The sequence below is a fragment of the Podarcis gaigeae genome (genome assembly GCF_964106915.1).
Source record: "Podarcis gaigeae genome assembly, chromosome: 9".
NCBI lineage: Eukaryota > Metazoa > Chordata > Lepidosauria > Squamata > Lacertidae > Podarcis > Podarcis gaigeae.
Window position 1 is genome coordinate 36,413,292 of NC_139685.1, and position 130,616 is coordinate 36,543,907.

The following is a 130,616-nucleotide window of genomic DNA, read 5'->3' on the forward strand; positions in this document are numbered from 1 at the left end:
GGACAATGACTCACAGTGGCCCTCCAGGTTCACAGGAAGAGGTCACCTTGCTAGGTGATATACTATAACAGGAGGCGACAGGGAATGAAATTGGAACCCACTCCATGGAAAGAAAGTTGTTTAGCATTGAGTTATTGCCTCTTTGTCTCCATGGATTCTCATAGCAAAGACGTCTGCCATTTAAAAATCTTTTGGTGCAGTTAGTACCAAAGGAAAACCAAAGAGACAATTTATAAGACATTTATGTTTCATTACTTCAACATGAAAAGAATATATTATATACACATGTTATAAGTTAGACTAGAAACCCATTTTGAGGTTCAGCAGGATGTAACATCTGCACTAGCATTAGACACAGAGTCTACTATACAGCTGCATGACAGGAGTATGGCTGCATTTTCTGGCTTTGCTTCAAAATGGGGAAATTAGTAGAGTTAAGTACAATGACTAACGAGCTTCAAATTCATAGCGTCTTCATTACCACTCACCAGGTGTCAGGATCTTTTGCAATAAATGTCAGAATAATTTCTCCAGCTGTGTTTGAGCACAATATGCTTATCTTCATGATTAAAATGTATTTGCATTTATTGTTTCTCATATTTGGGTTGTTTTATAGTGAGTTATATACAAACTAGTGGGATATGTTGATAGAGTTCTAGAGGCACATTGTTAGGGAAACAAAATGATTGCTTGATCCCACACAGCATGTTTCTTTGTTGTAGTATAGTTCTTAAATATTAATTGAAGTTCTGCAAGTTCATTGTTGTCTCTTCAGCCAGATAGAGGTTTTCAAGGATTTGAAGTATGGTCCAATGTATAGCCCAATGTTCCTCATTAACAATGCCATTTGTTTCACTAAGAGCACTTCAGATGTCACTGATGACCAGCAACAGGAGTGATATACTGGGAAGTGCAGCACAGAAACCATCATGGCTGCTTTGCTTGCTGTTGCAGATACTGACCTACCAGTCTGTTATGGCAAGTTGTTGGTTTTGTGTTATATCTCGATCTGGCTTCTTTTGTGAACCAGCACTGATCAAAACAGGGATTGCTCCCCTGAACTGCAAGCGTTGACCTGCAAAATACTGATCATCTGCAAACTCATTTGAGTAGACACATGCTTATGAGAAGCATGTCCCACTAAACTTGGTGCTTTTGAGTAAATTTGTTTGGGGTTGGGCTTTTAGGAGCACATGCCACGCACTGAATTTCCAGTCCAGTGGGTCAGGCAGCTTTTGGGTTAATATTTTGCTCTTTTTGCAAATTATACAGACATCATTTCATGCAACTCATGTCTACTTAATACACAAACAACTGCTGGCAAATGGGATAGCAGAATACACTGCAAGCAGAGAAAACAACATGCAGTCACTATAGGGTTATTCTTTATCCATCCAGAAATTTTAATCTGATTACCAAGTTACTTGGGAACATTATTGGACAGAGTAAGGGAAAAAGTTGTACTATTCCTCTTCGCTTTTAAATAAGAATGATGCAAGTTATTTCCATGTGAGTAGATGAAACCCAAGTCATTATACTTATTTTACATGGCTCTTCCACAGAGACATAAACAAACTTTAATTGTAGTAAAGCATTACTTACAACACCAAGTTTTTACTGCATACATTTGCAGTGCCATTATTTCATGAGACATTAGAAAACATCATCTGCTCACCTGCACTGCCACATATCAGCAGCAGAAGTTGCAAGTGACTGCTAATTACTATAGTGTGTTTAGTATTATTATCATCATTGTGCTTGCCCTACACATTCAGGATTTGTATTCAAGTTAGGCAGATGAGACATTCATTCAGATATTCTTTCCCTATGTTGAATATGTAGGATTGCAAACAATGGCATGAAAGTATCTAGCAATTTGTTTTTATGTAGAGCAGATTACTGATTTTTTTAAAAAAAATACTCAAAAAAACTCAAGTTAAATATTGTGAGCTACACAAAATCTAAAATATAGGGACTTTCCACAGTACAGTATACTAAGTCAACACGTAATAGATTAAAAGCTGTAAATTCAGAGCTTCCGCTTAAAAATTTAAAGTTTCTGACATCATCTTCCACCATTCCATTAACTCTTCCTTTTCTTCTTCTTTTCTTTCAGACAGAGATTCCAGGTCAAAATCAACCTAGGCATGAGAAAAATAATAAAATAAAAAACAAGATTTTTTTTATGCACATTGGACTTTTTAATTGAAGTAACATCCTGAAATTTAGGACCTCAGAAACCTCAGAAATGGCTTTCATGGTAGGGGCTGCAGTCTTATGCCTGTTAACTTGAAAGCAAACTTCCCTGAACACAGGGGATCTTACTTCTGAAGAAACATAAAGATGCTTTCTCCGATTTAAGAGGAATGGCGGGGTATAAATTGAATAAATAATAACACATCAAATGTTCACCTTCTATGCTCCCACACCAGGAATGTTAAAAGGCCCTGAATATTACACAGAGAGCCTATGAGGTTACCTTGTGGGCATCATATTATTGCACAATATACATCTAACCAATATGAAGTCACTGGCATGCAATACAAGGCTACACCAACCAGGCAGTACTTACCCTTATGGCAGGACTGAAGGGAACAGCCACTTTTTTAGTTATTGCTAGATAACCTGGTGCAGAGCCAGTCACTTTATAGTTTCCAGGTACGAGCAATCTCCAGTAATCACCATCCTTAGCTGTGGAAAAAGCAGAAATATTCTAAAACCAGCAGGGGCAACCTTTAGATATGCAGGGTCTACTTTGGTTTCTTTACTGCTTGTCAGGGACAGGGCTTCCCAGAGCAACAATGAGAGGAACAGAGAGTCAGTGGAGGAAGAAGTAGTTTTGCTTCCTTCTCAGCAGTTTGAAACTAGTCACCAGCAACCACCTTCCTCCTCAGCAGGAGAAGAAGAGATAAATTCTCATGAAAGCGAAAGGAGGCTGGAGAGAGGCCAAGTCACTGATAAGCAGTCTCTGACAATATCACAGGGTGGGGGTGGGGAATGATTCGTCAGAGGAAGAGGTAGGACGACAGCCAGAACCTCTCCATGCTCATAGGTTAACGAGGGTCAGGGAAAGGCGTCAATCAAGGAAGCAAAAGGTGGGGTTCTGGCGAACATCCTGTTGGCGCCAAAATTGGAGCTCAGATGCCTCAACATCTTGAAAGAGGCAGGAGCCGTGGGAGCTGTTCTGAGTTTGACTAATAGTATATGTGGAATTGGGAGTGGTGGAGAGAGAGAATGTGATTCTATTCTTGACATGCACCCATTATATAAGACCCTGCCATCACCTGTTTAAAAGTTTCCATGGTGTCAAGCAAGGCTGTGTTCTTGCCCCTATTCTATTTAATTTCTACATAAACTCCTTAGTCAGAAAGATGGAGGATGCAAGTACTCATCCCCCAAACCTAAATAATATACCAATCCCAGTCCTTTTGTACGCAGATGATGCGGCACTTATTTCCTTCTCTTGTGTGGGTCTAAGAAAACTTTTACGAGCTCTTACAGAGTATTGCGAAGCTGAACACCTAATAATAAATTACACTAAATCAAAAATTATGGTGTTCTCCAAGAGAAAACTCCGACATAAATGGAAAATTAATAACCAACCTATTGAGCAAGTAACATCCTTTAGATATCTTGGAATAATCTTTGATGAGAAGGGATCCTGGTGCCATCAGATTAAGAATTCCATTGCAAATGCGCAAAGATCCTCCAGAGCTATCATAAGATTCTTCTATAGAAAAGGAGGTCAATATGTTCCTGCTGCCTCCCAGGTCTTTGTCGCAAAAATACTTCCACAACTGATGTATGGCACCCAGATATTTAATTGTCAAAAACTCAAGTCCCTGGAATCTGTACAAACTAAATTTTACCGCTCCCTACTAGGGTTACCTACCTGTGTTTCCAACACAGCCATTAGGCTGGAGGTAGGTCAACTCCCTATCAATGCCAGGATATGGATCTTGAAGATTCACTTCTGGCTAAAACTCATATTTTTCCCAGTGGGAGTGGCTCCATTGACTCTATTAGACCCGTTCCAGTCTAAATGGAGATTGTTGCTCTATGAAAAATTGAAGGGCCTGGGGCTTTCCCCACAAGAACTTATAGCCTCAGGTTTTGAAAAGGCTAAAAGGATGGTGAGCCAGCGAATAGGAGATGTAGAGCTCCAGGACCATATGAGCAAGATAGATAAATATCCAGCCATCCAAGATTATGGAAAAGGGTTCAATCTAACACCATATTTGCTGGATTTACAAATCGCAAAATACAGGCGGGCGTTTACCCTTACCAGATTTGATGTACTGCCATCTGCCTTACTAAAGGGCAGATACGTGGGCAAACCCTATGCTGAACGAGTCTGCCCATGTGGTCTGAAAGAGGTGGAAACGGTTTCACATGTGTTGCTACACTGCGACCTCTATGGGGATATCAGGTCACTGTTTATTTCCCCTATCGTTCAGAAATTTCCAGGTCGATCTGAATCTCAGCGGCTGAAAATCCTACTAGGAGATAAAAACCCAGAAGTAACACTGAAAGTGGCCAAATTTTCTGCGGCTGCAATCAAGCGGAGGGCATTAGCTGTAAAAAAGTAAAAGACTTGACCCCTGGACAAGCCCCCTCATTTTTTAAGTTTATACATACATTGTAGTGCGTGTGTGTGTGTGTGTGTGTGTGTGTGTGCATATGTGTATTGCTTTTATGTATAATTTTACAATTTTTAATTGACACCATTACTCCCCTTGTAAATTATCGTTGTTGTTTTTTCTGGTCTATGACCGTAATAAATTAATTCATTCATTCATTCATATGACATAACTTACCTGAAGTAATATCATGGTTTAGTCCCTCTACAGAAATGGTGGCATTAGCAATGGGATTGCCCTGAAGATCTCTAACAAATCCTTTCACCCCACGATGGATCTGAAAAAAATATTTCTTTGTTATCAGTAGTCTGTATTTTCTTATGTGCTCTCTGTTAAATAATCTTTTGAGCCCTGTGAGGTAGGCCAATATTGCCCTCATGTTAAATATGGTGCATTCAGTCAGAGACACCCCTTCAAAACTGCAGGTTGATACTCCGGCTTGTTCCAAAGTGGTTAATCCTTGTTTTATGGTTTGGACAAATCAGGAAACTATGGTTAAATAGAGACGTCTGAGTGAAGTGGCTGTATGTGCGAGCAAAAGGGTCATTCATAGTTTGGCTTACTCAATTAAGCTGAGATATGGTTATCTGAATGCAGCCAGTGGCTTGACTAAGCCCATTTGGTGCATTAATGGCTGGGCTTTTAACCAGGGGCTTCCAAGCAAAAGAGTGCAGAACTTTGAGTCCAGGCATGACATGTCTTATGTTGGGACACCTTCTCCACTAGCTGGAAGTTCATAAACTCCAGAAACACAGAAGGTAACATTGCAGCAGCAAAACAAAATAAAAACATATTCTCTACATAAGGCTGTTCTAGTTTGCAGAATCTTTGCAGATGATTCTATGTGAAACAGTAAGTGCCTAACAGTTAACAAAGTTATCTTGTAGTAAAGGGCGAAAGCCTGCAATGCCCTCTGTATACATTTTACAAAGAATTAAATAGGCATGACTGAATGAGTCAGTCCCTGGGAATATTTTATTTGGCAAACTGGGCATTTCCTCCCTAGAAAAACTAGTTTTAAATGTGTTTTTATTCGTCTCTAGTTTTATTAGTAAACTACACTGAGTGCATCATAGTACCAGTTACAGAATTTCCTCTAGCTTGGGATTAAAGGACAAAGCGTAACAAACCAATAATTCTTGTATATGGGTTTTTTTTTCCTTGGAGAAACTATTTACGAAACAGAAGGTTTCTGGGTGCTGATTACAGTGCTGTGATTGATCTCTAATCAAATCCTGTAATATGTGATTATGATGCCAATACCAGGAAGTGTTCACCCTTGCAGTTTTACAATCTATTACTTCTCATAGTTACAGCGAGTAAGCATATCCTGTTGCAAGAACAATATGAAATTTAAATTGCAATTCTTATGCAGATACTCTTGGTGAGTAAGCCTCACAGGGCAACAAGATTTGTTTCTGAGTGCACCTGCCTGGCACTGTGTTGGGGGTGCAGCTGTAGTCTAAGCCACTGATCCTCTTGGGCTTGCCGATAAGAAGGTCAGCAGTTCGAATCCCCCTGACCAGGTGAGCACCCATTGCTCTGTCCCAGCTTCTGCCAACCTGGCAGTTCAAAAGCACACCAGTGCAAGTAGATAAATAGGTACCACTGTGGCAGAAAAGTAAACGGTGTTTCCATGCACTCTGGCTTCCGTCATAGTGTTCCATGGTGCCAGAAGCAGTTAAGTCATGCTGGCCACATGACCTGGAAAGCTATCTATGGACAAACACTGGCTCCCTTGGCCTGAAGCGAGATGAGCACTGCAACCCCATAGTCGCCTTTGACTGGACTTAACCATCCAGGGGTCCTCTACCTTTTTACCTTACTGTGTTGTTAGTCTGTATAGACCGCATCTAAGTAGTATGCAGAGTAGACCCTAAGGCAATTAATTTAAATGAGACTACTCTGACTTGGTCAGATGCCACCCTGTATACTTTTCCCACCACAGTGAGATGACCATACTTGGGAAGAGTACAAGTAACAACCATTAGGCACTTTTTAGAAATAATAGCAGATATTCTGAGGGATCTGATGCATTAGACCTGGTCAGGCATTCAGATTCCTCATGCAACAAGGCCAAAGCTCTAGCTTCACCCCACTTCCCTCCACAAAGCAGAGGAAAAGCTACTGAAGTAGGTAAACTTTTGAACTCGTGTAAGCTCCCATACAATTTGGAGTCCAGATCTCCCAAGGACTCTCACTGCCTGGGGGAGGATACATGAGTTTAGCAGACTCCCCAATTCAGATACCTGTCTCTAACTTATGGAAGAGCATGTACACTCATTCCCTCTCTTGCTATTGCAGTTGTGTGATGGATTAGAATGCCTGAATGGGCTTTTTGTGTGACCTGTAATACAGTGCTGGTGATTCAGAAAACTAGTGCTCTCAGCTAAAAGTTACCAACTTTTAATAAATCTTTTGTAAACAGGACTGACATTTCAGTGCAAGAACACATTCTATTCTCAAATCCCCAAGCAGGGGCAGAATTTATGCAATTGTTTCTGAGAGAAAACCATTATCACATGGTAATCTTTCCTCGCCATTCTACTGTGGTTAAGCTTTCATGTAAAAAGGTAGCCTCGTGTGGTTAGGTTCATAATCATGTTCTGAAGTGGTTTGAACATAGATCAACATGTGATTAAATCCCCAGTCTGAGCATATGGAGTGCAACTAAGCAGAAGACTGTTTAACTATTGATGAACAACTGGACATAACTAATCTGGGGTTGGTTCCTGCCCCACTCATGCCACGACTTGTCCTTCCTACTTCTCTTTTACCTGCTCAATATAATTGATAAGTGAATTCTTGTTGTCCTCCCAGTAACTCTTCAGTGTTTCCTCTGGAGGGAATTTTTCACAGCTAAGCTCCACAGTGATTTCAAAACAATTGCTGCTGAGGTAGTTGAAGTCCTGCATGCCTGCATTATAAGCATACAGACAGGTTGACATTTGGACAAGCATTGAGTTCTATGCAATGAAAACAGGACGTTAAAGATGTCTCTGTGTAATCTCGAAAGCAAGTCTCCAGCCCTGTGTTTTTAAAAGTCTCACACATATATTTCAGAGTTGTTTGTGGTTTTGTTCAATTTTAAGAATGGTTTTCTCCATGGCATCAAAATTTTCAGAAATATTGTCCTCTCAAATTAATGTAAATTAGCCAAAGGCCACCCAGAGATAAGCAGATGTATAATGTAGGAGAATCAGAGCTAATGTTTATTTCTTATTTGCTTGAAGTATTCACGCTGCCCTTCAGTATATAAAACTCCCTGGGCAGCTAACAATTCACTCAATATGTGATTCTTGAACTCAAGTCAGATACATAATGTGCCGAAATGGCTAACTTCGTGCAATGAATATCTTGGCAGTCACAGCTCTGTGTAATGATTGTATGAAGCCTAATATTGCATCTGGTGTGTATATTCCACTGAGATACATTTGGCTCGAAAAGTTCTATTTTCGGAAGCCAAAAAAACAGTTTCCAGGTATAGTTCAATTAATTCCAGATGAACAAGGAAACATATTATTATGTGTACAATAAAACATGCAAATGACAGATAGTGGCACAGCCAATGAAGCTTCAAGAAATAATTTGAAACAGGGGTTTCTTCCTAATCCTGAAATTCACCAAAAAGAAAAACCAAAGGCAATGTACCAGTGCTAATGATGTGGAGGAGACTTTAAAATGTTGGAGCCAATGTTAAAATGTGTGTCGACAGTACACATTACCAGCTGCACATGTTTAAGACATTATGAACCAATCAAAGACATATGCTCACCAATAAAAAAGGAAGGAAGAAGTGGGGTGATGAATGAATGAGTGAGTGAGTGAGTGAGTGAGTGAGTGAATGAATAGGAGCAGGATTCTGTATATGCATCTCCTTCTGGATCAAGAACTAAATATACAGAATGTTCTAATGCCAACATAGTTGGAATGCCCTACATAGAGCTCACCATAATCAGCAGTGATCACCTGAATGGTGAGGTGCAGACCTGAATGTAGGTTCTCTCTCTCATCAGGGTTGAGAACAGGAGACAAACGAAAGTAAGCCTGAGTTTAGGGGACGGGGCTTCCTTGAAAAGATTGTCAGTAATGTCCAACTTGACAACCGTGCATTCAAGTCTCCAGATTTTGGCTACATTTTGTTTTTCATATATACCAAATATTTTAAATGTGGCAACTAAATACTCTGTGACACTAGAAGATTGATATCTCCAGCAAACTCTAGGCAGTGTACCAGAAGGTTATTTTCACAATAAAGACTGTTAAACACTGTTATTGGGTTGTTGTTTTTATTTTGATTATATATATTGTGGTTTTTATGTTGATCTTATCTGTGAACCGCCCTGAAACCTCCGGGAAAATAAAATAAAATAAAATAATAAATCAACAGTGCTCCATTTAAAAAACAAATAAAGCTTAAGAAAAATGTGATATTGATGCAATTCACTGTAAATACATTTTGCATAAATGTTAAGATGAATGTGCAATGCAAATGACAGTGAAATCCTAACCATGCCTACTCAGAATTAAGGCTTATTGTATTCAGTGGGACTTACTCTCAGGTAAGTAGGGTTAGGATTACAGCCTTAGACCTTGAGGGTGGTATTCTAGACTAGTCCTACTTAGAGTAGACCCACTGATGGACATGACCAACTTAGCGTCATTGCTTTTACTGAGTCTACTCTGAGTGGGACTTAGTTGACTACAACTCCACATTTTTAAGTCGGCCCTACATTACAAAAGTCTGCTAATTTCATAATGTGTCACAGCATTGCATGCAGGACATGTAATGCAGGACTATACAAAGCCTCCATTTGCTATAGTAAAACCTATGCCACGAATGTTTGTTGTGTGCCCAACAATAATAATTTAATTAAAATGAGTAACAGCTGCAAGAGTTGCAGACTAGGCTAACAGCTTAAAAGCAAAGGCCACAGTCCCGCAGCCTGTAAAGTTGCTTTGCTCCTATTGACTTCAATAGGACTTAAGCAGCTAATGTACAGGAATATATCCATCAGCATTGAAAATGCAGTCTGGCTGCAGGAAAAGGTAATCTTCTTGCTGGTGCTATTTCTGTGCAGGAGAATCAGATTAGAGTCCCTTAATCCTGCACTTTGGGAGCCCTTTTAGGAATACAGAATAGCAATGCTCATGGGTGCTTAAAAGCAGAGGAAAACCCTCCAATGTCTGGCTATTATGTGTCTTGGGGAAAATTGACTGTTTCACTCATATTCATCTATACATGCAAGGTGACCAGGTACTTCTATGTCTTCAATAGTTTATTCAACAGGTGCAAGCAGTGCTGAGAAAAGTTGCTCTTCTTGAAATTTGTCATTCTGCTTAACTATTTTCAAGGCACAGGAAGGCCTGTCCTTCTTTGTACCTTGTTATCCTGTACAACTGAACAAAGAAGCTTTCGAGTTTTATGGTATATATGCATAGCTGTTTCCCCCCTCTCCTCTGCCTCTTACATCCTCTCTCTGGTCACATATTAAGCTTTTTGTGTGGCAGGGTTTATCCCTCCAAATTACTTGGTGGTTAGCCTCTACCATATCGGGATACTTTTGTAGTAGATACAAGAAATAGCAAGGTAGGCAACAGTCAGTATGACTGTCACTGATTGTTGTGAGTACAAATCATTTATTCCCAGAGGGCCACTTCTCTCATCACATTTGAGAGATGAGCTTTCAGAAGACACATTTATCTCTATAGAGATGTGCAAAGGTGTTGACGGAACAGTAATACATTTTGCCAAGTTAGACTTACATAAGTGAAGGCAATTTTTTTTAAAGTTGCAAGTTTTAGCTACAGTGAAGGGAACCAGCAGTTGATTTGCTGCTGAGACCCACTGTCCATTCACGTGTGTTGGTGTATGTGTATACACTATAATTGTTATTCTCTACAATAAACGAATCTCTGAAGTATCGTAACGCATTGACACAAACCTCCTGGGACACTGTACCAAGCCCCACCATTGGTTGTTCCATCTATGAAACTGCTGTCGTCATCATTCTTGCGACACGGTGGCCTATTTGGATCAGACATGGCGGGATTAAAGGATGAATAGCTTCGAGCTAAGCTTTGGAAAATAGCATCATCTGGGCAGGAGCTGTATTCATGTGCACTGCCTGAGGAAAGAAAACCAAAAACATGTAGAGGAACAGATAGACTTGGTTTTTTTCTATGTTGTTCTGTGTCTGTTGCTTCTGCCCAAAGTATTTACTATTGGGGGTGGGGGAAGTCTCATAGTAAAAAGGCTGGGTGCACTTAATTTATTTATTTAAAATCATTTTTAGACTACTTTCCATTTTTAAACAATTATCAGAGCCATTTAAAACAATAAATCTAAGTTCAATAAAAGAGCTCAGAACAATAAAACAATCATGAATACAAAAACAAAGGTAGCTAAAACTGTCCTTATTTGTATTGATTTAAATCTAGACACATTACACCTAAAAATCAGGCAGCCACGTTGCAGTTAAAATTATCGGAGCAACCGACCATAATGCTTTGAAAGTGGAATTGAGACTTAATACAACCGGTTCCTTTAGATGGAAAATGAATGACACTTTATTAAGAGATCAGGAGATTGTGAAAAAGGCCCAAAAAACTTTAAAGGACTATTTTGAGATAAATTTGAATACCACCGTGGAAAAAAGAACAATCTGGGACGCAAGTAAGGCAGTTATGAGAGGGTTTCTAATACAACAAAACACGATTAAGAAAAGGCTCTGGAATGAAAAGAAGGAGAAGATATTGGAGAAAATAAGAGAAGGAGCGAAAAAATTAAGATCTAGGCCTAAGTCGAAGGATGTGTTAAGAGAAGTGAAATTTTTCCAGGCGCAATATTCAAAATTGATAAATCAGGAGGTGGAATGGAAAATTAAACAAATGAAACAAAGATCCTTTGAATCGGCGAATAAGTGTGGGAAACTGCTAGCCTGGCAGTTGAAAAAGAGACAAAAGCTTAATACAGTTACAAATCTAGAGATTGAAGGGAGAATGGTTCAGAAACCCGAGGAAATTAGAAAGTGCTTCCAGAGGTACTTCAAAGAACTCTATTCACAAGGGCCGCAAAAAGCTTCAGAGGTGGATCAATTTCTTAAAACTAATGGATTACAAAAAATACCCCTGGAAATGAGAACAAACCTGAACTGTAACATTACACAGCAAGAAATTGAAAGTGCCATCCAAAATCTTCAACTTGGCAAGTCCCCAGGCCCTGACGGCTTAACCTCCAAATATTATAAAGTTTTAAAGGACTATTTGATACAACCTTTGATGGAGGTTTGTAACCAGATAATGGAGGGAAGGAAGGCACCGGAAACGTGGAAAGAAGCTTTCATCACATTGATACCTAAATTAGAAACTGAAAAGACTCAACTTAAGAATTACCGCCCCATTTCACTCCTAAATGTGGATTATAAAATTTTTGCCGATATTTTGGCAAGTAGACTTAAAAAAGTACTAAATGAAGTGATTCATAAGGACCAGGCTGGCTTTCTCCCTGGTAGGCATTTGTTTGATAACACAAGAAACATTATTGACATTTTGGAACTTCTACAAACAAATCTTAATACCAGAGCGGTTTTAATTTTTATTGATGCAGAGAAGGCCTTTGATAATATTTCTTGGATGTTTATGAAGAAAAATTTGGAAGGGATGGGAGTGGGGCGGGGGTTCGAAAATGGTATAGAAGCAATCTACACAGAACAAAAAGCTAAATTGATAGTAAACAATGTGGTGACAGAGGAGTTCAAAATTGAAAAAGGGACACGTCAGGGGTGCCCCCTATCCCCCCTATTGTTCATTTCAGTTCTGGAGGTGTTGCTAAACATGATTAGAAAGGACCGGTTGGTTCAGGGAATTGAGGTCGGAGTGAAACAATATAAATTGAAAGCATTTGCAGATGACTTGGTATTAACATTACAGGAACCAGTCTCCAGTACTAAAAGAGTGTTAGAATTAATTTCTGATTTTGGTCGGGTGGCGGGGTTTAAGTTAAATAAGCAAAAAACCAAGGTTTTAGCAAAAAAATTGACAGTTACAGAAACAGATGAGTTCTCTAAAGAAACGGAGTTGAATGTGGTTAAAAAAGTAAAATACCTAGGGGTGTACCTGACCTCCAAAAATTTGAATTTGTTTAAAGATAACTATGAGAAATGTTGGTCAGAAATCAAAAGAGATTTGGAAACATGGTCAAGATTGAAACTTTTTTTGTTAGGCCGAATAGCTGCTGTAAAGATGAATGTATTGCCGAAAATGTTATTTTTGTTTCAGGCCCTACAGATCGTGGACAAGGTGGAATGTTTTGGAAAGTGGCAGAAGGATATTTCTAAGTTTGTTTGGCAGGGCAAAAAGCCCCGAATAAAGTTTAAAATATTAACTGATGCGAAAGAAAGAGGGGGATTTGCCCTGCCAGACTTGAGGTTATATTATGAATCTGCAGCCTTCTGCTGGTTGAAAGATTGGATTTTATTGGAGAACACTGACGTCCTAGATCTGGAAGGGTTTGACAATGCGTTTGGGTGGCATGCATATTTGTGGTATGACAAGGTTAAAGTGCACAAATTGTTTAAAAACCATATTGTCAGAAGAGCAATTTGGAGGGTCTGGATAAAATATAAAGACTTATTGGAGAGTAAAACTCCGAGGTGGCTCTCACCGGTGGAGGCCAAGGCACGTAAGAGACTTAACATGGAGGCCCATTGGCCTAAATATTGGGAAATAATTGAAAAAATTCGAGACAATTGGAGGTTGCTAAGCTTGGAGAAATTGAAAACTAAGGTACGAGACTGGCTGCACTATGCGCAAATTCAAGAGGTATTTAAAATAGATAAAAAAGTTGGATTCCAGGTGGAAAAATCGAAACTAGAGACTGAATTGTTAGAGCCAAAAAGTAAGCTACTTTCGAGAATGTATAACTTGCTGCTTAAGTGGAATACACAGGATGAGACAGTCAAATCCGCTATGATAAAATGGGCTCAGGATGTGGGGCATAACATTATGTTTGTAGACTGGGAAAGGTTATGGAACACCGGTTTGAAATTTACGGCATGCACTGCCTTGAAGGAAAATATTATGAAAATGGTATACCGGTGGTACATGACCCCAGTCAAGCTAGCTAAGATATACCATCTGTCTGACAACAAATGTTGGAAATGTGGAGAGGCGGAAGGGACATTCTTTCATCTCTGGTGGACCTGCCCGAAAGTGAAGGCCTTCTGGGAAATGATCCATAATGAACTAAAAAAGGTACTGAGATTTACCTTACCTAAGAAACCAGAGGCCTTCCTTCTGGGCATGGTGGACCAGAGAGTGCTTAAAAAGGACAGAACCTTTTTTATGTATGCTACCACAGCAGCAAGGATTCTGATCGCAAAATATTGGAAGACACAAGATTTACCCACGCTGGAGGAATGGCAATCGCAGTTGATGGACTATATGGAATTGGCTGAAATGACTGGCAGAATTCGAGACGTGGGGGAAGAAACAATTGAGGAGGACTGGGAAAAGTTTAAGGACTATTTGAAAAAACACTATAAGCTGTATGAATGTTAAAAAATGCACCTTTCAGGAAACTCTAGCTTCAGCAAATGTAAGTTAATGAAATGAAAATTAAGACACAAGAATTTAGAGGTAAAATAATGAAACAACTTTATTGTGTTTAATACAAAGCATATAAGAATTGGGTTACAGTAAAATTGAAATTAGGGAACATGATAAAATGGAAGTTACAATAAGTTTTGAAATAAGTTAACAAATTGCTGATGCTTTATAAGACAGGGAATGCAGGGTTCGGAGGATGTGGGGAAGTCCTATAGATTGGATGGAAAAAGAATATGGAAATTTGTTATTCTTCTACTCTATTTTCTTATAACCACTCTTTATTCTTTTTTCTGTATTTCTGTATTTCTAAAAAGCAATAAAAAATATTTAAAAAAAAAAATTATCTGAGCAAGAATAATGCATTTTAATCTGCAAATATTTCTTAAGAAAAATAAAATACGGTGAGATCAACTACCCGATGCTCACCAAAGAGAAATAAGTTAGTTGTCATTTCCACAACTTTTATTTTAATTTTAGGATTTGTAATTGATGCACAATGGCATGGATCAGTTGGTCACAATGTAGTCTTCATACTGTGGATGTCGTTTCAAGTTACAGGGCAAAAGCAGAGTGCATTCGTCTCACATATGTCATTTAGCCACCAACATTTAGGGACACATTTACACATTTACATTTTATAAAGATTACATATGAGATATTTTAAAGTATACTTAAGATGTAGGGTGTGAATGTGATATATCTGTAGATATATGCACCAGAGAACAAGCATTGGCTGAGGCTCCCTATTAATTATAGATCTAGAAACAAAGCAAGATTTTCTGAAACAATGCCTGTGGTAACAGAAAGTTTAAAGGGTGACTATTAAAAGACCTGATTTGGCCATAATGATAAACTATGATTTTTTTTGCATGAGCCTCTCGCTTGTGCACTCCTCCCCTCTTTCCCCCAGCGTGGCCAAGATAAGAATTAACCATAGTTTAGCATTATGTCTAAACTCTCACCTGTGGTTAATGTTGAAACAAGCCAGTTTTATAAACCATAGTTTGAAACTGGCTCATTTTAGTAAGCGACCATGCCCTTGCAGGGTGCTGAATGAGGCCACCTTTCCTCCACTGCTGACTTCTGGTGTCTACAGTAATTCTAAACCAGGGGTCAACAAACTTTTTCAGCAGGGGGCTGACCTGGTGGAGGGGCTGGACCATATTTTGGAGGCAGGAAATAAATGAATTCCTATGCCCCACAAATAACCCAGAGATGCATATTAAATAAAAGCACACATTCTACTCATGTAAAAACATGCTGATTCCCGGACCGTTCATGGGCCAGATTTAGAAGGTGATTGGGCTGGATTCGGCCCCTGGGCCTTAGGTTGCCTACCCCTGTTCTATACCTTACTCTCTTACACTGTAGCAGTGGTCAGTAATTCTATCAGCTGCCAGTGGCATGCAGAAATACTGTAACTTTCTGAAGACATTACATACTGCCACAGAATTATGGAAACTGAACTTTCTACAGCTCCAAAATGAAGGCACATTTCACACACCTTTGAAATGAACAGATTACACATTCAGGCATATTGTACATACCAGTTCGAGTCTCATCATAAGGGTAGTTTGCTACAAGGTCCCCACCATGGAGGTTGGCAGACAGCACAAAGGGGATATCCATAATCCAGTGAATCACACTTTTTGTTTCAGGCGCAAGCTATTGAAGAAGAAACATGTATTATTCACCAGCACTTCAAAGCCAGTAAATAGGTTAATACTGTATAAGAAGCGCTATCACATAAGCTTTATTTAGAGTCCTGTGAAATTCCATGACTTCTGAAAATTGAATTAGAATTACATTATATCTTCAGGATGTACCAATAAAAGGTCTGATGTATGATTACAACACACAAGTTTACTAATAGGTGCATTACACAAGTTGAGTGTAGTAAAAGGTAAAGGTAAAGGGACCCCTGACCATTAGGTCCAGTCGTGACCGACTCGGGTTGCTGTGCTCATATCGCTTTATTGGCTGAGGGAGCTGGCGTACAGCTTCTGGGTCATGTGGCCAACATGACTAAGCCGCTTCTGGTGAACCAAAGCAGCGCACGGAAATGCCGTTTACCTTCCCACCGGAGTGGTACCTATTTATCTACTTGCACTTTGACGTGTTTTCAAACTGCTAGGTTGGCAGCAGCAGGGACTGAGCAATGGGAGCTCACCCTGTCGCGGGGATTCGAACCGTAGACCTTGCGATCGGCAAGCCCTAGGCTCTGTGGTTTAACCCACAGCGCCACCCACGTCCCAGCTGAATGTAGACTTAGGCCTAAACGCAACACATTAATGGGCTTCAGCCATCTTAACTCTCTGTTGGATTTAGGCCTCAGAGTCACACAATATGTGTATGTGAAGAAGCCCACAGAGGTCCCCTGCTGCCTTCACCCATTTCTGGCCTTGGGTCCAACTGAATATTCAGTAGAGATCTGGATCTCCAGGGAATGTCTAAGCAGCAGCAGGTTGAATTTGTAGGGGAGAAAATATGCCACTCTAGAAGCATGTCATTAGGTGGCTAGACTTTTATTCTGTCAGACCTTTAGCCTTAAGGAATTTTATGCTTGGTTATGGCCTCTTTGATATTCTTTGTTGCCTAACTTTACTGTTCTTTGTATTCTCTGTTTTTAATGTTTTATTATTGCAATCATTTTGCTGTATTTGTTTGTACCATAAGCCACTTTGAGGTCTCCCAATGGGAAAATGGCCCGTAAATACTAAAACAAATGAACAAAGAAGTGTTGAGAATACATTTGAGAGTTCTATGTGCCCTTCTGCTCTACTCTAGCAAGAAAAAAGGATGCTCTTTAAAAAGATATTCTAGCATCATGCTCTTAAAAACACTAACATGTCTTTTCCTGAAGCCCTCATCCATCCTATCTTGAATTCCTAGTTCTGATCCTGTCTGCTTGAATTTTCAGCATCCCTGGTGCAGAGAAGACCTAAAGTTGCAACCTTAAAAAATACTCCTCTGGATTTTGCACAACCTTTGGTTTTCACCTTGTTCTTGACCATATTATACATAGGTTCTGGCCATTTGTCTATATCCATCTGCAACCACATAGACAAAATGAGAGGAGTACCAAAAGGGGGGGAAAGGTCTTTGCTCTGTAGAGTAAAACTAGTCATCTGAAAGAAACATGCTATGGAAATCTAGAAAGGTTTGTCATGTGCTGAAATATTTGAATCAATACAACTTTCTGTCCTAATTCTGCTTTATTTATTAAATTTTCAAACACCCGTGGATTGATTCTTTTTTTAATGCCTGGGTGGATCTACACACAGGAAAGAAACCGCTATAAATAAGTCAGAAATTAAATCACTATAGAAAGGTTTTTGTTCTATCTGGCTCCATCTGGTGTTGCATGTTTATAACGCATTCAAATCACTGTATTTTGATTAATGTAGCTGAGTCCCCTGACTGGAAGGGCACACAGAACTCTCTGAACAGATGACAGTCTATAACGCTGATGGTAAACTACAATTATTTACCTTTGGGTTCTGATCCACAGCTTTCTTCAGGCTTTTCAGTAAGTGATTATTTGGACCTCCTTCTTTCTCATGGACATAAACTATTCTATCCAGGTCAGGGAAATTTCGGTTTAGGTCTATTCCCTGGGCATTACTTCGGCCAACAAACCAGTCTTTCAGTTCACCAGGCTAAAAAGAAGAAGTAATCAAGAGGGATTATTAGAAAATAGCACCGATGCTATCATTTAATAGTATAACATAGTTTCCATGAGAAATGGCCCATTTAGCTCATCACTGTGTTGTCTGGTGGTGACTTGAAAGATTCTCAGAAAAATTCAAAAGCATGGCATTCTGGAAACATTTGCCAGTATCTGCATCTAGTCCTCAGAAGCATACCGATTCTCATGGCTGATTTAACATATGTATATTCTTCACTTGATGACTGACACTCACTGTCTCCATTGACAGAATTGTGTTTGAGTTGATACGCAAGTTCTGTGGTGCTTAGCCACAGTGAATTAACCGAAACTAAACAAAAAATATAGCTAACTAGCAGCCTCATACCTGACACTGCTTAGGAATTATATATATATATATATATATATATATATATTTGCTTTCGTAGATTTTCATATATATTTTCATATATATAAATCACTGCAGTTTTGAAAAGAGTGATTAAAATCAGTGCAGTTTTGAAATGTTCCACCAGTCATCACCAGTCAAAAGGGTGTCTAACGGTATCCAGAGAGAAAGAGAAACTGCTACTTAATCTCAGGAACCATCATACAAAATTTGGTTATGATATCTTAAGGTGTCCAAACGTACAGTGACACATTTCCAAAATACATAGTAGATATTGAAAATTACATGGCTTAAAAAAATGAGTAGACATTCTAATATCCACTTCCTCACAGCTGTATAAAATTAGGAGTCCTTGAAATTTAGAAATAATAGTTCAATGTGAGATAAATGCACACATCTACTATGTATTGATCAAAGTATTAGTAGCAATGTTGGTTCTTGGAATAAGACATGCAGGACAAATATGATAAAGAAAAGCTTTCCTTTGGGCCAATTTGTGTTTAAATGCAAGGTGTTCATGAGAAAATGTAACATGGAGCCACCAGAGGGTGCTCCCACACTGAACATCCCTAATCTATAATTTATTGGTGTTTTAAGGCAACCATTACTCACTTATCAGCAAGTAACTTTGGAATAGCTCTAACTGCATGTACAATGTATCTGAAATTGAAAGAAGCTAGGTGAAATCTGCAAAATGCTCCATGTAGGATGCCAGTGAGAGGAAGTGAGATAGCACCAGGCATGGATGACAACGATGAATGCCTATTTACAAACATTATGTAAGCTAAGCCACTTAGAGATTTTATTAAACACTGGCCTGCGAGCGCTCCAATTGGAGAACAGCCTATACCAAAGGTATCATGGACTTTGAAGACGCTCAAACTCAGAACAAAAGGGAGAAATGTACTAAGAGGAAGGCACGTTTGGCAAACACTCACCGTAATCAACTCCCGCCCGGAAACCTATATCCCCACTGTGAAAGGACATGTGGATCCAGAATTGGCCTCCACAGTCACTTACAGCCTCACTGTTAAAACCGTGTTTATGGAAGACTATCTTACTCAGCTACAAGTAATTGCCAAAATAGAAGAAAATGTAACCCACTTAGAGATTGGTATGTTTTTTAATAAACAAATGTTTGTGGCATTGTAGCCACTAAGGAACAGTGTCATGTAAGTGGCCTTTCACCCATGACACACACAGAATAATCCAAGTGTATATGTTATGGTTACACTGCTAAAGCTAGAAGGCCATTGGGGTGGTCACTGTCAAGGTGGGAAACAAGCCTTCTTCTTACATCCCAATCTACACATTCAATAAATGTGTGGATTAGATCAGGAGACAATCCACTGGCCCTGGCCCCAATTTCTGCAGGCTGGGAGGAATGTACAAAAATGACTTTGCATATGTACAACTGCACATGCTGTTCTGGGTCTGTACTCATGATCGGGAACCTTAACCACACCATATTGCCTCAGGCAGTGAAGCTAGAACATAGCCTATGTGGCTAGTAGCAATGGACAACCTCACCCTACATGAATTTGTCTAATCAATAATAATAATAATAATGATAATAATTTTATTTATGCCCTGCCAATCTGGCTGGGCAGCTTCCAACAAAATATTAAAAACTTCCTTAAACAGGGCTGCCTTAGAAGATGTCTTCTAAAAGTCATATAGTTGTTTATTCCTTGACATCTGATGGGAGGGCATTCCACAGGGCAGGCGTCACTATCAAGAAAGCTGCCTAGTTCCCTGTAACTTGGCTTCTTGCAGTGAGGGAACCGCCAGAAGGCCCTTAGAGCTGGACCTCAGTGTCTGGGCTGAACAATGGGGGTGGAGACGCTCCTTCAGGCATACTGGGCCAAAGCCATGTTGGTGGCCATCACTCCATCCTGTATCTCATCCACAAGGACATAATATAAATGATGATTTTAGCCACCACTGTAAGGTCCTCATTTCAAATCTGCTTCACTGAGCAACAATACCACTGGTAATGCATTTGACAAATTCTATTAATGCAAATATTTGCTTATGTGGCTACTGTTTGCATATACCTGTGACGCTGCCTTCTCAAAGCCATCTGGATTCAGCGACGGCATGATGTGGATACGTGTGCTGTGAATCAAGTTGATGATAGTCTCATTGCCCTTCTGATATTCATTGCAGAGGTACTGAGCTAAGAAGATGAGGAGCTCCCTTCCCACGGCTTCGTTTCCATGCATGTTGCCAACGTATTTGAATTCTGGCTCCCCTAAAACACAAAGAAAAATGTGGTGTTGGGCATATACACATAACAATAATCAAAATGAATAATGTACGCATCAGATCACACGCGGAGAGCGATCATACAATCATATAAATAAAATCACCCAGATCCTAGTTTGCTTCTCAATTCAGGGGGTGATTTCTATCACCTCCCCCCTACATCTAAGGCTCCCCTTCTTGTATTCATATAAGGAAAGTCAGGACTCAAGTTAATGTGCACCAGATCATGACAACCTAGGATCCAAGCCAACATGTATCAGATCACACTAATGGGCTAAAGTCCTGTACAGTGTAACAAGGAGTGGTGTCCAACTGAAATAATAATGCAAGCATGTGTAATTGCATTCTGCATTATTGTTGTTGTCATATTTTATTTTCTAAGATTCCAATTCAGACTTTTTATTTTTAAAAATGCAGTTATTTGGGAAAGTGCTTGCCTTTGTCTAGAGTAACAGAATTTCCAGTGAATTCTGCAAAACTGGCATGTATGCTATACACTCGTAACTTGGAAGTTGAACAGAATCCGTTCTGGAAGTCCATTCGACTTCCAAAACATTCAGAAACCAAACTGCAGCTTCTGATTGGCTGCAGGAAGCTCCTGCAGCCAATCAGAAGCTGCAGAAGCCCTGTCAGACGTTTGGGTTCCAAAGAACATTCACAAACTGGAACACTCACTTCCGGGTTTGCGGCGTTCAGGAGTCAAAACGTTTGAGTACCAAGGCGTTCAGGATCCAAGGTATGACTGTACTTCAAAATGACTCACCTGGTGGGGTGGGATATGCAATGCTAGCTTCCCAGAGACATATCTGGCATTTACTGGGAGGGAGAAGGGTGAGGTGGCACCAGGGTTGGGGCTCTGTGCCACCACTCCAGCGGAACCAATCCAGAGTCTTTGAATATATGAGAGTACAATAATTTATATACACTATACATATACATAAACAAATTGCCAATATTAACAATATTATTACATTACTTTGCTGGAGCAGCAAGCAGAGCTATTAAAACCCTATAATAGGGTCTCTTCAACATCTACAGCTGCTGCAATGCTAGTGCTGAGAAATACAATCTGAGCATCTGGTAATGCGACTTTTCTTTTAATGTCTGGCAACAAAATCATAATACAGTCTCTGATTCATATAAGCTGTTTTGTCTAATGGGCAAAAGAGTTGGATAATAACCATTTTCAATATTAAAATACGCTTCAAGATTGCACCAGAAAGTATCTTTCTAAATGTTAATTCAGACCAAGAGTCAAAATACATTAGGCATATGAGAAAAACGTAATATGAGTTACCAGTATATTTAAACAAACATGGTATGACCAGGCACTTATTGTTAAAACCTAAGTGGGGGAGCAAGATGGGCTGAGCATAACACAGCTCTGCCTGCCGGGGTATTTGGTAAGGTACCAAGCCAAGCTGGAGGGACAAGGTGAGGGGACTGTGGTAGGCCAATGAAGTTCCCTCTCCTCCTTGGAATAGAACTTGGGGGGTTGCATCTGGTGCTGGGACAAAGAGGCAGACTAGGGATGCTGTTGGTGTACCATCCACCCTGCTGCCCGACAGCCTCTCTGGATGGCTTCAACATCCATTCTGAGGATGCCTTGGGACCAGCTTGGGATTTCATAGTCTCCATTGGTGACCATTGGGACTGTCTCAGATGGTCACTCACCCGACACACAGAGCAGGACATACCCTTGATTTGATCTTTGCTCCTTGTGAGGAGGAGAGTGGTCTGGAAGTAGACAGGGTAGATATTATCCCATTGTTATGGTCCACTTTCTGGTGAAGTTTAATCTAGCATCAACTACTCCTGTCTGCAGGATTGGGGGACCAAGCTGGATGGTCTGCCATCAGAAGCTGATGGATTCTGAGGTATTTCTGATGGCTCTGGGGGGTTTTCCATTGGATAGAGCAAGTGTTCCTGCTGAAGCTCTTGCTTCACTGTGGAAATGTGAGGTGAGTTGGGCCTTCCCTGGCACCATAGAGATTGTATTGCTTCCTGGTGACAATCAAACATGCATTACATAGATGGTGTAGCTCTTAGTGAGCTGATTAATTAGCTCTTAGTGAAATGATTAATCAGAAAGTCTTCACTGGATGCATCTTAATATTTATCTCAACAATATATATACTGCTTAACACCAAGGTTTCTAAGGGCTGGTACCTGAGTATAGCCTCCCATTTTAAAATAGCTAAATAATTAACTAATAAAGATAGCTAAATATATGAAAAATATTTGTGCTGCTTTTATGTGGTCACAGTTTTAGTAAACAAGGCTTCACTTTTTTCCAAAAAAGGAGCTTTATGTTGAGATGATCAGTGTGTATTACAAAAATAATAATAATAATAATAATAATAATAATAATGCTTTTCAGTCTGTCTCTAATCCCCCCAAACCACAATAGCATGTAATGCTTTGTTTTGCCCATTTCAAATGCCTTTCCCCTTCATTCATTCATTCTATTAAGAAATGCAGTTTTCTGTGCACCAGAATAATAAATAGTAAGTTAGTTTACATTTGGAACAAGGGAAGAAAAGAATAATAGAATCATGGAAGGAACCCAAGTCCAACCTCCTTCAATGAAGAAATCTCATCTGACAAGTGCCTTAAAATATAATTTTGGTGATACAAGATCATAATCTCCATAAATTAATGTAGGAAAGTGCTATTAATCTGTCAGCTATATGTGTCTGTAATAATAGCAAGCACTTCATATCTGAAGTGTCCTGGAGTGGACCTAGTGCTATCTCATAGCCATGGGAATTGACCTCACCTCACCTTAGAAGCAACAGAAGGCTGGTAGCAACATACCTCTGATGTGTGGGTTCCCCATAACACTAGCAACCTCATAGCAGAGAAGAGCAGCCTTCCCCAACCTGGTGCCCTCCAGATGTTTTGGTCCACAATTCCCATCTTCCCTGATCATTGGGCCATGCTGTTTGGGTCTGACTGGAATTGGGAGTCCAACATCATCTGGTTGGAGAAGGCTAGAGTAGAGTAACAAATTACTTGTTTTTGATACACCCATAGGTTAGAATCTGCTTTTGAAAGCTTGGGCCTTATATTATAGAAAGCATGTTTGTGAAGGAAGAAGCATGAGAACCTTCTATAAGATTTGCCAGATTCCTGGATCTTTTAATTGTTGAAAATTATAAATGGACTCATAGAAAGTCCAAAAAATACTGGGCATGGGGGAAGATACAAGGTTACTTGTTGTCTGAATATCAGAAACAAATCCTGAACAGTTTTTCTAACAATTTTATGTAAATGGAACCTCACAGACTACAGATTAAAATTTAAGGCTTAGACTTCTTTGTGAGCAGCATTTTGTCCGAAATGTAGAATAAAATTGTACTTTCTAATGTTGTTTCTATTCTCTACTAAACATTAGGGAAAATCCAGTGTGACTTGTATGTTACTAAGCTTGGTGTTTCTGATTCTATCTATTTGCCTATCAGCTTTAAATATTAAAATATGTACACAATTTTTGCAGCCATACATTTTTTTCAAATATAACCACCATAAGAAACAGGAAATTAATTAATCTATATGTATTTGAAGTCAGAATTCTGTCATGTTTTTGCCTTCAGTTACAGTGAAATTACCCAGAAATCACTTTAAAAGACAATTTTGCAAGAAAGAAATTGAACATTCTGCTCACAGGAAAATGACAATTATGGGGAAAGTAAAGCTCTGTCTGTTTTCAAGGCATCTGGGAAACAGGTTTTTAAAGTACTATCTGCCATACAGGAAATCTGTGATTTGTGCAGTTTTAATACTGAATGTGTAGGAAGAGAAGTCATGCAGCTTGTACACAGCTTAGTTCACAGTCAAGTGAGACAGAACAGCTTCTCTTTAAGCCTAATGTAGTCTCAGCAACGTCTGCTGGGTTAAATTAGGTTTAATCAACTACGTACCTGGTTATATATTAGCATTCCATGCAACAATTTCCAGAAGCATTCAGGACAATCCCAGAGCTATTTCCACTAATATTAACTGGAGCATTACATCAGTATTTACTTTAATGGCAGCAGAAGGTGGGTTTGAGAACTGTTTTGAATTCATTCCTCAAAACCTTTGTACTATCCTGGAAGGAAATGTTCCAAGGATAAAAACACCAGGAACAAAAGAATGAAGGTGGGCTGCAAGAATCTACACAGCAAAAAAGTCACAGTCCTAGACCTCTGCCATTTGAGACAATAGACCATAGACCTTGCTTCCCTAATACTTAAGCACCTTGTTCATGTCCTTTGTCAGATAAGTGCTACAAAGTGTTGAGTTCTTCATCTGGGAACCAACACCTAAGCCATATAAGATATATTTATTTGACCTAAAAGCTGTCTAATTCACACTATTGTCTGATACATAAGTTACTGCCACCATGGAGCAGTCTTGAATTCAAATAGAGTCGTTTTCTCTACTCTTCTACCAAGGTAAAAGGTAAAGGTACCCCTGCCCGTACGGGCCAGTCTTGACAGACTCTGGGGTTGTGTGCCCATCTCACTCAAGAGGCCAGGGGCCAGCGCTGTCCGGAGACACTTCCGGGTCACGTGGCCAGCATGACAAAGCTGCATCTGGCGAGCCAGAGCCGCACACGGAAACGCCGTTTACCTTCCCGCTGGTAAGCGGTCCCTATTTATCTACTTGCACCCGGAGGTGCTTTCGAACTGCTAGGTTGGCAGGCGCTGGGACCGAGCAGCGGGAGCGCACCCCGCCGCAGGGATTCGAACCGCCGACCTTTCGATCAGCAAGTCCTAGGCGCTGAGGCTTTAACCCACAGCGCTACCTGCGTCCCTACTCTTCTACCAAACTGCTCCTTAAAAGATTTGAACTTTCCATTGGGGTTGGGGAAAAGGAGAAAACCATCTGATGAACATGATGAGCTTGAAGGCTTCCAGACCTGATACCAACAAATTTAATGGCCAAACTAGGAAGACAGAAAGTGTTAGGCTTCAGTGTCAAGGTCACTGAGGTTATAGTCTGAATGTCGCTATTGCACTTTTTTGGAACACGGTGAGTTTTCACATTGGTCTTCCCTGCCCCATTAGATCTTCCTCGACCTAAGAATTCTTTGGCTCTTTTGTTCACTTTCCTTTACTTGCTGGCTGTTACTGGAGCAGTCTTGTTAACGATGCTGCAGGGGCTCTGAAGGATTTAAGTGTTTCTGTGGAAAGCTACTCATGCCAGAACTCACTCAGTCTGTTGGAGCGGCGATCAAAGCGAGTGTTAATGCTTTCTCCCAAATAATGGGCCATAAACAGTTATCGTTTTCCCTCTTGCAATTTCTTGGCCAGTAAGTGGGGCAAATTTCATACCATATGGCTTAGCCCAAGCTTCAGAGGATTTTGAACACAGTGCACATATCTTTCCTTCCATTTTGAGGATATTGCATTTCCCATGCATTTAAAGCACATAATTTCATACTTTCCCCAGATACAGAAAGCATACTAACAGTGAACACACAGCATGGATTGGATTCACACCATTGTCACATATACTGACTGGGTCTCTTACGCAATTCAGTGACATAACCCCTCCGCCCCAATATGGTTGAGTTACTTTTGGAACTTTCCTTTGAGGACCATCTAATTCTTTGAAACTATGCATTTCACTTCTCTGACTTAGGCATTGGTTTATTTCTTTTTTTAAGGGGGTGTAAAGAATGGCATAACTCCTCTGCAACAAGCCTAGCCTCCTTATCCATTATCACATGGTATAGGGAGAGGCCATATATTCACTGCTCTTCTCTAGCTCTTCTCCTTTTGTATCACAAGACTTGGCTCAATGAGAGCTCAAGATGGAACTTCTTATCTCCAAAGATGCAGCAAACAAACCAATTTGAAAGTAGAAGTGCTCTTCCAGGAGAGAAAGGAGTATCTTTGTTCCTGCCCCTGTCATCCTAGAGAAGTGACTTTCATCGTTGTTCAAGGTGGCCTCCTATGCCTGACTTAGATATTTCAGCCTCCCCAATCTAGTGCCCTTTTGATGTTGCTGGACTACAAGTTTCATCAGCACTGACCATTGCCTATGCTAACTGGGCTGATGGGAGTTGTATTTCAAAACGTCAGGAGGATACCAGGTTGGTTATGGTTGCGTTATTCATATACAACAATAGGCTGAATAGATTTCTCTGTTTATTGTGTGCATTATGAGCAAATATATTTCTCTGACCAGGTAGCATATCATATATGTATGCTTTGATAATAATTATAAACTATTTGTAATCTCTCACTGGAAGGACAGATCGTGAAGCTGAGGCTCCAATACTTTGGCCACCTCATGAGAAGAGAAGACTCCCTGGGAAAGTCCCTGGGAAAAGATGGAGGGCACAAGGAGAAGGGGACGACAGAGGACGAGATGGTTGGATAGTGTTCTTGAAGCTACCAGCACGAGTTTGACCAAACTGCAGAAGGCAGTGGAAGACAGAAGTGCCTGGCGTGCTCTGGTCCATGGGGTCATGAAGAGTCGGACACGACTAAACTAAACAACAACATTTGTGATCTGTGTAAGATACTTCATTGCGAGGTATAATTGACATTTTTTAAAATATCTTTTGCAGACTGCAGAAGATGTGTCATTTCATTTCTGCCAACTGTCCATCAAGTCAATAGGATTCAGTTTGACAGTTCCATTTCATTCTTTGTTTACTATATGAATAAATGGGAAATTGGAAATCCAGCCGCACATAGATGACAGTGCAGCTGCTCCCCATAAGAAATGCATTCAGCACTTTATAGTGTTGCTCAGCTGAGTTGATGGAAGTTTGTTACTATACAAAATCCTCCTTATTAAGTATATAGAAGAATACAGGGCCTGTCCAGATTTGGGTCTGTTTCGTCGTTTGTTGCAGATATATTCTGCAACATGTTATTGACACAAAAATAGCGTATTAGTGGTGGATTTATAATGGAACATCCACACATCATTCTACTGTTAGCACCTTATTTCCACCTGGAGGGGCATCCTTGTGTCTTAGTGCAACAAAAGCAGGTCCAAAAAAGTTAGAAAATCTGAGAAAGTTACAGGAAAGACACTTACTGGAAATGTCTGCCTCAAAACATTTGCAGGTGCAAAGCATTGAAAGCAGGATTGCATATAACCACCCCAATACCACCATGAGCACAAATCATCATGAATAAACAATAAAAGGATGTCTGGGGAAGCCCACAGTGAAAATGTCACTTTGGCACTAGTAAGACTGCAGGTGCCCAGAAACAATCAGGAACTAGGTGAACAAACATAAGCTCAATGTAGGGGGAAAATATGATAGCGGCTTTACTTTCATAACTTGGTTTCATTTCTCCTTTCTCTATCCAAATATTTCCCTTAAAATGGTTCAGGTTTGCCATACTTGGAAATGCATATAACTGGGTGAATTGCTGAAGTTTGTCTGCTTTAAAGTACAGACAATAGAAGCTGCATTCTCCAAACACACACCATGTATGCACGCATGCATACTTACACAAAAACACACAGGACATTTAAAACTATATTGAATGAATACTGTAGTGCCTGTAGTGCCAACAGCAATGAACACCACCAGAAGCATATGATTGGTATCAGAACTATAGTCAGAAGACAACTTTGTATAAGCAGGCTAAATATGAGCTGCCCTCCCTTGTTCAATTGGGTGTGATGTTTTCTTTTAATAACATTATATGCCCATTATCAGAGGTAAAAATGACTAATACCTAATGCTCATTAGCTTTAGCCATTGCCCTTTATGGATAAACACGGTGCTTACAGAAAGCTTCCATAACGTAAAATGTGACTTTTTGTTTGATTGATTCAAGGAAAAACAAACACAGGAAGAACACAGCAGATTAACTCTGTCGCATCACTTTATCCCCTTATGCAGTCTTGCCAAAATAAACAGGTGAAGATAAATATGTTAGGGGGATGAAATGCAGTTAGGTGATTACAGTGACAAAGAGAGAGAAGATTAAAAGGTGCATTATTTAACACTGCCTGCAAGAAAGTTGAGGAAATCTCTTAGGAGAGTAGTTTAGCTAGATTTAAAAACAAAACAAAAAAGCAGGCAGCACAGCAGTGACCCCAAAGTAGCATGCCATTGCTGGTATTACCTGGGATAGTAAAATGTTGTAAATTACAATTTCCATCACCCCTGACCATTGGATGTGGCAGCTGGGACATGAGAGGAGTTGTAGTCTCTCTCTGGAACATCCTGTTCTTAGAGCTGCTATGTATTATGCTCTTTTGCATATTTTATTCTGCATGCTAAATACAAAGATTCAAAATACATGTTTGAGCACACCACATTTGTATCTGATTCTGGCATGTGCTAATGTGTCCGCCAGTACCTCCTATGATGCCCACATAAGGCCTGAGAAAAAATCCCCTCAAAAATCCACATGAGGCTGTTTGCTCTTCCTGTTCAATTTCTCTCTGCACTGGTTTGGTCTCTCCTGTACTGGACACATACTTATGCTGACCTGTCCCTGGATGCCAGAAGTGGACACCCTCCCCTCCTTCTGTTCTGAACAGAGGTATGAAGAGTCAGTGCATTAGTGGCTGATGTAGGCATCTTTTTCCTGCTGATGGGGATGTAAATACCTGCACAATTCTGTGGTCCTGTCTCTTCTTCTGCTCTTTTAGATGAGGCAGCCATTTTGTGTTATGCCACATCCCTTGGCAGCCATTTTGTTATTGGCACCCATAACCCTTTCTCAATATTCTAAATGTTCCCACTGGTCCCCAAAAGTTGGGTGTCTCTGTTCTACAGGGGACTTCTGATTAGCTATACCTCAATGTGGCATGTGCAAGTCCGGAACAGGAAACATGTATTGTGGAGGAAGGAACCCTTGCTCTTAAGCAAGTTTCTAGCTTTTGAACATTTTAGTGAATTTTCAGCTTTGTCATCTTTCCCCTCACAACAAACCCACTGCCACTCCCCCTGCTTCTCTTTTAAAATGCTAAAGGACATTTGCAACTGGTAATTTAGCCTTCCATATGTAGATGGAATCAAACCATCTGCAGGAGAACACAGTAAAAAGTTAAGCCAACACCCAAAAAGCCAATCCCTCCCTCTTCTAAACATCAGGCTGTTGTCACGTTCTTGCCATTTTCTCTTCACTTCAGTTGCGGCTGCATCATGATGGTTTCAGTTAACATTCACAGCCTTTATGTAGGCTGCTATGATGCTTGAAAGATGGGTGCTAGAAAGCCTCAGGAAATGTGAAACACTGGCTTCCAATGAACAGCTCCCAAAATAGCAGCTGTTAAGAATGGATAGCTAGGAAGTGGATAGAACATGGGAAGCCAACATGAAGACCAGAAGCAAAACACTGCAAAAATCTTTCTGCTGAGGAGGCTTCGTGTCCAGACCCAAAACCCTTTTAGCATGCTGATGCTAGGACTCAGGATGGAAACATCTACTGAAGAAAAGCGGAAAAGTGCAACTCAGTGTATTTCCTCACCCATTGCTAAGTAACTTTAACCCATGTCAGAGAAAGCAAGTTTAAGATAATGAGAAGTCCTGGACCTCCTGCCTTTAAAAAGAAGGAGGAAATGCCAGGAATGTACATGTCAGCTAGCATGACACCTTTCTTACAATTAGTAATTCCTAACTAACAAGAGGAAAAATGAAATGCCATTCCCCACCCAGTATGCAGAGTTGCTAAGTGTGCAAAAAAAAAAAAAGTAGTCAGAGCAAAAGCAAACATCATCATGGCTGGAGCATAATAGTGAAGGATGTGTTGACTTAAGAACTAGACTTAAAGTTGTACTATGAAGCCGCAACTTTTTGCTGGCTAAAAGACTGGCTACTTCTCGAAGACACTGATGTACTGGATCTGGAAGGTTTTAACAATGCTTTTGGTTGGCATGCATACTTATGGTATGACAAGGTTAAGATCAATAAGGCCTTTAAGAACCATATTGTCAGGAAAGCAGTATTTAATGTCTGGACAAAATACAAAGACTTATTGGAAAATAAGACTCCGAGGTGGCTTTCGCCTCTGGAAGCTAAGGCCCGAAAAAGACCCAATATGGAGGCCAAATGGCCAAAATATTGGGAAATATTAGAAAAAGATGGAGACAATTGGAAATTGCAGAGTTTGGAGAAAATGAAGGATAAAGTGCGAGACTGGTTACATTACGCTCAGATTAAAGAAGTTTTTAAAAATGACAGAAAGTTAGGGTTCCAGGTGGAGAAATCGAAGTTGGAAACAGAATTGTTAGAACCAAAGACTAAGGTACTATCTAGAATGTATAACTTGCTGTTAAAATGGAATACACAAGACGAAATGGTTAAATCGGCTATGATAAAGTTGGCACAGGACATTGGGCATAACATTATGTTTGAGGACTGGGAAAGGTTGTGGACCACTGGGCTGAACTTCACCGCATGTAATGCTCTGAAGGAAAATGTAATGAAAATGATATATAGGTGGTACATGACCCCAGTTAAACTTGCCAAAATATACCATTCGTCTGATAATAAATGTTGGAAATGTAAGGAAAATGAAGGAACATTCTTTCATCTCTGGTGGACTTGCCCTAAAGTGAAGGCCTTCTGGGAAATGATATATAATGAGTTGAAAAAGGTATTTAAGTATACCTTCACTAAGAAACCAGAGGCCTTCCTTCTGGGTATTGTCGGCCAGAAGGTGTTAAAGAAGGACCGAACATTTTTTCTGTATGCAACAACGGCAGCAAGGATACTCATCGCTAAGAACTGGAAAACGCAAGATCTACCCACACTGGAAGAGTGGCAGATGCAGCTGATGGACTATATGCAACTGGCCGAGATGACTGGCAGAATCCGAGACCTGGGAGAAGAGAGGATCGAGGAAGACTGGAAGAAATTTAAGACGTATTTACAAAAACATTGTAATTTGGTTGAATGTTAAGAAGGATGCTAGATTATAAATAACCGGCCACCACTAAATTAGATTTGAATTTGATGATAAGTGAGATTAAAGAAAACACAAACCTTTTGGAGAATTGCTAGATTGTATTTAAATGAGTGGATATAAGATTGTAAACAAGTTGATAATTTGCTTGGAAAAACTTTTTAACGATGTAAGTGGGAGCGGGAGACGTGAGGGCGTCCAAAGAAGTGATGAAATCACGTTTTGATATAAGTAATGTTGTTTATTATTTGTGCATTTGTATCAAAAAAATTTAATAAATATTTATTTTTTTTAAAAAAGAACTAGTGGCCTGTAGCCAAAGATTTGGCTGATAAAGCTCCAATTGCTATGTGAAATTGATCTTGCTTGAGTACCTCTCAGCTTTCCCAGCTTCTTGGGGCCAAGACCTTCAAAATGCCACTTCTGTGTTTGCACCACTGGCACTAACACAAAGCTCCCCCCTTTCCCTTCACCCCGTCTTTCTTGACTTACTGCTTATGCCATTCTTTGCTGGAAGCCATACCCCAACCCCCAGGAAAGAGATTCTGTTGTCCTTACACCACAGGGAAATTCTGGATTGAGGGGGGGACGGGACTGGCATGGGTAGGAATTGGCAAAACTGCTTTCTCTGGGTGGAGAAGCACAGCAGAGCAAGGAGAAGGGAAGGTGGAAGCTGCTGCACTCGGTGCACATTCAATGTGAACTCTCATCTCATCTTCTTCATCTCCTTCTTCGGCTACAAAAACTCTCCTGCCCTCACCTGAAAGAGGGACATCAGCAAAGGCAGCTGTATGTGCAAGTGCTAAGAAGGCCCTCCAGTCAAAGGTTCCCTACCCCGCCTGATTTTAAAGAGACATTTAGAAGATATAACAAGATCAATAAGATGCATTATATAGCTAGAGAAGAAAAATCCATCCAATTTCAGCCACTTCTGAACAGAATTTTGTCGATTACACTTTAGCACAGAACAAAAGCAGAGAGCTAATCTGTGTGACTCATCTCCGGAGACTGTGTGGGTGGAAAACAGGACCAGAAGGCAAAGACCACAGAAGTGTAAACTTCTGTGTATGCCATGACCAGATAATGTACAGGAGCAGAACAGTGTATGTTGAACTTCTTTGTAAGTAACATGGTTGCTGCCCAAAAAAGATTCCGGAGGAAACAGTTTGAAGCGTTGGAAGATTATATATGTGAATATCTGATCGGTATTATACATTTTTTCACTAGTAACATTTGTTTCCATACACTTTATTACCGTTTTCTCAAGCAATACAGAAGACATAACCAGCAGAAGACAAATTATAAGATTAGAAGGTTGTCCAACACAACCACCCACAACCAAATAATAATTATTAATAATAATAATCGCAACCTCGTCATTATTTACCAAACAGATGAATTCAGTAACAAACTAACAAAGTTCATGTCAAAGGTAATTGAAAGAGATAGAACCAACTTAGAAACATAAAAGGCCACAAATGACATTTCTCTATGACTAAGTGAAATATTAAAGTGGCACCCCTCCTCTCCCCAGCCTTCTGATCCCAAAGGCTTTTTGGTCTTACAGCTGTGCCTCATCAATCCCATAGACTCAAGAACTTGGGTCTCAACCAGACCCCTTCCTTACCCCTGCATCTCCATCCCCACAGTCAGGAAACCGCATTGCACAGGAATTCCTAGTTTACCTTCTCCCATACTTGTTGCTCAGGGAACCTGGAGCCTAAAAGTCAGCTGCTGTTTATGCATTCGCATGTCATGTCACATCCATCTTCAGGTTTACTGAACTTCTCACCTGCCTCTTCTTACTCCCTCTGAAATCCCCCCTGCTTTTTTAATTGCCTGCTTCCTGCATTAAACACTTTCTCTCTCTTCCATCACATCTGTTCATCATTATCAGAAATGTACAGAAGCATTTTGGCATCATATAAAACCACCCAAACACTGAGTTCTGGTCTGTGTTCCCTTCACTATCTAAGAGTGGGCCTTTTCTGTCATGGTACCAAGGCTTTCAAACTCTGAGATCTACCTGCCCTATTTCTACTCACCTTGTGAGCTTTTGCCTCTAACAATTAACTGCCATTCATTTGTTTTATTTACTTATAAAGTGGAACTAGTCTTGTTATAAAAATTTCCCATGGGGGGGTTGAATAGTATAGTCCCTAAGGCTCAGTTCCCTTTTGTTCATTCTGGGGCCTATCCCTTTCTCTTCCACACTTTGGAGGGAAATTTCCTTGGGCTTATACAGTGTCATGATATCTGTGCTCTTGTCATATTTAATATATTTTACAACTATCCCATCGTCTCACTAAGCCCCTTCATATCACCTTTCTTATCAAGCCATATTTACATAACTAAAAATCCTATGTTGCACAGAAATACATGAAATGAATACCCCCCCCCCCGATAGTTCAGTTGGTCACGCCCTGTGAACACTACAAATTACAGTTGTAATATGCCCTGGCAACAAATGCTCAAATAATTAAATGGATTCACTGAATTCTGATGGGGATTCGAAAATTCTAAAGGAAAACTAGTTCAGAGGAGAGAGGGTATTGAAGCAACAGAAATCAGCTTTGCCAAGGCTCAAAGGCCTTCTGATGCAGGAACATTTTTACTAAACACGCAGTCAACTCCCTCCCAAACACACACATCTCAAAATCATGATATGTGCATATGTGGACTACTTTACAGAGGGCAGCCCTCTACTTGTCTGGTCCAAGTCCAGTTTAAAGAACCACAAAGGGGGAGAGCAAGAGAGACCCTGAATTTGTCAGTCAAAAGCCAGCACCTGGACAGCAACCTGAGCAAGTTACAAGAAGAAGAAGAGTTTGGATTTGATATCCCGCTTTACCACTACTCTAAGTAGTCTCAAAGTGGCTAACATTCTCCTTTCCCTTCCTTCCCCACAACAAACACTCTGTGAGGTGAGTGGGGCTGAGAGACTTCAAAGAAGTGTGACTAGCCCAAGGTCACCCAGCAGCTGCATGTGGAGGAGCGGAGACGCGAACCCAGTTCACCAGATTACGAGTCTACCACTCTTAACCACTACATCACACTGGCTCTCACAGGTCACAGTGTTCCCCATTTTGGTAAGCTGTTTTATATTTCTGTTGAAATTAGAGTCATTACTTCTCAATTTACATCTGCACATCTGCATCAGCATATGCAAGTCCTCATCCGTTCTCTTTTCGGTGATGCATTTTTGTAAGCGATGACTATAGAGGCCACACTAAAATCAAGCTACAGTTTTAATGAGTGACACATTTTTAGTTTTCAAACAAAAACGGAATGTTATTCTTCATGTGGCCTTACACCTTTCCCATTTCAGGCATACAGGCTAAATGAATGACAATTCAAGATTATATTTTATGGTCTGTTCTATAACAGCTGCCAAAAATAATGTTTAAAAGGGTATGCTTTCTTTCTCACTGACTGTCAGATTATATGGGGTGGGGGAGTTTGTTTCACAGAAAGTACATATTCAATTAAAGAATAAGGAGGAGAGGTTTCCAAAAATGCCTCTTTTAGGGATTAATGTCCCATATCTAAGGAAATATGTTATCTGCAGAAGTTTGGTTCAAATCCTAGGTTGGCTTCAAAGGCAGAAATCATAAATTTAACATTTCTTTTTTCTTATTAACTTAAAAGGAGTGTATATTGCTGCTCCTTGGTTTGTGACTAAGTAAAAGAAAGAGATTACTGGGAGCACGGTATGAATATGAGAGGTTTGCAAGGCTTGTGTAAATTGAGATTTTCATTTTTGTATATAGTCTGTGTCCTACATAGGCAGTACAAAGCTGGCACACTACACCTGCCTTTCCCCTGCAAAGCTCTTTATTCAGATATTGGAACAACTGGCACATGCAGGTACATTACCACATGGGAGCAGCACGTGAATGAGCAGGGAGGAAATAACTGATGGGCTGGAAGAGAAACAGAATTGTGCCTCTGAATTACACCTATAAACTGGCCTAGCTTCTCTTTTTTTCCATAGTGGCTCATATTGGGTGGGGCAGCACTTCATTTTTCTGATGTGAGCCTTAGGGAGGGTGCAGACAATAGATGGAGGATAAATTTGATCCAGTACACATTTAAAGCTGAATCTGTTTAATTTGCACTTGCCAAAACAATATATGAGTATGGAGAAATGTGAAAAATGGGCAATTTATTTTACTACCCTTTACAGATCAAAAGCAACTTTGTTACTTTAGAAACATAAAGTGGATTTAGTATAACTTGGTTTGTAATTGTAATGATCTAATACTGTACATAGTCTAACATAAAGGTTTTAGAAATTATCTTGGTGAAGTAAATATATGAACACCTTGTCTTAAACCTTTCACTCATCATTCTCCCCCCCCCCCAAAAAAAATCATAATCCAAAATTTTCAGGGGGGAAACACATTTTCCCCAGGTTTCCTCCTGCCCCCGGGCCTTCACATATCTAGTTGGCAAATACACAAGTTCCTCAGAACAGTTTTGGCAAAAGATATTTCTACCTCACTCCCATTTTCCTCTGCAAGGTAGAAGTCATCACCAAAAACCTAAAGCACCCCAGGGAGATATTTAGTCATGCTCACAGAAAGTACAAGACCTACTAACCCCTCAGGCCACATTGTAATTGACAAAAGGTTCATTACATATTTGCAAAAATCAATAGCAATATATTTTTCAGTGAATAACAGACATAGGTCCAATACGGTGGGCGAGGGAGAAAATATCGTAAGATGATTCAGTTGCTGCTTCTTTGGGGCAAAGAGAGTGTGCAGGTGCTCACATAGATTTATAGAATGGAAAGGGACCCTGAGGATCATGAAGTCCAACCCCCTGCAATGTAGGAATATGCAGCTGTCCCTATTGGGGGTCGAACCCACAACCTTGGCATTATCAGCACCACGCTCTAACCAATTGAGCTATCCAGCTGGGGTGGTGAGTGAGATATATATAAAGCATGTACGTCTTTGTTACTTGCAATTACAGTTCCAAACTGAAATAGCAATGCTCTGTAAGGAAAACAGCAAAAGGTGTTATCCCAAGTGAGGTTATTTTAGGATTGCCACACAACTGTACCCCCAGTGCACCGGAGAGGAAATGTGAGAAATAAAGTCTTTCAATCAAAAGTAACAGAATGAGGACCACAATTGTGGTATTTATAATTTATACCATAAGCCTATATGCTAAACATTAAGTATGTTGAATTTGTGGGTTTAAACATGTTTTTGATACTAATTTGACACTGGCACCTGCTACAGCAAACTTCCAGTTGGCTGAGGCTCCGTGCAATGGGCACCCATTAATTGAAAATATTGCAGTATAATTTGCATTCAAGCTAAACTAGGAAACATGATTGCTTTGTTTTATTGGGATCTCGGCTGCACACAATACACAGTACCTTTCATGGTACCTATGTTCATAATGCAAAGTCAAACCATGTTCTTATGTGTTTAGTTTATATATATATGCCACCTTTCTACAGGGAACTGTGTCCAAAATGGCTCACATTCAACAAGACAATAAACAATTTTAATCAACATAGAATGAATTCAATATTCCGATATGTCTTTGTCACAATCAGCACGGTTTCTGTTCTGCTGCAGTTTGGTTTCCCCCAAGTACCACATTATACGTTTCCTGTCCACTACTTAGCATTATTTATGCAAGTTATGAATTTAGTGTGATGAATGACATAATTACCTCCACACCATTCATTTCAGTGCAAATGTGTAAAGTGCAAAGCAGAACAATGTAAAAAAAGAAGAAGCCAACAAAAATGGCAATTTCCAATTCTTCGGCATTGGTAGCAAAAAATGTATGGGCTATATTCATTCTAGAAATTTCACCCTACCTTCTATTATACCACAAGAGCAATGTGAAGTAATAGCCCAAGGGAAAACCGATGCTAATTCAGGCTGGTTTGCTAATGTACTAAAATTAACACAACGTAGATGCTGTTTTCTACATGAATAATTTATTGAAAAACTAAGCTCCCCATCTCTAGTTACATTAATATTTCAAAATGATAATGAACAGGACAAGTTACCCTTGAAACGTATTTTACATTTACACATTGAAATTAGTGGGCCTTATTACAGTACAAGGGTGAACATTCTCTCATTTCCTCTATTAGTAAACTAGATTTGTGCATGTAGACATTCCAGGTGGGGATATGTGTTAGAGGACACATGGCACTTTATAGCACCAAGAGGCTCTCAAAAGAATCCTCAGCTTATTCCTATCATTTGCATCTCCTTGCTGCACATTCATATAGGTTAAGATTCCACACATTTGTTCATGGGGCCAAGTAACGTAACTTTCAAAATGTATAAACTTGGTTTATATTAATACATTTCTCAGATTTGCTCCCCCCCCCCAAAAAAAAGAAGAAGCTGGTTTCCTTCTAGCCTAAGAGGTACATTTACAGGACATTCCGATGTATTAGGCATAGTGAAGAATGGCTAACAATAAGCCACAAACTCAGTAATGCACCATATAAAACCAGCTTGTCAGGCAAGTGTTATTCCCTGGAGCATCAAGTACAAATGCAGCTTCTAAATTCTAGCTCCTTGGGGGGAATGAAGGTGATGTGAACTTTTAGCTGCCACTGTGTTCTCTCTTTTAGCAATTTTCCTCTATAATGAAATAAAAGTATTAATTTTAAAGGCTGACAACACTCCAGTCGTTGTGGGTAAACATCATCACCTTCAGCTAAGTCTCCCATGTGCACAACACATTTTTTGTATATTGTTTGGCTATGCCTTCTAGAAGACAGCAAGTTGTATGGTGTAGTGGTTAGACATGGATACAGAAGCCCAGCTCCATTTGGCCATAAGCCTCCCCAGGCATCAGGATGTTTTTCTTATCATTGTTACTGCACAGATATTGGTCATTGTTTTGATGCGTTTTGTTGCCTAATACATGTTGTAAATCTCTTTGGGATTTCTTTCATACAAAGTGATATACAAGTTTAATAAATCAATTCAAATTTAGAACCACAGAATCATGGGTTGGAAGGGACCCTGGATGTCATTTAGTCAAACGCCCTGCTCACTGCACCATCAGTACCTGCCACATGGCTAGGAGAACAAATAAATGTCACCTGGTAGCAGCCGATGGGATGCAGGGAAACTCAGTCATCATAACTGAGAGGCCAGCAACATTTATCTCCTCCTCTCATTGAAATTTTCCTCCACAGCTGGTCATTAGAAGAATTTGCAACTAAGAACTGGTGCCCAAGATTGCTTATTTCCTCCTCAGTCTCAATCCATTCTCCTTTTGTGTCATGTCTTTTTACATAGTGAGCCCTAAGCTGTGAGGGAGCCCTTTTGGGGGTCATGTATGGCATCAAAATTAATTAAATAAATATAAAATAATAAATAAATTTCCCAACCAAGTGATCAGGAGTCCTTGTCAGGGATAAAGGTGGGATACTGAATGAATGAAGGTGTATTTCCTACAAAATCAGCACTGCACTAAGGAAGAGAATGCCAACACTGGTGAAGCCCTACAAACTCCTGGGGAGGGGGTTCATTTTAAAGTTCTCCCAGCAGCTCAGGAGCTGTTCATGGACAAATGGCACCCACACAGCTGAAAGACTGTTTAAAGGGCATCCACACATTCTTTTTTCCTTTGAAGGAAACGCTAGACAACATATTCTTCAGAAGGCAGCTCTTTTCCCCAGACAGAAAACATTTGGAGTCCCCTGATCCTCCTTTCAGAAAACACCTATTATGATAGAAAGTACTTCGTAAACACTTCCAATCACTTAAATTACAATTGTACTCATAGCAACACATTAACACTCCTTTCAGAATCCCTCCTCTCTTTTTACTTTTTAATCCAAGAGATTTTCACAGAGCTAAAGTTTGTGGCCATTCATTTTGCAGTAAGACGTATTTAAAATTCACAGCAAGCCTTTAAGATTTCCACACTTTGTGTCTCAGTATACAAGAAAGCTTTAGAAACAGATCTGGTATTCTGTTTCTCAAGAGAGGTGACTATTTTGTTATTTTCCAGCAATTAGTCACAGTTCTCCTTTGAAAATCAACTAAGTGCGTATCCTCCTGCTGAAGTATTCAATTTATTATTTCTTTTTGTTTGTTTGTTTGTTTGTTTGTTTGTTGCTTGTTTGTTTTACTGTGGAAATATTTGGATCATTTTTGTTCTTCTTTCCACTAATCCTAACAAAGATCAGACACAAAAGCTGTGTGTAGGATAGAATTCATTTTGCATATGAGCCTTACAAAACCTTTAGTTAATACCTGTTTCATATGCAACAGTTCATTCTCTTTTTTTAGGTGTAATTAAATTGATGCATCACTTCAGTTTTATTGATTTCTCTAGATTCCCAGCCTCTGTGATCTGCCTGGCCCCAATATCTCCCAGTTCCTAAATTTACAGCTCTAGTCTTCTTCAAACCATAGTAACATTTTCCTGCTTCACAAGAAATGTGTCTTCATTCATAAGTAAGACCACTAATGGCAGTGAAGCTTCTTTTTCTGCAATGTACACTGCACGATCTCACTCTCCATACACAGTGGCCCAGCAGATCCCATATTGTTGAATTGTTTAATTTGTTCTGGGATCTCATGGAGAAGGGACGGGAATAAATCTAATGAAATAATAAAAAATATCAACTGAGAATGCCTCCTAGACTATTCTCCATAATATTCTGCAACACAAAGGGGGTTCACAGTAGGCATTTTATTTTTATCTATTTATTTAGGGTTGCCCTATGCCATCTTTTTTTCCAGGACACACCCTCTTTTTTGAATAAAAATGTCCAGGCCTATTTTTAAAATTTGGCAAAATGTCTGGGATTTTTTTTTGTTTTTGTTTACAGTAACCAAAGAAATTTTTTCTAGTATGTTATACTCAGATCTGGGACGCGGGTGGTGCTGTGGGTTAAACCACAGACCCTAGGGCTTGCCAATCAGAAGGTTGGCAGTTCGAATCCCCGCGACGGGGTGAGCTCCTGTTGCTTGGTCCCTGCTCCTGCCAACCTAGCAATTCGAAAGCACATCAAAGTGCAAGTAGATAAATAGGTACCGCTCTGGCAGGAAGGTAAACGGAAGCTGTACACCAGCTCGCTCGGCCAGTAAAGCGAGATGAGCGCCCCATAGCGATCCATAGTTAAAAGTAGAAGTCAGCAAATGCATTCTCTTTTTTGCTCTTCAAAATAGGGTAACCCTAATTTATTACATTTATATCCTACCTTTCTCCCAAGAAACACACACACACACACATTTTATTTTCACAACAACCCTGTGAAGTTGGTTAGGCTGATAATAGGGCCCAAGTTCACCCAGTGAGCTTAATGGGTAAGCAGGGATTTGAGCCATAGTTTTTCCAATCCTGGGATGCGGGTGGCGCTGTGGGTAAAACCTCAGCGCCTAGGACTTGCCGATCGCATGGTCGGCGGTTCAAATCCCCGCGGTGGGGTGCGCTCCCGTTGTTCGGTCCCAGCACCTGCCAACCTAGCAGTTCAAAAGCACCCTCGGATGCAAGTAGATAAATAGGGACCGCTTACCAGCGGGAAGGTAAACGGCGTTCCGTGTGCTGCGCTGGCTCGCCAGATGCAGCTTGTCACGCTGGCCACGTGACCCAGAAGTATCTGCGGACAGCGCTGGCTCCCAGCCTATAGAGTGAGATGAGTGCACAACCCTAGAGTCTGGCAAGACTGGCCCGTACGGGCAGAGGTACCTTTACCTTTACCTTTTTCCAATCCTAGTCCAGAACATTCATCATTAAACCATACTGGATCCTGTGAACTCTTGCATGCACTCTACTATTCCCCAGAATCTTCCTCAAATATAAAAAGATGGATAACAAGATAACAATGCTATTATTAATTTGTATTATCCTATTAGTATTATTGGCAGAAGCAGCTTTCCTACCACTCAGTGCCCTAAAATCCAAAAATACAAATCAATCGATAAAAAGGTTCATTCAAAGAAAAACTTGAAACTCTCTGGATAAGAGCAGCTAATGAGCTGCAAGTTATATAGTGCCTGGAGAATTGTACCTGTGAGTTCATGCCTACTATTGTCATGGAGAGAAGGCAGAGCCTCAGGAAGTCAAGGCATAAGGGATGGAAAAATCCTAAAACAAAAGTCCTAGAACTCAAAATTTAAAATTAAAATTAAAGGCAAGCACAAGTTAAAGTTAACATGAATTTTCACATCTGCTATTACTGTCTTCAGCATTTGGCACCTCTAGTTTTATTTGGAATTATACATTATATGTTTTTCCTGTGCAGTTTGCTCTCATGCAGTTTAACAGCTAATGGTTTTCACAGCGTCTGTTCCATTGAACTCTATAAAGACTGCATGGAGTACAAAAGTTGTTGCAAATCAGCATTTTCGATATCACACTTATGATGTTACAAGCATCCATGTAATATGATCACAAATGGCCAGGTTCAGGGCGGTTTGTAGAGAGGAATGACAAAGAAGAAGAAAATATGGCAGATAACAACAGAACAAGCCTAACCATGTCTTCTCAGAAGTAAGTCATATTTAATTTGCTAGGGCTTACTCCCAGGTTAAAAGCAAAATAGGCTAACACCAAGGAAGGGAGACTGGTATGGTAAATACCAGACTTCACATGGTTTGCTCACCCAAGGTAGCGTGGAAAACCAGAGTTACAGACTACACAATAATATGTGTGAGCAGAACATTAATTAATGCTGTAAACTAAGGTTGTTTCAAGATACAACATAAATCATTAAAAAGAAATGGGTTGGAACCAGACTGTTACATGGACTTAGGTCCCATGGAAATTAAAGTGGAAAAATCAGTCACGACTAAATGAAGTCCCACTGATTTCAATAGGACCACAGCAAAAATAACTCACACAGGATTCAACCCTCTCTTTTTAAAAATAAAGCAGGTTTTTAATAGCTGGGGCTTGATTAATAAGATAAACAAAGGAAGAAGAAAACATGATTTGAAAACTAAGCACAGTGGTTAAACATATGGGTAGGTATTTTTGTAAATCTCAATTGCTACTGCTTTAAATGAATGTCGCTTCAACATTCTGTATCACTGATACTTAACCCCTTCACATTTAAGCAAAATGGGTAAGACAATGACAGATAATTGTTGGAGATGAGCTTTACTCAGAGCAGGTGACTTTCATAAGCTGGGGGGCATAAGGTGTACAAATTTGAGCATAATGTAAAGTAATTATTATTAGACAAATTACTACAGATCTGTCATCATTAAGATTTCTTTTAGGATACATCAAGGATGTAATGGCATGTGAAAAGCCAGGATTGGCCAATTACTTAACTGCTTCATATTGAACAGAGATGGCAAATAAATGGGAAGGTGCCTTATATGACCTACCTTACATTCTAAGCTCTGCTTGAAGAAAGGGTTACTAGTACAATGAGATTTAAAAAAATATAAATAATAATAATTTATTTTTAGAAAAATTGCTTTCAAAAGAATACTGCTATAGGCAATTTAAAATTCTGAGGCTAAAATCAGTTAAATCAGCATAATGAAATGGATGCATTATTATTATTTTATTGCTATTGTATTACAGATATTGCCATTTGTGCCTACTCATTGTGATTTGAGAACTTTATATCGTAGATTACATAGAGAAATGAAGGGCGTGAGGGAGAAATGTTGCGTCTGTCTTTTTTTTTTTGTCCTTATTCGAAATGAACTGCTGAGAAGTGCAGACCCAGAATAATAGCGCTTCTGAAGGTTATCATGATTCACAGTGGCATTTTGATTAGCAGCGTAGTCTAAAGAATCAATCTTGAATCAAAAACTCACTCTAGAAACCTTAAACTTTACTAAGCCTTTAATGCATGTTGCCTTTCAGCAAGATAAAAAAGAAGCCTTCTCACATTTAAACCACTCTGTCAGTTTTTTAAAAAACCGCTTTAAAGTTGTAGAAAACATGCTGATTTTTATTTATATAGCCGCTTTCAAGGTCTCTGAATCAGAAGCTCTTCATGTTTTATCCAGCCAATCTGCTGAACATATTTTTGCATGAGCTCATTTGCCAAGGCATGGTACAGTAAATGTCGTCCTTCTATTGTCACTCAGGTAAGCACCTCATTTCACTACTTTGAAGTGCTTCTTAGAATTCCACCAAATATCGCTATCTTCCCCATTGTGTTGAGCACACCCACAGTATGAACATACAAAGCTACCTTATACATTGATCTATCATTGTCTACTCTGACTGGCAGAGTCTCAGATATGCCCTCTCCTTATCAGGTTTTGATGTATCTCAAGGTCGGCAAGCCATTTACCATATTTTTCGCTCTATAAGACACACCCAACCATAAGATGCACCTAGTTTTTAGAGGAGGAAAACAAGAAAAGCCAGCAAGAGCCGCAGACTCTCTCACTCGGTGCGGCTCTTTAAAGATAGAGCAGCTCTTGCTGACTTTTCCGGGAGGTGGGAGAAGGGACTGATGGGCTGCCCTCCGTCCCTTTTCCCACCTCCCTGAAAAGCCAAAGCAAGCTGCGCAGCTATCGCTGAAGCCAGAAGAGCAATAGTGAAAGCTGTGCAGCCCGTAAGGGCTCCCTTCCGTTCCTCCTCCTGCTTCGCTGGGAAGCCAGCAGAACAAGAGGCGCTGCGCAGTTCTCACTCTTGTTCTGCTGGGTTCAGTGATAGCTGCGTTGCCTGCATTCACTCCATAAGACGCACACACATTTCCCCTTACTTTTTAGGAGGAAAAAAGTGTGTCTTATGGAGCAAAAAATACGGTATTTGGCAAACTTCAGTTTGGTTAGGCACAAAACATTCCATTTTCTTCTCTAATTAAAAACCACCCATCTGCTCAGAAAGTCCTCTTCATGTGAGAAGAGAGTCTTACATTACTTTGAATAAAGACTTCCATAATGTTTCTAGTAAGTACCACTCTATGTCAATCCAATTCACACACACCTACAATCAATAATTTTAATCATTCCAGGACAGCCCTCTGCCCTCATCTAAATGATCGTTTAGTTTTCCTTCCAATCTTGAGCAAAATTCTTATTTTAGTCCATTTGGAAGTTCATTAGCAAATTTAGCAGGTTAAAGATTATTTGGAAATTAAGCATTTCATCATGAGAAAGTTAAAAATATGGCTCAGACCTCATGGGACTGTGCTACCTTAGAATGCAGGTGAGAGGATCATGGGACTGCATCCAGTCTAAACTTTTTGCCTGTGGAAAGCTAACAATTCAGGAAGAGGAGTTCTACCCAAGCCTTCTGCCCATGGACGTAGTCAAGGGGTGCAGGGAGGGACAGCATCCCTCCCAAATCAACAAAAATCAATAAAATACACAGATAACAGAGTTTCTGCCCCCTCCTAACAAAAGGCTTGCCCCCCTAACAAAAATCCAGGCTACACCGATACTTCTACCTAATGCATTAGCTTTCCATATGCAGGGAGTTTTGCAGTGGAGAAGAAATGAAATGTGATCATTCACATGCATTTTGGGGTGGAGCAGTCCCAGGAGAGTTGTTAGATTTCCTTCTTCACTTCCTTTCTCTCCCTCCTCCCCTGCCAATTTTGCTTTAGCCCCTAAATCCTGGTTCTGAACTGAGAGGCAGGGCTGAGGGGAAGAATCTCAGGATTCTGTGACTGTCTAACTTTATATCTGATGGAGAAATTCCCTATTGAAAGTTGAGGAAGGATGAAAAGGGACTAGGATCACTGTATACAACATCACACAGCTCCTCATTTACAAAAGATCAAAGTGATTTTGTTCCCTCTCATTTCACATTCCCTCTGAGAATCACAAACACACACACACAAATCAGTGTCATTTTACTGACATTTAAAAATGCTAAATCAATAGTAACTAGGTTGTCTCTTCTTCCACAATTTGCACCTTAGAGTATGTGAATTTTATCTTGCACATTATGAATGCCTCGTATTCAGGTCAAGGGAAGATGCAGGTATTTTTTGCTTTTTGCTTCTTTTCTTGCAGTTCCTACAAAACGAAACAAACTGCTTGAAATTTCCGTATCCACTCTGTCATGCTCCTTTCCCAATGAAAAGTGTAATCCAACCTCCTACCTGCAGGCCAAATTAGGCCCAAAAGAGTCCTAATTTGGCCCACCCATGAAGAAGTTTTCCCTGAACAATGCTCTCCTGCCCCACACCTGCTGTTGTATGTGGCATCAGGTATAGAGCAGGTGAATAGAATTGCTCCAAAGGAACAATGGTGAGACTTAAACTCCTGGTGGTTGTTCAGCAAGAGAAGGTTGCTGGTGTGGTATGCACTCAGTAAAGGGCATCACTCACTGCCCCGGCTGTGGGATTCTGCACCAGCTACAGCCTCCAGACCATCCATAAAGGAAGCCTCACATCAAGCACATTGCAGTAGTCTAAATGTCAGGTTACCAGTGCATGAGTCATAGTGGCTAACTATCCCTGACGAGGATCTTTCTGACATAATGAACAGAATGGGTTACTGTGGTCCTGCCTCTCACTCAGGAGTGAGTGACCCATTCTCTGCAACATGTCAAAGGATGGCACCCACACCCTTATTGTTCCCTAAACGAGTTTCACTCCTTTGGGTTCACCCTGCTACTGGTATTTTACCACACTACAGCAGTGCTGCTGATTTAGTAGTTCTAGCAGGATGTCCCAAGACAAATCAGTGAACTTGGAACTGAGACTCGGCTAGTTTAACTGCAATGAGCCCAGACATCTCTGCCTCCTTTCTTGGGGCGTTGCCACAGGAAAGATGACATGTTAATTGCTTGGGTGCACAGGGAAACAGTTTGTGCAGTCGCTGTGTTCCTTGATCAGATCCCTTGTTTTATTAAATGCTGGCAGGTATTTCTACACAAAGATGTTGTGCTGTGGCACATTAAAAATGCTCGACAGCACTGAAAATCAAGACTTAGGAAGCCATCAAAAGAAATGATAAGCCTTTGATAATATTTCATGGAGTTTTATGACAAAAAACCTTCTGGGGATGGGGGTAGGCCAAGAGTTTGAAAATGGTATAAGTGCGATATACTCTGAACAAAAAGCAAAACTAATTGTGAATAATGTGGTTACAGAAGAAATTCCTATTGAAAAAGGGACACGTCAGGGATGCCCAATCTCTCCATTACTTTTTATATCGGTCCTGGAGGTCCTGTTGAACATGATCAGAAAGGACCAGCTGGTTAAAGGAATACAGGTCGGAGTTAAACAATATAAACTGAGAGCCTTCGCAGATGATTTAGTACTTACATTGCAAGAGCCGGAATCTAGTACCAAAAGAGTATTAGAACTAATTCAAGAGTTTGGTCAAGTAGCAGGATTTAAATTAAATAAGTTGAAAACGAAGGTTTTGGAGAAAAATTTAACAACATTGGAGAAAGTAAAGTTTCAGAGTGAGACAGGGTTAACGGTGGTTAAGAAAGTGAAATATTTGGGGATAAATATGTCATCTAAAAATCTGAATTTATTTAAAGATAATTATGAGAAAACCTGGGCGGAAGTAAAAAAAAGACTTAGAAATTTGGTCAAATATGAAGCTTTCCTTGTTGGGTCGAATTTCAGTTATAAAAATGAATGTATTGCCTAGAATGTTGTTTTTGTTCCAAACATTGCAAATAGTGGATAAGATGGATTGTTTTAAGAAATGGCAGAAAGATATTTCTAAGTTTGTCTGGCAGGGCAAGAAGCCTAGAATAAAATTTAAGATATTAACTGATTCGAAAGAAAGGGGCGGATTTGCCCTGCCAGACCTTAAATTGTATTATGAATCAGCAGCTTTTTGCTGGTTGAAAGAATGGCTACTTCTAGAAAATTCTGATGTTTTGGATTTAGAAGGTTATGACAATCTTTTTGGATGGCATGCATACCTGTGGTACGACAAGGCAAAAGTTCATAAAGGTTTTAAAAATCATATTGTCAGAAAAGCACTATATAATGTCTGGATTAGATATAAAGATTTGTTGGAAAGTAAAACTCCAAGGTGGTTGTCGCCAATGGAGGCAAAAGCTATTAAAAAACTAAACATGGAGGTTAACTGGCCGAGATATTGGGAAATTTTGGAACAAGAAGGAGACAGACTGAAATTGCAAAGTTTTGAGAAGTTAAAAGGGAAAGTGAGAGATTGGCTGCATTATTATCAGATAATGGAAGTTTTTAAACTAGACAGGAAAGTTGGCTTCCAGGTGGAAAAATCAAAACTAGAAACTGAATTGCTAGAACCTAGTACTAAGAACTTGTCAAAAATGTATAACTTGTTGTTGAAATGGAATACACAAGATGAAATGGTTAAATCTGCAATGATTAAATGGGCGCAGGATATTGGTCATGACATAATGTTTGCTGACTGGGAAAAGTTATGGACCACCGGGATGAAATTTACGGCATGTAGTGCCTTGAGAGAAAATATTATGAAAATGATTTATAGGTGGTACATAACCCCAGTCAAGCTTGCAAAAATTTATCATTCGCCCGAGAACAAATGTTGGAAGTGTAAAGAAAGGGAGGGAACATTCTTCCACCTTTGGTGGACGTGCCCAAGGATTAAGGCTTTCTGGGAACTGATCTATAATGAACTGAAAAAAGTACTTAGGTACACTTTCCCTAAGAAACCAGAGGCCTTTCTCCTGGGCATAGTCGGCCAATTGGTTGTAAAGAAGGATAGAACCTTTTTTATGTATGCCACAACAGCAGCAAGAATTCTTATAGCAAAGTACTGGAAGACACCAGATTTACCCACCGTGGAAGAGTGGCAGATGAAAGTGATGGACTACATGGGCTTGGCAGAGATGACGAGCAGAATTCGAGACCAGGGAAGAGCAACGGCGGAAGAAGATTGGAAAAAATTTAAAGACTATTTAAAGAAATATTCTAAAATCAGTGAATGCTAGATTGATGTTGAATGAGAAAAATAGGGGTTAATAGCGATAATGGTTAAGTGGAAGAATCTGAACAATTTGTATAATCAATTTGAAAAAAAGGGAGGGATTTGCTAATTAACTATCTCGACATGAGAATGCAGAAAGGGGAGGTACGAGGAAGTCGGGAGAGTAAGGACCATGAAATTAAGAGCCTGAAACTATACGTGTTGTATGTTTTCTTTATTGTCTTGTCTCTTTTGTTATGGATGGAAAACTAAATAAAAATCATTTTGAAAAAAAAAAGATAATTTGCTTTGCTATGCAAATACTTCGCTACACACTAATGGGATTTAAGTGGCCTGCATAAAAGACTGCAGCCCAAGACTACCCTTAGGATTTGTCCAGACTGGCAGGAATCCAGGAAAGAGAGACAGCTCCTAAACAAACTTTCTTCAAGAAGGGGAAATTGGCAAAGTAGTAGGAAAGTCATGTGTTTATTATCATTCAATACTAACAGTTAAAAGTGATGTGACCAATTGATTTTGAAAATGCAGCATGCTGCCTTTCTGCTATAAATGGCATTCGAGGCAGCTTAACAATCAGTCATAATAAAAATCCAAAGCAGCAGATAAAAGTATTGGGACAGAAGATTAAATAATCACAACAGCCAAGAACTCAAAACACAAGAATCAGAGAACAGACTTCACTCAGCATCTATACACAGTAGAAAAAGTGGGTTTCTGTCAGTAGACAGTTCTGTAGTCTGACCACACACATAGAAAAGTCATTCTCCTTACTTCTGCAGGGCAGAGAAGGGCTAATGCTATAGAAAGAGAGAGCACATCTTGCCCTTGAGCTCTCTAAACAAATTGCTTAGTTCTTTGGATCTTGGCACCAAGGACACAGCTATAGATAAAAGTTGCAACAGTTAACTGACTAGTTGGTTACATTAAACGAGGTGTGGGGCCTCCAGAGGTTGTTGAACTACAGCTCCCATCAGCTGTAGCAAGCCGGGTGAATAGCCAGGGATTATAGGAACTGTATTTCAGCAACATCTTGGGAGGGGTTAAAGGTTCTCCACACCTGTATGAAATTATTTTGTAAAAAAAAACCTCTTTGGGCAGAGCAATCCTAAAGCTGACCAAAGGGCAGCTGAGAGGCTGTTGGTGCATAAGAACCAGGAGGATGCCAGTGATCCATCTGGTCCAGCATCCGTTCTCACAGTGGCCAACCAGATGCCTTGAGAAAGCATATAAGGAGAATCTGAGCAAAACAGCCACTGTCTCTCTTGTGGTTTCCAGAACTGATATGCTTCCTCTGACTGCAGCATAAATGCCACTCTGCTGGAGAGAGAAGCCTATCAGCGGGAAGCACTCATGATGCCAGAACATGCACCGCTGAATACCCACAGAAAGCTGTGTTGGCTTACATGTTGCACCAAACATTGGTGGGAGGAGTGGTATGTCAGGGGAGGGCATGGATATATAGGATCCTAAGGAGCTTCATTGCCTGGACATGATCCCAAAAGGACACAGAACAATGTCAGCCCTGAAGCTGGTGAATAATTTCCTTCCTGTTGGAATCAAAACTCTCCATCACCACCAAACCTTCTGCCAGCTGGCAAGGCTTCTGCTATGGCTATTGCTCCACTACAGAATCTCTTGGCCTTTGGAATCCTCTTCAAATCAATGATAGAGATGTCCTTGATTTTAGTTTTCAAATAGTATTTTTTAATACAAGGACTTGTAAAAGCTGCAGATGGGCAAGCATCATCTTGAAAGATATCTTTGTTCTTCTGCTGCACACAGGAATATTGTCTCTGCTAAGATGACGCCTCTTATAGACATATTTGTGCATCATTTAAAAACAAAGACAATACTTCCTTTCTTCAGTTGTATTGATTTTACCTGTACAGAAAATTATGCAAATTGAAATCAATATTTGACTCAAAGTTATTTGTTGGAACATTTATTTGAACATATGAAATTGGATCTTTGGTTCCCATAGCTCTGTATTGTTTATGCTGAAATGCTGAAGATATGTTGCAAGTCACACTGGAGTCTTCCACAACTCTACTTGGAGATGCTAGAAATTTACAGTACATCCCTATGTATGTTTACTTGAGATTGATGGGACATATTCCTATGTGTGTGTAGGACTGCAGGCTGAATCTACATGAAAGCAATGGGCTCTAGCACTGAGCCATGGCTTCATCCCCCAGTGGGGCCTTCATTAATAAATAGAGTCTATTTATCTATGTCTGTATATATCTATGTCTATAAATAAGGACATGACATGAGTAGTGCCGCTAGATTTACTGAGCCTGCTCAAGTACGCAGTGTGCTGCTTAATCATTCAATCAATCAAGCCTGGCTTCCAATCCTACTTACAGTACAAGCCCACACTGTCTGCTCAGCAGTAAATCCCACTGAGCTCCATGGGACTTACTCACAGGCAGTGGATATAGGACTGAAGTCTTAGTCTTATCTAGGAGGTTATTTTAAGGGCTTAAGGACCATCTATATGTGGTTGATGGACCATGTCCCAGCATGCTGCTTGAAAGCATCAGGAAGGCAAGTCTCATCAAGACTAAGAGCCCTTGAGCAATACAGACAGATCAAAATGGGAGGGGGGATATGCATGTGTGTGAGAGAGAAAGAAAGGGGGTTATACTGGTTAAATAGGCACTTGCATATAAACATTTTCACTTGTATCTTCATAACTTAAAATACAGCCACCCCATACAAAGAAAGATGGCCTTGTTAAATCACAGAAGTGATATTCTCTGTGGATTCTGTCTACCGTTCCAGGCAAACCGCAGTTCCTGCCCCTACTTTTCCAGTTCACTTGGCCCAATTTACTTGTTGACAAGTTGATGCAATTATGTGGTTTAATCAAATATCAAGGTTGGTTGTTTTTTTACACAGCACTCTGGCATTCTTCCTTCATCCCCAGCAAATTCATAGCCTGCAGATTAAGATGCCAGCTGAAATAGAAACAGCACTATGAACTCTGTACTGTTCTTACATTTATTCCTGCAGCCACCCACTTTATATACTTGTGCATCTGGCACTTGTATTTTCTGTATAACAGCATACTTTATATTTATTTTTATTCCTTAAAATATTTATAGACTGCCTTCTCATTAGAAGTATAACAAGGTGGTACATAACATAAAAGAGTACAGAACAGAACAGACAAAAAAAATACAAGGCTACTGTAATATCTAAAAAAAATCATGTCAATACATTGGTGGGTGCAAAACTTCAAATTACAAATACCGATTTGAACAATTCAGCTTCCGAAAGTTATCTAAAAGAAAGCAGGGGTGACTCATTATATTTGAAAAGAGCTTCACACTAAAGGCTTAGTCCATCATGAAGACTGGGGACTGCAAAAAGTGCCCAACCAGAAGATCTGAGGTTAAATATGAGGTCCTTAAGATTCTTTGGGCCCAGATTGTGTTGAGTTTTTGAATTAACACAATAACCTTGAACCTGGCTGAGTAGCAAATTGGCAATCAGAGCAGCTCTCTCTCAAGGAGTAGCCTGTTGCCAGTAACCACAACTTTTGGCCCAGATACAAGAGCAGTCTCATATGAAGGGCATTGCAGTAATTTAAGTCTTGAAATTTATTTTATTTTTTAAAATTATATTTCTATCCCACCCATCTTCCAAAATGAGCTCAGGGCAGTTACCAATGCATGGACCACTGTGGTCTCTCTATCCCAGTCTAGAGATGGAAGTGAGCAGTTGTATTCTTAGCTACAAAGCTCATTTGGGCCTCTAGTAACAAAGATGAATCAAGGGGTATCTTTAAGCTGCACACCTGCTCAGAGGACCTGCAACCCCATACAGAAAAGGTAGCTGATCTATCTCCCAGAAACAGGATCCACACACACTGTATCAAGGTATTAGTCCAGGGCTTACATAGACTGACTCAGATGTAATATGCAAATGGAATTTGGTATCATCAGTGTACTGATGTCTTCTCCAAAACTTCCAATGACTTCTCCCAACAGGTTCATGTAGATGTTGAATAGCACTAAGGACAATAAAGTGCCCCTTCGTGCTCAGCAGCACAAATGTCAAGCAGCTGAAGAACACTCTCACAATGCTGTTATTTGGAGATAGCTGGTAGGAACACAGCCACTGAAAAACATTGTCACCCATACCCATCCCACAAAATCAGTTCAGAAGGATACCATGACCAATGGAACCAAAAGTGACTAAGACATTAAGCAGAAGGAGGGGGGCTGCACTCTCCCCGAGCTTCTCTCTTTAAAGGTCATCCATCAAGGTGACCAAGGCTGGATCTAGACACATAAAAAAAAAACATTTTAGGAAAACGCATTGAAAACTTCATAATGGAAAATCACACTGGCTAAAGTCGGGGCTCCACAGCGCCATCTGTTGTCACAGTGTTATAACGCATATACTGTACAACACTTTTTCTTTACTAATGTAGCTGAGTCCCAAGGCTGAAATGAATCCAGATTTTCACTTTTATCCAGGAATGTCGGCAGTTGTTTCAAATGGGCAATAGTTGTCACAAACCATTGGGTCCAGGGCCAACTTGTTCAAGAGGGTCTGCTCCTTGCTAAAGAGTGTATACTACAAACAAGTTTATTTTCTTCATGCAGTCATCTTCACAATGAAGACAATGGGCAGACTAAAAATCATGGGTTGTGTCCAACACTGCTGTTCTGCTCACACAATAGACTTCTGCTTGCACAACAGAACTCCCCCCTCCACTCCTCTGCAGCCTCTGGAGCCGATATTAGGGGTGTTAAGGGTAAGGAAGAGGAAGTCCCATTGCATGAGTGGAAAGCTGCTCATACAGTGTTGAATGCAACTCTTGTGTTTCTAAATAATTAAAAATAAAACTGCACTGAAGCCAAAGCTCTAATAGGAAGGCTTAGAAATCTGTGGATTAGTGAAGCAGATAAAAATCCCTCTTCATTACGCAACTGCCCTGTCACACAGTTAAACAAAATGTTGGACTAACCCATGATAAGTTTTTTTTCTGCAGGAGATGGAGCAGGTCCTAGGATGGGTCGCCACTCACACTGGGAAGGATTATTCAGTTAAAGGGTGGGTTGCCCTTGCAGGAGGGCCATCCCCTTTCTTCTTCAGTTGCACAACTGCCCAAGCAAAAAAAAAAAGTTTAACAAAACTAAATGGGCCTGGCAACCATGAAAGCATATAAATGAAGTAGGTATGAAGAAGAAGAGAAAAAGTGCCCACAAGAAACACATCTCTCCCCCCAGCTCATTATCTGATATTGTCCGATGCTGCAGCATCCTCTGCAGGAAAACACTTTACATTCTGCAACACACTCGAACCACCTAGGACAAAATCATGTGTGCATGTGCAATGTATAGTATTAGCAAAATTAAAATAAGAAGCACATTCCTGCTGCCCTACATAACAGTTTCCTAGTACTGCTCTCATCAAGATTTGAATTTAAATTGGCTGAGTTTCAATGCAGAGGGCTGAATTCTCTGTTGTCTTACACTCGTGCTAACCTCCTGAAAATCACCTAGTGCAAGATATATAACACAATCTTTGGCCCCAAGAGCACATTTTTCTGTGCAATCTGATGGGATCTGCTTTTGTTTAGAATGGGGTATTACTGGAACCAATCATCTATTTTTACATTCTTGGGAATAATGAATTGCTATAGCATAAATCACTAAAGCAAAAGGGGGGGGGGGTATCTGTGGAAATCCAAAAGCACCTGATGTAAATCAGAGTTGAAGAACTGCATGATCTTTATAAATAAACATGAAGAGGTAACATCTCTCACACTAAAGGAATCAGTTAAAGCAAAATCCTGAAACTATAAGAAGAGCCCATTTGCCCATGGGAAGCTGGCAAGCAAGATCTGGCATTCAGAGATATATTGCTTCCAATAGCAAAAATTGTCTCCTTAACTGCCAGCAAATTCCACGTACCAGAATAATTTATATACAGAGATTTCCTACATGTAAAGACATTTTAAATACTAGTTGATTAAACAGGTGGCACCTCCAAGAAATAAACAGGAGTACATATGTGTGCAGTCAACATAATAGGCACCGTGGCAGCTTGCTGTGCCAATAGCATGTTTTGCTATTATACACGTACTGAGAATCTTTTAAGGTGTCATTCCCCCCTTTGAAAACCTGTGAACCTCATAAGCTCCATTTACAACAAATTATAAAAAACACCATGCTGCCCAGCGTTTTTCAGAGCAGGGCTGCACCTTTAAATACTGCCTACACCAGATGGTCTTGACATAAAAGCAGCAGGAGACAACATTTTAATGCTACTCAAACAAGCAACTTGTGCTAGTCGCAGACCAATGGAAGCAGCCTCAGCCGGCTAATCCTCTCTGTAACCATAGCAACTTCTATTTCAGACAGTTCCACGATTTTCAAGTCATATGGGCCTGCGTGAGTCCAAGTACCTCTTTTCCAACACTACTAATGCAACCAGGTATATTTTCTCCTGTGTTAGGAAACTGCATTTCAAGGATTTCACTGAGAGAAAAGCCTGAATTCGTTTTTCCTATGCAGATTTATGCAGTTATCAGTTTCCATATGGCACGCCTTGTGACATGAGGCTGAACTGATATCATAAATCAGGGAAGGAACATTCTGCGTGGCTTAAATGGGGCTTCTCAAACTCGGGAGGGCAGGGAAAGAAGAGAAGGATTCTGCAAGTGCCACAAATTTTCCAAAAAAAAGTATTTGCTCCATCTGTCAGAAAGAGACAGAAAGAGTCTGTTTGCAGAGGGAAATGCAGCCAGCATCACAGTACACTATACAAAAAAATCAGGCTCCTAACTCTCCGTGACTTGGCTTCAAGAACACCTACTCTCAGGTATGAAAATCTCGCAACTAATGCCATTAACAAAAAAACAAAATATCCACAATATATAGAGATGAATAGAGAGCCTGAGGAAGGTTACATGCTTATATAAGATCCCATGTCACCTGAATAGCGATTCTGCCACTATGGTCTACTCCTGTGTCCATTTCCAAGAGAGAGTTTTGGTGAGACGCTTACAACCTGAGCTGCCCTGTGCTCTTGATCCTCACTTGCTCATTTTCTCAGGCAAAAGGAAACCTTTACAGGGGGAGTGGTGAATCTTTGGCCCTTCATACGCTGCAGGACTACAACTCCCAACCCTGGCTATTGGTCATGCTGGTTGCAGCAAATGGAAGTTGAGAGTCAAACTACATCTGGAGGGCAAACTACATCTGGAGGAGTTCCCACTCCTGTTTTAGAGTCGAGGTGCGAGGGAACACATAAAATAGTGGCAGAATATTGCTCTCCGGCAACAGATCAGAGGTACAGAAAAGCTAAAAGGGTGCACATTCAGATTACTAGGAGTTATAGAAACAAAGGCTCACATCATGAGAGGATCCAGTCACAAATCTGTAATGTCATGTCTCATTTGACCCCTAGATCCATCTGGAAATAAATCACCTTTCTTAGCTGGACGAAAGTCCCACAACATATCATAAGTATACAAGTACAACCACATTCTCCCAAATTAGCGGAGCCTCAAATTCTATTAAATACAACTGGAATAGAGTTGTGAAAGTGCAAAGTCAATGAGTAAACACTGCACACAATCCACCAAGTTTAACTATTATTATGAAACCTTCTTTTACGTCTTTTTGAGCTGCAGCCTTGAAAGCCTCAGGGAAACGAACATAATCTGCACAGCAGTCATGAGTAAGAAACACTCTGACCCCCATGTTTTTTTACAAGCTAGATCATAAAATTGGAAGTTCCATTGGTTCTAAAACTTTTTCTCCCCTGCAAACCACTTGAAAATTGCCAAGGATCTTGGTGGACCACTTAATTTTTATTTTATTTTTTTGCCTGTTGCGGAAATTGTAATGTACTCTGCTATATGCTGTATGATTTTTAATGGTTTTATTGCTTCTTTTATTTCTTACATATTGTATTTTATTATACCACAATCCCATACAATTCAAATTATATTGCAATAAAATACAATATAATAAATCAAAGAAGTAATAAAAATACAGTTAGAAATGCATTATATGTGAAGACTTAATGCAACCGATGGGAGACCATAGCTTGAGAAACCCAATCTAGTCAAACCTGTGCCAAAGGACAAAATCCACCACTACATCACCCCTGAGAGGCGGCCACCCAGTCTTTGTCATCTACCACCTTCCAAGGCTCTCATTTCACCATCAAACAGTTTGAGGGAGAAAGGCTCCAGGATTCTTGAAAAAGTGTGCAAGCTTTCAATAGGAAAATTTCCAGTCCTCTTCTTTCACCTTCACCTAAACACACACACACCTTCATGCTGGTCTCCATCTTCTCTTACTCCCACCCCATTTTCCTTCTAGCACTGATACTTGCAATGTTTGAAGAGGTTCAATAATGTTTTTACAACATGCTGCTTGGGGAAATCTTAGGAAATATGAAAAGAGTATATAAAGTCTTTGAATCCAATCCTTCTGGCAAGGTCAGAAACTTCTCTAGAGAATCTGTTCAGTGTTAAAACCCATGCAACAAGCTTAGCCTAAGAGCCAAGTGCTTCACTAGAACAAATGATTACTTTCTATATAGTTCTAGTGTAGCTCTGCATGGGTGGTATTTAGCACACAAGGAGGAATTTTCCAAGTAAGGTACTTATCTCTCTTTGGCACAGAGTTCCTTTAATTTAAAGTGATTCTTTTATTAGCCTCTATTAAGTTTACTATCTATTGGAGGAACAATCTAGCATATTGTAACACACCAAAACAAGATGTTACACTGTAGCATCAACATTCCTACAATTACAATAGCAAATAAATAGGCCACAGAAGTCAACTCAAATTGATGCATATAATCATGCTTGCCTCTTCTGTTAACCTGAATGGTAGTCTGTAAAATAGCAACATGGTCGTATTTGAAGCACCAATTTTTGAAGCCACTATAAACAACAAATATGTTCACTATATCTTGTCTTGTTTAATGAAAATGTTTGCGTGAACATCTGTATACATGCTTTAGCCTTGGAATTTTCACAGATCCAAGTATCTCTGTTTTCCATCAATTTAAAAAATAACTGCAAAAGATAAAACCTTTGGATGAACCCACAAGCATCTTTAAAAATAATGTGAAAGCACTTTCTTAAAATGGCAGCCTTTCTTTTTCTTTAAGCCAATTATTTGCTAACATCTTTTTTGTTTTGAAAAAGCATCCATTTAAAGGTAGAGATTCCAGTGCACTTCCAAAACATTTTACAACTTTTTGTAAATTAAACTGACATTTATTGCCAAATGCAGGAAATACACCCATTCCCTTAAAAAAAAACCCTTCATTAAAAAGTACTCAGCGTGCACATTTTTATGGCTTCACCAGCGAGAAAGAAAAATGTTGCTGTAAGTTGAACTCAACAAGGCCCTTTGAACTGCTGGGGAATTTAAGTAAGTAAAAGATTATTTAGATATTACAAGAGATTTGGGGGAAAGGGAGTTTGCTTAAGTGCTTTGAATGTAGCAGAAACGGTCAAAGTGCAGCCCCAAACCCCACATTGGAGAGCACAATAATATCACATGAATATTCAAGCCCCTCAGCTGTTGTAACATCCCATACAGACCTTTGGAATATATCTTCTTGAGTCATGTTTAAATTTTACTCACATGTAATTTTCAGACATTTTAAGATATCCCCAAAGGACTCGTTCTTTGTCCTCCTGCACCAGCTTACGTCCTAAGAGAGTTGCCAAGTGTTCCTTACTTTAAGTGGCTCTTTTGGCATTAAAGTTCCACAGCACATACAGATCCTTTATTTCAAGCACCATGCCTGCAGCTTCCCTTACAATGAAGATATGTTGAGATGGAAATGCCCTCCATCACATATACCAGGGGGGAGGACCTTTTCCAGCTTCAGGGCCACATTCCAGTGATTGGTTCAGCTAGAGGTAGAGCAATACAAATGCAAGTCAGGTAAGGTGATCAGAATTATGATGGGGAAGTCAGACAATGCCAACATGTTAAAAGTAGAAGATGATGATAAAAAACTACTGGTGGACAGGTTGATCAACCAATTGCAAAGCATGTGGCTTTCAGCCTACAGAATCTTTTTTTTTTTCCTTTGCTGAAGACGCTGCAAAGCATTTTACTTGGGTTCTGGTTTTGACTGAAACTGCATTTGTCCTATATTTATGCCAAATGGCAGGTTTTTAGCCCCATGCTTAAGCGCTACATTTAATAGAAAGCCGACCCCTTATGCTCCGCACCAAGTGAGATCAACTCATTTCAAACACTGAAGAATGCTAAATAAGCCAACACCTAGTAACTAGATTCTAGTTTTTAAAACACACACAAGATTCAGACATGCTTAATTTTCACTGACGTGCAAGCCAGATAACTACAGCAGAACAAAACATTGTTGTATGCACATGGAATTTCTGTAGCTAGGTGAATAAAAATGACATACAACTGAATGCCACTATTTATAAGTACCAGGAAATATCTGAGCCGCAACAGCTGTATCAAGAATGATGCTGTTTGACTGCTGCTATGTTCCATTCCCCCACGCTTGGGCTTCGGAGACAGAGAAGGCTGTAGATTACAGCAGAATCCGTCAAAAGAAGGAGAATGTGCATACAGTCATCATCTCTATTTTCTCACCAAGAAAAGCAACTGAGCATGGAAACCATCCATGGTACAAGAGCCAGGACTGACCAAAATGTAATCAGATTCTACAACTCTAGTTAAAGTCACTGCCTGCCTCTGATTCCTAGGCAGTATGCCTACAAATTACTATTTGCTGGGAACACCAGACAAGAGCTATTGCTTTCATGGTCTGTTTTATATGGGCTTCCCAAAGGCCTCTGGTTGGCCACAGTATGAAACAGGATGCTGGACTGATCCAACAGGGCTCTTGTCAGTTACCACCAGAGGAAGTCAGAATAAAAAGTAATCGGAGATAACAATAAGTGAACAACATGGAAAATGTAGCGGTACCATAAACCTCCAGAGAATGGCAAATAAAAATAATTTTAAAATAAATAAATTGCTTTGAGCCTCTCGTGCCTTGTGCATGACAACTTAATATAATTCAGCATATTACTTCAGAATGTGAGAATGATGCCAAGGAAAGGCCACAGCGAAGATGCAATTGTTTCAGACAACATAGTCCCAAGCCACTTTATGTTGTAGGTTTTCAGAATCATAACTTAATCCAGGCATCCCAGCGAAGACTGCCAAAAGTAACAACCCTCCAGACTAAGGCAGCATTTGACTTTTAAACCACTAGGACATGGAAACTCCCTACATATCCCCACATGCATATCCCTACAATTTCTGGGTCCTCTGCCATGAGGAGCCTTACATTATCGAGGCAATGCAGTATGCTATAGATAAGTCACTCTCCTCTTTTCTTGCACATCATCTGCCTCAATTGCTGTGATTCATGTTGCTGGTGTGAAATGCAATGCTGTGAAGAATCCAGATGAGATAATTTAAGTCATCAGTCATGCTTTGATCCGATTAGCAAAAGGAAGACACAAACCATTTATTACAGAGAAGCAACATCGATACGGATGAGTAAGACAACTTATTACTTTTTTGTGAGGCAATGGAAACTACAGCTTATATGACCCCTTTATATCGTTGGTCAAAATAAGCTGCAGCATCAAAACTACATTTAGCAAATTCCAATCAAGATATAGCCTATGATCATGTAAGTTCTTCAGACAAGGTGTTGTGGGGCAACTTGTTCCTGAGGTCTACATTTTTGTTTTACTTATCTCTGAGAAAGGGCACAGTAAATAGGAACTCTGTAGTCCAGTTACATTTTTCACACAAAAAATCTATTATCCTTTGCTAGCATTCAATAAACCATCAAAGACTTTTGGCCAAGCAAAAGCTGGCATTCTCCCATTTTTAACATTTAGCAGCTCTAGGAGAAGAGTCTAGGAAAAAAGCCACTCTGTATTTTTTTTAAGTGCATAATTGGTTTTCAAGATTTGCCAAGATACTTTTAAAAGAATGACACAATAAGCCAGATCTGTTCCTGGAGAACTATTCTGGTCTCTAATGTATACTTTGTAGGGTATTTAAATAAAGGGTTTTATGTTGTTGAGGGTTTTTTTTAGAAAGAAAAACTTTTCTTACAACCAATTCAAGACACCAGTCCATTAGGTCCATCCCAGCTGTGGTGAGCTCAGGAAGTTTTCTACAAGCTACAAAGAGTGTGAACACACTGTATTTTATTTTAATATCTGCTGAGTAAACCTCTATTAACTAACAAGCAGTGGTGAGCTAAAAGGCCACCCTGGAGTATATTAAAAGGGTGGTCAGAATTAAAGTCGGGAAGCATACTCGACCCCATGATTTTAGAAATCCATGGAGGGAAGGGAGGAGGCCTGAAGATTAAATGAAGTTGTAAAAAAGAAAAGATATAAAATATGGATGTTATGGAAAATGTTAAAACTAATATATATATTATGAATGACACCAGTCCATTAGTCCTCAGGAGGACATGGTGTTTCAACAGCAATATTCTGGAGCTGTGTGACAATACGTCCAAATATGCCAACCGTAAAGTAACTTTATGCTGGCACACAAAACACTGGTAGAAATATTTAGGGAAGAGCCATGGTTCAGTAGAAGAGCACCTGCTTTACATGCAGAAAGTCCAAGGTTCAATCCCCAGCATCTCTGGGTGTAGCTGAGAGAGACTCCTGCCTGCAACCCTTGAGAGCTGCTGACAGTTAGTATACTATTGACAGCTCTGAGCTAGATAGACCAATGGTCTGTATAAGGTAACTTCTTGTTTTCCTGGGACTGGGATGCCTTCTGGAAATCAGATTAGTTGCTTGTGCAATCTAATCAATACCTCAACATGTTTCTCTCTATCTGCTTTCTTCACCCCTAGTGACTGCAGTCACTGAAATTTACTCTATGGCCCTATATGTATGGTCCTGCCCTTTCTTCTGCACAACCTCATCCAGGGTTCAGTTTCTTGGTCACACTATAATACAATGCAATATTACCTTTCAAATATGTCCAAGATTGCTGCTTTTTTAAAAAAAAATAAATCCCATGTATAAACTGCAGCTCAATCCGATGCAATTTTTATTTTTGAAACTTTTCTATCTAGCAGCCAGATCATGGGTTCCTGAGTTCCTTCACCCACAGTTGGCCACTCTTGCAGGTGGGGTGGGGGTAGGCACCCACCTATCAACCACCTGACTTCACCATACTGTCAGGTGATTCATTTTCCCCTTGCACAAAAGGATGAGCCAAGCTGATTCAAATGTTGCTTGAAGTCACCGCCAATCACCTGATTCATGCCAACTTCAAGATCTGCTTTTGGTGGGGGGGGGGGGTTCAGTGCAAAATGGAGTCCCTACTAGGGAACTTTGTGGTGCAGTCAGCTGATTGGCGGTGATAGCAAGCCTCTGTTGCCAATGAACAATTGGAGGCTCACTTTAAGGCCTAAATGATCCTCTCAATGTTCAGCTTGACATACATGATACAAAATATGCTCATGTGCATATTCACAAAGTGAGACATAGATCTATATGACATAAGTTTTAGCAGGCAGGCTAAGCCTCTTCCTTTTCCAGACCTCCTCCAAGAATCAGCATAGGTCACAATATTTAACAAGCAGCATTCTTATTCAGTGTCATTCAATCAAACAAACAAACAGAGGAGCAACAACTGTATTAATTTGTGCTTTCTATGTTTTGCAAGACGATTAAGAACAACATAAACCCATACTGTATATATGTGTGTGTGTGTGTGTGTATTTATGTATAGCTTGTTTATGAAATCTAAGCTCCCTGAAGTATGCACTCAGACAGAAGACACGTGCATTATGTATGACTGCAACAGCTGACCAGATTTGTTAACTTATCAGTCTAACAAACTTACCGGCCTTCCAGAGAGTACTTAACTTATTGGCCACGTTTACATCAAACAGTGAAAGCACTATGATACCATTTAAATAGTCTCTGGTTCCCCCAAAGAATTATGGGAGCTTTAGTTTGATAAGTGTGCTGAGGGCTGATGGAAGACCCCTGTTCCCCTTCCAGAAATGCAATTCCCAGAGTGGTATAATGACCAACCCCACTTCACAGGGAACTCTAAGGGAATAGATGGTTTCCTAACAACTCGCAGCACCCTTAGCAAACACCCAGAATCCTTTGGGGGAAGCCATGAATGTTTCAAGTGGTATCACCATGCTTTAAATGTATGTTCTAAGTGTGCCTATTGTTATTCTAGAAATAAGGTGGGATGTAACTACTTTTTAAAACCACTTTAAAAAATGCAACTAGAATAAGCTTTGTGGAAACTGACCTTCTAATCTGACTTCAGCATCTCTTGAAATAGCAGAGCCTGGTGCAAGAATCTAAAAACATCCATAGTTGCATCTACAAGCTATCTTCTCCGGGAAGTGACAGTCCCAAGTTCAAATCTTACCTTCAAAGTGGCAATTTCCCCTCAGGTTCAAATACCATTTCCATGGTTTCAGATGGAGACCTAGGCTGACCCAATTCTTGTGCTGGCAGAAATCTATTGAAACTGCCATGGTTTGTGCTAGCAAAGGCTCTTACCCTGCAACATAATTCTCAGCCACTTCCTAAGCTCCAAAATATGGTGTGATGCCCCTAAAGTGCAAAATCATGTAGAACAAGTAATCTAGAAATGTTGAGTACAATGAGGAACCCACAACGACACGGGTTTTTAGCATGGTTGTATGATGGTTAATTTACAAGCTGAAACATTTTAATGTACAGAAATTATTTCAATGCAGCTAAGTCTTCTGCATAAACAGCATTCAGCCTGTAATGAAGTAGTGCCTTATTATATACCTTTCTCACTTTTTTGGGGGGGGGGGCTCCAACCTTCATAGATCCATCCCCTATAGAACTCCTCAGAGACAAGACCCACAAATTCATGCTTCATATAATTTCAGCAGGGATGGGAATAACAGAAATATGAGTCATAGACCATTGCCTTTTCTGTTTTGTATAACATCCAGACTAGATACCAGTGACACTTTGGAATGTATATTTGAAATACTAACAAAAATTCAAAGGGGGGGGGGATAAAATGGGCAGGGAAGGGTCCTAAATGGAGGCTGTTTAGCGGAGTGTGGATAAGTCATTGCTGCTGTTGCTAAGCTTTGATTTTATTGTTTTGCTGTATGTTTCTAAACTGTTTTATAAGCCTGGATTTGTATTTTTAAACATGTTATAAGCTGTTTTGTGGAATATTTCCCTTTAAATATGCGTGTCAACATACACACACACTTGAAACAGGTGTCCCCCCCCCCTCCATCCTTACATGGTGTGCATGTTTCACAAACATATGGTCCTAAGCAGGTTTTCTTCCTGATCTTTTCCTTCCCTTCAATGTCTTCCTTAGCTCTTGACACTTGCAGTATTCATCACTCCCACACTGTTCTCCCAATAGATTCGGGAGTTCTCACAATCAAGCCTCTATTCACAAAACCCAAGGTTAATTCACTGATCTCTTGGTATAAAGACACTGAGTTTCTAATAAAAATAAAGCTTTGGCAAATTAAAAAGTCAAATCATTCTGTTGCTCAGCTTAGAAGGGGTACAGCTTTGGGAATTTTCAAAGGCACACACAACCAAACAAAGATTAAGCCGTGCTAGCAGCCAAGAACTATTTTGGCTTGACAGAACATGTGGCTGAATCTTAAGGTGAGCCAAGGTTTTCCTAGGAAGAACGAAAAGAAAACTTTTGAAGACTTGGGTTTTCCAGGCAATGAAGGACAATTGGTACATTCTGTAGCTTTACCACAAAAAAGCAGCAGAGCAGCTTCTGAGTCTTGCTCTAATTTATGCAGACTAGTGCCATAGTATTAGTTCTTTGAGATGTGTCCATCAGTACCATTGATGATACCATGGAGGCTGTATAATCCATTTCATTTTGTTTTTTATTCCTATTTCCTGATATATTGCAAGCCTAAATCTTAGTTTATAGCTAAAAGCACTTGTTTACTAATTTTAGAAAGTGCTGAGCCTCTTTTTATCTTTTAGATTATGGGACATGTTTGGTTGCTTTAACAGGAATGCTAAATATAAAACATTCTGTTGTGCTTCGTCTTTTTTAAAGTCAGACCCATCACAACCAAGATTTTTCAGCCTCTATATGTCCATGTACTTCAGTACAATACAATTACAGTATGTCAGCAGGCAACTTGCTGACGACAAAGACAGCAGGAGCACTGCTTCAACAAGAATGATATTCCAACTCCCATCCCAGACTACATAATAAGTTTCACACATTAACATACGCATTAACAGTGCAATCCCGTACATGTCTACTCAAAAATAAGCCCCATGGAGTTCAATAGGATTTATTTCCAAAGAAATAGATACAAGACTGCAGCCTAACACAATTTTCACCATTCACAAATATTGTTAACATGACCCAGCATTTCCATTTATGGACATCATAAAAACTGTCCTCTCCTAAAAGCGACACAGTAGCCAATAGGCAGCTTCCCTTTGAAATGCTAGTTTGAGGGATAATAGATCTGAAGTCAAGAAGACGAACCCTGCCTTGTCATATGTCATGCTCCATACAGACTCTAAGCACTGGCCCTCACAGAACTGATGTCATGAAAAATCATAAAAGGAGCAGAACAATTAACCTCAAGCTTCCCATCCCCAAGAGCTCAGAAAGCTTTTCAAAATAAAGCTGCAAACCAGGACATTGTCTGTGGCCAACAAATAAGGTCATCTATAAACTCTGATGTCCCTTTGAAGTGAATAGAACCTAATCCAGGTCGCGTGGCCAGCGTGACAAACTGCATCTGGCGAGCCAGGGCGGCACACGGAAACGCCGTTTACCTTCCCGCTAGTAAGCGGTCCCTATTTATCTACTTGCACCCGGGGGTGCTTTCGAACTGCTATGTTGGCAGGCGCTGGGACCGAGCAACAGAAGCGCACCCCGCTGCGGGGATTCGAACTGCTGACCTGACGATTGGCAGGTCCTAGGCGCTGAGGTTTTACCCACAGCGCCACCCGCTGGTACCTTGATCTATAACAGGGATTGGAAACCTGTGGCTCTACAGGTGTAGTTAAGACTCCAGTTCCCATCAATCCCAACTAGCATGGCCAGTGGTGGAAGATTATGGGAGGGCCAGCTTCAATGGCATCTGGAGATTCAAGCCTATAAGAAACCATCCCACCAAATGGCTCTCTACCTGCTTCTCTTCCCACTCCAATAAGGCTGGCACAGATGAATCCTTTTCCCAACTAATTCCCTTAAACCAGGAAGATTTCAGCTGCCCATCCAAAGTCATTCCACGGTGAAATACGTCGCACGTGGCCTCTGCCATGACACAAGCAGCTCAGCCAGCCCACTAAGCCGAGTCGAAATCATGGCTGCGAAGGTGTAGGCAGAGATCCTCAAAGCCTGGTTACCAGGAAAGATTATCATTATCACCATAGCATCCCTTGCATGCGTCTCCAGGTCTGCGTACGCACGTAACCGTACTGGGAACACAGCACATTGTACCATACTGGGAACACAGCACATTGTACCCTCGCTGCCATAAAAGGGGGTCACCATGTCCAGGATTTCAAAGGTCTCTTAACTCTCCTTCCAGCATGAGGTCATGATCCCCGAAATAGACCCACCGCCATCAAGGGGATCGTGGTGACCTCAATGCTGAGAAACAAGGCAGGAATTTGCAAGGGAGAGAGGTTGTTTATTCCACCTGAGAAAGCAAAGGAAAAAATGGGGGCGGTGGGGTGGAGGAAAGAGGAGACACCCAGGACACCCCCAACCCAGCACTGCGTCAGGGGCTTCCCTTACCAGGCTCGTGCTCGCCCGGGTTGTCGGAGAGCTCGATGACCAGCAGCTCCCGGCCCTCGGAGCTGCGGCCCACGGTGTAGATCCTGCTGATGGACGAGCACTGCAGCCACACCGAGACCATCGCCTCGCGCATCTCCGGGTAGCGGTGGTACTCGAAGGAGATGCCGTCCTCCTGGCTGAGGCGGCGACGCCGGTTCGCCGAGCCGCCGCCTGCCGCTTCGGGCTGCTCCGCCTCGGAGCCCTGCTGCCGCAAGGCGAAGGCGCCCAGCGCGCCGCAGAGCGCCGCCAGCAGCAGCGCCCAGAGCCCACCTCGCCGCGCCATGCCTGACGGAGAAGAAGGACGGGCGAGCGAGCGAGCGAGCGCGGCTGGCAATGCGCGCTTCTGCCTCTGCTTCTTCGCTCAGCTGCTGCCTTGACGTGCTGCGTCGACGCGGGCTGCGCTCCCTCTGCGCCCGCCTCCCCCTCCCGCAGGCGGAGAAACCTGCTCCGTCCAGGAAGAGCGCTCGCGCCGCAGACTGCACTACTCGCGCCGCAGCCGCCGGGGGGAGACGCAAGGATGTACCACTGCCGCGCGCGGGGGATGCGAAGGTGTGACGTGCCGCCACGCGCGCGCGCGCCGCCCGTCCACCTGGCAGCGCACAGGCGCCGCGACTGGCCAGGGCCAAGCGCCCTGCAGGTTTGGCGCCAGAATCTTCGTCGCGCGCGTCCAGAGGTGCGGGAGGGTGTGCCTCTCAGGACACTCTGCACATGCCCCAAACCTCTCCATAGGATGAAGTGCATGTATGCCTGCCTGCCTGCCAGAACGCGTGCCACCCTAGGAGCCAACTCTTAGAGGCCGAGGTCACTTTGCCCCCACCCCCTACAATAAAATATTTGAGGGGACCTGCCAGTGCCGGATTTATGTATAAGCTAAACAAGCTGTAGCTTAGGGCCCCACTCTCTTGCGGCCCCCTCAAAAAAAATTCAAGGAAAAAACAACTGGATGTACATTTCCAAAATATAAGAAAAAAATAAAAATAAAATAATTGTTATGAATAAAAAATCATTTAAAGTTAGAACTTAATGATTATTTCAATATCAATATACTTCTTAATTGTATTTCAGTTCAACAATTACTTTGATAAAATACATATTTTGTTATGTGCAAATGGCTTTAGATACCTATTAGGTCCATAAATTACCGTATAGCATATATTCAACACAAAATACAGTGATAATTTGTTGTTGTCAAAGGACAGCTGGACATATAAAGGGCCCCATTACCTCCAGTAGCTTAGGGGCTCATCAAGCCTAAATCTGGCCCTGGCACCTCCCCCCCTCCCCCCCAGTTAATGACCATTGCTATTCAAATGGTGTGTGTGTGTACCGTATCATGTGATTGATTATGCAGGGAGGGGAACACCCCATATTTTATTCGGGTTGGCCATGCGTGCCACAATCAGGGTGCGACTGGGCTTCAACATCCCACAAGGTTCTGCTGTTTTCCCATGCTCAAAAGTCACTGTTCGTTTCACGTTTGTTGAGTAGTCAGCTGTACAGCTGCAGATAAAACGTTTTAGGTGTGTTTTAAGTGCATTATACAAACGTGACACCAGATGGCGCTGGTAAGCTAATGCCAAATTACATATACTGTACAGGTATACAGTTGTTGTTGTTGTTGTTTAGTCGTTTAGTCGTGTCCGACTCTTCGTGACCCCATGGACCAGAGAACGCCAGGCACCTCTGTCCTCCACTGCCTCCCACAGTTTGGTCAAACTCATGCTGGTAACCTCGAAAACACTATCCAACCATCTCGTCCTCTGCCGTCCCCTTCTCCTTGTGCCCTCCATCTTTCCCAACATCAGGGTCTTCTCCAGGGAGTCTTCTCTTCTCATGAGGTGGCCAAAGTACTGGAGCCTCAGCTTCACAATTTGTCCTTCCAGTGAGCACTCAGGGTTGATTTCCTTCAGTATGGAGAGGTTTGATCTTCTTGCAGTCCATGGGACTCTCAAGAGTCTTCTCCAGCACCATAATTCCAAAGCATCAATTCTTCGGCGATCAGCCTTCTTTATGGTCCAGCTCTCACTTCCATACATCACTACTGGGAAAACCATAGCTTTAACTATACGAACCTTTGTTGGCAAGGTGATGTCTCTACTTCTCAAGATGCTGTCTAGGCCTGTCATTGCCCTTCTCCCAAGAAGCAGGCGTCTTTTAATTTCGTGGCTGCTGTCACCATCTGCAGTGATCATTGAGCCCAAGAAAGTAAAATCTCTCACTACCTCCATTTCTTCCCCTTCTATTTGCCAGGAGGTGATGGGACCAGTGGCCATGATCTTCGTTTTTTTGATGTTGAGCTTCAGACCATATTTTTGCGCTCTCCTCTTTCACCCTCATTAAAAGGTTCTTTAATTCCTCCTCACTTTCTGCCATCAAGGTTGTGTCATCTGCATATCTGAGGTTGTTGATATTTCTTCCGGCAATCTTAATTCCGGCTAGGGATTCATCCAGCCCAGCCTTTCGCATGATGAATTCTGCATATAAGTTAAATAAGCAGGGAGACAAAATACAGCCTTGTCGTACTCCTTTCCCAATTTTGAACCAATCAGTTGTTCCATATCCAGTTCTAACTGTAGCTTCTTGTCCCACATAGAGATTTCTCAGGAGACAGATGAGGTGATCTGGCACTCCCATTTCTTTAAGAACGTGCCATAGTTTGCCGTGGTCGACACAGTCAAAGGCTTTTGCATAGTCAATGAAGCAGAAGTAGATGTCTTTCTGGAACTCTCTAGCTTTCTCCATAACCCAGTGCATGTTTGCAATTTGGTCTCTGGTTCCTCTGCCTCTTCTAAATCCAGCTTGCACTTCTGGGAGTTCTCGGTCCACATACTGCTTGAGCCTTCCTTGTAGAATTTTAAGCATAACCTTGCTAGCGTGTGAAATGAGTGCAATTGTGCGGTAGTTGGAGCATTCTTTGGCACCGCCCTTCTTTGGGATTGGGATGTAGACTGATCTTCTCCAATCTTCTGGCCACTGCTGAGTTTTCCAAACTTGCTGGCATATTGAGTGTAGCACCTTAACAGCATCATCTTTTAAAATTTTAAATAGTTCAGCTGGAATACCATCACTTCCACTGGCCTTGTTATTTGCAGTGCTTTCTAAGGCCCATTTGACTTCACTTTCCAGGATGTCTGGCTCAAGGTCAGCAACCACACTACCTGGGGTATACGAGACATCCATTTCTTTCTGGTATAATTCCTCTGTGTATTCTTGCCACCTCTTCTTGATGTCTTCTGCTTCTGTTAGGTCCTTTCCACTTTTGTCCTTTATTATGGAAATCTTTGTACGAAATGTTCCTTTCATATCTCCAATTTTCTTGAACAGATCTCTGGTTCTTCCCATTCTATTGCTTTCCTCTATTTCTTTGCATTGCTCGTTTAAGAAGGTCTTCTTGTCTCTCCTTGCTATTCTTTGGAAATCTGCATTCAATTTCCTGTATCTTTCACCATCTCCCTCGCATTTTGCTTGCCTTCTCTCCCCCGCTATTTGTAAGGCCTCATTGGACAGCCACTTTGCTTTCTTGCATTTCCTTTTCATTGGGATGGTTTTCGTTGCTGCCTCCTGTGTAATGTTACGAGCCTCCATCCATAGTTCTTCAGGCATTCTGTCCACCAAATCTAAATCCTTAAACCTGTTCCTCACTTCCACTGTGTATTCGTAAGGGATTTGACTTAGATTGTATCTTACCGGCCCAGTGGTTTTTCCTACTTTCTTCAGTTTAAGCTTGAATTTTGCTATAAGAAGCTGATGATCTGAGCCACAGTCAGCTCCAGGTCTTGTTTTTGCTGACTGTATAGAGCTTCTCCATCTTTGGCTGCAGAGAATATAATCAATCTGATTTCGATGCTGCCCATCTGGTGATGTCCATGTGTAGAGTCGTCTCTTGTGTTGTTGGAAAAGCGTGTTTGTGATGACCAGCTTGTTCTCTTGACAGAACTCTTTTAGCCTTTGCCCTGCTTCGTTTTGATCTCCAAGGCCAAACTTGCCAGTTGTTCCTTTTATCTCTTGACTCCCTACTTTAGCATTCCAATCCCCTATAATGAGAAGAACATCCTTCTTTGGTGTCACTTCTATAAGGTCTTGTAAGTCTTCATAGAATTGGTCAATTTCAGTTTCTTCAGTACAAGTAGTTGGTGCATAAACTTGGATTACTGTGATGTTAAAAGGTCTGCCTTGGATTCGTATCGAGATCATTCTATCATTTTTGAGATTGCATCCCAGTACAGCTTTCGCCACTCTTTTGTTGACTATGAGGGCCACTCCATTTCTTTTACGGGTTTCTTGCCCACAGTAGTAGATATGATGGTTATCCGAACTGAATTCACCCATTCCCGTCCATTTTAGTTCACTGATGCCCAGGATGTCAATATTTATTCTTGCCATCTTATTTTTGACCACCTCCAACTTACCCAGGTTCATGGTTCTTACATTCCAGGTTCCTATGCAATATTTTTCTTTACAGCATTGGACTTTCCTTTCGCTTCCAGGCATATCCGCAACTGAGCGTCCTTTCGGCTTTGGCCCAGCCGCTTCATCAGCTCTGGATCTACTTGTACTTGCCCTCCGCTCTTCCCCAGTAGCATGTTGAATGCCTTCCGACCTGAGGGGCTCATCTTCCAGCGTCATATCTTTTATATGCCTGTTGTCTTTGTCCATGGAGTTTTCTTGGCAGGGATACTGGAGTGGCTTGCCGGTTCCTGCTCCAGGTGGATCACGTTTGGTCAAAACTCTCCACTATGACCTGTTCATCTTGGGTGCCCTGCTTGGCATAGTTCATAGCTTCTCTGAGTTCTTCAAGCCCCTTTGCCACGGCAAGGCAGTGATCCATGAAGGGGACAGGTATACAGTACAGTATTTTAAACTTTTTTTTTAAAAAAAAGCATGTTCACAACATTTTTTTTATACATGTGGCGATTCAGCCTATATTTACACTCATAGGAAACTGCCCTACTCTCCAAGGTCACTTCCAGACTACCTGGTTACTGAGCATTCTGGTTTGTTCATAGGAAGTTTCCAGGGACGTTCTTTGTTATTACTTATTTGAATTGTTGCCAATCCTTCATCATGAAGTTTCAGGGCAAGTTACAACAATTTTTAAAATACAATATTCCGAACAATTAAAGCAAATGAGATGACATTGCTTCAAGCATTATCCTGCCCTTTCTGCCGCAATTTCCCATCCTTATTGCAAACACACAGATATACATATACATATACATATACATATACATATACATATACATATACATATACATATACAGTGGTATCTCAGGTTAAGTACTTAATTTATTCCGGAGGTCCGTACTTAGCCTGAAACTGTTCTTAACCTGAAGCATCACTTTAGCTAATGGGGCCTCCTGCTGCTGCCATGCCGCTGGAGCACGATTTCTGTTTTCATCCTGAAGCAAAATTCTTAACCTGAAGCACTATTTCTGGTTTAGCGGAGTCTGTAACCTGAAGCGTATGTAACCTGAAGCATATGTAACCTGAGGTACCACTGTACATATACATATACATATATATATGTGTGTGTGTGTGTGTGTATTATGGTGCTGGAGGAGCAGTGGCGTAGCGTGGGGGGTGCAGGGGGGGCCGGCCGCACCGGGCGCAACATCTGGGGGTTAGGGTTAGGGGGCGCAAATCCACGGCTTAGGGGGTGCAAATTACTTGCCTTGCCCCGGGTGCTGACAACCCACGCTATGCCACTGTGGAGGAGACTCTTGAGAGTCCCATGGACTGCAAGAAGATCAAACCTATCCATTCTTAAGGAAATCAGCCCTGAGTGCTCACTGGAAGGACAGATCCTGAAGCTGAGGCTCCAATACTTTGGCCACCTCATGAGAAGAGAAGACTCCCTGGAAAAAACCCTGATGTTGGGAAAGATGGAGGGCACCAGGAGAAGGGGACGACAGAGGACGAGATAGTTGGACAGTGTTCTCAAAGCTACCAGCATGAGTTTGACCAAACTGTGGGAGGCAGTGGAAGACAGGGGTGCCTGGCGTGCTCTGGTCCATGGGGTCACGAACAGTCGGACATGACTAAATGACTAAACAACAACAATATATACACACACACACATACATGCATACATACATACATCCAATTTTGCAGGGAAAGGTGGTTTGTTGCGCAAGAGCTTCAAAGCAACTGTAACAAAGCAACCTGAATTTCCCACCCAGAAATATTAATGGACTGGAAAAACTAGTCCATTAATCTCATTACAGCCTACACAATGACAACTATTGAATATGGAGCGTTCTACATGCAAGGCAGGCAATCACTCTATTTCTATAAAATATGAAGAGCAGTTCACCATTTTAATAAATAATTGTAAGATATCAGTGAAGCAGCAACAATCTTTAAAAAACAGCACAATCCTATACATATGAGTTTCACAGAGATTAATGGTGCTTATTCCCTGGTACTCAGGGACGCAGGTGGCGCTGTTTGTTAAAGCCTCAGCGCCTAGGACTTGCCGATTGAAAGGTCGGCGGTTCGAATCCCTGCGGCGGGGTGCGCTCCCGCTGCTCGGTCCCAGCGCCTGCCAACCTAGCAGTTCGAAAGCACCTCCGGGTGCAAGTAGATAAATAGGGACCGCTTACCAGCGGGAAGGTAAACTGCGTTTCCGTGTGCAGCTCTGGCTCGCCAGAGCAGCGATGTCACGCTGGCCACGTGACCCAGAAGTGTCTCCGGACAGCGCTGGCCCCTGGCCTCTTAAGTGAGATGGGCGCACAACCCCAGAGTCTGTCAAGACTGGCCCGTACAGGCAGGGGTACCTTTACCTTTACTATTCCCTGGTAAGCAGGTACAGGTTTGCAACCTAAAAGGTTAATACAGTATAGGGATTGCGGTGGGAGACGGAAGAGCTAAACTTCCCCTTCTTGTGGACTGTGGTCCTAATCTAGATTAGGCTGCTCCTGTGCTTGGCTTTCATTAAAAACAGAAACCCTGAGGTGGCTAAAGCAAAGCATTTAATGCCACACAATGTGCAATAAGGGACCTCATGTATCAGACCACAGACCACAGAAAGTATGAAAAATACTCTAAAAACATATTAAAGAGGAACAAAGAGGTCCTTTGCATATTGTTCATTGCCTCTTTTTTTATTTGTTTACTTGCGGACATTAAAAGTATATTTTTTATATTTGTGGGCCTTTCCAGTGCTTGTGTTATGAAATGGAGACCACAATCCCCCCATGCTTGCTTTGCCTTTCTTTCAGAGGCAGTAATACTTCTGAAAACCAGTTTCTGGAAACCTCAGGAGGGGAGAGCAATCTTGTGCTTGCTTCCTGCTTGCGGGTTTCCCACAGACATCTGGCTGGCCAGCGTGAGAACAGGATGATGGACAGGGCTGGATTTAGGCTTGATAAGGCCCAAAGGTCCTGAAGGTAATGGGGCCCTTTATATGTCCAGCTGTCCTTTGACAACAACAAATTGTCACTGTTTTTTGTGTTGAATATATGCTATATGTTAATTTGTGGACCTAATAGGTATCTAATGCCATTTGCACATAACAAAATATGTATTTTATCAAAGTAATTGATATAGAAATGAGTAAACCAGTGATATTTTAGGGAGCAGGCTAGCAGGTGGAGTCCATTACTTACATCATAGGAGCCTGCACAACACAAAACACTGTTGCTGTATGTAGGTTTTATTTTGTTTGTTTTTTATCTTATATTTTGGAAATGTACATCCAGGGGTTTTTTTCCTTTAAATTTTTTTGGGGGGGCTCCAAGAGAATGGAGCCCTAAACTATAGCACTGATGATGGACTAGTTGTTCATCATGACAACCTTCAGACTTCTCAGATGTCAGAGCCTGACTTACACAGGGCTATTTGAGGCGTGCAAGGCATAACCAAGCTGTTAGAAACCACACACTCCAGTCTACAAGCAGGCAGTATTGCTTGTGTTGTAGTTAGAAGTGGTTTTTTTTTTAAGGAGATGTAGCTAAATGCATGCTTTCAGCCACACGTTGTTGGTTTTCCATGACCACTAGTATTTATTCCAACATGCAGTAGCATTTAGCGGTTTAATATATCTGGACTGTAACGAGGCAGAGGATCACACACCCATCCTAATTTCAGACTGGAACTAATGATTTTCAGGTTTTACAGACTCAGCTTTTACTGGCATCCATGACTCAGATGGAATGAAGCCATCACTTATGCTAAGTGGTGCCACTACTTATTTCACAAACAGCAGGATTCTACGGGGCAGGTAGGAGATGTACAGCCCCGTGGCATTCACAGCCTCCACAACAGATCAGCTGCTTGAAGCAGTTACCAGACTTCTACCTGCCACAAGAGCAAATCATCTTCTGGAACATGAGGTACACCAGACTTTTCTGAACCTTTAGATTTAAGCTCCCTAAAACATACTTTCCTGCTAGTACCACTCCTGTAGAGAGAAACTGCTCGTTGTAATTTGGATTAACCATAAATTGTAATTTTCCAAGTTTAAATTTTGACATTGACACATGTCTGTGTTTTATTTTCCTGTTGACATTCCAAACATTATTTTTCTCTTGTTTTACCTGTGTGTGTGTGTTTTTTTAAAGATTACGATCATTAAATCAGAAGTGGCCAACCTGCCTACTGTTATCATACAGCCCTCAGCATCGGATTCTTCTGTGCCTTCTTTCCATTCTCTGTGGCAGACCCCTGTTCATTGTCATGACTCCCTCCTCCCCTGAATTCTCCAACCACTGTGGCCTGCTGAGAAGGAGGGTGTGGCTGCTTTTTCCTTCTGGGCAAAGGATTAAGAAGACTGCCTAAGGCCATGGCAGGGGAGGGGCAGAATTATTTTCACCAGAACCTTGCTCAATGTTCATTCACTGTCTCTTATTGTTACTCCGTGGGAGGTAATTAATCTGAAGAGTCATACCTTATTATGTTGCAATGCAACAACACATTGCTGTGGGGTGTGTTCCTGTTCACTGTTCCTGTCAGACAACCATACCCTCTTCCTCCAAAGTCCACTCCATTCCAGTCTTCTCACTTACCCAGGCAGTCAACAGTGCATGGCCTCTTAGCATGCTCTGTCCTCATCTAGCTGTTTTGCCAGTTCCAATATATTTTGCTGCCTGAGGCAAAGAACAAGATGGCACTCTATCCAACCCACTTCCACCTAAAGGAAATTGGACTGGCAGCTGAATCTTACTTTTGCACTTACAGGGTAGTGCCCTTTAGTGCTCACTTAGCGGGTGCGTGAGAGGCTTGTAGCCCACCTATAGCTCTGATTTCCAACAGAGTGGAATGTCCAGGGGGCCAGATGGAATGGCTGGTGGGCTACCACTGTCACTTGAGCCAATTGCCTCACTCTGCCCAATGGTGGGGTGAATGCTATCAACGGCTTAAATGCATCTCTATACCTTTTAAAAAATGCATGCAAAATTTGTTTCCTTTGTCTTTTAAGCACCCAGGAACATCGTCAGTTTGAAGTTTGCACTAGAACCTCATTTCCCTGGCTGTACATAGTTTGCGGGAAACAGGGATGTATATAGGAGCTAGGCATATTAATGATGACCTTTGCATGGGGCGGGACACGGGTGGCGCTGTTGGTTAAACCACAGGGCCTAGGACTTGCCGATCAGAAGGTCGGCGGTTCGAATCCCCACAACGGGGTCAGCTCCTGTTGCTCGGTCTCTGCTCCTGCCAACCTAGCAGTTTGAAAGTACATCAAAGTGCAAGTAGATAAATAGGTACCGCTCTGGCGGGAAGGTAAACGGCGTTTCGTGCACTGCTCTGGTTCGCCAGAAGCGGCTTAGTCATGCTGGCCACATGACCCAGAAGCTGTACGCCAGCTCCCTTGGCCAATAAAGCGAGATGAGCGGTGCACCCCCAGAGTCGGTCACAACTGGACCTAATGGTCAGGGGTTCCTTTACCTTTATCTTTTTGCATGGGGCTGCTGCAGGACCTGAAGGAGAGCAGCAGCAAGGGAGGCCAGGCCAGTGAGCACATCAGCTCCCAGTTGGCAGTAGTCTTCATTTTATATAATGTTCTCGTTTTAGTATTTGAATTGTAAACTGCTTTGGGTGCCTTGGCAGAAAGGAGGTATGTAAATTCAGTCAATCAGTGGTGATGGGAGGTTATTTGAAGGTGGTTAAGAGCAATAGTGGCTTGGAGCAGAGAGCATGGCGGGAACATCTTGGATCCCCACAAACTTTCACCTGCTTTTCTTTGCATTTTTTGTGGCTAATTTCCCGTTGTTCAAGGGCTCAATGAATGACAAATATAGCATTGGTGTGGACTAATTCTTTAAAACTTGTAAACACTACATTTCTGTTTGAAATAAACATATAAAGCAGATCAACAAAAGGCAGTGTTTTTAACACTGTGTTTTAATTGTTGTAACCCACCCTGGGATCTTAGGGTAAAGGGTGATTAATTAATTAGTTAATTATGCAAAACAATCAAATGCAATAAAAATAACTGAAACAGCAGAAACATAAATGAACAGTGCACATTTATTCGAAAGTAATTCCCACAGTGTTTAATGTGGCTCAGATAAAGTGTGTGCTGTAGTAAATATTCAGCAGAATCAAACACATAACTAACAAACACACACACCCCCGCAACGGCCGAAGGTTCATGAAAGAAACACATACAATTACAGAGTATCCACACCCCCAAAAATGGAGTGAGGGGACCAGATGAACCCCATTGGTTGTGATTGATGGGTGTCCTGCAGCCTAGAAGGAATGACCAAAATGCATATTTGCCCACATAACCCTCTGGAGATTAAAATCAACACAATTCATTTTTTAAATTGTTTGAGTGTCAACTATATTTCCAGATACTGCTTGGTAGCCGTATGTTTCCAAGTACGATGAAGTAATTGCTATCAAGCAAAAAAGAGGATTCTGCACCACTCATGGCATTTCCTGTGCTTAACATGATTATGAGTGACTGTGGTTGTAGTTAAAAACCCAGCTCCAGAAGATGTAAATATTCGTCATGCACCCCAGAGCCTAAGAAGGGAGAGGGGTTGGGGAATCACTAGAATAGCATATTGTGTGCCAGAATATACAAGCTAATCATATTCCCATGGCATCCTATGCAACAACAATGCGGTTTCTATAAAAACACACACGCACATTGAACTGAAAAGGAAAGGAATGGAACTGAATTCCAATTTATTTGAGCCAATCTCTCCTAGGATCTCTTTGGCATGTGTGTGAGCACATTTCTCTTTTTGGAGAGAAGGTAGGAGAAGGAGTCTTTATTGATTTCTTTTTAGCTCTTACTGGCCCACCCAAGTACATTCAGGCTGGAAACCTGTCGCCAAAGAACCGGCTTATTAGTTCAAATTCACCTGTGACTTGAAGCCCCAGCAGCACCTCAGGTCAATAATAATATAATGAATTAATAATAAGTGCTTTTTTCTAGAAAAATAGGCGCCGGGACTCACCATGAAGTTACAGTGCCACACTTTTTAACAACAAAAAAGGAGATACTGGTACTGAAAGTACCTCCTGAAAAAAAAGCACTGATTAATAATAATTTTATTATTTATACCCCACCCATCTGGCTAGGTTTCCCCAGGCGGTTTACCCCACATTGCTTCCTCATGTCACCAGGGCTTTCACAAGCCCCATGGGTATGCCATGGAGGGGACTGGCAGATCCCAAAGAAGTGGGGGAATGGATCAGGCAGTCAGAGCTGGGTGACCCAGGGAAGTGCCTGAGCAGGATGGAGGAAGGTCAAGGCCTCAAGAAAGGTCAGAGCTGGTGGAGCTGGCTTGTGATTTAAAAAGTCAGGAGCTGGATCCTGGAGAAGGTTCAAGCAGGGTGTCAGAGAGATGTCCCACCTTGTGATGTCAGACGCCTCTAGTCAGGCGTCTCCTAAAAGGCTGCTGTCATCACTCGCAGCCCCTCCTGACAGGAAGGAGCCTCCCTCCAGCAGAGGCACCTGAGAGGAAGTTGGAGACGTGAACCAGCACCTTTGCCCTCAAGGACATGGAGATGCCAGCATTGACATAAATGAACCTCACAGACCCAGCCCACTGTATAGCAGTGCCCTTTGCTTGCCCAGAGCAGTGAACCACACTGAGATTTGTGCCTGCACCAGTCTTCAAAAAGAAGTGGTAATGGCTGGGAAGCTTCTTGGATCAATGTCTCTGCTTGCACTTCACCTTGCAACTCACCCTCAGGGCATTTAACCTTTGCCTTGTCTATGTATCACTTATATTTGTGCATTGGGCAGAAAGATAAGCAAGAACATTTGTGCCGTAAAAAGTTACAGGATTTCAGCAGGAAGTTATGGGCTATGCACTGATTGGAAATGAAACGGTGTGACTGCCCCCAAAACGTTTGCAGGCACAAACATGACTGAAAACAGATTTGTGTGTGAGTGGCCAGAGAGCATTACGAGCACAAATCAAATAATTTGTTTTGAAGAGAAGTAGTTCTCTCTGCAATAGAAGAATTAGGCACTTTGTGTGAATGTGAAAGATGTCACTAAGGTGCTTGATCGATTGAAGAATACTGCAGAGGGGAAAATACTGAAAATCTGGAAAATAAATCTAGAACACACATAATGATGCCAAGAAGTATTATGCACCATCTTCTGGTCAGAGTGAAGTATAACAGACCAAGGAAATCCCCAAACCAAGCACAGAGAAGAAAAAACACAGAACATGCAAATGTGAATTTGTTCTTTGTTCAAATACACATCTAGTATTGAGACTTGTTTGAAAACTGAGACAAATAAGACAGGGTAGATACAGTAAACATATTAGGTTTAGTAAACACAAATGTTCACGAGAAAGAGTTCATAGGTTTAAAGGAATTTGGGCAATAAACTAAGTGTTAGGAGTCACTTCCAAACCTGGAGGTTGTATGGTAAGGCAAATTGATTTTGATTACAAATAATGAATATAATGGAGAACAATAACTGGAAACAAATCTATTACTTTTATTAATACAAAAAAGTAGAAGAGCAGCGGAGAATATAGGATTGTTTCTGAAATACTGTCATGCAAACTTTTTCTCCCCCGAAGAATAAAATTCTAGAAACAGCAGAGTGGAAAGCAAAGATGTTTGAATAAACGCCTGTTTAGTTTTTTTACCTCTCTCCTGCATAAAAACCTGAGATGTGGTCAAACAAGAGCTGAATTCGCTCATTGACCACCTTCAAGCAATAACATGCTCATGGGTGGGCGGAGAAACGGGTGTCTTACCTCTGTACAGCACGATAGAAGCTTATACCCTCCCACTCCAGCCTCCATTCAGACAAGGAAACAACATTATGACAGTTCAAGAACACAATTCAGGCAGGCAAAAGCCCTTCAAGAGGGTACAGAGCAGGGTCTCTGAAGGGTATTGGCCAGGGGAGTGGAGAGGGCCCAGAAGGCCAAATGAAGAGGTCTGCAGAGGCACATTTGATCCCCTAAGGTTTCTCATCCCTGATGTATATTCTCAGACACTAGTTATGGTCAACACACTCTTTTTCTGAATGTTATAAAGGAACAGGAAAACATAGCTCAAATTCCAATATATATATCTATTTATTTGTTGCATGGTAAACATGAAAATGTCAAACTACCTTTACAATTTTTTTTGCCAATGACAAGTGCAAAATATAGCAATCATTCAGTAGTTTGCAAATATTTATTTATGAACATTAACTACATTGACACAGTTAATTTAGTAAAAGAGAATAGAAAGGCTCATCCCAGCAGATTAAGAAGAAGGGGAGAAAAAAGGTTCCTCTCTCAAACACCAGACTAAGAAAGGTTTTTTAAAGGAAACAACTATTAACATGTGCAAATACTCTTCCACCAGTATTTTTGCTCCCAAGGAAGTTCTACTCAGCAGCTCATTAAACCAGTTTTATGGGTATGCTTCAGAAGAAACTTAACTTCATATATCCAAATAATTTACAAACAGTTCTATCCAACTCTAATGGAAACTTTATTCTTTTACAAACTTTGAATTCTAAATAGATACATTGTTCTTTACAAACATTCAAATTTGTGGCCTTCATCTTTAACCTTTACTTAAATATATATGCCTCACTCACGTATAAAATAGAAAATGCATTCATTTTAGGAAGATAGGGCCGTTTCCTCTAGCAAACAGCTAGGGCCCAGCAGGCTTGTTCTTGGGCTCCAGTTAAAAGCATCATATAGCTTTGAATTTGCAGTGGGTGTTAAATCTTCCAGGCTTAACCAAAAGTTCATGGTAGTTATGTGCATTTGTCAAGTGCTCCTCCTTATATTTCTGCAGGGAAATTTATTTGGTCTTCTTTTCCACCATGCACTCTTGTTTCTCCAATTTCTCTCTGTAAGAATTGTACTGCGAGTCGGTACCAAACAGTTTATCCCACCATGTGAAGGTTGAAGCATAGTTGCCAATGAAGTTCATATGGTGAAAGTCATGGAATCGAGCCCCAGCATAGAAAGGCAGCAAATGCAATGGATTCAGAGGAATGTCGTAGCCGCTAAGGAGAGCGAGAGAGGAGAATTTACAATGCAGGTACGGAAGACATTGCTCGCATTTCCATTCAAGTGAAGCATTGCTAAAATCAGAAGCAAGTCCCACAGAGTTTAATGGGGCTTACTCTCTTGTAGGTGGGTATAGGACTACAACCATAGACATTTACGTTTCCATATTAACTTGGTTGAAAAACCCCTGAAGTTCCTGGACTATTCAACTGGACAACATACTTCTGAAGCTGTAGAAGTAACATCCGCCATGTGGTATTTAAAATGTGTTTCTTACTTCTGTACTGATGATACATGCTTTATATATAGTCCCTGCAAGGAAGTCATGTAAATATCTCAGCACAAAGTGTCCACAACACGATGCCAAACAGAGGAATGAAATAGTTGAAAAATGTGGGCGCTCTCTCTCTCTCTCTCTCTCTCACAGACACACACACACACACACACACACACACACACACACACACACACAGAGTCTGGATACATAGCTAGATTTTGCTGGGAAAGTATTCAATGAATCAAGGGTGGCCAACCTATGGCTCTCCAAATGTTGTTCCCATCAACTAAAAATTATGGTTAAATGTTCTCTGTGGGAAAATGATTGCAACTCGACAGTTCTCTCTAACCATAATTTGTTTCACTTGTTCAGACATCACAAGGAATTCTAGTTAGCTTAACATTAAAAAGCTTTCTATCTGAAATAAATAAATGAATGAATGAATGAATGAATGAATGAATGAATGAATTCATTTATAGCCTTCCCATCTGGCTGTGTTGCCCCAGCCACTCTGTATCTATCTTTGACATGTGAAAATAGAGGGGAAGAGGGAGCATGTGAGCCTAAGGCTCATTTAGGTAGCATAGTTTCCAGTTGCATCTTATCATTTCTAGTTACATCTTAATCATACTTAATAGAGCAGCTTTTATGTGGAACTTAAGGTGACCCTACTTGCTCAAAGAGTATGAAATTAGTTTGTAAGCTTGTCATCTAAAGAATCATGTGCAGTAGAATCCTCTGAATGTTTATGCAAGCTCTACTAAAGTCACTGAAACTTACTCTAAGGTAGGAATGCACAGGATTTCAGTCTTAAATACATGCACTTTGAATAAGGACATTTAGAGGAAATCCCGAATAGTTAATAGATTTTTTTTTTAAAAAAAAGTCATTTGTCTAGATTTTACCTGGTGACTTTGGGTGGGATTCAACGAAGTGTGACTTAGAGTACACCTAGATGACTAATTTAGATCTAATACCCCAAGTAACACGTTTTTGAATACAACCCTCTATATTTCTGATGAATATGACCAGACTGAACAGCGAAAGTAGATTACCTGTGGACGTCAATGGTCTCCAGCAAGCGACAGATCACCCATGCCCACAGAAGAATCACGTGATTGCAAAACACCATTATTCCAATGAAAAACCCAGCTCCAAGGATAAGGGTTTCCAGAGGGTGTGCATATTCAGCTTGCATTCCAAACGGAGCCTATGAAAGGAGGAAGAGGGGAGAAAATGCTCTTTTGTAGGCTAAGACATAAATATACTTTACGGCTAATCTGAAATGTATACAGTGGGTTACGAACTAAATTTGTTCCGGAGGTCCGTTCTTAATCTGAAACCGTTCTTAACCTGAGGTACCACTTTAACTAATGGGGCCTCCTGCCGCTGCTGCACGGTTTCTGTTCTCATCCTGAGGTATAGTTTTTAAACCGAGGTACTACTTCCGGGTTAGCGGAGTCTGTAACCCGAAGTGTTTGTAACCCGAGATACGACAGTACGTCCTGCATGGCCAGGTTGTTCTAGCAGAGTTCTCCCCCTCTCGCACTCAGATCCTGGTTTTAATGTTACATACAGGTAACAGAGGAATGAGTGAACTGTGTTTAGCTCTACTCCAACTCTTTATGACTACAAATTCTGGACTGCCCCTGAGACACTATAATTTCAGCTGGTAGCATAGAACCATGATTACTTAAGACGACAGAATAAGAACCCCCTGTAAAATATTCAGAATGGAAGCAAATCATAGCTTATATGAAAACTTTACAGTGATGCTTTCCTCACCTTCAGATCCCCCTGAAGGTTTTTCTGAGTCTTTAGTCTATGCTCCCTACTGAGCGTTATTTCAGTAATAGAAGCTAGCTATTCAAAAAAGCAATTGGAGGGTGGTTGTTAGGGAAATCAACCAATCTAGGGTGAAACCTTACAGGTGGGCTTTAGCTCAGTTGTACAGCACAGTGATGCAGAAGGACTAAGGTTCAGTCACTGGTCTCTCTGTTTAATAGGACCTCAGTAAGTAAGGAGACTGGAGAATTGCTGCTGGTCAGACTTCACTACAAATATACTAGGTCAAAGTGGGTTATGTTCCTAACCTACATGATCATTATCAGAATTGTAGGGGAAACCAGCTGAAGGGATTTTTGTATTTTATAGCCAGTCATTGGTGGGTAAGATGTTAGACATATTCAGAGCACAGCATTTAAAATGGCGAACTATTTTGAGCGATCAGTTTCGAAGTCTGTCCAACTACAGCAATATTAAACTCTTGATGAAAACAGTTTGCTAAGCGTGCTGTTTTCTCTTCTCCCTTTTTACAAAAAGAATAGCTAATGTATGCCTAGTGCTTTTATATGCTCACAGCATTACAGCATTAACTAGGTAACGTTCACCAAGAATTTAAGGCAATACATACCACAAACTCATGATGCACTTTGTGGATATACTTATATATTCTCTTGTGATGCAGCAGCCTATGCAGAAAATAATGCCAGGCATCCTCAATCACAGCACATCCAAAACATTGAGAAAGTAGCACATACCTGGGGGGGGGGGGGTAGGGAAAGAGAAGCATTTGTTAAGACAAGTACAATAGATTAGGACACCTTGTCTCCCAACCCAATTTTTGCTTTATACAAATCATTGTAGCAGTTTTCTAAAACTAATTTCACATAAAATTTACTTAATCCATTAACATCTTTCTTTCTTGCAAATCAGTTGTAATTTGTAATGATAAGAACGCTTTATAGGGAAAGTTCAGCTTGAAAATGACTGACAACTAGAAACTTATTACTATTTTTCTGTGCAGAACTTTTAGAAATCTTCCATATGCTGAAGTGCAGTGCTTGATCATAACAGGATTTGAGAAACACTGCATTTACTGAAGTACTTAACTGCACAGAGCTCTTTAAGTGAAATCCATCTACTTACCATCTTGGCATGCTTTCCCAGTCATAAGGAATATTAAAATATTCTGTGAAGTAAAAGGTACCAAGTATCAGAGGAAACTGAATAAAAAAGTGATTGAACATAAGTGCCTTGAAACACTTCCATTGTCTTTCCCAGGTTTCTGGCTTATCCTGTTAACAAGAAATAAAAGTATTTTATAATTAGAAGTAGAATTTTCCAATGATATTACTGAAGATGTGATACATGGGAATAAGTACTAAATTAATAGTACTTCATACTATAATAGAAGAATACCTAAATTAAAGGTAACGGAATATCAGCTTTGTCTTATCTGACACTGTTTCAACTGATATTGCCCCAAAATGCAGCAACACTGCTGCCTGTGATTATCAATGTTTCCATTAATATCAGATATACATTTTAATGTTGATTCCCTGTCAATTATCATTCTACTCCAGGTGTACTTGGGGTAAGGCGAGAGATAAATATTAAAGTAGTGTTAGAACGCTCAGATTTTTGTCTTTCAGCCCGGGAACAGTACTGCCATTTGGTCTGAATTTATTGTTAATGAATCAACATTACAAATGCCATTTTCAAGACAAAAGGAAACAGTTATGGTATGCATAGATCACAGCATCTATGGCATCAGAGCAGGGATGAGTAACCTGTGACCTTCCAAATATTGTTGAACTCCAAATTCTGTCAGCCTCAGCCGGCATAGCCCATGGTCAGGAATGAGCAGAGCTCATATATCTGGAGGGCCACAGGTTTCTCCACCCCTGAATTAGTTTGGAGCCTGTACATTGTTTCAAGAAGCCTGCAGAAAATCAGCACAGTAAAGTAATCATGGTTTTATAACAGACTGGGCTCCGGATCTCATTAGGAAGCAGGATACTATGACCTATCTACATTTTTGGTAGAAACTGGATTGAGAAGGCACCAGAATTCTTTACGATACAAATTTCACTGACTTATTATTAAATACAGTGGTACCTCGGGTTACAGACGCTTCAGGTTACAGACTCTGCTAACGCAGAAATAGTACCTTGGGTTAAGAACTTTGCTTCAGGATTAGAACAGAAATCGTGCTCCGGCAGCGCAGCAGCAGCAGGAGGCCCCATTAGCTAAAGTGGTGCTTCAGGTTAAGAACAGTTTCAGGTTAAGAACGGACCTCTAGAACGAATTAAGTACTTAACCCGAGGTACCAGTGTATTGCAATACTCCAAGCTTTATGTTATTACATATATACCATTCAGGTATCAGGGTGTATGTCACTCAAGCGAATTTCACACACGGTTACTATTAAAAACAAGAGTGCCCAGGGCTGATGCTATATACAGGGGCCATGGTCTAGCTTAGTGATGGATAGCCTGAAGCTTTGCAGACTGCTCCAACTCCCATCAGCCCCTGCCAGCATTGCCAATGGTCAGAGATGACAGGACAGTTTGGGGGACCACTGGTTCCCACCTGTGTTCTAGCCACTCTACAGCTTCTGTGGGGGAAACTAGCAACTGTACAATGTTATCTCCTTTCTTCATTTACTGGCTGAACAATGCAATCCTATGCATTGCTTAAGACAGAATCCTACACCAACTAACCTGTGAGTAAGCCACAGTGACAATCACATTTGAGCAACTGTCACTGTGGCTTACTCACAGGTAAGTCCGTGTAGCGTTCCAGCTTAAATACATCTTTAACATTACCTCTTGTCCTTTGGGGTAGCGTGCAGGATAACAGTAAACATCTAGCAAATAATACTGTTGGCAAACTTTTTCAGACATTCCACTTTATACAATAACATATCAAAATATACACAAACACCCTATTTACTTGAAAGCCTGCAAGTTAGAGGCCAGACTGTCAAAGGCCCTTTGCCTCGTGCTTTTCAACAGCAATATGTACTCATGGATAGCTAAACTAAATATTTATATAAGAAATTAACCAAAATATGCATAATAATTATAAAGGTAAAGGTAAAGGTACCCCTGCCCGTACGGGCCAGTCTTGCCAGACTCTGGGGTTGTGCGCCCATCTCACTCAAGAGGCCAGGGGCCAGCGCTGTCCGGAGACACTTCCGGGTCACGTGGCCAGCGTGACGAAGCTGCTCTGGCCAGAGCCAGAGCCGCACACGGAAACGGCGTTTACCTTCCCGCTAGAAAGCGGTCCCTATTTATCTACTTGCACCCGAGGGTGCTTTCAAACTGCTAGGTTGGCAGGCGCTGGGACCGAACGACGGGAGCGCACCCCGCCGCAGGGATTCGAACCGCCGACCTTTCGATCGGCAAGCCCTAGGCGCTGAGGCTTTTACCCACAGCGCCACCTGGGTCCCTTATAATAATTATACAATCACATAAATAAGTGTAAATTGTTCCATGTTTGTTATAAAAGCAGAGTAAAGCATAAGATCGGGTTTTTTCTATCCTCTGAAAGAGGCTGCTCACAAAAATGTCACCAGTCGCAAGCTGGCAGAATATGGGAAGTGAACTCATGATCTGGGGAGCTCCAAAGTTATGCCACTTGTTGGAGCCATGTATGACACCAGAGCTGGAATTTTTCATACTAGACAACACTCCATCTTACCTGTTGTATTTTATACTTTTGCATGTAAGGTATAAACTGAAAGATAAATCCAGGCAAACATATTAAAAAGTAGGAAAGTTCATGCATGAGAAGTGATCCCCAGGTTGCAATCTGGTATTTGGTGTAGTTATTCAGCATATATGTCCAAGCATTTTTAAATGGCTGTTGTAGCGGATTCTCAGGCAAGAAAGAGTCTATATATTCTACCGCCAGGTAAGCAGAATTCAGTATGCCAACACTCTCGTTAGTTGCCATCGTTCAGTTCTGGAACATCACACCTGTAGCTTCTCTGCGGGATTCTAGGAACAGTAAATAGACATCATGGTAAAGATACCATAACCAAAATGACATCGGCCAGAAACAGTGTGCAGCTGTTGACTTGCATAAAAATAGTAGGGGACAAGGTCTATCCCTTTCCATACTAGACAACAGAGTTAAACAGATGTCGCTACTTGCCCTTTGTCCTTGTCCGGTAGGAGAAGAGATTAATTCATACCTGCTTGCGCTGTATACATTGACAGAATCTTCTCTACCGCCTGACAAGAAGGAAATATGCTGCTGCTTAATTAGGATGCCTTGGCCATAAACTGATTGATCATGCTAGTTATCTGTTACATAATAAAAAGTAAATTGAAAGCCCTGCATGAAACTACCAGGATTTACCTTGAGAGAACATCCAAGGATTAACTAAAAAAACGATTACAGTGGTACCTCATGTTACGTACCGTCCCCCTTACGAATGCTGCGGGTTACGCGCTCCACTAACCCGGAAGTAAATCCCCCTTGTGTGACCCTTGCCCCTGGATGCAAGCGGAAGTCGCACTCTGGCGAAGTGGCAGCAGCAGAAGGTACCATTAGGGAAAGTATGCCTCATGCTACGAGCGGTTTCGGGTTACAAATGGACCTCTGGAACGGATTAAGTATGCAACACAAGGTACCACTGTATCATCTTTCCCTTCCTGATATGAACAAAGGACAGGTGCCAATGTTTACATACCGATTTCAGTCCAAACCAATTCTTACCTATGTGGCATTCCTAATGCATCAGATTGAACAAAGTTTTTACAAGCATTCAATATTGGAGGTATAAGATCAAATTACATGCTTCCGGGTCATGTAGCCAGCATGACTAAGCAGCTTCTGGCAAACCAGAGCAGCGTTTACCTTCCCGCTGGAGCAGTACCTATTTATCTACTTGCACTTTGACATGCTTTCAAACTGTTAGGTTAGCAGGAGCAGGGACTGAGCATCGGGAGCTCACCCAGTCATGGGGATTCGAACCACCGACCTTCTGATTGGCATGTCCTAGGCTCTGTGGTTTAACCCACAGCGCCACCCACATCCCTCAAGCATTCACATACATGTGTCAAATGTATATGCATAAGTTTGCTTAACCTGATGCAGTAAAGTAACTCTTAATAAAGAGGAATTAAATGCTGTATTCTTCTAATTATTCAGTCAGAGCAAGAATTTAGGCTTGCCAGATGGAACAATCCTGACCCTCCAGAGTGGCCAATGGTCAAAGATGACAGGAGTTGTAGTCCAACAACATTTAGAGAGCCAGAGGCTAGCCATCCCCAATATGTGTGAAAATCAACTAACATTAAGAGTGCCACAACAACAGAATCCCAATCCCACCTTGGCAATCAAACTGAGTGATTGCAGGCTAAGGTACCTGACCAGGGGGGTGAAATCCTTATAATGGCTACTCTGCCTTTCTGTACCTCAAGCCTTACTTTGTTATGCACTTGATATTCAGGTGAATCTATTTGGAGAAAGTTTATACCCCCCTCTTTGTCCAGCCAGGTACCAGACCAGACCGGCAAGTTACTAAAATCTGAAATGATTGAGGTCTATTATTTATTTATTGCACACTTTTTTTTAACATAAAAAGTAAACTCAAAGTGAATTGCAATGTATCAAATAACTTACCCAATCTATCTGCTATAATTATGCACATTTCAACCTCCTAACAGTATCAGTAATCTATTCTTCTACCCATATTACAAGTTAAAGGGAGCAGGTGGTGTTGTGGTCTAAACCACTGAGCCTCTTGGGCTTGCCAATTGGAAGGTCGGTGGTTTAAATCCCCGCCACAGGGTGAGCTCCCATTGCTCTGTCCCAGCTTCTGCCAACACAGCAGTTCAAAAGCATGCCAGTGCAAGTAGATAAATAGGTACTGTGTGACAACAAGGTAAACGGCATTTCTGTGAGCTCTGGTTTCTGTCACGGTGTTCCATTGCACCAGAAGCAGTTTAGTTATGCTGGCCATATGACCCAGAAAAGCTGTTTGTGGTCAAACGCCGATTCCCTCGGCTTGAAGCAAGATGAGTGCCAAAACCCCATAGTCACCTTTGACTGGACTTAACTGTCCAGGGGCCCTTTACCTTTTTGTTATTACAAGTTAAAAGAGATAAGACATCTCTGCCTGCAAGTTTGCTTTCCAACAGCGCAACTCAATAGAGAAAAGTAATGGGGAGGCATGAAAAGCAAGCACTGGAGCAGCTATTCCTTTACTGGCAGACTGAGGGGGCCAGGCTGGTCTTCCTCTTGGTCTTCCTAGTAGCCCTGTGTACCCCTGCTGGTGACTGAGGCCACAGCATGCCACCCATTGGTTTCCTGTACAACGCAAGACTATGACTGAAACTAGATACATCCTAGCTCTGTGAAGCAAGACTTAAGCATGCAAAATGATGAAACCTTATAGCACAATCTCAAGGATGTTTACTTCGCAGCACATTTATCAAATTAAACTGGGCTAATGTTGTAGGATACAGTGCCTCAAGCATCAGACTAGGCCAGCTCCCTGCTCAGCCACAAAGTACATTTGATGTTCTTGGTCTAGTCATTGTATTTTACTTATTATACCATAAATTTTCTATACTGCTTAATTATAGGTGGGAACGACTAAAGTGGTTTCCCACTATCCATCCTAACCCACCTATCCCAAAGTTTGGTTAGGAACAAGTTGCAGGAGGAGAATGCCTACAGCTCCTTGGAGAAGATCCGGTAAATAATAATGATGTTACATTCTTAAAACATGCTACCTCATCTGTCTTAAAGTTACATAAAAACTAGACAGTCCATCTGTCAGGCTTGGCCAAGCTCATCAACCACAACAAACAAACAAATAATATAAACTTTAGAATTATCAAGCCATGGTTTGCTTTCTTGTTCTACCAGTTAAGCAGTGTAATAGGAATTTTATGGTCTTAGATATAGGGTAATGTTAATAAGTGTACCAACCAAGCACATACATAGATCAGTACAGGAAGGCCAACCTGGAACCATTTTGATTCCTAAACTGACCAAATCCTTTCTCTGCAAGGTCAAACTGGAAAAGCCTCCCCATTCTCTCTTTCCTCACAAATCCTGTCGTAAGAATATGTCTGTTTGAATAGGGTGTGAGCCTGTGACCTGGCCAGGAACTAAGTATTTATCAGTACAAAAGACTGGCCAGGCTACCCAGGCAATCCAGTCAAGTAACCTGCTAGACAGGAGATAAACAACAGGAGAAAAAAAAATATTAAAATTTCTGTGATGTAGGTGGGATGTATCTGAGGGGTGGTCTTGATCTACAGGATGGGAATTTCAAAAGTCTTTATAAGGCCTTGCATGCCATTTTTCTGCGTCCTCCTCCTTTCCTGCGTGTGAGGGGAGCACCCTGTTGCAACAAAGATCAGGCTTACTAGCTGCTTTGCTTCTCAATATTCTCTGGTTGGCCACTGTTATTTTCTCCTACCAATAGGGAACCTATGTAAGGACTCTATATGGGCTCTTGGATACCCCATAAGGGAAAAGGGCAATTTTTTATTTACAACAGAAGCACTAGGCGAACCAAAACACCGAAAATCGAAAACAGGTACCAGGAGAAAGAAATGCCTTCTGCTATAACTCACCTGGGCCAAATAACAACAACAATTACAAAATAAAAATGCATCTCCCGAACCCTTAACTTCATCTTTTGTCTCTGAGAGAGAAGTCGGTGAGGGGGGAGAGAAATAAAACGGAAAGTCACAAAATAACAGGCCTGAGCGGCCAAGAAGTGAATATTTTGGTGCCCATAAACAAAATGTAAAGGGGTTGCGTTTGTCGCCTTTTTCGGGTAGGGGGATCTCCAAATGCAACCAATGAAAGGAGCACCCCCTAAAACAACCCGCCCCCCAAGGCGCCTCCGCTCTCCATCCTCTTACCTGCGCCGAGGGATGCAGCAGCTCTGCCCACCGACGCTCCGCGACAAGGGCCAGGCTCCTTTTGCGCCGGGTCCTCAAATACGTCTTCTTCATTGGCCTAGCAGGTCTCGGCGGGCTCCCATTGGGTGGAGGGATGGAGTGAGATCGTCAGACCTTGTGGGCCGGCCAATGGGACGAGGCGCTAGTTCACTGACGAAGAGAAGGGAGAGGAGCGAGATGGGTGGAAGGAGGGGACGCGGGGCGGAAGGTAGCCATGGAAATCGCACGGTGGCTGCACGCTCACCTGCCTCTCCTAATATCGAAGGATCGAAGCCTCTGCTCACGGGGTTTACTTCCAAGGAAAGCTGGGCATAAAACGGCAGCTTTCTGATGCAGCTTATCTCCCCCGCCTCACGCTCCAAAATAAACCTAGAAATAATGTTTGGTATTGTTTTCGGTTCATACAACTCCCCCTTCCTTTTGCTGGAGAAAAATTCAGATTATTTTTTTAATGGTACATGCGGAATCGCTTTCACGTTTCCCCTTTTTTTAAACTGCCCATTTCATTGCTGTAACCCAGCCTGGGACCTTATGGTAGGGAGCAATTATAAATGATAAATAAATGTGAAAATCCCGAATCCCATAGGTGGTTTGGTTCCTCTTGGCAGTGCCAGATTTATGTACAAGCTAAACAAGCTACAGCTTAAGGCCTCACTCTCTTGGGGGCCCCCAAAAGAATTAAAGGAAAAAACACCTGGATGTACATTTCCAAAATATATAAAAAACAAATAAAATTTAACCTACATACAGCAAGAGTGTTTTGTGTTGTGTAAGCTCCTATGATGTAAGTAATGGGCTTCGCCTGCTCCCTAAAGTATCACATATAAAGGGCCCTATTACCTTATGTAGCTTAGGGCCTCATCAAACCTAAATCTGGCCCTGCCTCTTGGGGCTTGGTGCTAAGTACTGGCAAGTGCTTCAGATTGCAGCCGTTCTTGTTCTTGTTCAACAAGAACAGCAAACACAAGTTTGATTACCTTATTCTACTGCTATCTTCCACATGCAAACAGTGAGGCCAGCAACTGGCATCTATATATTTATTAAAAGTTACAGCCTGCCCTTCATTATTGCCAGGTTTGGCTGTGATGTAACAAATTGCAATCTTAAAAATCAATTTATAAAACACACTGTCGGGCTGAGAACTAAAAACAGACGGGTGAAACACTCATTAAAACCCACAAAAGTCAGTAAAAAAAGTCTTCTCACCAAGTGTTTGTCCCTTATATAGTTGTAGGGAGAAAGCACTCCACAAACAAGGATGCCATGCTGGGGAAGTTTGTACCACCACTTAATTAGTCTCTAACAGATAACATAAAAAGATTCCCTCTGCTGATCTTGGAACACAGATAGGTTCAGTATTTCATGTATTTGAGTCACAAGCTCTCAGAGAAGGTGCAGTGTTTTAGATATTTGAGTCTCAAGCTATTTAAGTGTAGAAAGGTGCACAGCCATTTAAGGCTATAAAGCTGCAGCCTTGACTTAGGCTGGGAAATGAATAGATGGCCAATGCAGTTGTCTAAATGTTGATGTACAGTGGTACCTCGGGTTACATACGCTTCAGGTGACAGACTCCACTAACCCAGAAATATTACCTCAGGTTAAGAACTTTGCTTCAGGGTGAGAACAGAAATCACGCGACGGCGCAGCAGCAGCGGGAGGCCCCATTAGCTAAAGTGGTGCTTCAGGTTAAGAACGGACTTCCGGAACAAATTACCGTTAAGTACTTCACCAGAGGTACCACTGTACTATGATTCATATTGGTTGTATAAGTCAAAACTCTGGCAGCCACATTTTGCACTCATTGACATAAACTAGACAGACCACTGCTACTTTTAATCCTCCCTGCCAGAAATGTGTCCCAAGCGTATTGTCACTGAAGGGTTAACACCATCCCATCCTCCCTTAACTGCCTACACCACAGCATAGAATAATGCAGTTCAGTGATGTGGTAAACAGCTCAGAGGTATTTCACTTGAGAAACCAGTTTGACAGTGACAGAATGCTTCTTGATTTTAAAAGGAAAGAACACACTCATTTGGAGTGCTCTTAAGGGACTAGCCTTTTCTCTGACATCTAGTTTTCTCTGAAGGGTGGGCCTGCACGTGGATAAGGAGAAACATTCAAACATGAGCTTGTAAGTGGTACAGCCCAGACACAGTTTACCTCCCTCTAAGAATCAGTAATAGACACCAAAGGCGAATGGAAAAGTTTTCATTCACACGGTAGCTCATCATATACTTCTATTGCTATATCAATGAGAATTACTACGAGATTCACCTAAAACAAAAACTGGGTTCCTGTTTATTGTGCCTGTTGCCCCATGTGTTGATTCATGCAGCTTTGATATTTGCAGGGATCTCTGTCTTCAACAACTAATAGGATGCTGACCTGCTCTGATATTTATTTTTACTGCTGCTGCTAGTGAGAGCTCCTGGGCCATTCCATCTGCTTGCCCACTCTGTTCCTAGATGCCAACCAGCCAGCACTTCATTGCTGATTCTAGGAGGAGGATAGTAAAAACATCTATGGCTATCTGGCTTGCTGCCACACTACAGTGCAAACCTTTTGGAGTTTGCATGAGGGCACCAACCTCTTTGAGTTTGTGCTGTGGAATGTATTATCCAAGTAATGTAATCCAAGTGATGTAATATTGGGTAGCAGGACTGGCCCACCCATGAGGCAAGGTGAGGTCACTGCCTCAGGTGGCAGGACCCATAGGGTAGCAAATTCGGATGCAGATCTTTACTCCCCACTTCTTCCTTTGTGGGGAGGGAGGTGCCTTTTGTGGTTTGCCCCAGGCACCAAAATGTCTTGAGCCAGCCTTATTGGGTAGTTTTTGCTGTCCGAAGTGAGAATCTGAGTTGTAATGCTTTTGTTCATTTCAAAGTTGTTCAGTACCACTCAGTGTGAGACACTGAACCGGTATAGATTACAACCCTATGAGGGTGGGAGTCTAGATGGGAGTAGTTTTGTTGCTGGTTATATGACACTACATTGCCCTAGAATGAATGAGCTGGTCTCCCTCCTGTCTCAAGGCACCCACAGGCTACTGGAAGATGGGAGACAAAGGTTAATATTTCAATGGGTATGGTTGTCGCTAAAAAAGTAAATATATTGAAGTGACAGGAGGATGTCACAATTCTGTCATTTTGTTCCACTTTGTGAATTGTTTTGACAGAAAAACAGGCTACAAATCACTAAGCAAATAAATAACTTTTTGTGTGAACCTATTTCCTTACCAGCCAGACTGTATGGTAAATATTGTTGGCCACTGTGTGCCACCATGGAACCTGGCAACACCAGCATGGGTATTATTTGACCGATTCATGTATTCAGAGAAATTTTAGCTACTACTGTTACTGCATCAAGCAGCTGTTGTGGAGAAGTATTTCTCTGAATAGGAGGAACTGTGTCACACTTTTAACATTGTGTGTGTGTACGCGTGTGTGAAGAGAGAGACAGAAGGAGATGGAGCTGGTCTCTTCCAAGTCATGGTACATATACGGTTTTCTTTCCATCAATGGCTACTGGCTCTTTAAAGACTAAAGACAGAGGCCTTCCTATGCAACCTGACATGTGGCTGATACCTTGATCTATAAGAGGGATGGGAAACCTGTGGCTCTCTAGGTGTAGTTAAGACTACACCTAGCATGGCCAGTGGTGGAAGATTATGGGAGGGCCAGCTTCAATGGCATCTGGAGATTCAAGTCTATAAGAAACCATCTCACCAAATGGCTCTCTACCTGCTTCTCTTCCCCCTCCAATAAGGCTGGCACAGATGAATCCTTTCCTCAACTAATTCCCTTAAACCAGGAAGGTTTCAGCTGCCCATCCAAAGTCATTCCACGGTGAAATACGTCGCACGTGGCCTCTGCCATGACACAAGCAGCTCAGCCAGCCCACTAAGCCGAGTCGAAATCATGGCTCCGAAGGTGTAGGCAGAGATCCTCAAAGCCTGGTTACCAGGAAAGATTATCATTATCACCATAGCATCCCTTGCATGCGTCTCCAGGTCCGCGCACGCGATGACCTCAATGCTGAGAAACAAGGCAGGAATTTGCAAGGGAGAGAGAGGTTGTTTATTCCACCTGAGAAAGCAAAGGAAAAAATGGGGGCGGTGGGGTGGAGGAAAGAGGAGACACCCAGGACACCCCCAACCCAGCACTGCGTCAGGGGCTTCCCTTACCAGGCTCGTGCTCGCCCGGGTTGTCGGAGAGCTCGATGACCAGCAGCTCCCGGCCCTCGGAGCTGCGGCCCACGGTGTAGATCCTGCTGATGGACGAGCACTGCAGCCACACCGAGACCATCGCCTCGCGCATCTCCGGGTAGCGGTGGTACTCGAAGGAGATGCCGTCCTCCTGGCTGAGGCGGCGACGCCGGTTCGCCGAGCCGCCGCCTGCCGCTTCGGGCTGCTCCGCCTCGGAGCCCTGCTGCCGCAAGGCGAAGGCGCCCAGCGCGCCGCAGAGCGCCGCCAGCAGCAGCGCCCAGAGCCCACCTCGCCGCGCCATGCCTGACGGAGAAGAAGGACGGGCGAGCGAGCGAGCGAGCGCGGCTGGCAATGCGCGCTTCTGCCTCTGCTTCTTCGCTCAGCTGCTGCCTTGACGTGCTGCGTCGACGCGGGCTGCGCTCCCTCTGCGCCCGCCTCCCCCTCCCGCAGGCGGAGAAACCTGCTCCGTCCAGGAAGAGCGCTCGCGCCGCAGCCTGCACTACTCGCGCCGCAGCCGCCGGGGGGAGACGCAAGGATGTACCACTGCCGCGCGCGGGGGATGCGAAGGTGTGACGTGCCGCCACGCGCGCGCGCGCGCGCCGCCCTGTCCACCTGGCAGCGCACAGGCGCCGCGATTGGCCAGGTGCGGGAGGGTGTGCCTCTCAGGACCCTCTGCACATGCTCCAAACCTCTCCATAGGATGAAGTGCATGTATGCCTGCCTACCAGAACGCGTGCCACCCTAGGAACCATATCCTAGAGGCCGAGGTCACTTTGACGCCACCCCCTACAATAAAATATTTGATCGATTATGCAGGACCCCCCTCCAATATTTATTCAGGTTGGCCATGCGTGCCACAATCAGGGTGCGACTGGGCTTTAACATCCCACAAGGTTCTGCTGCTTTCCCATGCTCAAAAATCACTGTTCGTTTCACATGTTTGTTGAGTAGTCAGCTATACAGCTGCAGATAAAACGTTTTAGGTGTGTTTTAAGTGCATTATACAAACGTGACACCAGATGGCGCTGGTAAGCTAATGCCAAATTACATACACAGTGGTACCTCGGGTTAAGTACTTAATTTGTTCTGGAGGCCTGTTCTTAACCCAGAACTGTTCCTAATCTGAAGCACCACTTTAGCTAATGGGGCCTCCTGCTGCCACCAGAGCACGATTTCTGTTCTCATCCTGAAGCAAAGTTCTTAACCCGAGGTACTATTTCTGGGTTAGCGGAATCTGTAACCTGAAGCATCTGTAACCTGAAGCATCTGTAACCTGAGGTAGCACTGTATACAGTATTTTAAACCTTTTTTTTAAAAAAAAAGAAAGCATGTTCACAGCGTTTTTTTATACCTGTGTCGATTCAGCCTATATTTACACTCATAGGAAACTGCCCTACTCTCCAAGGTCACTTCCAGACTACCTGGTTACTGAGCATTCTGGTTTGTTTATAGGAAGTTTGCAGGGACATTTTTTGTTATTACTTATTTGAATTGTTGCCAATCCTTCATCATGAAGTTTCAGGGCAAGTTACAACAATTTTTAAAATACAATATTCCGAGCAATTAAAGCAAATGAGATGACATTGCTTCAAGCATTATCCTGCCCTTTCTGTTGCATTTTCCTATCCTTATTGCAAACACATTATACGTATACATATACATGTATACATATATATGTGTGTGTGTGTATGTATGTATACATATATATGTATTATGGTGCTGGAGGAGACTCTTGAGAGTCCCATGGACTGCAAGAAGATCCAGCCTATCCATTCTTAAGGAAATAGCCCTGAGTTTTCACTGGAAGGACAGATCGTGAAGCTGAGGCTCCAATACTTTGGCTACCTCATGAGAAGAGAAGACTCCCTGGAAAAAACCCTGATGTTGGGAAAGATGGAGGGCACCAGGAGAAGGGGACGACAGAGGACGAGATAGTTGGACAGTGTTCTCGAAGCTACCAGCATGAGTTTGACCAAACTGCGGGAGGCAGTGGAAGACAGGAGTGCCTGGTGTGCTCTGGTCCATGGGGTTACAAACAGTCAGACATGACTAAATGACTAAATAACAACAATACACACACACACACACACACACACACACACACACATCCAATTTTGCGGGGAAAGGTGGTTTGTTGCGCAAGAGCTTCAAAGCAACTGTAACAGAGCAACCTGAATTTCCCACCCAGAAATATTAATGGACTAGAAAAACTAGTCCATCAATCTCATTACTCCCTACACAATGACAACTATTGAATATGGAGCGTTCTACATGCAAGGCAGGCAATCACTCTATTTCTATAAAATATGAAGAGCAGTTCACCATTTTAATAAATAATTGTAAGATATCAGTGAAGCAGCAACAATCTTTAAAAACAGCACAATCCTATACATACGAGTTTCACAGAGATTAATGGTGCTTATTCCCTGGTAAGCAGGTACAGGTTTGCAACCTAAAAGGTTAATACAGTATAGGGATTGCGGTGGGAGAAGGAAGAGCTAAACTTCCCCTTCTTGTGGACTGTGGTCCTAATCTAGATTAGGCTGCTCCTGTGCTTGGCTTTCATTAAAAACAAACCCTGAGGTGGCTAAAGCAAAGCATTTAATGCCACACAATGTGCAATAAGGGACCTCATGTATCAGACCACAGACCACAGAAAGTATGAAAAATACTCTAAAAACATATTAAAGAGGAACAAAGAGGTCCTTTGCATATTGTTCATTGCCTCTTTTTTATTTGTTTACTTGCGGACATTAAAAGGATATATTTTTTATATTTGTGGGCCTTTCCAGTGCTTGTGTTATGAAATGGAGACCACAATCCTCTCATGCTTGCTTTGCCTTTCTTTCAGAGGCAGTAATACTTCTGAAAACCAGTTTCTGGAAACCTCAGGAGGGGAGAGCAATCTTGTGCTTGCTTCCTGCTTGCGGGTTTCCCACAGACATCTGGCTGGCCAGCGTGAGAACAGGATGATGGACAGGGCTGGATTTAGGCTTGATGAGGCCCTAAGCTACTGAAGGTAATGGGGCCCTTTATATGTCCAGCTGCTCTTTGTCAACAACACATTTTCAGTTTTTGTGTTGAATACCGTATTTTTCGCCCTATAGGACGCACTTTTCCCCCTCCAAAAATGAAGGGGAAATCCGTGTGCATCCTATGGGGCGAATGCAGGCTTTCGCTGAAGTCTGGAGAGCGAGAGGGGTCGGTGCGCACCAACCCCTCTCGCTCCCCAGGCTTCAGGAGAGCCCCACCGCCAGCCCCACAAGCTTGGGGGACAGCAGGGAGGCGGAACGCCGCCATCCCGCTGTCCCCCGACTTGGTTAGAAGGCTGGCGGGGGGGGGGGGGGAGAAGCTTTTCAGTTAGTTTAACTTAACAAATTTAACTAAATAATCATTAAATTTATTCCACTCTTCCTGATACTCCTCCTCCTTCTGGTCACGGACTCTTCCGGTTAGGTCGGCTAGCTCCGAAAAATCCATCATCTTCATCTGCCTTTCTTCTATTGTTGGTAATTATTGGGTTTTCCACTTTTTAGCTAACAAAATACGAGCAACAGTTCTGGCCCCTGTTCATTGTCAGGACTCCCTCCTCCCCTGAAATCTCCAACCACTGTGGCCTGCTGAGAAGGAGGGTGCGGCTGCTTTTTCCTCCTGGGCGAAGGATTAAGAAGATTGCCTAAGGCCATGGCAGGGGAGGGGCAGAATTATTTTCACCAGAACCTTGCTCAGTGTTCATTCACTGTCTCTTATTGTTACTCCGTGGGAGGTAATTAATCTGAAGAGTCATACCTTATTATGCTGCAATGCAACAAAACATTGCTGTGGGGTGTGTTCCTGTTCACTGTTCTTGTCAGACAACCATACCCTCTTCCTCAAAAGTCCACTCCATTCCAGTCTTCTCACTTACCCAGTCAACAGTGCATGGCCTCTTAGCATGCTCTGTCCTCGTCTAGCTGTTTTGCCAGTTCCAATATATTTTGCTGCCTGAGGCAAAGAACAAGATGGCACTCTATCCAACCCACTTCCACCTAAAGGAAATTGGACTGGCAAGCTGAATCTTACTTTTGCATTTACAGGGTAGTGCCCCTTACAGATAGGTAGCCATGTTGGTCTGCCATAGTCAAAACAAAAAAAATTCCTTCCAGTAGCACCTTAAAGACCAACTAAGTTAGTTCTTGGTATGGTATCTGTAGAAGTGTGCATGCACACGAAAGCTCATACCAAGAACTAACTTAGTTGGTCTTTAAGGTGCTACTGGAAGGAATTTTTTTTGTTTTGAGGGTAGTGCCCTTTAGTGCTCACTTAGCAGGCTTGTAGCCCACCCATAGCTCTGATTTCCAACAGAGTGGAATGTCCAGGGAGCCAGAAGGAATGGCTGGTGGGCTACCACTGTCCAAGGAACAGACCAAGGAAATCCCCAAACCAAGCACAGAGAAGAAAAAAACACAGAACATGCAAATGTGAATTTGTTCTTTGTTCAAATACACATCTAGTATTGAAATTATTCAAATACACATCTAGTATAAGACAGGGTAGATACAGTAAACATATGAAGCTTAGTAACACAAATATTCACGAGAAAGACTTCATAGGTTTAAAGGAATTTGGGCAATAAAATAAGTGTTAGGAGTCACTTCCAAACCTGGAGGTTGTACGGTAAGGCAAATTGATTTTGATTACAAATAATGAATGCAATGGAGAACAATAACTGGAAACAAATCTATTACTTTTATTAATACTGTACAAAAAAGTAGAAGAGCAGCAGAGAATATAGGAGAATATAGGATTGTTTCTGAAATACTGTCATGCAAACTTTTTCTCCCCCGAAGAATAAAATTCTAGAAACAGCAGAGTGGAAGGGTCTGTGAAGGGTATTGGCCAGGGGAGTGGAGAGGGCCCGGAAGGCCAAATGAAGAGGTCTGCAGAGGCACATTTGATCCCCAGGCCTAAGGTTTCTCATCCCTGATGTATATTCTCAGACACTAATTATGGTCAACACCCTCGTTTTCTGAATGTTATAAAGGAACAGGAAAACATAGCTCAAATTCCAATATATATATCTATTTATTTGTTGCATGGTAAACATGAAAATGTCAGACTACCTTTACAATTTTTTTTTTGCCCACGACAAGTGCAAAATATAGCAATCATTCAGTAGTTTGCAAATATTTATTTATGAACATTAACTACATTGACACAGTTAATTTAGTAAAAGAGAATAGAAAGGCTCATCCCAGCAGATTAAGAAGAAGGGGAGAAAAAAGGTTCCTCTCTCAAACACCAGACTAAGAAAGGTTTTTTAAAGGAAACAACTATTAATATGTGCAAATACTCCTCTTCCGGTATTTTTGCTCCCAAGGAAGTTCTACTCAGCAGCTTATTAAACCAATTTTTATGGGTATGCTTCAGAAGAAACTTAACTTCATATATCCAAATACTTTACAAACAGTTCTATCCAACTCTAATGGAAACTTTATTCTTTTACAAACTTTGTTCTTTACAAACATTCAAATTTGTGGCCTTCATCTTTAACCTTTACTTAAATATATATGCTTCACTTGCGTATAAAATAGAAAATGCATTCATTTTAGGAAGATAGGGCCGTTTCCTCTAGCACACAGCTAGGGCCCAGCAGGCTTGTTCTTGGGCTCCAGTTAAAAGCATCATATAGCTTTGAATTTGCACAGGGTGTTAAATCTTCCAGGCTTAACCAAAAGTTCATGGTAGTTATGTGCATTTGTCAAGTGCTCCTCCTTATATTTCTGCAGGGAAATTTATTTGGTCTTCTTTTCCACCATGCACTCTTGTTTCTCCAATTTCTCTCTGTAAGAATTGTACTGCGAGTCGGTACCAAACAGTTTATCCCACCACGTGAAGGTTGAAGCATAGTTGCCAATGAAGTTCATATGGTGGAAGTCATGGAATCGAGCCCCAGCATAGAAAGGCACCAAATGCAATGGATTCAGAGGAATGTCGTAGCCGCTAAGGAGAGCGAGAGAGAGAGGAGAATTTACAATACAGATACGGAAGACATTGCTCGCATTTCCATTCAAGTGAAGCATTGCTAAAATCAGAAGCAAGTCCCACAGAGTTTAATGGGGCTTACTCTCTTGTAAGCGGGTATAGGACTACAACCATAGACATTTACCAGTTTCCATATTAACTTGGTTGTAATACCCCTGAAGTTCCTGGACTATGCAACTGGACAACATACTTCTGAAGCTGTAAAAGTAGCATCCGCCATGTGGTATTTAAAATGTGTTTCTTACTTCTGTACTGATGATACATGCTTTATATATAGTCCCTGCAAGGAGGTCATGTAAATATCTCAGCACAAAGTGTCCACAACACTATGCCAAACAGAGGAATGAAATAGTTGAAAAATGTGGGCTCTCTCTCTCTCTCCCACACACACATACACACACACACACACACACACACACACATACACACACACACACACACACACACACACAGTCTGGATACATAGCTAGACTTTGCTGGGAAAGTATTCAATGAATCAAGGGTGGCCAACCTATGGCTCTCCAAATGTTGTTCCCATCAACTAAAAATTATGGTTAAATGTTCTCTCTAACCATAATTTGTTTCACTTGTTCAGACATCACAAGGAATTCTAGTTAGCTTAACATTAAAAAGCTTTCTATCTGAAATAAATAAATAAATAAATATAAATTCATTCATTCATTCATTCATTCATTCATTCATTCATTCATTTATAGCCTTCCCATCTGGCTGTGTTGCCCCAGCCACTCTGTATCTATCTTTGACATGTGAAAATAGAGGGGAAGAGGGAGCATGTGAGCCTAAGGCTCATTTAGGTAGCATAGTTTCCAGTTGCATCTTATCATTTCTAGTTACATCTTAATCATACTTAATAGAGCAGCTTTTATGTGGAACTTAAGGTGACCCTACTTGCTCAAAGAGTATCAAATTAGTTTGTAAGCTTGTCATCTAAAGAATCATGTGCAGTAGAATCCTCTGAATGTTTATGCAAACTCTGCTAAAGTCACTGAAACTTACTCTAAGGTAGGAATGCACAGGATTTCAGTCTTAAATACATGCACTTAGAATAAGGACATTTAGAGGAAATCCCGAATAGTTAATAGATTTTTTTTTTAAGTCATTTGTCTAGATTTTACCTGGTGACTTTGGGTGGGATTCAACGAAGTGTGACTTAGAGTACACCTAGATGACTAATTTAGGTCTAATACCCCAAGTAACACGTTTTTGAATACAACCCTCTATATTTCTGATGAATATGACCAGACTGAACAGCGAAAGTAGATTACCTGTGGACGTCAATGGTCTCCAGCAAGCGACAGATCACCCATGCCCACAGAAGAATCACGTGATTGCAAAACACCATTATTCCAATGAAAAACCCAGCTCCAAGGATAAGGGTTTCCAGAGGGTGTGCATATTCAGCTTGCATTCCAAACGGAGCCTATGAAAGGAGGAAGAGGGGAGAAAATGCTCTTTTGTATGCCAAGACATAAATATACTTTACGGCTAATCTGAAATGTATACAGTGGGTTACGAACTAAATTTGTTCCGGAGGTCCGTTCTTAATCTGAAACCGTTCTTAACCTGAGGTACCACTTTAACTAATGGGGCCTCCTGCCGCTGCTGCACGGTTTCTGTTCTCATCCTGAGGTATAGTTTTTAACCCGAGGTACTACTTCTGGGTTAGCGGAGTCTGTAACCTGAAGTGTTTGTAACCCGTGATACGACAGTACGTATCTGCATGGCCAGGTTGTTCTAGCAGAGTTCGCCCCCTCTCGCACTCAGATCCTGGTTTTAATGTTACATACAGGTAACAGAGGAATGAGTGAACTGTGTTTAGCTCTACTCCAACTCTTTATGACTACAAATTCTGGACTGCCCCTGAGACAGTATAATTTCAGCTGGTAGCATAGAACCATGATCACTTAAGACGACAGAGTAAGAACCCCCTGTAAAATATTCAGAATGGAAGCAAATCATAGCTTATATGAAAACTTTACAGTGATGCTTTCCTCACCTTCAGATCCCCCTGAAGGTTTTTCTGAGTCTTTAGTCTATGCTCCCTACTGAGTGTTATTTCAGTAATAGAAGCTAGCTATTCAAAAAAGCAATTGGAGGATGGTTGTTAGGGGAACCACCCAATGTAGGTTACAGGTGGGCTTTAGCTCAGTTGTACAGCACAGTGATACAGAAGGACTAAAGTTCAGTCACTGGTCTCTCTGTTTAATAGGACCTCAGTAAGTAAGGAGACTGGAGAATTGCTGCTGGTCAGACTTCACTACAAATATACTAGGTCAAAGTGGGTTATGTTCCTAACCTACATGATCATTATCAGAATTGTAGGGGAAACCACCTGAAGGGATTTTTGTATTTTATAGCCAGTCATTGGTGGGTAAGATGTTAGACATATTCAGAGCACAGCATTTAAATTGGCGAACTATTTTGAGCGATCAGTTTCGAAGTCTGTCCAACTACAGCAATATTAAACTCTTGATGAAAACAGTTTGCTAAGCGTGCTGTTTTCTCTTCTCCCTTTTTACAAAAAGAATAGCTAATGTATGCCTAGTGCTTTTATATGCTCACAGCATTACAGCATTAACTAGGTAACGTTCACCAAGAATTTAAGGCAATACATACCACAAACTCATGATGCACTTTGTGGATGTACTTATATATTCTCTTGTGATGCAGCAGCCTATGCAGAAAATAATGCCAGGCATCCTCAATCACAGCACACCCAAAACATTGAGAAAGTAGCACATACCTGGGGGGGGGGGGGTAGGGAAAGAGAAGCATTTGTTAAGACAAGTACAATAGATTAGGACACCTTGTCTCCCAACCCAATTTTTGCTTTTTACAAATCATTGTAGCAGTTTTCTAAAACTAATTTCACATTAAAATTTACTTAATCCATTAACATTTTTCTTTCTTGCAAATCAGTTGTAATTTGTAATGATAAGAACGCTTTATAGGGAAAGTTCAGCTTGAAAATGACTGACAACTAGAAACTTCTTGTTATTGTTCTGTGCAGAACTTTTAGAAATCTTCCATATGCTGAAGTGCAGTGCTTGATCATAACAGGATTTGAGAAACACTGCATTTACTGAAGTACTTAACTGCACAGAGCTCTTTAAGTGAAATCCATCTACTTACCATCTTGGCATGCTTTCCCAGTCATAAGGAATATTAAAATATTCTGTGAAGTAAAAGGTACCAAGTATCAGAGGAAACTGAATAAAAAAGTGATTGAACATAAGTGCCTTGAAACACTTCCATTGTCTTTCCCAGGTTTCTGGCTTATCCTGTAAACAAGAAATAAAAGTATTTTATAAATATAAGTAGAATATTCCAATGATATTACTGAAGATGTGATACATGGGAATAAGTACTAAATGAATAGTACTTCATACTATAATAGAAGAATACCTAAATTAAAGGTAACGGAATATCAGCTTTGTCTTATCTGACACTGTTTCAACTGATAATGCCCCAAAATGCAGCAACACTGCTGCCTGTGATTATCAATGTTTCCATTAATATCAGATATACATTTCAATGTTGATTCCCTGCCAATTATCATGCTACTCCAGGTGTACTTGGGGTAAGGCGAGAGATAAATATTAAGGTAGTGTTAGAATGCTCAGATTTTTGTCTTTCAGCCCGGGAACAGTACTGCCATTTGGTCTGAATTTATTGTTAATGAATCAAGATTACAAATGCTATTTTCAAGTCAAAAGGAAGCAGTTATGGTATGCATAGATCACAGCATCTATGGCATCAGAGCAGGGATGAGTAACTTGTGACCTTCCAAACATTGTTGAACTCCAGATTCTGTCAGCCCCAGCCGGCATAGCCCATGGTCAGGAATGAGCGGAGCTCATATATCTGGAGGGCCACAGGTTTCCCCACCCCTGAATTAGTTTGGAGCCTGTACATTGTTTCAAGAAGGCTGCAGAAAATCAGCACAGTAAAGTAATCATGGTTTTATAACAGACTGGGCTCATTATCTCATTAGGAAGCAGGATACTATGATCTATCCACCTTTTAGTAGAAACTGGATTGAGAAGGCACCAGAATTCTATACGATACAAGTTTCACTGACTTATTATTCAATACAGTGGTACCTCGGGTTACAAAAATCATGCAGCGACGGCACGGGAGGCCCCATTAGCTAAAGTGGTTTTCAGGTTAAGAACGGACCTCCGAATTAAGTTCTTAACCCGAGTACCACTGTACAGTGGTACCTCAGGTTACATACGCTTCAGGTTACAGACTCTGCTAACGCAGAAATAGTACCTTGGGTTAAGAACTTTGCTTCAGGATTAGAACAGAAATCGTGCTCCGGCAGCGCAGCAGCAGCAGGAGGCCCCATTAGCTAAAGTGGTGCTTCAGGTTAAGAACAGTTTCAGGTTAAGAACGGACCTCCAGAACAAATTAAGTACTTAACCCGAGGTACCACTGTATTGCAATATTCCAAGCTTTATGTTATTACATATATACCATTCATGTATCAGGGTGTATGTCACTCAAGCGAATTTCACACACGGTTACTATTAAAAACAAGAGTGCCCAGGGCTGATGCTATATACAGGGGCCATGGTCTAGCTTAGTGATGGATAGCCTGAAGCTTTGCAGACTGCTCCAACTCCCATCAGCCCCTGCCAGCATTGCCAATGGTCAGAGATGACAGGACAGTTTGGGGGACCACTGGTTCCCACCTGTGTTCTAGCCACTCTACAGCTTCTGTGGGGGAAACTAGCAACTGTACAATGTTATCTCCTTTCTTCATTTACTGGCTGAACAATGCAATCCTATGCATTGCTTAAGACAGAATCCTACACCAACTAATCTGTGAGTAAGCCACAGTGACAATCACATCTGAGCAACTGTCACTGTGGCTTACTCACAGGTAAGTCTGTGTAGCGTTCCAGCTTAAATACATCTTTAACATTACCTCTTGTCCTTTGGGGTAGCGTGCAGGATAACAGTAAACATCTAGCAATTAAACCTTTTCAGACGTTCCACTTTCTACAATAACATATCAAAACATACACAAACACCCTATTTACTTGAAAGCCTGCAAGTTAGAGGCCAGACTGTCAAAGGCCCTTTGCCTCGTGCTTTTCAACAGTACCACCCAGAATTCAGATTGGAAGTCAGCAATACGTACTCACAGTTAGCGAAACTAAATATCTATATAAGAAATTAACCAAAATATGCATAATAATTATACAATCACATAAATAAGTGTAAATTGTTCCGTGTTTGTTATAAAAGCAGAGTAAAGCATAAGATCGGTTTTTTTCTATCCTCTGAAATAGGCTGCTCACAAAAATGTCACCAGTCGCAAGCTGGCAGAATATGGGAAATGAACTCATGATCTGGGGAGCTCCAAAGTTATGCCACTTGTTGGAGCCATGTATGACACCAGAGCTGGAATTTTTCATACTAGACAACACTCCATCTTACCTGTTGTATTTTATACTTTTGCATGTAAGGTATAAACTGAAAGATAAATCCAGGCAAACATATTAAAAAGTAGGAAAGTTCATGCATGAGAAGTGATCCCCAGGTTGCAATCTGGTATTTGGTGTAGTTATTCAGCATATATGTCCAAGCATTTTTAAATGGCTGTTGTAGCGGATTCTCAGGCAAGAAAGAGTCTATATATTCTACAGCCAGGTAAGCAGAATTCAGCATGCCAACACTGTCGTTAGTTGCCATCGTTCAGTTCTGGAACATCACACCTGTAGCTTCTCTGCAGGATTCTAGGAACAGTAAATAGACATCATGGTAAAGACACCATAACCAAAATGACATCGGCCAGCAACACAGTGTGCAGCTGTTGACTTGCATAAAAATAGGGGACAAGGTCTATCCCTTTCCATACTAGACAACAGAGTTAAACAGATGTCGCTGCTTGCCCTTTGTCCTTGTCCGGTAGGAGAAGATATTAATTCATACCTGCTTGCGCTGTATACATTGACAGAATCTCCTCTACCGCCTGACAAGAAGGAAATGTGCTGCTGCTTAATTAGGATGCCTTGGCCATAAATTGATCGATCATGCTAGTTATCTGTTATATAAAAAAAAAGTAAATTGAAAGCCCTGCATGAAACTACCAGGATTTACCTCGAGAGAACATCCAAGGATTAACTACAAAAACAATTACAGTGGCACCTCATGTTATGTACCATCCCCCTTACGAATGCTGCGGGTTAGGCGCTCCACTAACACGGAAGTAAATCCCCCTTGTGCGACCCTTGCTCCAGGACACAAGTGGAAGTCGCTCTCTGGCGGCGTGGCAGCAGCAGGAGGTGCCACTAGGGAAAGTATGCCTCATGCTATGAGCGGTTTCAGGTTACAAATGGACCTCTGGAACGGATTAAGTACGCAACACAAGGTATCATCTTTCCCTTACTGATATGAAAAAAGGACAGGTGCCAATGTTTACGTACCGATTTCAGTCCAAACCTATTCTCACCTATATGGCATTGCTAATGCATCAGATTGAACAAAGTTTTTATAAGCATTCAATGTCGGAGGTATAAGATCAAATTACATGCTTCCGAGTGATGTGGCCAGCATGACTAAGCCACTTCTGGCGAACTAGAGCAGTGTATGGAAATGCCGTTTACCTTCCTGCTGGAGCGGTACCTATTTATCTACTTGCACTTTGACATGCTTTCGAACTGTTATGTTGGCAGGAGCAGGGACTGAGCAAAGGGAGCTCACCCCGTCATGGGGATTCGAACCTCCGACCTTCTGATTGGCAAGTCCTAGGCTCTGTCCTAGGTAAGTCCACAGCAACACCCGCATCCCTCAAGGATTCACATACATGCTTTCAAATGTATATGTGTCAGTTTGCAATAAAGTAACTCTTAATAAAGAGGAATTAAATGCTGTGCTCTTCTAATTATTCAGTCAGAGCAAGAATTTAGGCTTGCCGGATAGAACAATCCTGACCCTCCAGAGTGGCCAAAGGTCAAAGATGACAGGAGTTGTAGTCCAGCAACATTTAGAGAGCCAGAGGCTAGCCATCCCCAATATGTCTGAAAATCAACTAACATTAAGAGTGCCACAACAAGAGAATCCCAATCCCACCTTGGCAATCAAACCGAGTGATTGCAGGCTAAGGTACCTGACCAGGGGGGTGAAATCCTTATAATGGCTACTCTGCCTTTCTGTACCTCAAGCCTTACTTTGTGCTGCACTTGATATTCAGGTGAATCTATTTGGAGGAAGTTTATACCTCCCTCTTTGTCCAGCCAGGTACCAGACCAGACTGGCAAGTTACTAAAATCTGAAATGATTGAGGTCTATTATTTATTTATTGCACACATTTTTTAGCATAAAAAGTAAACTCAAAGTGAATTGCAATGTATCAAATAACTTTCCCAATCTATCTGCTATAATTATGCAAATTTCAACTCCTAACAGTATCAGTAATCTATTCTTCTACCCATATTACAAGTTAAAGGGAGCAGGTGGTGTTGTGGTCTAAACCACTGAGCCTCTTGGGCTTGCCAATTGGAAGGTTGGCGGTTTAAATCCCCACAACAGGGTAAGCTCCCATTGCTCTGTCCCAGCTTCTGCGAACACAGCAGTTCAAAAGCATGCCAGTGCAAGTAGATAAATAGGTACTGCTGGGGCAAGAAGGTAAACAGCATTTCTGTGAGCTATAGTTTCTGTCACGGTGTTCCATTGCACCAGAAGCAGTTTAGTTATGCTGGCCATATGACCCAGAAAAGCTGTCTGTGGACAAATGCCGATTCCCTCGGCCTGAAGCAAGATGAGTGCCAAAACCCCATAGTCACCTTTGACTGGACTTAACTGTCCAGGGGCCCTTTACCTTTTTGTTATTACAAGTTAAATAAAAGAGAAAAGACAGCTCTGCCTGCAAGTTTGCGTTCCAACAGTGCAACTCAATAGGGAAAAGTAATGGGGAGGCATGAAAAGCAAGCACTGGAGCAGCTATTCCTTTACTGGCAGACTGAGGGGGCCAGGCTGGTCTTCCTCTTGGTCTTCCTAGTTGCCCTGTGTACCCCTGCTGGTGACTGAGGCCACAGCATGCCACCCACTGGTTCCTGTACAACGCAAGACTATGACTGAAACTAGATACAATCTAGCTCTGTGAAGCAAGACTTAAGCATGTGAAATGATGAAACCTTATAGCACAATCTCAAGGATGTTTACTCCGCAGCACATTTATCAAATTAAACTGGGCTAATATTGTAGGATACAGTGGCTCGAGCGTCAGACTAGGCCAATTCCCTGCTCAGCCACATAGTACATTTGGTGTTCTTGGTCTAGTCATTGTATTTTACTTATTATACCATAAATTTTCTATACTGCTTAATTATAGGTGGGAACCACTAAAGTGGTTTCCCACTATCCATCCTAACCCACCTATCTCAAAGTTTGGTTAGGAACAAGTTGCAGGAGGAGAATGCCTACAGCTCCTTGGAGAACAGCCGGTAAATAATTCTTAAAACATGCTACCTCATCCATCTTAAAAAAGTTACATAAAAACTAGACAGTCCTCAGTCAGGCCTGGCCAAGCTCATCAACCAAAACAAATTATAATATAAACTTTGGAATTTCAAGCCATGGTTTGCTTTCTTGTTCTACCAGGCAAGCAGCACTAGGCGAATCAAAACAGAGAAATCGAAAACAGGCACCAGGAGAAAGAAATGCCTTCTGCTATAACTCACCTGGGCCAAATAACAACAACTAATACAAAATAAAAATGCATCTCCCGAACCCTTAACTTCATCTTTTGTCTCTGAGAGAGAAGTCGGTGAGGGGGGAGAGAAATAAAAGGGAAAGTCACAAAATAACAGGCCTGAGCGGCCAAGAAGTGAATATTTTGGTGCCCATAAACAAAATGTAAAGGGGTTGCGTTTGTCGCCTTTTTCGGTGGGTGGATCTCCAAATGCAACCAATGAAAGGAGCACCCCCTAAAACAACCCGCCCCCCAAGGCGCCTCCGCTCTCCATCCTCTTACCTGCGCCGAGGGATGCAGCAGCTCTGCCCACCTACGCTCCGCGACAAGGGCCAGGCTCCCTTCGCGCCGGGTCCTCAAATCCTTCATTGGCCGCGGAAGGAAAGGCCGCCCCGCTGCCGCGATTGGTGCCGTCGCGACCGTCAGGCGTGCGCCGATCAGGTCTCGGCGGGCCGCCATTGGGTGGAGGGATGGAGTGAGATCGTCAGCCCTTGTGGGCCGGCCAATGGGACGAGGCGCCAGTTCACTGACGAAGAGAAGGGAGAGGAGCGAGATGGGTGTATGAAGGGGACGCGGGGCGGAAGGTAGGCATGCAAACCGCACGGCGGCTGCACGCTGACCTGCTTCTCCTAATATCGAAGGATCGCAGCCTCTGCTCACGGGGTTTACTTCCAAGGAAAGCTGGGCATAAGACGGCAGCTTTCCGATGCAGCTTAGCTCCCCTGCCTCGCGCTCCAAAATAAACCTAGAAGTAATGTTTGGTATTGTTTTCGGTTCATACAACTCCCCCTTCCTTTTGCTGGAGAAAAATTCAGATTATTTTTTTAATGGTACATGCGGAATCGCTTTCACGTTTCCCTTTTTTTTAACTGCCCATTTCATTGCTGTAACCCAGCCTGGGACTTTATGGTAGGGAGCAATTATAAATGAGAAATAAATGAGAAAATCCCGAATCCCATAAGTGGTTTGGTTCCTCTTGGCAGTGCCAGATTTATGTACAAGCTAAACAAGCTACAGCTTAAGGCCTCACTCTCTTGGGTCCCCCCCCCCAAAATAAAGGAAAAAACACCTGGATGTACATTTCCAAAATATAATATAAAAAACAAATAAAATTAAACCAGCAAGAGTGTTTTGTGTTGTGTAGGCTCCTGTGATGTAAGACATTGTAAGTAATAGGCTTCGCCTGCTACCTAAAGTATCACATATCAAGGGCCCTATCATCAAACCTAAATCTGGCCTTGCCTCTTGGGGCTTGGTCCTAAGTACTGGCAAGTGCTTCAGATTGCATCTGTTCTTGTTCAACAGCAAACACAAGTTAGGTTACCTTACTCTCTGCTTTATGCCAGGAATCTACTGCTATCTTCCACATGCAATCAGTGAGGCCAGCTACTGGCATTTATATATTATAAATATAGCAATCATTCAGTAGTTTGCAAATATTTATTTATGAACATTAACTACATTGACACAGTTAATTTAGTAAAAGAGAATAGAAAGGTGTTAACGTATTTTTCGCACCATAGGACGCACCGGACAATAGGACGCACCTTGTTTTAGAGGGGGGAGAACAAGAAAAAAAATCTCCCCCTCTCTGCCCAGGGCCCCTTCAGCGAAGCGGCAGGAGGTGCTGCGCAGAGAGGGGGAGAAGTTTCCCCTTCTTGTTTTCCCGCTCTAAAACAAGGTGCCGTTTAAGGTGCGTTCAGGCGGCTACCTTGGAACCCTGGAGAGTGAGAGGGGTCGGTGCGCACCGACCCCTCTCGCTCTCCAGGCTTCAGGTTCCTTTCGACCTGCTCTTTGGGGCTGGCGGGGGGAAGCCCACCACCAGCCCCAAAGAGCAGGTCAGGGAGCAGCAGAAAGGTGCAGCGGAGAGGCTGCTGCCATAGTCGCGCGTCACTTCTCCAGCCGGGAGAGGGTCGCAGGGGGCTGCTTTATTTTTATTTTTTTTTAAAGATTTTTATTAAATTTTTCAAAAATTTAGTAAAAACGAAACAAAACAATAATAAAAAACAGACAAAAATAAAGAACAAGTATAGTTTCAATCCCCTTTTTTATTTTAACTTACTTTCCCGACTTCCTCATACCTCCCCTCTCTGTATTCCAATTTCTATTTTATTAGTTCATCAAATCCTTTCCCTTAATTTTCGTTTAATTTTTTGCCCTTCTTTTCTTATTACTTATCCATTCCAACTGGAAACCACATAATTTCTAAACAAACGTTATTCTAACATTCATTGATTTTGCAATGTTTCTTGAGATAGTCCTTAAATTTCTTCCAATCTTCTTCCGCTGTCTCTCTCCCCTGGTCTCGGATTCTGCCAGTCATTTCTGCCAGTCCCATATAGTCTATCACCTTCATCTGCCATTCTTCCATGGTGGGTAGATCTTGTGTCTTCCAATACTTTGCGATGAGTATTCTTGCTGCTATTGTGGCATACATAAAGAATGTTCTATCCTTCTTTAGCACCAAATGGCCGACAATACCCAAGAGAAAGGCCTCTGGTTTCTTCAGAAAGGTATATTTAAATACCTTTTTCAGTTCATTATATATCATTTCCCAGAACGCCTTAATCTTTGGGCACGTCCACCAAAGGTGAAAGAAAGTACCTTCATTTTCTTTACATTTCCAACATTTATTATCAGGTAAGTGGTAATTTTTTGCAAGTTTGACTGGGGTCATGTACCACCTATAAATCATTTTCATAATATTCTCTCTTAGGGCATTACATGCCGTAAATTTCATTCCGGTGGTCCACAACTTTTCCCAGTCAGCAAACATAATGTTATGACCAATGTCTTGTGCCCACTTAATCATGGCTGATTTCACCGTCTCATCCTGCGTATTCCATTTCAACAGCAAGTTATACATTTTTGACATTTTTTTTTATTGGATTCTAACAATTCTGTTTCCAATTTTGATTTTTCCACCTGGAAGCCAATTTTCCTGTCCATCTTATAAACCTCCATTATTTGATAATAATGAAGCCAGTCTCGCACTTTATCTTTTAATTTCTCAAAACACTGCAATTTCAATTTGTCCCCTTCTTGTTCCAAAATTTCCCAGTATTTCAGCCATTTGAACTCCATATTAAGCTTTTTCACAGCCTTCGCCTCCATTGGCGACAACCACCTTGGGGTTTTATTTTCCAGCAAGTCTTTGTATCTAATCCAGACATTATATAATGCTTTCCTGACAATATGATTTTTAAAGGCTTTGTGTGCTTTAACCTTGTCATACCACAAATATGCATGCCACCCAAAAGTATTATTAAAACCCTCCAAATCCAAAATGTCTGTATTCTCAAGAAGCAGCCAGTCTTTCAACCAGCAGAAAGCTGCCGATTCATAGTATAATTTAAGGTCTGGCAGGGCAAATCCCCCCCTTTCCTTTGCATCAGTTAAAATCTTAAATTTAATTCTGGGTTTCGTGCCCTGCCAGACAAATTTCGAAATATCTTTCTGCCACTTCTTGAAACAGTCCATCTTGTCCACGATCTGCAATGTTTGAAACAAGAACAACATTCTAGGCAATACATTCATCTTTATAACCGCAATTCGACCAGACAAGGAAAGCTTCAAATTTGACCAGATTTCTAAGTCTTTTTTCACTTCTGTCCAAGATTTCTCATAATTATTTTTAAATAAATTCACATTTTTAGCTGTCATATTAATCCCCAAATATTTCACATTCTTAACCACAGTTAATCCTGTTTCATTCTGAAACCTCTTTTTCAAAAACTGTTAAATTTTTCTCCAATACCTTAGTTTTTAACTTATTCAATTTAAAACCTGCTACTTGACCAAACTCTTGAATTAGTTCTAAGACCCATTTTGTACTAGATTCAGGCTCTTGTAATGTAAGTACCAAGTCATAAGCAAATGCTCTCAATTTGTACCGTTTTAGCCCCCCGCACGCTCTCCCAGCTGGAGAGGTGATGTGCGGCTATAGGGGCTCTCCAGCCGGGAGAGGGTTGCAGGGGGCTGCTTTAGCCCCGCGCGCACTATCCCGGCTGGAGAGGTGACACGCGGCTCTAGAGGCTCCTGCCATAGCCGCGCGTCACCTCTCCAGCCGGGAGAGGGTTGCGGGGTGCCTCTTTAGCCCCCCGTGTGCTCTCCCGGCTGGAGAGGTGACAGGCGGCTATAGAGGCTCTGGCTATAGCCGCGCGTCACCTCTCCAGCCGGGAGAGGGTCTTGGGGCTATGGCGTCTTCGCTCCATAGGACGCACACACATTTCTCCTTCATTTTGGAAGGGGGAAAAGTGTGTCCTATAGAGCGAAAAATACGGTATGTACTGAAGTTCTCACCCTGGGCCAGCAGGGGGATACTGTAGATAGTTTTCACTCAGGTCCACGTCAGTTATTTTAGGCGGGAAACCCTGGGTTGTTGTTGCTACAATGTTGATAGCCGGCTGCCTATAAAAGCAGGCCGGCTGAGCTGTTTGCTGTTCAGTTTTCTGTTCCAGCTTACAAAATAAAGAGCTGCTTTGGAGAAATCGCTGTGTCGTCTGCCATGTCTACCCACTATTCAACAAAAGGCTCATGCCATATGTCAGGAGTGCTCTGATGGTGTTTCCTGCTTGGCAGGTGGTTGGACTCGATGGCCCTTGTGGTCTCTTACAACTCTATGATTCTATCCCAGCAGATTAAGAAGGGGAGAGAAAAAGCTTCCTCTCTCAAATCTAAATTTTTTCTAACACCACACTAAGAAAGGTTTTTTAAAGGAAACAACTATTAATATGTGCAAATACTCCTCTTCCGGTATTTTTGCTCCCAAGGAAGTTCTACTCAGCAGCTTATTAAACCAATTTTTATGGGTATGCTTCAGAAGATACAACTTCATACAGTATATCCAAATACTTTACAAACAGTTCTATCCAACTCTAATGGAAACTTTATTCTTTTACAAACTTTGAATTCTAAATGGATACATTGTTCTTTACAAACATTCAAATTTGTGGCCTTCATCTTTAACCTTTACTTAAATATATATGCTTCACTTGCGTATAAAATAGAAAATGCATTCATTTTAGGAAGATAGGGCCGTTTCCTCTAGCACACAGCTAGGGCCCAGCCGGCTTGTTCTTGGGCTCCAGTTAAAAGCATCATATAGCTTTGAATTTGCAGAGGGTGTTAAATCTTCCAGGCTTAACCAAAAGTTCATGGTAGTTATGTGCATTTGTCAAGTGCTCCTCCTTATATTTCTGCAGGGAAATTTATTTGGTCTTCTTTTCCACCATGCACTCTTGTTTCTCCAATTTCTCTCTGTAAGAATTGTACTGTGAGTCGGTACCAAACAGTTTATCCCACCACGTGAAAGTTGAAGCATAGTTGCCAATGAAGTTCATATGGTGAAAGTCATGGAATCGAGCCCCAGCATAGAAAGGCAGCAAATGCAATGGATTCAGAGGAATGTCGTAGCCGCTAAGGAGAGCGAATAAGAGAGGAGAATTTACAATGCAGGTACGGAAGACATTGCTTGCATTTCCATTCAAGTGAAGCATTGCTAAAATCAGAAGCAAGTCCCACTGAGTTTAATGGGGCTTACTCTTTTGTAGGTGGGTATAGGACTACAACCATAGACATTTACCAGTTTCCATATTAACTTGGTTGAAAAACCCCTGAAGTTCCTGGACTATTCAACTGGACAACATACTTCTGAAGCTGTAGAAGCAACATCCGCTATGTGGTATTTAAAATGTGTTTCTTACTTCTGTACATGCTTTATATATAGTCCCTGCAAGGAAGTCATGTAAATATCTCAGCACAAAGCGTCCACAACACTATGCCAAACAGAGGAATGAAATAGTTGAAAAATGTCTCTCTCTCTCTCTCTCTCTCTCTCTCTCTCACAGACACACACACACACACACAGAGTCTGGATTCATAGCTAGATTTTGCTGGGAAAGTATTCAATGAATCGGGGTGGCCAACCTATGGCTCTCCAAATGTTGTTGGACAACAACTCCCAGCAACCAAAAATTATGTTCTCTCTAACCATAATTTGTTTCACTTGTTCAGACATCACAAGGAATTCTAGTTAGCTTAACATTAAAAAGCTTTCTATCTGTAATAAATAAAATAAAATAAAATATTTCATTTATAGCCTTCCCATCTGGCTGTGTTGCCCCAGCCACTCTGCATCTATCTTTGACATGTGAAAATAGAGGGGAAGAGGGAGCATGTGAGCCTAAGGCTCATTTAGGTAGCATAGTTTCCAGTTGTATCTTATCATTTCTAGTTACATCTTAATCATACTTAATAGAGCAGCTTTTATGTGGAACTTAAGGTGACCCTACTTGCTCAAAGAGTATCAAATTAGTTTGTAAGCTTGTCATCTAAAGAATCATGTGCAGTAGAATCCTCTGAATGTTTATGCAAGCTCTACTAAAGTCACTGAAACTTACTCTAAGGTAGGAATGCACAGGATTTCAGTCTTAAATACATGCACTTTGAATAAGGACATTTAGAGGAAATCCCGAATAGTAAATAGATTTTTTTTTTTTTAAGGTCACTTGTCTAGATTTTACCTAGTGACTTTGGGTGGTATTCAACGAAGTGTGACTTAGAGTACACCTAGATGACTAATTTAGGTCTAATAATTTTACTATGTCTACCTCAAGTAACACTTTGTTGAATACAACCCTCTATATTTCTGATGAATATGACCAGACTGAACAGCGAAAGTAGATTACCTGTGGACGTCAACGATCGCCAGCAAGCGACAGATCATCCATGCCCACAGAAAAATCACGTGATTGCAAAACACCATTATCCCAATGAAAAACCCAGTTCCAATGATAAGGGTTTCCAGAGGGTGTACATATTCACCTTGCATTCCAAACGGAGCCTATGAAAGGAGGAAGAGGGAAAAAAAGAATGCTCTTTTGTATGCCAAGACATAAATATACCGGTACTTTACGGCTAATCTGAAATGTATACAGTGGGTTACGAACTAAATTCGTTCCGGAGGTCCGTTCCTAACCTGAAACCGTTCTTAACCTGAGGTACCACTTTAGCTAATGGGGCCTCCTGCCGCTGCTGCATGATTTCTGTTCTCATCCTGAGGTATAGTTTTTAACCTGAGGTACTACTTCCGGGTTAGCGGAGTCTGTAACCCGAAGTGTTTGTAACCCGAGATATGACAGTACTTCCTGCATGGCCAGGTTGTTCTAGCAGAGATCTCCCCCTCTCGCACTCAGATCCTGGTTTTAATGTTACATACAGGTAACAGAGGAATGAGTGAACTGCATTTAGCTCCACTCCAACTCTTTATGACTACAAATTCTGGACTGCCCCTGAAAGACTATAATTTCAGCTGGTAGCATAGAACCATGATCACTTAAGACGACAGAATAAGAACCCCTTCTAAAATATTCAGAATGGAAGCAAATCATAGCTTATATGAAAACTTATATGCTTTCCTCACCTTCAGATCCCCCTGAAGAGGTTTTTCTGAGTCTTTAGTCTATGCTCCCTACTGAGTGTTATTTCAGTAATAGAAGCTAGCTATTCAAAAAAGCAATTGGAGGATGGTTGTTAGGGAAACCACCCAATGTAGATTGAAACAGGTGGGCTTTAGCTCAGTTGTACAGCACAGTGATGCAGAAGGACTAAAGTTCAGTCACTGGTCTCTCTGTTGGTGCTTTTAAACAGAGACTGGAGACTGGAGTCTCTTGACTCCAGTCAGGAGACTGGAGAATTGCTGCTGGTCAGACTTCACTACAAATATACTAGGTCAGAGTGGGTTATGTTCCTAACTTACATAATCATTATCAGAATAACAGACAGAGATCATTTGTAGGGAAACCCAGCTGAAGGGATTTTTGTGTTTTGTAGCCAGTCATTGGTGGGTAAGAAGTTAGACATATTCAGAGCACAGCATTTAAAACGGAAAACTACAGTTGAACCTTGGGTTAAGTTCTTAATTCCTTCCGGAGGTCCGTTCTTAACCTGAAACTGTTCTTAACCTGAAGCACCACTTTAGCTAATGGTGCCTCCCACTGCTGCCGCGCCGCTGGAGCACGATTTCTGTTCTCATCCTGAAGCAAAGTTCTTAACCTAAGGTACTATTTCTGGGTTAGTGGGGTCTGTAACCTGAAGCGTATGTAACCCACTGTATTTTGAGTAATCAGTTTCAAAGTCTGTCCAACTATAGAAATATTAAACTCTTGATGAAAACAGTTTGCTAAGCATGCTGTTTTCTCTTCTCCCTTTTTACAAAAAGAATAGCTAATGTATGCCTAGTGCTTTTATATGCTCACAGCATTACAGCATTACCTAGGTAACGTTCACCAAGAATTTAAGGCAATACATACCACAAACTCATGATGCACTTTGTGGATATACTTATATATTCTCTTGTGATGCAGCAGCCTATGCAGAAAATAATGCCAGGCATCATCAATCACAGCACATCCAAAACATTGAGAAAGTAGCACATACCTGGGGGGGGGGGCAGGGAAAGAGAAGCATTTGTTAAGACAAGTATAATAGATTAGGACACCCTGTCTCCCAACACAATTTTTGCTTTTGCAGTTCTTACTGACTATAAAACCAGTTTTTTTTGTGTTGGAGAAGCATGTTATCCAATAGCTTACAAGGCAGCAGCAGTCTACAAAGAATTGGCAAAAGTATATTTTACCATACACATAACCTTTGTACACAACTACTTTATTATATAGGGAGGGTAAGAGTGGCTTAAGAGACTACATCATACACAAACACCGCTGTTGTGTATAATGCAATACACAAGGTTGTGTTGTGTGTCAAGCAACATTAATCTTAGAATAATTTAAATTGCTATAGCTGTGACCTACTTTGTATTGAGCATAAGATTAGAAAGATTGATAGTTTATTATTATTAATCTTACTAATCTTATGCTCAATACAAAGTAGGTCACAACTAAAGCAATTTAAATTAATCTAAGATTATTGGTGCTTGACACACAACACAGCCTTGTGTATTGCATTATACACAACAGCATATTGCTGACAACCAAAGTGTTGGTTTCTATTTCCCTCACTGAGCAGCAGCTGCAGTCACAAGACATTGTTTTGCATTCCACAGTCAGAGTTACTGTTGGATTCCCACGGGAATGGGAGACTGGATGTGACATTCACTGGTTTCCTGTTTTTCACTGTTCTCTCGGTGTTTTTTGTTTCCGAGAGGAGTTGCTTCTCTGCTCTCACAGAGGAAAGATGCATGTTTGTATTCTCTCAGCATAGAGTGTAAATAAAAATTAAGAATGTAGCACATACTGCTTATCATTCTGCTGTGTGACGACGCTCTGCTTGGGCTCAAGATAAGATGAGCCTGTATCAGCTTCAGATGCGCCGAAGCTGGTCAAAATCTCACACAAAGTAGGTCACAACTATAGCAATTTTTAAAAACCTATAAAGAAGACATGTAAGTAGAAACCAAGCTACCATGTATAACAGATATGGGGATAAAAATATAGCCTAAGTTGTAACATATGGGATGATTCATAGTTGCTGGTGAGATATTTTGCTACTTTTTTCCCTAAGGAATTAGTGAGAAATGTTTCAAATACAATATAGATGCGGGAAAGTTGTATGCTGTATTCTGTTTGCTAATGAATGAAAAAATGAAAGTTGGAATTGTCAACTCTGGTGACATTGCTGGAAGCAAATCAGTTGTAATTTGTTGTTGTTTTTCCAAAAAGTTTTATTAGTTTTCCAAATTTATAACAAACATATCAATAAACATAAAAAGAAAAACATAAAAAACAAGCAAACAAACAAACATATATCCTAACTGTAGAAATTCCTCTTTTGTTATCATTGTTAGGTGACTTCCTCAAATCCCCCTGGCTGAGTTTCTATATAAATCATTGTAGCAGTTTTCTAAAACTAATTTCACATAAAATTTACTTAATCCATTAACATCTTTCTTTCTTGAAAAACAGTTGTAATTTGTAATGATAAGAACACTTTATAGGGAAAGCTCAGCTTGAAAATGACTGACTACTAGAAACTTATTATGTTTCTGTGCAGAACTTTTAGAAATCTTCCATATGCTGAAGTGCAGTGCTTGATCATAACAGGATTTGAGAAACACTGCATTTATTGAAGTACTTAACTGCACAGAGCTGTTTAAGTGAAATCCATCTACTTACCATCTTGGCATGCTTTCCCAGTCATAAGGAATATTAAAATATTCTGTGAAGTAAAAGGTACCAAGTATCAGAGGAAACTGAATAAAAAAGTGATTGAACATAAGTGCCTTGAAACACTTCCATTGTCTTTCCCAGGTTTCTGGCTGATCCTGTAAACAAGAAATAAAAGTATTTTATAAATAGAAGTAGAATATTCCAATGATATTACTGAAGATGTGATACATGGGAATAAGTACTAAATTAATAGTACTTCATACTATAATAGAAGAATACCTAAATTAAAGGTAACGGAATATCAGCTTTGTCTTATTTGACACTGTTTCAACTGATATTGCCCCAAAATGCAGCAACACTGCTGCCTGCGATGATCAATGTTTCCATTAATATCAGATATACATTTTAATGTTGATTCCCTGTCAATTATCATCCTACTCCAGGTGTACTTGGGGTAAGGCGAGAGATAAATATTAAAGTAGTGTTAGAATGCTCAGATTTTTGTCTTTCAGGCCATTTGGTCTGAATTTAATGTTAATGAATCAAGATTACAAATGCTATTTTCAAGTCAAAAGGAAACAGTTATGGTATGCATAGATCACAGCATCTATGGCATCAGAGCAGGGATGAGTAACCTGTGACCTTCCAAACATTGTTGAACTCCAAATTCTGTCAGCCTCAGCCGGCATAGCCCACGGTCAGGAATGAGCGGAGCTCATATATCTGGAGGGCCACAGGTTTCCCCACCCCTGAATTAGTTTGGAGCCTGTACATTGTTTCAAGAAGGCTGCAGAAAATCAGCACAGTAAATAATCATGGTTTTATAACAGACTTCTGGGCTCCGGATCTCATTAGGAAGCAGGATACTTCCTAATGTTCTATCTACCTTTTTAGTAGAAACTGGATTGAGAAGGCACCAGAATTATATACGATACAAATTTCACTGACTTATTATTCAATACTTATTATTCAATAATACCTTGGGTTACAGACGCTTCAGGTTACAGACTCTGCTAACCCAGAAATAGTACCTTGGGTTAAGAACTTTGCTTCAGGATGAGAACAGAAATCGTGCTCCGGCAGCGCAGTAGCAGCAGGAGGCCCCATTAGCTAAAGTGGTGCTTCAGGTTAAGAATAGTTTCAGGTTAAGAACGGACCTCTAGAACAGTGTTTCCCAACCTTTTTTGGGCAAAGGCACACTTGTTTCATGAAAAAAATCTCGAGGCACACTACCATTAGAAAATGTTTAAAAAATTAACTGTGCCTATATTGACTATATGCCGCTTGGGGCGGCAGCCTGTTGCCCGAAGCACAGGGAGCCCTACGGAGGGCTCCCCGTGCTTCCGGCGAGTGTCTGCAACCCTGCGCGCCCGGCAGGAGCTCCTGCCAGGCGCGCAAGGCTTGGGGCGGCAGCTTGTTGCCCGAAGCACAGGGAGCCCTACGGAGGGCTCCCCGTGCTTCGGGCGAGTGTCTGCAACCCTGCGCGCCCGGCAGGAGCTCCTGCCAGGCGGCAAGGCTTGGGGCGGCAGCCTGTTGCCCGAAGCACAGGGAGCCCTACGGAGGGCTGCCCGTGCTTCGGGCGAGTGTCTGCAAGTCTTGCGCGCCCGGCAGGAGCTCCTGCCAGGCGCGCAAGGCTTGGGGCGGCAGCCTGTTGCCCGAAGCACAGGGAGCCCTACGGAGGGCTCCCCGTGCTTCCGGCGAGTGTCTGCAACCCTGCGCGCCCGGCAGGAGCTCCTGCCAGGCGCGCAAGGCTTGGGGCGGCAGCTTGTTGCCCGAAGCACAGGGAGCCCTACGGAGGGCTCCCCGTGCTTCGGGCGAGTGTCTGCAACCCTGCGCGCCCGGCAGGAGCTCCTGCCAGGCGGCAAGGCTTGGGGCGGCAGCCTGTTGCCCGAAGCACAGGGAGCCCTACGGAGGGCTGCCCGTGCTTCGGGCGAGTGTCTGCAAGTCTTGCGCGCCCGGCAGGAGCTCCTGCCAGGCGCGCAAGGCTTGGGGCGGCAGCCTGTTGCCCGAAGCACAGGGAGCCCTACGGAGGGCTCCCCGTGCTTCGGGCGAGTGTCTGCAAGCCTTGCGCGCCCGGCAGGAGCTCCTGCCAGGCGCGCAAGGCTTGGGGCGGCAGCCTGTTGCCCGAAGCACAGGGAGCCCTACGGAGGGCTCCCTGTGCTTCGGGCGAGTGTCTGCAACCCTGCGCGCCCGGCAGGAGCTCCCGCTGGGCGCGCGAGGCTTGGGGCGGCAGCCTGTTGCCCGAAGCACGCAGAGCCCTCCGGAGGGTGCCCCGTGCTTCGGGCGAGTGTCTGCAAGCCTTGCGCACCCGGCAGGAGCTCCCGTCGGGCGCGCGAGGCTTGGGGCGGCAGCCTGTTGCTCTAAGCACATGGAGCCCGCCTCCCTCCCACGGCACACCAGGCAAAGTCTTGCGGCACACTAGTGTGCCGCGGAACACCAGTTGGGAAACACTGCTCTAGAACAAATTAAGTACTTAACCCGAGGTACCACTGTATTGCAATACTCCAAGCTTTATGTTATTACATATATACCATTCAGGTATCAGGGTGTATGTCACTCAAGCGAATTTCACACACGGTTACTATTAAAAACAAGAGTGCCCAGGACTGATGCTATATACAGGGGCCATGGTCTAGCTTAGTGATGGATAGCCTGAAGCTTTGCAGACTGTTCCAACTCCCATCAGCCCCTGCCAGCATTGCCAATGGTCAGAGATGACAGGACAGTTTGGGGGACCACTGGTTCCCACCTGTGTTCTAGCCACTCTACAGCTTCTGTGGGGGAAACTAGCAACTGTACAATGTTATCTCCTTTCTTCATTTACTGGCTGAACAATGCAATCCTATGCATTGCTTAAGACAGAATCCTACACCAACTAATCTGTGAGTAAGCCACAGTGACAATCACATCTGAGCAACTGTCATTTTGGCTTACTCACAGGTAAGTCCGTGTAGCATTCCAGCTTAAAGATAACAGTAAACATCTAGCAAATAATACTGTTGGCAAACTTGTTCAGATGTTCCACTTTCTACAATAACATATCAAAACATACACAAACACCCTATTTACTTGAAAGCCTGCAAGTTAGAGGCCAGACTGTCAAAGGCCCTTTGCCTTGTGCTTTTCAACAGTACCATCCAGAATTCAGATTGGAAGTCAGCAATACGTACTCACAGTTAGCGAAACTAAATATTTATATAAGAAATTAACCAAAATATGCATAATAATTATACAATCACATAAATAAGTGTAAATTGTTCCGTGTTTGTTATAAAAGCAGAGTAAAGCATAAGATCGGGTTTTTTCTATCCTCTGAAAGAGGCTGCTCACAAAAATGTCACCAGTCGCAAGCTGGCAGAATATGGGAAATGAACTCATGATCTGGGGAGCTCCAAAGTTATGCCACTTGTTGGAGCCATGTATGACACCAGAGCTGGAATTTTTCATACTAGACAACACTCCATCTTACCTGTTGTATTTTATACTTTTGCATGTAAGGTATAAACTGAAAGATAAATCCAGGCAAACATATTAAAAAGTAGGAAAGTTCATGCATGAGAAGTGATCCCCAGGTTGCAATCTGGTATTTGGTGTAGTTATTCAGCATATATGTCCAAGCATTTTTAAATGGCTGTTGTAGCGGATTCTCAGGCAAGAAAGAGTCTATATATTCTACAGCCAGGTAAGCAGAATTCAGCATGCCAACACTGTCGTTAGTTGCCATCGTTCAGTTCTGGAACATCACACCTGTAGCTTCTCTGCAGGATTCTAGGAACAGTAAATAGACATCATGGTAAAGACACCATAACCAAAATGACATCTGCCAGCAACACAGTGCAGCTGTTGACTTGCATAAAAATAGTAGGGGACAAGGTCTATCCCTTTCCATACTAGACAACAGAGTTAAACAGATGTCGCTGCTTGCCCTTTGTCCTTGTCCGGTAGGAGAAGAGATTAATTCATACCTGCTTGCGCTGTATACATTGACAGAATCTCCTCTACCGCCTGACAAGAAGGAAATGTGCTGCTGCTTAATTAGGATGCCTTGGCCATAAATTGATTGATCATGCTAGTTATCTGTTACATAATAAAAAGTAAATTGAAAGCCCTGCATGAAACTACCAGGATTTACCTCGAGAGAACATCCAAGGATTAACTACAAAAACAATTACAGTGGCACCTCAAGTTATGTACCGTCCCCCTTACGAATGCTGCGGGTTACGCGCTCCACTAACCCGGAAGTAGATCCCCCTTGTGCGACCCTTGCCCCAGGACGCAAGTGGAAGTCGCACTCAGGCGACGTGGCAGCAGCAGGATGTGCCATTAGGGAAAGTATGCCTCATGCTATGAGCGGTTTCAGGTTACAAATGGACCTCTGGAACGGATTAAGTACGCAACACAAGGTACCACTGTATCATCTTTCCCTTCCTGATATGAACAAAGGACAGGTGCCAATGTTTACGTACCAATTTCAGTCCAAACCAATTCTCACCTATATGGCATTGCTAATGCATCAGATTAAACAAAGTTTTTATAAGCATTCAATATCGGAGGTATAAGATCAAATTACATGCTTCCGAGTGATGTGGCCAGCATGACTAAGCCACTTCTGGTGAACCAGAGCAGTGCACGGAAATGCCGTTTACCTTCCTGCTGGAGCGGTACCTATTTATCTACTTGCACTTTGACATGCTTTCGAACTGTTATGTTGGCAGGAGCAGGGACTGAGCAAAGGGAGCTCACCCCGCCATGGGGATTCGAACCTCCGACCTTCTGATTGGCAAGTCCTAGGCTCTGTGGTTTAACCCACAGCGCCACCCACATCCCTCAGGCATTCACATACATGCTTCAAATGTATATGCATAAGTTTGCTTAACCTGATGCAATAAAGTAACTCTTAATAAAGAGGAATTAAATGCTGTGCTCTTCTAATTATTCAGTCAGAGCAAGAATTTAGGCTTGCCAGATGGAACAATCCTGACCCTCCAGAGTGGCCAATGGTCAAAGATGACAGGAGTTGTAGTCCAGCAACATTTAGAGAGCCAGAGGCTCGCCATCCCCAATATGTCTGAAAATCAACTAACATTAAGAGTGCCACAACAAGAGAATCCCAATCCCACCTTGGCAATCAAACCGAGTGATTGCAGGCTAAGGTACCTGACCAGGGGGGTGAAATCCTTATAATGGCTACTCTGCCTTTCTGTACCTCAAGCCTTACTTTGTGCTGCACTTGATATTCAGGTGAATCTATTTGGAGGAAGTTTATACCTCCCTCTTTGTCCAGCCAGGTACCAGACCAGACTGGCAAGTTACTAAAATCTGAAATGATTGAGGTCTATTATTTATTTATTGCACACATTTTTTAGCATAAAAAGTAAACTCAAAGTGAATTGCGATGTATCAAATAACTTTCCCAATCTATCTGCTATAATTATGCAAATTTCAACTCCTAACAGTAACAGTAATCTATTCTTCTACCCATATTACAAGTTAAAGGGAGCAGGTGGTGTTGTGGTCTAAACCACTGAGCCTCTTGGGCTTGCCAATTGGAAGGTTGGCGGTTTAAATCCCCACAACAGGGTAAGCTCCCATTGCTCTGTCCCAGCTTCTGCCAACACAGCAGTTCAAAAGCATGCCAGTGCAAGTAGATAAATAGGTACTGCTGGGGCAAGAAGGTAAACAGCATTTCTGTGAGCTATAGTTTCTGTCACGGTGTTCCATTGCACCAGAAGCAGTTTAGTTATGCTGGCCATATGACCCAGAAAAGCTGTCTGTGGACAAATGCCGATTCCCTCGGCCTGAAGCAAGATGAGTGCCAAAACCCCATAGTCACCTTTGACTGGACTTAACTGTCCAGGGGCCCTTTACCTTTTTGTTATTACAAGTTAAATAAAAGAGAAAAGACAGCTCTGCCTGCAAGTTTGCGTTCCAACAGTGCAACTCAATAGGGAAAAGTAATGGGGAGGCATGAAAAGCAAGCACTGGAGCAGCTATTCCTTTACTGGCAGACTGAGGGGGCCAGGCTGGTCTTCCTCTTGGTCTTCCTAGTTGCCCTGTGTACCCCTGCTGGTGACTGAGGCCACAGCATGCCACCCACTGGTTCCTGTACAACGCAAGACTATGACTGAAACTAGATACAATCTAGCTCTGTGAAGCAAGACTTAAGCATGTGAAATGATGAAACCTTATAGCACAATCTCAAGGATGTTTACTCCGCAGCACATTTATCAAATTAAACTGGGCTAATATTGTAGGATACAGTGGCTCGAGCGTCAGACTAGGCCAATTCCCTGCTCAGCCACATAGTACATTTGGTGTTCTTGGTCTAGTCATTGTATTTTACTTATTATACCATAAATTTTCTATACTGCTTAATTATAGGTGGGAACCACTAAAGTGGTTTCCCACTATCCATCCTAACCCACCTATCCCAAAGTTTGGTTAGGAACAAGTTGCAGGAGGAGAATGCCTACAGCTCCTTGGAGAACAGCCGGTAAATAATTCTTAAAACATGCTACCTCATCCATCTTAAAAAAGTTACATAAAAACTAGACAGTCCTCAGTCAGGCCTGGCCAAGCTCATCAACCAAAACAAATTATAATATAAACTTTGGAATTTCAAGCCATGGTTTGCTTTCTTGTTCTACCAGGCAAGCAGCACTAGGCGAATCAAAACAGAGAAATCGAAAACAGGCACCAGGAGAAAGAAATGCCTTCTGCTATAACTCACCTGGGCCAAATAACAACAACTAATAAAAAATAAAAATGCATCTCCCGAACCCTTAACTTCATCTTTTGTCTCTGAGAGAGAAGTCGGTGAGGGGGGAGAGAAATAAAAGGGAAAGTCACAAAATAACAGGCCTGAGCGGCCAAGAAGTGAATATTTTGGTGCCCATAAACAAAATGTAAAGGGGTTGCATTTGTCGCCTTTTTCGGTGGGTGGATCTCCAAATGCAACCAATGAAAGGTAAAGTAAAGGTAAAGGTACCCCTGCCCGTACGGGCCAGTCTTGACAGACTCTGGGGTTGTGCGCCCATCTCACTCAAGAGGCCAGGGGCCAGCGCTGTCCGGAGACACTTCCGGGTCACGTGGCCAGCGTGACATCGCTGCTCTGGCGAGCCAGAGCCGCACACGGAAACGCCGTTTACCTTCCCGCTGGTAAGCGGTCCCTATTTATCTACTTGCACCCGGGGGTGCTTTCGAACTGCTAGGTTGGCAGGCGCTGGGACCGAGCAGCGGGAGCGCACCCCGCCGCAGGGATTCGAACCGCCGACCTTTCGATCGGCAAGTCCTAGGCGCTGAGGCTTTAACCCACAGTGCCACCTGCGTCCCCCTAAAACAACCCGCCCCCCCAAGGCGCCTCCGCTCTCCATCCTCTTACCTGCGCCGAGGGATGCAGCAGCTCTGCCCACCGACGCTCCGCGACAAGGGCCAGGCTCCCTCCGCGCCGGGTCCTCAAATCCTTCATTGGCCGCGGAAGGAAAGGCCGCCCCGCTGCCGCGATTGGTGCCGTCGCGACCGTCAGGCGTGCGCCGATCAGGTCTCGGCGGGCCGCCATTGGGTGGAGTGAGATCGTCAGACCTTGTGGGCCGGCCAATGGGACGAGGCGCCAGTTCACTGACGAAGAGAAGGGAGAGGAGCGAGATGGGTGTATGGAGGGGACGCGGGGCGGCAGGTAGGCATGCAAACCGCACGGCGGCTGCACGCTGACCTGCTTCTCCTAATATCGAAGGATCGCAGCCTCTGCTCACGGGGTTTACTTCCAAGGAAAGCTGGGCATAAGACGGCAGCTTTCCGATGCAGCTTAGCTCCCCTGCCTCGCGCTCCAAAATAAACCTAGATGTAATGTTTGCTGTTATTTTCGGTTCATACAACTCCCCCTTCCTTTTGCTGGAGAAAAATTCAGATTATTTTTTTAATGGTACATGCGGAATCGCTTTCACGTTTCCCCTTTTTTAACTGCCCATTTCATTGCTATAACCCAGCCTAGGACCTTATGGTAGGGAGCAATTATAAATGAGAAATAAATGAGAAAATCCCGAATCCCATAGGTGGTTTGGTTCCTCTTGGCAGTGCCAGATTTATGTACAAGCTAAACAAGCTACAGCTTAAGGCCTCACTCTCTTGGGTCCCCCCCAAAAAAAAATAAAGGAAAAAACACCTGGATGTACATTTCCAAAATATAATATAAAAAACAAATAAAATTAAACCAGCAAGAGTGTTTTGTGTTGTGTAAGCTCCTATAATGTAAGTAATGGCCTTCACCTGCTATCCTGCTCCCTAAAGTATCACATATAAAGGGCCCTATTACATTATGTAGCTTAGGGCCTTATCAAACCTAAATCTGGCCCTGCCTCTTGGGGCTTGGTGCTAAGTACTGGCAAGTGCTTCAGATTGCAGCCGTTCTCAGCAAACAGAAGTTTGATTACCTTATTCTACTGCTATCTCCCACATGCAAACAGTGAGGCCAGCAACTGGCATCTATATATTTATTAAAAGTTACAGCCTGCCCTTCATTATTGCCAGGGTTGGGTGTGATGTAACAAATTGCAGTCTTAAAAATCAATTTATAAAACACACTGTCAGGCTGAGAACTAAAAACAGACGGGTAAAACACTCATTAAAACCCACAAAAGTCGGTAAAAAAAGTCACCTCTCTCACGAAGTGTTTGTCCCTTATATAGTTGTAGGGAGAAAGCACTCCACAAACAAGGATGCCATGCTGGGGAAGTTTGTACCACCACTTAATTAGTCTCTAACAGATAACATAAAAAGATTCCCTCTGCTGATCTTGGAACACAGATAGGTTCAGTATTTCATGTATTTGAGTCACAAGCTCTCAGAGAAGGTGCAGTGTTTTAGATATTTGAGTTGCAAGCTATTCAAGTGTGTAAAGGTGCACAGCTATTTAAGGTGCAGCCTTGACTTAGGCTGGGAAATGAATAGATGGCCAATGCAGTTGTCTAAAGGTTGATGTACAGTGGTACCTCGGGTTACATACGCTTCAGGTTACAGACTCCGCCAACCCAGAAATATTACCTCGGGTTAAGAACTTTGCTTCAGGGTGAGAACAGAAATCACGCGACGGCACAGCAGCAGCAGGAGGCCCCCATTAGCTAAAGTGGTGCTTCAGGTTAAGAACGGACTTCTGGAACAAATTACCGTAAGTACTTCACCAGAGGTACCACTGTACTATGATTCATATTGGTTGTATAAGTCAAAACTCTGGCAGCCACATTTTGCACTCATTGACATAAACTAGACAGACCACTGCTACTTTTAATCCTCCCTGCCAGAAACGTGTCCCAAGCGTATTGTCACTGAAGGGTTAACACCATCCCATCCTCCCTTAACTGCCTACACCACAGCATAGAATAATGCAGTTCAGTGATGTGGTAAACAGCTCAGAGGTATTTCACTTGAGAAACCAGTTTGACAGTGACAGAATGCTTCTTGATTTTAAAAGGAAAGAACACACTCATTTGGAGTGCTCTTAAGGGACTAGCCTTTTCTCTGACATCTAGTTTTCTCTGAAGGGTGGGCCTGCACGTGGATAAGGAGAAACATTCAAACATGAGCTTGTAAGTGGTACAGCCCAGACACAGTTTACCTCCCTCTAAGAATCAGGCTAAAGAGGAGCCATTATTTCATATAACATATGCTTAAGTTACAGACTGCAATAACTAGTATATCAAGTAGTGAGCACTTTTCCTTTTAACACATTTCTTCCAAAAATTTTTAGTCTGGTGTGGAATGTGGTTATCACTAGTCATCAGACATGGTAGTAACCCAGAACCTTCAGGTGTAACTGTTTCACATGGCCAAGATTTCAGATGGAGCAGCTCTCATAGCAAGCTACACATACTGACATGTCCATTTCTACACAAAGGTCTAGGAGTCCTGTTATATTTTGCATTTCGTCTCCCTATTTATACCCTTTCCTGTTTGTGAGGTCCCCATATGCATGTGGCTGACCATTGTAGGAAAGAGTGCAGTAAGGGCTAGACATCTTTGGGTCAGATCAAGTAATAAACATTGGAATGTACAAAAATCTACCATACTGCTTCAACATTCTTCCCTACCATCTTATATAAAAACATCTTAATCAAATACCAATTTTATCCTCCCCCCCCCCCGATATATACACAACATTCCTAGACAGCTTGTTGTAGCACTCCCTTGCTCTTAGTCAGGAGTTCCTAATGTTCAAAATACAGTGGTACCTTGGGTTAGGAACTTAATTCATTCTGGAGAGCTGTTCTTAACTGTCAGGACTGGTCGTTGTCCTCTTCAGATCACCACACAAACGCTTCTTGTTCTTTTATAACTTTTATTGTGTATCAACAAAACAATCTTATAAACGGTTCTTAACTATTCTTCCTCAGAGTCACTTCTTTCAGATACCTTCTGAGCTCTGTTTCTCCGTGACCAGCCACTCTCAAAATGTCGAACTGCACCCTTCCTTTCCTTTTCCCGCTCTTTTTTCTAACCTCCTGGCTAGAGCTGGCTTGTAAGACGAAAAGAATGCCTCGCAAGACGAAAAGAATCCGTTCTGCGAGTCTCTTCGTCTTGCGGTTTTTTCGTCTTGCGAAGCAAGCCGCTTAGCGGCTTAGCGGATCAGCTGATAAGCGGCTTAGCGGACCAGCTGTTAAGCGGCTTAGCTGATTAGCGGCTTGGGAAAAAGGGGGGGAGGGAAAATAGCCCGCAGGAACTCGCAAGATATTTTCGTCTTGCAAAGCAAGCCCATAGGAAATTCGTTTTGCGAAGCACCTCCAAAACGGAAAAACCTTTCGTCTAGCAGGTTTTCCGTCTTGCGAGGCACCACTGTATCTCCCCTCCTCCGAATCTGAGCTAGAACTTAACCCTTGCCTTTCCTGGGAACATCCCTGTTGTTCCTGTTGCTCTCTTCTATTTGATTCACTGCTCTCCTCCCCCTCTTGGGGAAAGCTTTCTCCCT

The 130,616-nt window shown here is 41.9% G+C and overlaps 4 protein-coding genes and 1 long non-coding RNA gene across 6 annotated transcripts; 1 reads left to right on the top strand and 4 right to left on the bottom strand.

The window, feature by feature from the left end:
* Nucleotides 1–1,379: 1,379 nt before the first annotated feature.
* CPE (carboxypeptidase E) lies at nt 1,380–66,636 on the bottom strand. 2 transcript variants are annotated; one of them, XM_083755819.1, is made up of 9 exons: nt 66,092–66,636; nt 20,362–20,558; nt 17,741–17,908; nt 15,793–15,914; nt 10,586–10,764; nt 7,418–7,557; nt 4,818–4,917; nt 2,573–2,691; nt 1,380–2,141 (listed from the first exon to the last, which is right to left on the bottom strand). In XM_083755819.1, the coding sequence occupies exons 1-9, from the start codon at nt 66,411–66,413 to the stop codon at nt 2,043–2,045; spliced, it is 1,446 nt and encodes a 481-aa protein (XP_083611945.1). In that variant the 5' UTR covers nt 66,414–66,636; the 3' UTR covers nt 1,380–2,042. The 2 variants fall into 2 exon arrangements, with proteins under 2 accessions (XP_083611945.1, XP_083611944.1); XM_083755818.1 differs by having other exon boundaries at nt 10,586–10,768; nt 15,797–15,914; nt 66,092–66,611.
* An 11,772-nt stretch (nt 66,637–78,408) lies between these two features.
* Nucleotides 78,409–100,443, top strand: LOC310852587. The gene is made up of 2 exons (XR_014568293.1): nt 78,409–79,499; nt 99,701–100,443. It is a non-coding gene; the product is annotated as an uncharacterized lncRNA (long non-coding RNA).
* On the bottom strand, nt 79,618–90,666 carry LOC310852441 (methylsterol monooxygenase 1-like). Its single transcript, XM_083756009.1, has 6 exons — nt 90,538–90,666; nt 86,345–86,643; nt 83,786–83,934; nt 83,271–83,397; nt 81,913–82,067; nt 79,618–80,576 (listed from the first exon to the last, which is right to left on the bottom strand). Exons 2-6 carry the CDS (start codon nt 86,597–86,599, stop codon nt 80,369–80,371), a joined length of 894 nt encoding a protein of 297 aa, XP_083612135.1. The 5' UTR covers nt 86,600–86,643; nt 90,538–90,666; the 3' UTR covers nt 79,618–80,368.
* Nucleotides 99,829–109,954, bottom strand: LOC310852439 (methylsterol monooxygenase 1). The gene is made up of 6 exons (XM_083756007.1): nt 109,815–109,954; nt 106,277–106,575; nt 103,961–104,109; nt 103,445–103,571; nt 102,094–102,248; nt 99,829–100,765 (listed from the first exon to the last, which is right to left on the bottom strand). The coding sequence occupies exons 2-6, from the start codon at nt 106,529–106,531 to the stop codon at nt 100,558–100,560; spliced, it is 894 nt and encodes a 297-aa protein (XP_083612133.1). The 5' UTR covers nt 106,532–106,575; nt 109,815–109,954; the 3' UTR covers nt 99,829–100,557.
* Nucleotides 109,955–114,262: 4,308 nt separating this feature from the next.
* LOC310852442 (methylsterol monooxygenase 1-like) lies at nt 114,263–127,190 on the bottom strand. Its single transcript, XM_083756010.1, has 6 exons — nt 127,041–127,190; nt 123,129–123,427; nt 119,666–119,814; nt 117,845–117,971; nt 116,222–116,376; nt 114,263–114,950 (listed from the first exon to the last, which is right to left on the bottom strand). Exons 2-6 carry the CDS (start codon nt 123,381–123,383, stop codon nt 114,743–114,745), a joined length of 894 nt encoding a protein of 297 aa, XP_083612136.1. The 5' UTR covers nt 123,384–123,427; nt 127,041–127,190; the 3' UTR covers nt 114,263–114,742.
* Nucleotides 127,191–130,616: the final 3,426 nt, after the last annotated feature.

Excerpts from the sequence above, each read along its gene's own strand:
- CPE (XM_083755819.1), bottom strand. The coding sequence starts at position 66,413 with ATGGCGCGGCGAGGTGGGCTCTGGGCGCTGCTGCTGGCGGCGCTCTGC. Across the intron at positions 20,559-66,091 it reads CCCGGGCGAGCACGAGCCTG|GGGAGCCAGAATTCAAATAC; the intron begins GTAAGGGAAGCC and ends TTTGTGTTTTAG. Across the intron at positions 10,765-15,792 it reads GATGAGACTCGAACTGGTAT|TGCACATGAATACAGCTCCT; the intron begins GTACAATATGCC and ends TTCCTCAGGCAG.
- LOC310852441 (XM_083756009.1), bottom strand. The coding sequence starts at position 86,599 with ATGGCAACTAACGAGAGTGTTGGCATACTGAATTCTGCTTACCTGGCG. Across the intron at positions 83,398-83,785 it reads TGGGAAAGCATGCCAAGATG|GTATGTGCTACTTTCTCAAT; the intron begins GTAAGTAGATGG and ends CCCCCCCCCCAG. Across the intron at positions 82,068-83,270 it reads AAGTGCATCATGAGTTTGTG|GCTCCGTTTGGAATGCAAGC; the intron begins GTATGTATTGCC and ends CTCCTTTCATAG.
- LOC310852439 (XM_083756007.1), bottom strand. The coding sequence starts at position 106,531 with ATGGCAACTAACGACAGTGTTGGCATGCTGAATTCTGCTTACCTGGCT. Across the intron at positions 104,110-106,276 it reads AAAAGTATAAAATACAACAG|GATAAGCCAGAAACCTGGGA; the intron begins GTAAGATGGAGT and ends TCTTGTTTACAG. Across the intron at positions 100,766-102,093 it reads GAGACCATTGACGTCCACAG|CGGCTACGACATTCCTCTGA; the intron begins GTAATCTACTTT and ends CGCTCTCCTTAG.
- LOC310852442 (XM_083756010.1), bottom strand. The coding sequence starts at position 123,383 with ATGGCAACTAACGACAGTGTTGGCATGCTGAATTCTGCTTACCTGGCT. Across the intron at positions 119,815-123,128 it reads AAAAGTATAAAATACAACAG|GATCAGCCAGAAACCTGGGA; the intron begins GTAAGATGGAGT and ends TCTTGTTTACAG. Across the intron at positions 114,951-116,221 it reads GCGATCGTTGACGTCCACAG|CGGCTACGACATTCCTCTGA; the intron begins GTAATCTACTTT and ends CGCTCTCCTTAG.